The sequence below is a fragment of the Eublepharis macularius genome, chromosome 14, assembly GCF_028583425.1.
Source record: "Eublepharis macularius isolate TG4126 chromosome 14, MPM_Emac_v1.0, whole genome shotgun sequence".
Lineage (NCBI taxonomy): Eukaryota > Metazoa > Chordata > Lepidosauria > Squamata > Eublepharidae > Eublepharis > Eublepharis macularius.
In genome coordinates, this window is record NC_072803.1 from 60011293 (window position 1) to 60155471 (window position 144179).

At 46.7% G+C, this 144179-nt stretch overlaps 1 protein-coding gene across 1 annotated transcript; it reads right to left on the reverse strand.

Moving 5' to 3' along the window:
- Window positions 1-835: 835 nt before the first annotated feature.
- LAMC3 (laminin subunit gamma 3) lies at window positions 836-106314 on the reverse strand. Its single transcript, XM_054997272.1, has 28 exons — window positions 105942-106314; window positions 87145-87449; window positions 84941-85071; window positions 77931-78097; window positions 75917-76105; window positions 72490-72607; window positions 71401-71499; window positions 69411-69547; window positions 55110-55226; window positions 48616-48814; window positions 48073-48185; window positions 45393-45611; window positions 33753-33941; window positions 30294-30539; window positions 29310-29463; window positions 26688-26830; window positions 22009-22187; window positions 18091-18229; window positions 15588-15793; window positions 13829-13905; window positions 12474-12608; window positions 11250-11388; window positions 9520-9720; window positions 6865-6967; window positions 4808-4998; window positions 3920-4066; window positions 2298-2397; window positions 836-1086 (listed from the first exon to the last, which is right to left on the reverse strand). The coding sequence occupies exons 1-28, from the start codon at window positions 106312-106314 to the stop codon at window positions 836-838; spliced, it is 4767 nt and encodes a 1588-aa protein (XP_054853247.1).
- Between the last annotated feature and the right edge of the window lie 37865 nt (window positions 106315-144179).

Genomic DNA, 144179 nt, shown 5'->3' on the forward strand with positions numbered 1-144179 from the left:
ATCCCAAATTATTACCAGCCATTTTCAGATGTTCAGTTTTGGTGCTCCAACCAAGCATACTGCATGCCACCTTGTCAATATGCATAGTCACCATTTTGTGCAAAGGGGGCAAAAGAGCGTAATTTCCATGCGCATGCCACGTCAGGGTGCACAAATGTGTTCCCTCAAAAAAATGGGGTTCCCGCACGCATACCAAAGCTTGTATGTGCATGGAAAATAGGTGCATTTCCTGCGTTCACCCACTATGGTGACTGTTCATATCCCATTCCATACAGCGGAACTGCCAAAAATCAAACATCTGAAAAGGATAATCTTGACAACTGCATTGCGGTAATGGAAGGGAAGGGGGGAGCTTGCTACGGGGGGCAAATCCTATTCCCTAATTTTGGTGAGCTAGTTTTGGCTTTCCTGAAATGCTACAAATATGCATAAACCCAATTTGACTAGAAACCGTGGTGGAACACACACACACAAAACGAGGTGCAGAAAGGATGCAAAATTCAGCTTCCTGAGAATCTCACAGATTAAAGATTCTAATCTTTAAAGCTTCCAAAGTTATGCTTGCAGTTGTGTGGACCATGCCTGGTCCATTTGTGCTACCTCAGTGAAAAACTCCAGATTTTTTTCTGGAGCCCACAGAGGCTTAAAAAGTATTATGTATGCACAGCCCAAAGTGCATTTTATCTTGATATGTCACCTGAACTGTTTTGTTAACACCTTGCTTGCAGATATCCCCCTGTAGCCCGTGCTGATACTTCCTTGGTCCACATCTGCCTCTCACATTCCCAGTCTGCAGTACCTAACAGGGGGGCTGGGTACACTTAAGGAGATCCGCTCACTGCCAGCTCGAGCATTGCTCAGGCAAGCTGTGGAGGATGGTCTCTAGGTTCTCTTTGTCACTTCGGATCTCCTCCAGGTCCTTCTCAAAGGCCTCGATCCGCTGCTGCTGCTGCTCAGCCTCCTGCTGCAAGGCGCTCAGCTTCTGCCCCAGGGCTCTGGGCTCAGCCAGGTGCAGCTGCAAACGCTCTAGCTGGAACTGGCTGGCGTTCAGTGCTGCTTCGGTCTGGCTGGTGCGATCCAGGTTGCCTGCACAAGGCAGAATGATGGTGGTACAATTTATGCAGGGCTGCCTCTGAAAATGGCATCCCTGTGTCCAAGCCCACACACACTTCTCCCCCTGAAATGTAACCACATTTGAACCTTCCAGGGCATTCCGTTGCTGACCTAAAAGTAGCAGTTATCTTGCAGAGGAATTTCAAAGGGAGATTAGAGAGAGATGGCTGAATTGAAACTGATAACGAAGCTCAAGACAATGCATCCACCTGGACTGAATCAAGATATTGGCTTCCTGTCTCATTACCAATGCTGATTTCTCTACACCCACTGTCCCTCTGCATACCCCACCCTATCCAATCATGCCTGCCATTGTCATTCACTGGCTATTATCATTCGGCTTCTGCAATCGCTCCACTCTCCAAGATACAAGGACAGATGGACTCACCTTCTAGCTGTATCTAATGAAGTGAGCTGTGGCTCACGAAATCTCCTACCCTACCACAAATTGTGTGTGTCTTATAGGTGCTGCTGGACTCTTGCTCTTTCCTACGTCTCCTTTTGTTCCACTTTCATCCTGCCGTGCATTTTCCTGGCCCCACCGAACAGCCCTGAATGGGGTCGGTGTGGAAAAGAAATGATTCCTCCTGGGCGGCGGCGGCAGCAGCAGCATCCCGCATTCTCCTCCCTGGGAAGGCTGAAGGCAGCCCAAGGAAGTCTGGAAAGGGCTGCAGTTCTGGAGAAGGATCCAGCTGCCAGCCTCAGCCTGGGAACCCCCACTTTGGAAGAGCGGAGGCGTTTCAAACTTAGTCCATGCCAGGAAAAAACATCTCCCTCGCAATGTCCACAAAACAAGCAAAAGCAGAGGAACAGGGCCTGTGGGAAAGAGCGGGAGGGGGAAAGGGCTCTTGAGTAGCCCCGAAGGTTGCCGGCTTCACTGCAGACCTGAGTTGGGCAGGGGCCTCATTTGGGAGGACAGGCTCGCTCCGGGAAGAGGATGCTGCTCCCTAGTGGACACGACTGGACAGGCTCCGAGTGGTGCAGGGGGACAGGTGTCTGTGCTAGCTAGCCAGCGAATGGCGAAACTTCACGTTACATGCGGTGGGCCCAGCTTTGGGCAAGCCTTTTTTCTTTATTTTCCTGAGTATTCTGGCTTCATTTTATCCCCCTCTCTCGAATCGCTGGGGCCTTCCTGTGGGCTGACAGTCTACAGGAATGAAAATGGCAGGATATTAGCAACTCACCTAGACTGAGGAGCAGGTTGTTCAGGGCTTCGATGTCCCTCTCCAAGGAGCGCTGGGCGTCTCTGAGGCTCTTGTCAAGATCTTTCGTCTCCATTCCCACCTTGAAACAAGATGCATTTAGTCTGCGTGTTCATTGCACCGGTCATCTTCCCAGTCTCCGACCCACAGCAGAGTCTCTCTGCTCAGCATTTTTATAAATGACTAGCTTGACACCCATGCTTTGCTATGGTATTCAACGACTTAAATCCAGTTAATACTTATGGGTATGTAACACTTTTTTTTTGAGTCAGCAACCTTCGTGAACTTTTAGGGGAAGACTGGGAGGTGCATTTTACCTCAGGACACATTCAACGACTCCCAATAGCAACTGCATACTGTTTAGAATGTGGGGGGTGAGGAGAGGCCCAATCAGGCCCATATGCAAATGACTCTGGGTTCCAATTGTCTTGGGGGGGATGAGGTGTGGAATGTTGTGAGCCCCAATCAGCCCGCATATGCAAATGACCTTGAAATGCTGGTCCAATCAGGGAAAAGTGACTGAGCTGGCCGTGGGCGGTGGCGCAAGCAGGCAGCAACCTGCTAGCCACACAGGGAAGCTGTATTCCTTTGGGAAAACACGTTTTACCCCTTTTTACCCCCTTAGGGGGCAAATTTCATAAATCCCTTCTTAGTGAGCCTCTACATCACAAAAGAAACGTTCTCCCCAAATTTCACGTTTCTAGGTCCAGGGGTTTGGGCTGGGCGTTGATGAGTCAGTCAGGATACTTGTCTTTATATAGATAGATTTGGATGTAGGAATAGAGGGAATGCTTATTAAATTTGCAGGTGATACTAAATTATAGCGGGGATACTAGAGGGGTAGCAAACATGGTAGAAGACAGAGTTAGGATACAGGATGGTCTTCATAAGCTGGAAAACTGGGCTAAAACCAATGAAATGAATTCCAACAGAGACAAATGCAAAGTTCTGCATTTAGGTAGGAAAAATCAAAGGCATAATTATAGGATGGGGGAGACTTGCCTTGGCAGTAGTAGGCGTGAAAAGGATCTAGGGCGTCTTAGTAGACTATACACTGAACATGAGTTAGCAGTGTGAAGTGGTAGCTAAAAGGGCAAATGTGATTTTTTTTAAAGCAGAGGCTAGATGACCACCTGACAGCAATACTGGTTCTGTGAACCTGGGCAGATCATGAGAGGGAGGGCAGGAAGGGTTACATCAGTGCCCAGGGTAAGGTCGATCACCACTTTGGGGAAGCAAATTTCCCCAGGCCAGTTTGGCTAGGGATCCTGATGGTGTTTTGCCACCTTCTGGGTACGTGTGCGGGGGGAGGTAGTTGTGAATTTCCTGCATCGTGCAGGGGGTTGCAGGGGCAGCACCATGCAGTCCTGCGGCATCTTGGTCAGGCATGTGTTTGGGGGCAGCAGCGGCTCCAAGCCCAGGACAGGCTGTCATCCTGGACACTCCCCCTCAAGTCATTGATCCTTGTCCTAGAGCTGCCCTGGCATGAGGCACAGGCCCTCAAGGTGTGTGTGCAAACAGTGCCGGAAGCAAGCCAGGGATTTCCAAAGGGGGAATGAATTGCCACAAGGGACCCCTGCCCAAGTTTTACAAACAGAACCAACCTGGCCAGGCCCCTCTTGCTTTCTGCCAAGCGCTTCAGACACTTCCTCTTGTCTGACGATCTCCGCCATGGTCAGATCAACACGGGTCGTAAGTTGACTGGACCGCTTGTTCTCTGCCTTTGCGTCTCTGAACACGGCCTGGACTTTCTGCACAAAGGATCAGAACGATCAAATGAAGGAATTTATCTGCACCATACTGGGCCACACTGTGATTTGATTTGTGGGTCGTAAAAGAGTTTTTCAACTTCAGGGGAATAAAACCACCTTCTACGCAGGCCAAGTACCTCCAGCTCCTACGCCTGGATTCTGAGGTTCCCACTAAATACCTGGTTTTTAGTGACTTCAAGTCAGCCATGGATTATGTTAAACAAAAGCCATTTTGGCAACAGGGCCAACATGCAGCTGACGGATCAGTGACTAGCACTAAGCCTGTAACTGTGCTCTTTTGTATAAAGAAAAGCAATTAAACTGGTTTTGGACTGGTAGAAAAGGGCAAGAGTCCAGTAGCACCTATATAAGACTCACAAAACTTGGGGTAGGGTATGAGCTTTCGTGAGTCACAGCTCACAAAAGCTCATATCCTACCGCAAATTTTGTGAGTCTTCTAGGTGCTACTGGACTCTTGCTCTTTTCTACTGCTACAGACAGACCAACACGGCTACCCTTCTTGGTTTTGGACTGCTTTTCTATTACTACTGAAAATCCATCTTTTTAAATAGATAACGGGCTGTTAGCTATTTACCACTATTGTCAATTTCAAACGTGCAGGCATCCAGTGCCCATAAAGATTTCTGACCGTGTGACCCACTGTTGAAAAAACATGGAGATCCCTGCAGGGGTGGGACAGGCCTGCTCTACAAGACAGAGCTGCAGGTTGGCTCTGCGCACCTTCGCATCTTCCTCGGTGAGTGACTCCACTTCTTTGGCAGTTTTCTGGGCCTTAGCAGAGACAGAGGCAGAATCTCCCAGCACCCTCTTCGCTTGCCTGGCCTTCTTCTGGGCATCGGCTATCACTCTCTCCCGAACAACAGTCACTCTCCTCTTCATCAGGGACTGGCCGCCCTTGTGCCTCTTCATCCCTTATTTAAAAAAAAGAAAGAAAGAGAGGATGGCCACCCCTGTTTGGAACCATGGACAAGAATTCGAATTTGCACTGCAGGCCACCAGAACCTGAAGGAGAGGGGCAGTTTTAGAGCAGCCGTCTACGAGCAGGTGCCTTGGCTTTTGTTTAGCAGCAGTGGGTGATGGCTTTGAAAAGCAGAGGGATGGTGAACACATGGCACAGCCTTGGGCAGAGCCAGAACGCTGTTCCTTCCAGCTCAGTATTGTTTACTCTGCTTGGCAGCAGCTTACCAGGGTCCCAGGAGGAGGAAGGTCCTTCCTAGCACATGCTACCTGAGATCATTTAGGTGGAGATGCTGAAGACTGAGGGCCAAGGTACAAGTGACGAATGACACTTGCCTGGCAAGTGAACAGACCCATGTATATTCCTCCCTGTTCACTTGCCATTCACTTGCGCTCCACTTGATCAAGGGAGGAATACACGTGAGTCTGTTCACTTGCCAGGCAAGTGTCATTCGTCACTTGTACCTTGGCCAGAGACCTTCTGCATGCAAAGCGGGGCCTAATCCCATTGAGCCGCGGCCTCTTCCCATATTTTGCTTTTTCCTCCTTTCCCTGTTACCATTGATTAAATAATGCACTGTGGTTTATGGAGGATAGCAGGACAGGCTTCTGCTCCAAGGAGTCATGGAAGGGAGGGGGGGGGGAGATGGGCAGGGGAAGAAAGTTTTTGTTTCCATTGCCGTTTCTAAGACTCAGGCGAGATGTGATGACTATTAATCAGAGGGGTATGGAGAAAGTACCGCAGGGGTCAAATTCTGCTCAGGTCTATTGCGAGGGGAGGACAGGACCTGCCTTCTCTCTGTGCCTTTGTCCTGAGCTGAAACAACATGGGAGGGGCTTTATTTACCCAGTTCCAGAACCACATGGGCATGAGCAGTCCAGAATGGAGCAAGCAACGCCCCTCTGGGGGCAGCTCTGGCTGGGGAAAAGGTCTCCTTAAAAGACATTGCCCTGCAGCTCCTGTGTGACTGAGAGAGATGCGAGTTGGGTCCAGGTAACCCAACTTATTATAAGTCATAATATGAGCGGTTGTAAAGCTTAGATCTCTGCACAGGATGGAGCCAAGGAGTTGTGCCTGTGGCTCCAGGGTGAGTTTTGTGAAGGAACTTGAAAGCAGTGAGAGAAGGTGACACCATACAGGAGCTCCAAGAGGCTGAGAAGCAAAGGGCAGAGATGGCTGAGGGAGAAGCAGCAGGTTGGGTAGGGCGAGGAGGGTGACGCTGGAGGACAGGCCGTCATGAGCATGGATGCCTGGGCGGGTCAGAGGGGAAACTGCTCCAGTGACGCTTTGGGACTCTAACTTGCTTTCCGAAGCGACCATGACAGGGACAGCATCTTTGAGTGCATCCTCCCCCTCCCTCCCCCAGCTTCACAGCATCTCCTTGGAGACCCAGAAGGATCTGCAGAGAGTCTTCTGTGATCTGGAAGATGGGAGAACTTGGGCAGGTACCCGTTTTCCTACTTCAGGTAGCACCACCCTTTTCTCTTTCAGCCTTCATTTCTTTTTAAAAGTCCATCCGAATCAGGACAGTTTTTGACCCAGACTTTCCATTTTCTGAGAATGTCCCCTGGCCAAGATGAATCATGCACACTTACGCAGAGAATATCTGTGCTGAAAGTCATAACTGGGCAATATAGACACCAAACTGACATCCAAAAATAGAACGTTCTTACAGAATCTGGGAAATGCTTGAAGGATCCCATTCCATGCCTTGCCTGTAAATTCTTAGTGCTACATATGTGAGTTAAATACATCTTTAAAAAGCAAGCCCCGTGGTTGAGTTGAAGCGTTCTGCTCTGAGAGACTTATCTGCTTTTACCATCCAGGCTGGACAGCAAGTTCTTGGCTTCGGAGACCACGGCCTCTCCATTTGAGAGCGATGAGGCTGCCCACAGGTGCGCGGCGTTTGCTCTTTGCCATAGCTGCAAAGAGAAGCCAGCAGTGAGAATCTGCAGGTGGGTAGCCAGAAAGAGATCCTGTCCGTGACTGAGAGCCAAGCTACAAGAGACGAATGACACGAGGACGCTCATGTGAAGGGAGTCGCAGTGTTAGCCGGGAAGCCGAGTTTTAAAAGAGATGCAGCTAACATTGCAACTCCCTTCACGTGCATGTCCTCGTGTAATTCATCTCTTGTAGCTGAGCTCTTAGTAACATGTACACGTTTCTTAGGGTCAGTTCACATGTTGCCAGTCCTTGTGTCCGTCACCAGCCCTGGTGATCAAATATACATTAGAACTTCTGTGCTTGAACTTAATTCCCAGACATGCAGAAACACAATTTCAGTAAGGGCTGTAACAGACAGACAGAGGGGGCTCAAGATTCATCCCCCCCCCAGCCTGAGAGAGGGTCCCTCCACCATTTCACACTTTTAACTGGCTCAGGGGAGGTGGGTGTCTTTCTGCCCAACAGTGAAGTAGAATTAGTTTCTAATCCAAAATTCCCGCTAAGAGAAGTTTGGTCCACAAACTATTTTGCAAGATCATGTGTGGAAACCTGGGAGTTTTGGGGGCCAGGTGAAAAGCCTGCAGGCTGTGAGCAAGGGGAACAAGTGAGGGAGGCAAACGGGAGAAGACTGTCCTTTGATATCTAGGCTGATGCTTACGAGGCCCTGTGTTTAGATCTGTAAGGGAACCATCTTATCCTGCCTGCCTACGTGATTCATCCGTCTCAGGGGAATGGAGGTTTTTGGATCAACTAAGATCCATACTTTTTGCCTGCACTTAACTTTTTGTCCAGTGCTACATCTATCATGGGGAAACCCTCAAAGCCAGCAGCTCTGATAGTGTCAACAACAGATCATATGTGGGGAGTCAGAAATGGAGGTGAGAGTCCTAGCAGTGCCTGGAAGGAAAAGCTGTGGCAGTTCTGCCTTGGGAGGTTGAAGCGACACTGGGAAAGGAGGCAGAGAGAGAGAGGGGGGGGAGGGAGGGAGGCAGAAAGAGAATATGGGGAACAGGTAGGAATACCAGGGTGAGCAGGTACTTGGCATCTGCAGTGCCTTACTAATAAAAGCCCAGATCTGACCTAGATCTGACCCAGAAGCATTTACAGCATTTACCCAACGGGCTGCTACAGTGGGTGGAATTACGCTGGATCCCACTTCTCTGTGTACCTTTCCAAGGAGCAGAGGAAGGCAGATCGAGAGTGTCCCAGTCATTCCTGGAAGGAAAGGGGTAAAGGGGAACCAGGCAACTTGATCAGCAGTGAGGGAATCTGGTCCTAAAGAAAATGGCGTCATTTTTTAAACTTTGGGATATCTTGGGTTGGGATGCCACAGACCGGTTCTGCTAATGGTGCCGTGAAGCTAAAAGATGGCTGCTCCCGTAAGAAGCTGAAGCAAACAATGGGAAACTAATCCCCCGGGTAGCACAAAACAATCCTGGAAGCTTATAACTATTTATACATGAATTTTTTAATATATTTTTATATTTTTTAAAGTGCAAATGCTATAAATTAATTTAGTGCACATTCATACATCCAATAACTACAATTCATCAATTATAATAATAACAATTCATCACATATACAAGCAACTAAGAGAAATACTCTCCAGTGGAAGGACGGCAGTGACAGTCCCTGTGCAAATGTAATGTACTCCACCGGAACAACCGGGTACAAAAAAGTTCTTGTCCAAAATTCATCTCCGTTGTCCTTCTTTATAGCAATCATTTATTTACCGAGTCCTCCCAGTGAAAAATTAGCTGTGGGGTTCTGGCTGGTGGAAAAATCCTCCCCACGCCCAATCTGGGACCGGCTATACTCCACAGATTTCGTTATATCTTCATCAAGAGCAACCACTACGGCATATACATGGAGAATTCACTGGCTGGACATCCCGGTGCAGGCGGCAGAAAACACTTTGCCTTTTAGAAGGGGAGGTGAAACTGACAGAACTTTCAGGATTTCCCATTTAATACATTGATTGTTTCAGGATTTCTCAAAGCCATGAATTCCACGCCTTTTTAAAGTTCAGTTTAACTTGCCAAATATCTAAATTTAATTGCTGAATTGCTGCTTGCTTAGTTTGCCACAACACCCTCTTCTTCTCATTCACTTCAAATTGTCTCCCCTCCTGTATGTTACTGATGTGTAAGTATGCCTTGATAAAAAAACTGCAGAACAGGAGCTTGAGTAACTGTATGTGTAACTGCATCGAGCATCGTTCATTAGGCCTTCTTCCTATCGCATGGGTGTTTCTGCACGTTGGTAACACACGGCACAAAAAGAATCCTAACCTGCGGTTGTCTTTTTGTGGGGTTTAATGAAAACACACTGGGTAACATAAAGGAGGGGAAAGGGGCATATACATTGCAGGAACTGAAATCTGCACACATACGATGTGCACACATAAAATTAGGAAGCAAAATGCAGAATAATAGAGGATTCCGACTGCATTAGTTAAGAAACAGGTTGTTCAGAACTCCAAAAACCAGGCAGAAATTTGGAAGAGGAACATTTCAGAAGTGTTTCTTACCTGTTCCACCTGCTGCATCCTCTGTAGCTCCTTCTCCAGGCCAGCCTGTGCAGCAAGGGATCCGTTCACCACCAGCTGCGCCTTTGACTCTGCCAAGCGTTCCACTTCTTTTGCATCCTGAAGGAGATTTTCCGCTCGCTGCAGCAGGGGGCGCTGTAGGATCAAATGCCAGAGCGCTTCAGCCTCTTCAACCACCGGATCCTAAGCAAGGACTTTTAGAATTATGCGTGAGCCTGCCTCAAGAATTTGCCTGGGAAGCAGCATATAACTTTTAATAAGCAAGCAAAGATTTCCAACATCATGCAGCTTAGGAGGGTCTCCTGCCAGAGTTAAGCACATTGAAGCCCACTTGGTTTCCATGAGAGAGATTTCAGCATGTATTTGATGCTCTCATCCAAATCACAGGGGGGCGGGGGCTTCAGAGTGCTTATCTGCCAATGGATAATGCCTTTCAGTCCTTTTCTCTGGAAAAATCAAAGGCTGATTCTGAAAAAAAGCAACCCGATTCAGTGATCACATACATTTCTCTGCAGGAATGCGGCTTGTTCTGGCTTATTGGCTACCTAGCCCCTTCATCAACAGCCAAGCCTTTTGAGCTCCATCAACAGCTGAGCCATTCTGCAGAAGGCAAGGGAGAGAGAGCCAGACCCCTTCCACTGAGCAGCAGAAGAGTCAGGGCAACAGGCAAGGGGTGGATTGCAATGCTAAAACAAGTGGGCCCTCCAGGGCTGGCAATACTTCTAGGGTTGCCAACTGGTGGGAGACTCATCCAGGCAGCGGGGGCCCTCATCAGCAACATAATGATGTTAATGGCAAAGTGCTGATGTCACTTCCTGTGCAACTGGGGTGACATGTGCGTCACCGAGGAAGCTCTAGCACTCGGGCAAAACTCTAGGAGTTTTGCCTGAATGCTAGAGAGTCCCCAGTGACACACTGACAGCACTTCTGGCTTCAGAGGAAGTGATGTCAGTGCATCAGGATGCTGGTGTCACCCACTTATTTTCTCCTGTATTTTTCTCCCACTGCCCAGCTGAGCGGCAATGGGAAGGGCTCGCTGGTGGGGCTCGCTGGGCTCGCTGGTTCCCAGTGGGAACTTGGGAAGCCAAAGCACTGCAGGGAACCCTCAGCTCAGACCCAGGCTGGAACGACAACGGCATGTTTGGGGCAAGCCTAAATCCATTGTTGTTGAGGCCTCAGCTTGGCTCTGCTTGCTCCTGGCTGCCAGAGCCCCTCCAGGGCAGTGACCCACCAGAAAGTCTTCTGGTTAGTGAAAGGTGCAATCCAGCCCCGAGAAGAAAGAGGCACAGCGCTCCCTGCTCTCCAGATCTTCCCAAACGCTACTGCTGCCGCTGCCAGAGAAGAGCTGTCAACTCTCTTCTAGCCTTGGGCTAGGAGAGCTATTTCTTGAAACAATATCTGACTAGCAGGTACCCATCCAACAGCCCAGTTTTTTGGGAAGGGGGGGAATTTCCCCTGTGGCTGCTCCAGCCCCAGAAGAGCAGCCCTCAGCCTGTCTCCAACATCTGAATTTCACAGTGGAATCCATCCAGGAGTGTTTGCAGATCCCTAGTAAAATTCACCAGAGTTGGGGGAATAGATTCTGATTAACTTTTCTATGTGCCAAAATGTTGGTATGTATCAACCACTTAAAGTTTGCTCAAGATTGGCAACGGCCAATTTTCAGTTCCTTTGATAAGTGGGAAACTCTCGTGCGTGGTCTTTCTGCCTACCAGCTCTAAAGTGGTGATCCATGAGAGGTTCTTTGACATTTCCAAGTTGATTTGCTGGATTGAAGCAAAGGTCTTCTTGGCTGTAGCCTCTTCCATCTCAGAGCTAAGTTCTTGCTGTGCTTTTAGGATTCCCAGGTATCTATGGCGAGAAGCAGCTGTGTAGCAACCGTAGGAACAAGAGAAGAATATAACCACTGAAGCAGAAAGAGGAAAGTGGGATGCAGGTAGGACTTCTATAGCAAACCAATGGGCACCTCTGCTATTCAGCAGTTGTGATGGGGCACAATAACTCTTCAGGATTGGTGCCCAAGGAAGATGGTTCACCCATTCAAAACATGGCCCAGTTCGGAGAGTCTGCCAGTTGCTGTCCCTCCAGACATTTGCAAGGATCATAAACTTGTTGCTGAAATTTCACCTAATGTGAAATTCAAAGCAAAATTTGGAGTTTCTCCTCCAGGCTAAACATCAGAAGAATTTAATGAGACGCCAGAAAAAAAAATTAAAAATGATTAGCAATCTTTTTCAGGGGGATTTCATACGTCCTTTAATTTTGCCTAAAGCACAATGGCATGTAAATTTGGAGGTTCTTTCTTCGGCAAACATCTGAGATTAGGGGCAGATGTCCTAGCTGTAGAGCAGTAGCACCTAGCTTGGAAGTGCCCCTGCTGAGTCCAATCCATGCACAAGTTCCTCTTCAGAATCATGCTCTGCAGTTCTATGAGTTTTGCTGCAAAGGCTGGCTATAGACAGCATCGAGCGGTTAACATCTGTGACATCACTGAGACACCCTCCTATAAACAAATACATAATCATTTTGGTGTAGTGGTTAAGAACGGAAGGACTCTAATCTGGAAAACCAGGTTTGATTCCCCACTCTTCCACCTGAAGCCAGCTGGGTGACCTTAGATCAGTCACAGCTCTCTCAGAGCTCTCTCAGCCCCACCCACCTCACTGGGTGATTGTTGTGGGGATAATAATGACATACTTTGTAAACCGCTCTGAGTGGGTGTTAAGTTGTCCTGAAGGGTGGCGTATAAATTGAACGTTGTTGATGTTGTTGTCGTTATTTCTTAATTTTTTTATCCAGCAGAAGCAAGAGGGAGGAGGAAGAAAAGACAGCTAGCCCAGCACCCATCTTAATAACATGTACACCATGTTGAGTGTAGCAAACAAAGTTCCAAAAAGACATTTCTTCAAGGGGATTCACACCTCCCTCAAGCTCACCTTGCTTCCATCTGCCTCCTGAATTCTAGTGTTGCGTTGTCCATCAAGATGCTCTGCAGAAGAAGATAACTGGCATTGGTCGTCTCTAGAGCCTTCCTTGCAATACCCTCAACCAAAGCTGCTGCCTCCCCATGGCTGTGGAGAGAAGGCCCCAATGTTGTTACAACCCACACCGCCAGACCCAAATCCTGAAAACAAAACAAGAACCTGTAGAGCATGTTCTATGGAGTGATGCAGCCCCAAAGCCAAAACGAATTAGTGCCCCCAAAGTAAGTATCTGTGAATGTCGATGAGAAATATTCTTCAGACTAAAGATCATGAGTGATCCAATCTAAATAGCCCCACCCCTTCATTTGCATGGCCCTATCTTGGATTCTGCTTCTTGGTTTGGAACTGGCTAGAATGACAAACAGAGAGAGGGAGAGGAAAAGAAGAGCTGTCAACCAATTCAAGAACTTTCATTATCTCAGTTTTTCAAACGGATTAACTGAATACATTTATAAATGTATTTATATACAACTAAAAACCTCAGTTTAGATGCCAGTTTGAGTTATTATAGGGAGTGTGAGAGAACTTACAATTTAATTTTAAAAAGCTGTTTTTCATCGGTTGTGAAAAAATACCATAATTTGTACTGAGCTTTCTAACTCCCAGCCCCACCAATTAATCAACAAAGGCTTTAGTTGATTAATCTGCCATTTAAACAGATGCCATCAGGACAGAGAAGAGACTACAAACCAGGCACAATTCCACTGTGCTGAGATTCACTACAATTATATTTTAACTCATACTTACATTATAGCCAGCTTGGTGAAGTGGTTAAGAGCAGCGGGGCTCTAATCTGGAGAACTCAGTTTGATTCCCCACTCCTCCACTTGAAGCCAGCTGGGTGACCTTGGGTTAGTCACAGCTTCTCAGAGCCCTCTCAACCCCACCCATCTCACAGGATGATTGTTGTAGGGATAATAACATATTTTGTAAACCGCTCTGAGTGGGTGTTATTTTATTTATTTATTTTTTCAATTTATATACCACCCATCCCCAAGGGCTCTGGGCGGTAAACAGTTAAAATCGATAAAAACAAGAACTAAAATCAATATACAAATAATAAAACAAATTAACAAAGTGCAGTGGTGGGGAGAACCCTCCCCCACCCAAAGGTGGGAGGCCGACCTTTATCCTGAAAGGCGGTATATAAATCGAATGTTATTATTATTAGTGGTAGTATTAATAAACTGGATTAAGAGCCATACTTGGGGCAGAAAATTGGGGTAGAAATAAAGTAAACACATAAGAGGAAAGCATGCAGCTCTGATAGCTGCCGGTGAAGCCCAGGGTGGATGATCAGAACGCACCCTCTGGCCAACAGCTTAGATGTCAGGGCCTGGTGACTCCAGTTTGTGGGCTGATGAGAAATCTCAGAAGGAAACTCCTGGAACAGAGAGAGAAAAACCGAAACAGTAAAACATGTATCTTGGGTTCAGTCACAGATTCTCCTCTTTGGGAGCCAAGCGGGCTCCCAGGGTTGTGTGAAGAGGCCGAAGGCAGACATGAAGGTGAACGCATGGTGGCTGCTGCTAAAAACGGGAAATGACTTGGCTTCTTGAGCCTTCTTTGAGCTCAAAAATAAGAACATAAGCATAAGAACATAAGCAAAGCCATGTTGGATCAGGCCAGTGGCCCATCCAGTCCAACATTCTGTCACACACAGTGGCTAGAAATCCAGTGCCATCTAAAGGACTGTCAGTGAGGCCAGGACACCAGAAGCCCTCCCACTGCCTTCCTTCCAGCACCAAGACAACAGAGCACCACCTCCCCACAAAGAGAATACCATCTATCTCCTGTGGCTAATAGCCACTGATGGACCTCTGCTCCATATATTTGTCCAGTCCCCTCTTGAAGCTGGCAATGCTTGTAGCTGCCACCACCTCCTGTGGCAACGAATTCCATGTGTTTATCACCCTTTGTGTGGACATGGAAAAGCCCAAGGTAATTGCTAAAGTTTTTGGCAGGTAGCTCCAGGGCCGGATCTAGAGTTGCCGGCGCCCAGGGCAACCCAAGTACAGCCCCCCACGCACACGCGCAGCACGCTCCCGGCACTGCGTGATGACACCATTTCTGTGACGTCATCATGCAGGGGCAGAGGGTGCTGCCAGCGCAGCAAGCCGGCTGGTCCGGCACATGGTGTGCTGCGGAGTTGGTGGCAACAGTTTGGGCAGCCAGGAGGCTGTTCCATTTGCCTGCCCCGCTGAGGGGGTGGCCGGCTTGCTGCACGCTCCCTGTCCTGCGGGGCAGGCGAATGGCACGGGCAGCCTCCCCCGCCCCTCTCAGCTGCCCACGGTCCTGGCGGTGCATTCCTGGCGGCTGGCAGCTGTACCCAGCACCCCCTCTTTGGCAGCATAAGGGGCAGACTACCCCCCTGCCCCCCGCCCCGTTGATCTGTCCCAGGGTAGCTCAGTGTCCCTGAGCCGTTTTGAAGTGAGTTCAGGGGAGTTCATTCCTATCTTTCAAAGATGAGAGTTGCCCTCTTACTCAACTCTAGCACAGGAGCTTTGCCTGAACATGAGGAAAGGGCCACAGGATCATGTCTTTCAGATAGAAGGAAGGAAGCAAACTATGCTTTGCAAGGGGCTTGGTAGACCCCACCTCTGCCAATAAACTAAAGACAGAGACAGAAGAGAGACAGACATACAGACAGAGCCTACTGATCAGAGACAAAACACTGTCTGTCTTTATGGTTAATTGGAAACTCCTTTTTGGCTTTCTGTGTGAGACGAGAAAAAAATGAATTGGTGATTTGTGGATTTGATTTCTAAGAAGAAAAACTTGGGAAAAATAAACAGAAGGGGGGCAGTATTGAAAAGGTAATTTTAGTGGTATTAAAATTACAACTATAATGTGTGTAAAGATACGATGGGTGTTGCAGAGGAAAATGGATGTATTATTTTTCTTTGGTTTTTTATTTAATTTTTGTTCTTCTCTTTTTGTCTTTTTTCTCTCTCTATCCTTTTCCTATAATTTCTCTTTTCTCTGCTCTTTTTATTGGGCTTTTAATCTTATTAATAAAATAAAAAGTATTACAAAAAAAAAGACATACAGACAGAGCCTGGATACCTGTGCTGCCAGCATTTCAGTGGCCAGCTGGATTTCTTGCTGCGTGGACTGCAGGGCAGAAAGGATGTCGGAGAGGAGGATGCAGGACTTGGTGGCCACACTGCTGTTGCAGCCCATCACGCCCCTGATATTCTTCAGTCGGCTCCGTGCACGAGAGATGGAGCTTGCCAGCTCCTCGGCCTCTTCTAGGAACGTCGCCTTGGCACCTGCAAGCAAGATGCCGTTCTTGTGTTACTGACCTTTATGCTCATGTCACTGGAGCTGGGCCGAAGTCAAGTCAAGCATAAAACACGATTAATGCTGCGTGCCCTGGAGGGTTTGGTACGCTTCCTTTTGTAATGGAGAGGGACAAGGCAGAGGAAAAAGGCTACCTTCAGCCTCTGCTGTGTTGCTGGCATGAATTAAACCAGGGCTTTTTTTCTGGGAAAAGAGGTGGTGGAACTCAGTGGGTTGGCCTTGGAGAAAATGGTCACATGGCTGGTGGCCCCGCCCCCTGATCTCCAGACAGAGGGGAGTTGAGATTGCCCTTCGAGGGCAATCTAAATTCCCCTCTGTCTGGAGATCAGGGGGCGGGGCCACCAGCCATGTGACCATTTTCAAGAGGTGCTGGAACTCCATTCCATCACGTTCCTGCTGAAAAAAAGCCCTGAATTAAACCAATCCAAACAACAGAGGCTCCCCTGGAATCTAGACTGAAACTGAAGGTGGAAAACCAGTACCAAGGGGATAGAAGAGATGCTTGTATAAATATAAGTACTAAACCTAGATATAGATACAGCTAGCTAGCTAGCTAGAGACAGATAGTTCGATATAGATATAAAGTGCAAGGTGACTAAGTGCTAATATATATACAGAATATAAAAATATCTTTAAAAGTTCTTACAAAACATCTTACAATATATCCACACTCCACAATAAATAGCAATGACAAAATATGAAAAGTCGGCCAGAGTAGTACATTCAATTAAATACAACAAATATGTCCAAATACAAATACGGAGACGAGAGAAACACCAATGCTGTCTGGTAAGTATCCAAGAGCAAGGTCTAATCTCTGTCTTCTTTCTGTTGCAGGTGGAACCACAAACGGGAAGAGGGAAAATCCTCAGGGACTCAACAAGGGGCCATTCTCAAGGACCCAAAAAGGGGCCACACCCACTTCAACGGTGAGGAGCCTGGGTGTGGTCTTGGATGCCTCGTTGTCTACGGAGGCCCAAATCATGGCGGTTTGCAGATCGGAGTTTTACTATCTTCGCCAGATCAGGCAGCTTGGCCCCTACTTCTCACCCTGTGCCCTTGCGACGGCGATCCATGTAATGGTCACCTCCAGTCTGAACTACGATAACTTGCTCTATGCTGAGCTGCCCTTGGGCCTGCTCCGGAGATTACAGTTGGTCCAGAATGCAGTGGCACAGCTCTTGACCGGGACGCTGTTCCGGGCCCATATGACACCTATCTTGCACCTGCTGCACCGGCTCCAGTGAAGTTCCGGATCAGGTTCAAGGTGCTGGCCTTGACCTTTAAGGCTCTTTGTGGACTGGGACCAGCATACCTTTGGGACCGCCTCTCACCCTATGTACCAAGGAGGACACTTTGCTCAGAAGAGAAACATCTTCTGGAGATCCCCGGCCCCAAGGAGATCCAGCTTGCCTCAACCAGTGACCAGGGCCGATTCCAGACAACTAACCTGAAGGCGCTGCGATGTCGTGCCAAAGTCGCGCGAGAAAACACGATATTTCGCGTTTTCCCCGTCGCAATCCGGAACATGGCGGCATGCAGCGCCTTCAAGTTAGTCGTCTGGAATCGGCCCAGGCCTTCTTGGCCCAGGCCCCAACCTGGTGGAACTCTCTGTCTGAGACAACTTGGGCCCAGCGGAATCTTTTAGCATTCTGCCGGGCCTGTAAGACAGAGATGTTTTAGGGTTTCTTAGCCCTTGGGATAAATCTGTTTCCAGTCATGCAGGTTTTATGGTGTTTTGTGTTGTTTCAAACCCCTATGAAACCAGATCAGTCAGGGGGATGAAAGAAATATGTGCATGTCCCAAGGATCATGGTTGCTTTTCCCAAACCATATGCACCTGTCTTAAAATATTCATCATCATTTCATCATTTTGTAAATGCATTTTGCAAATCATCTTTTTCATCATTTTGTAAATGCAGCATGCTACAGTATGCAGAGGAAGGGAAGGTGGCATGGTATCGCCTGCTCTTGCCAGATCTTGGAAACTAAGTAGGGTCAGTACTTGGATGGGAGACCACCAAGGAAGACGCTTCAGGGGAAGGCAATAGCAAACCACCGCAGCTTCTCTCTTGCCTTCACAGCCCCCTTGGTGAGGCCACCATAAGTCAGGTGTGACTCGAAGGCACTTCAAGTCCAGTATGCAGAAGACCCCACTGAATAGACATTGGGAGACCCTGTTGTGCTATCCAAAGCCCCCCCATCCCGATCCCTCTCTGGTTCTGATTGGGAAAGAGGCCTCTCTTACTCCCATCACGCTCTATACCTTCCCTCAAGTAGCGGCTGTGGATGCTGTCTCCTCGTGGTGCCTCCCTCAGCATCCCGTAACGGGTCTTGTGCCTGCCACAATCCGGTTTCTGTAGCCATGACTCCATTGTAACCAGCTGATCCGTCAGCTTGTCTGCCTGTATGGGAAAGATGAGTCAGCTTTGGAGGAAGACGGAAGGGACAGAAAAGGACATTGTGCATCCTTGAGCCCAGCATTGCAATAGAAATATCTAACAGTGAATAAGATGCTGGTTCCACGGACAGTATTTCCCCCTTCCTCTATTGCTTCTGAACTTGTGCTCATTTTTGAAATTGCCGCATTAATGACCTTGTATTTCCCTAGCCAATCATCCTTTAATAATCAAAAAAAGCCAATTTAAGAAATGCTCTGGGAATGGGAGGAGAAGGTTCTTGGTGACATCACGAGGGGCCAGCCAATCAACACCATGCACAGCCAGGCTCTTCTTCTGTGATGTTACTGTTTTCGAGCTGCATCATTTTGATGATTTCATGTAATTGTATGCTCTGACCTGGACAGCCCAGGCAAGCCTGATCTCATCAGATCTCAGAAGCTAAGCAAGGTTAGTAAGTGGTTAGTCAGTGGATGGGAGACCTCCCACAAAGACCAGGGTCGCTATGCAGAGGCAGGCAATGGGAAACCACCTCTGAACATCTCTTGCCTTGAAAATCCCAGCAAGGGTTGCCCTGACTCAGATATGACTTGATGGCACTCTTTACCCACCACATGTGATTATATGCTTGTATATGAAATAGGGTTTTGATTTTGTAAATGTTAATACTAGTTTCAGTTTATTATTATTATTATCCAGGTTCAGAATCTAAGTCAATAGTATACAATAATATATGAAAGATACATTGATTATGCATCTAGCATATCTAGGGATTGAATACAACAATATACTTAAATAAATAAAATTGTTAAAATTTCATAAAAGAAGTTATAATATTCTATCTAATTACACTAGCCAGGGCGTAGACTCTTGCTACCTTGGCAGTAATTTCATTACAGCAATCAGCTAAAAGGAGAATGGAATAAGATTGATTAGATCTGCCTGGATAGACGGCAATAATTGGTGTGATGTATTTTATTTGGATCTCCTGATAATATTGGCACAATAAAAGAACATGCTCAATTGTCTCTACCAGTCCAGATTGACAGGAGCAGAGAAATGTTAACACTAGTAATTTTAATTGTAATATTAAGCTGGTAAGTGAAGAGTTTGCTGTATGTATACATTTATTAAACAGACAAACAGCTAACTGATTCTTCTCCTGAGGTTGACCTTGGCAAGAAGTAGGTTTATTTAAACATATCAGAAGAAGCCTTTGTAGAGCAGCCCCATTTCTCTAGACGTTATGTCTGTTTTTGCCTGGGGGGAGAAAGACTCTTAACATTGGGTAGGAAGTGCTGAGGCAGAGGATAGATTTTTGCATTGGATGGGAGGGAAGAGTGAAGGGAGAGAGGGAGATGAGAGGCACTTGTCCAAAAATTTGTTTTAAAAAATGATCAGAGCAGGGCTGCATGAACTTGACTCTTTAGACAAACATAACGTGCTAGATTATCTCAGGCAAGTTTCTCTTTCTCTCATAGCTTGGGCCGTTTTCACACTGCTTACCGACCACGGAACATCGCGCCAAGCTTGCGGAACAACAGCATCTTCCTGGTGTGACTTCACGCGAGAACTGCTGTTCTCGTGCAAAATCGCACTGGGAAGACGCTGTCATTCCACGAGCTTGGCGCCATGTTCCGTGGTCGGTAAGCAGTGTGAAAACGGCCCTGGGCCCATCTCTGCGATATGGAGATAATTGTACCTTAAAGGGTTGTTACCAAGTATTACTGCACTGGTATATGCTGAAGGGCTTGAACATTAGGAAGCACAACATAAATGTGGAGTGTTATAATCTGTCCAAATTCTGCGAGAAGCAGGATTCTGCAACCTCTGTAAGCACATCTGGATAGATTCACTCATTGTCCAGGATTCATTCTGCATTTGCCATTTATGAAGATGGGGAAGTTGCTCTGTGGGACGCCAAATTCATGCTTAATGGCCAATCTGAATTCATGCCCAACATCTAGGCCAGTCTAACCACTGAGATTTCACAGGTGTGTAGGGATTTGCAAGCTTTAAATGAAAGCTGGCTGCAGTCTTCTTAACTAGCTAGAAGAGTGAGCAAAGGGCAGGCAAAGCTGAACACAAAAATGGCCACAGGGAAACAGTTGAGAGCCTAATTTCTATACTCTTCCTTTACTCTTTATTGCAGTCACCCTCTAGTGCTTTTCACTTTTTTTCTAAGTTGAGAATATGCTATATGCAGCTGCTCTGCAACATTTTCTTTGGCACTCAGGATGCTGGAATGTGTAGTCAGTACTAAATGTCATGCTTCTTCTGTGCTTGTGTAATGATTCGTGAAACAAAACACATAGCCCTGGTTGGGACCAGGGATGCTTAAATATCTCTAGGTTCAGCTCATATTCGCCAGGAATGAACAGGGAGCTGATATTTGGTCAATCGGTTTGGCTGCTGGTGAGCGATCTGGGCCTCTTTGGCAGGTTACTTTTCCTGTATTCAAACAATGCAGCCAAACACCATGGCCGTTTTCATACTGCTTACCGGCCACGGAACATCATGCCAAGCTCCCGCAATGACAGCGTCTTCCTGGCGCGATTTCGCCGGGGAGTTCTCGTGCAAAATCGCACCAGGAAGACACTGTCGTTGTGGGAGCTTGGCACGATGTTCCGTGGCTGGTAAGCAGTGTGAAAACGGCCCATGCAATCTGTGACGAGCACTGTTTCATGTTGCATTGTTCTTGCACAGCCTGAAGGGATTCCCAGCTTCCCCCATTCCCCACATATCTGTCATTACTGCTTGCCATCTGGCAGCCAGTCATATAAATAAACAGTAAATTAATCAGCCACTGATATTAAATCAAAGCTGGACTTTAAAAAAAAGTATGTTTGGTGTTCCTTTAAGTCCATGTTATTGTCAATGTTACTTTGTGCACAAACATTTTCACACAACCATACTGTACAACCTGCCACCCCCACCTCATTTAATTACCAGAACTTGACCTTTCATGACCCTGGGCGAGAACAGATTTCACCTGCTCTACAGATGTAGAAACAGCTTGGCACAGTCGAAGGAAAAGAAACGGAAACACCAAAGCGACTGCACAGCCGGAGAGCTGTTTGGCTGCTATACGAGGCTGATAGCAGCGAACTGCAGATTGGAGAATTGCCTCACGAGTGATCATAGCCACTGAACTTGATACGTTCACTTGTCAAACAGTGTCCGCCATGAAGTTCACAGCATCATTAGGTGTGACTTTTTGTTACGTGCCTTGAAAGGACAGAAATATGTGAAACAGAAGCTCCCCTGAGCATGTGGGAGAGAATGAATTTAGCTTAGTTGACTAAAGGCCTGATTGACTGAGAGCTGAACCACACGAGACAAATTACATGATGACGCTCAAGTGAAGGGAGATGCAATGTTAGCTGGGAAGTGTAGTTTGAATTTCACCTCTCTCTACAGAGCCAGCAAAGATCACTCCTCAGAGGGTTTGTTAAGTTCACTTCTCTACTGAGCCTGCAAAGATGGCTCCTCAGAGAGTTAATAATTGACAAAGCCTTTCAGGAGGCAAAGAGGAAATTAACAAACTCTCTGAAGAGTGATCTTTGCTGGCTCTGTAGAGAGATGAAATTAACAAACCCTCTGAGGAGCGATCTTTGCCGGCTCTATAGAGAGAGGTGAAATTTAAACGAGGCTTCTCGGCTAACATTGCGTCTCCCTTCACTTCAGCGTCCTTGTGTAATTCGTCTTGTGTGGTTTAGCTCCAAGTGGCTGACTGATCGGTTGGCGGATTAAAACAAGCAATGTACGGCAGCATGGGATCCCACCTCCTCCTTCACAAGACCGTAGCAGATTGGGCACTCTTTGCACTGAGAGGTCTCAGGATCAAAGAAGTAGTTCTCTTCACACTGGTCACACTTGTAGCCCACAAAGCCCCTCTTGCACAGGCACGTGCTGTTCTCATGGCACTGGAGCGAGACAGAACCTAAACGGGAGCAGTTGCAGGCTGGAAGAATGGAAGAACGCATATGTCAAAAGGTGGCTTGCAATTTCTTGGTGACTTATCTTAGTAGAATGCTGCATGGTATCCTGTTCTAAGAGATGAGCATGTAAGCAGAGTCCTGCACAATTAGACCAAAGTCCCAGGGAGCAGAGCTTTCTGTTGCTAAAAGGCACCTGTTAGATGCTTCTGGGAAGTCAACAGCCCCTTCCTTCCTTGTCTGTCCTCAATACCTGGGCCATTTCTACACGGCTCACCTTGGCCGATTCCAGACGGGCACAAATAAAGCGAGTGCTTTCGCTTTTCCAGCGACCTCACTCGTAAAAACCCGTAATGTCCCGTCCCTGCTTACCTCTGGTTCATGGCGCTGTGTTGCGCTCCAGAAGCGGACGGTGTGAACGCCGTATTGCGGGTTTGCACACTTCTGGACGCTTCGTCGCCGTTGAGAGGCCCTCCCCTTTCCCTCCTTCCTTTGCCGGCTGGCCGGCAACAATATTCCCTTAGTTTTTTTTTTAAAACCGGGCACCATTTGCGCAGTTGCACATTTGCGCACATCGAACTGCGCAAATGTGCACAAATGCACAAATGCACAAAAGTTGACGCTGCATATTCGCATACCTGCACATTTGCGCATTTGTGCATTTGCGCAAAACACGTAAAAATTTTTTTTAAAAAAACTGAAATGCGAACCAATGAAGGCCGCCGACGTCAACTGTGACGGGGAGGAAACAACCAATCCCGGGTACCTCAGTTGGCTGTGCGAACATCCGGAAGCGGGATGGCACGGCACGCTGCGAGACAAAGCGGATGGAGACGAAACTGACCGTGTGGCTGGTAAGCGATTATTTCCACAGAAAAACCGCAATTTCTGGCCATCTGGAATCGGCCCTTGTTCCGGAAAACAGCGAAAGCCCGCACAAAATTACGCGAGAAGATGCTGTTATTGCGCGAAATCGCATGAAAAGATGCTGTTATCGCGTGAGAAGACGCGATAACAGCGTCTTCTCGCGAGATTTTGCAGAACAAGGTAAGCCATGTGGAAACAGCCCTGGTGTTCAAAGAAACACTGCGTCTGAACACGGAAGCTGCATTTAGGACTGATGGCTCATAACTACCGCTATCCTATCCTCTGTGAATTTAATTCCTTATTAAAGAAATCTAAACTGGTGGCTATCACTACATCTTGTAGAAAAGAGCAAGAATCCAGTAGCACCTATAAGACTAACAAAATCTGTGGTAGGGTATGAGCTTTTGTGAGGGTTTTTTTACTGCAAATTTTGTTAGTTTTATAGGTGCTACTGGACTCTTGCCCTTTTTTACTGCTACAGACAGACTAACACAGCTACTCATCTTGATCTAATTACAACTTGTGGAAGGGAATGCCACAACTAATTCTACACTATTTGAAGAATTAGCTCCTGTATCTGTTATTAACTTTTGGAATTTGTAAGAGCCAACCGCTAATCAACTTTACTTGACTTGACAAGTTAATGAACAAAGTTTTCTCTCTGTCCTGTTTCCACATCGTTTATAATTTTATAAGCATCGATCATATCCCCTCTTAAAGGTCACTTTGCCTGTTAAAAAGTCATTGTGTCCCCCACATGTCCTGGCAAAAGATGTGTTTTGGAGCTCCGTGGCTGGAACTTAATTATCAAACCTGATTTAGATGAAGACCACAATATGTGGGAAGAGGAGGCTTAAGCCTTCCTCATGTGGTTTTTCTGACCTGAAATGGACCCAGGGAACCACTGTTTGCTCCCTTGGGGAAACTTGCTTGTTGCCCATCAGGGCAAATATCAGCTCTCTCACGTTGGAAAATGGCCTGAGCAGAGCAGATCTTGCTCCATATGCCGCAGTTCTAGTCCAGACTGGGCCCCAACATGCCTGAAAATTAAGTTCTTCTGACCATGGATCTCCCAAAGGACATCTGTCTACAGGACCTGTGCAGACACAAGGGGGACATGAAGACTTTGTAAAGAGCAAATTCAGCCCTTAGTGGTCTTCTTTCAAAATTAAAAAGCCCCCAATACTTCAGCATTTCTATAGAGATCCTTGAGCACTATGGGCCAAGCTACAAGTGACGAATGACACTTGAACGGCAAGTGAACACATGTATTCCTCCCTGTTCACTTGCACTCCACTTGCACTCCACTTGATCACATAGTGCTTGTTGCCCATCAGGGCAAATATCAGCTCTCTCACTATGTGATTGAGTGAAGTGCAAGTGGAGTGCAAGTGAACAGGGAGGAATACATGTGTTCACTTGCCGTTCAAGTGTCATTCATCACTTGTAGCTTGGCCCTATGTCTGCCCTTTTCTAGTTCTACAATACTCTGTTTGAGACTGGATGATCTGGACTATATGTATCTTGCTAATTCAGCAGCATGCATTTATAAAAAGGCATTACAATACTGCCAATCTTACTTTCAGTCCTTTCCTTAAGAATCCCTAATGCAGAATTTGTTTTTTTTCTCACAAATGCTGAGTAATCATATTCTTTTCTATCTGCCATGACTCCCAAGATCTGTTCTCTAGTTAGTCAATGCTGCTTCAATCCCCAGCACCAAAATAACCCAACTTTTCCTTCCCTCCCTCCCTCCCTCCCGGAAACAGTCTTCTTTTTTCAGTCTTAAGTTTTTACCATTGCAGATAATTTATCTCCTGCGCTCTTAGCTTTTCTGGCTCCCCAGATCAATTTTGAAGGTGGAATAATGCATATCCCAGGGGAAAACCACTGCTTGCTTCTCGCTATGGTGAAAACGGACCATTGATTTCCATCCTCAGCTTTCTATTCTTCAACTACTCTGTTATCCATAAGAGGACCTGTCTTCGTAGCCCACGGCTGCTCAGTTTATTTCAGAGCCTTTTAGAGTGATTTTTTCGAACGCTTTCTGGAAATTCAAATATATAATGTCTCCCAGATCACTTCTATCCAAATGTTCACTGTTTCTTTCAAAGAATTTTAGTTAGAGAAACAGGACATCCCATTGCAGAAGTCATGCTGGTCCAATTTCTTCTAATTTTGATCTTTCTAGCCTAAATAATACATTCACCATATTATCAAGGGTAGGCTAGGTTAGGCCTGTATTTTCCTGCATTCCCCAGGCAATGCACACCAGGGCTAGCCCTGCAGAGTATGGCAGTCTGCCTTGAGTGGCAGGTTTTGGGTATTAAAAAAAGGCCGAAAATTGTTCATTATTTATATTTGCCTCCATGGAGTATATTGTTTGAATTTTCCTCCTCAGGCACTAAAATACCTTGGGCTGGGGGGATAAACATCTGTGGGTTATTGGGGTTCTTTGGGGTGCAATGCAACCTCTGGCTCCCTGCGCTACTGCATAGATGGAACATGACTCAAACTCTGACCAAGCCAGGATTAGTCATCTGAAGAATCAACCTGGGTGACTCTTTCCTAAACTTCCTCCCAGAATTCCCTGGCTGAAGTGGAGCCAGATCCTGACTCTTCTCATGACCTGTTGCAATAATATAGATTAAAGCACCTTACACTAACCAATACGAAGCTAATACATAGTAATGGCTTGTATTCTGGGTGAACTTCTAAACTTTTCATGAACTGTCTATGCATTTTTTTAGAGTGTTAGGTAACCAAAACAGGTGCACTTTAATCTTTTGGCAGCTAATTAAAAATTGTGGACTCCATCTAGATTAATGTTTCTTTATCAGAGACTGGACCGATAGTGATCTAGTATCTTAACTCTTCCTGTCATTTCTCACAGATTTATGGCTTTGTTTTGCAAGTTAGCTGTAACATTGTTTTTTGGCTAATTAGAAGGTCATACAATAGAAATTATGAATATTCAATGAAGCATTAAACCAATCCTAGTTTGCTTATGCTATTACGTGAAAAGAACTTAGATATTTGCAAATGATAACCTATAAAACATGCTAATCTAGATAACGAGTTAGAGTTCTGATTGGAAGAGATCTCATGAAGGTGAGATTCTTATCTTTGCAATGTAGGCTATGAAAATCTTAATGCATTTCCTAAGAACTTTGATTATTTTTAAACTTTAAGAGTTAGTTAGGAAATGTTAGCAAATTCAATTCTGATTGCCTTTCTGTGTTCTATTTTTGTAGGACCTACATTAATAATCATATATTTTTAACTACTTGCTTCATTAAAAAAATAGAGTATATTTTCAATAAAAGAAATAAACTCTAACAGGTGTCTGAGTACTTTGATTAGAAGCGGCAAAGCAATAAGGAACCTTTTTACAAATAAATGTACTGATAAGCAAACGGTTCAAAGAACAATTTTGCCTGACAGGTCTTGAACTAATTGCTGAATACTATCCAAGATAAAAGATAAATCTTTCCTTTGGAGTAGTGGAAGTTAAGACACAGGCAAGAGAGCCTATTACAGACGTACTGACAGATCCTCAGATTCAATGGCATTGCAGTAAAAACTGCCCAAAGGCAGTTATAGTGAAAACCCCCCAAACAAAGTCACTTTGAAGGCAATTGCACTGGCTCAGAGATTACCTCGGCATCCTTGGAAGGAGAAACCAAAGAATCCAGTCTGGCATCGATCACATGACAGCCCTTCCACACCTGATCGGCAGACACATTGCCCCGTAAGCGGGTGGCAGTGGCTGTGCTGGGACCCTGCTGGGTGGCAATTGCAACTAGAAGAGAGACGGAAAGGGAACACATGACTTGACATGATTAGATTATCTTTTGGTGGTGGTGGAGGGAAGGACAATCCAGTCGCTGGCCAGAGGACTGAGGGCTGCTGAGAGGTTGGCTTCCCCTTCTCTCCCCGCAAAGGGAAGATCAGCCTTGGTTCATAAGAGAGGAATATCCTTCCTGGATTAGAATGAGGGTTCCTCTAGTTCAGCATCTTCATTCTAACATTGGCTAGCCAGATGTTTTCAAGGAACCTCAGAAGCAGGACTTGATGGCAACGGTCCTCCAGGAATTGGTATTCCTGCCCCTAGACTTGTTTCATTTATATATCATGACAAATGCCCTCTCTGGACCTATCTTCTAGGAATGTATCCACCCATTCCTGACAAAGAAGGACTTTATCGCCGCTGGCTTTTTCCAACAGAAACCAAGAGTGTGAACTGAATATTCAGATACTGAAATTTCTCAAAGTATATTCATGGTGTGCATTGTTACATTTGTTGTGTAATAGAGTGGTGGCCTCAAGACTCTTGCATCAGTTGAAGTATCCTCACAAAATGTGTTGCCATTAGTGGAATGGATCTGTGTGATCCACACCAGGAAATTTGGTGTAGTGGTTAAGAGCGGCAGGACTCTAATCTGGAGAACCAGGTTTGATTCTCCACTCTTCCGCTTGAAGCCATCTGGGTAACCTTGGGTCAGTCACAGCTCTCTTAGAGCTCTCTCAGCCCCACCCACCTCACAGGGGGATTGCCATGAGGATAATAATAACACACTTTGTAAATCGCTCTGAGTGTGGCATTAAGTTGTCCTGATTTGGGCAGTATATAAATCGAACGTTATTATTATCATTACCATCTCCAGGATCAGTCATTCACAGTAAAACAGTAAATAAAATAGGCCATCTTGTTCTCCTCCCAAGACCAACTGGCAATATATTCAGATTCAAAGTTATGAAACATGATTTGCCTCCTTGATCTGTTAGAAACATTCCAGACAGGGATAGTAAAACATCACCTTTATTAGGATCAATCCAAAATCACAACATAGTAGGTAAGCTTTCAAGTCCACCAGAATTCTTTGTCGGGCAGATGACAAGCCAACCACGATGCACATAATGCGGGGTTGCGGGGAGGGGAAGCGATGGGAGGGAAGGAGGAAGAGATTAAAGCCGTTAGTGGCTAAGATGGAAGGCCGGTCTTGAATTCGTAAAGATACAAAAGAGGAGGCATTCCATAGACATAATTAGGTTAGGCTGTGTTTGGCCAGCAGAACTTATTAAGTCTACAAAAAACGCCTCCTGCATTCTTTCAAGGACAGACTGTGGCTTCCGTCAGAAACTTGTCCTCCCACCAGTTTTTTTGCTTCATGTTTAACAACTAGTCTGGGAAAGAGTTTTTAGTGAACCATCTATGCCATGTTGTGATGTTTTATTGGTCCAGAGACTTTATTTTGCCTTCCTTGCATGGAACAGTTTTTCTGATGTTTATTTTTGTTGAAAAACAGTTGCTGGCTGCTTTCAAGTTGGACACTGATCCACTCGTCGGCAGGAGATCTGACTGTACTGGCCAATCGGAACATGGCTCCAAAGAATTAGAAGCTGGGCACAGAGATGAAACTCTCTTCTGTGTCTTAGGGGCTACCCCACAAAAGAGGTTTGTCTCTTCTAAAGAAGAGACAGTATGGTGCCACAAGGCCAGTTCAAAAGAATATAACTGATTATGAAGTTTTGCATGTGTGATAAGAAGGTGGGAGGTGAAAAGATTAATTCCCCATTATCAATCAGCTTGACTTTAAAACCCACAGAGATGTAAAGATTAAGCAGATAGTGGGTGATGAAGTGGTTATAGGGTCAGACTAGGACAGGGAAGATTCAATTGCAAATGGAAGTACAGGATCTGTGTAATTTTTGGCCTTGGAACATATGAAGCAATAACTAAGAAAAAATGGTCCCCCTCAACACATCCAAAATGCTTTCCTTCACTATTATTTCACTTATTTAGAAAAATTGTATGCTGCCTTTCCAGGGAATCTGCCCAAGGTGATTTACAAAATAAAATATAACAACGTAAAACATTAAGCGTCTTTAATTAAAATCCTAGCAAGAGCATGAAGTACTGAGCAGCTTAAAATGAATTTAATTGTGTCTAGACGAATAGTACTAGTCAATGGTGATTTAAAAAATCAGCCCGTAACAGAAATATTTCGGCCTGGTGCCTAAAAGAGAGCAATGTAGGCACAATGCGAGCCCCAAGGGGAAGGGCATTCCACAAGCAAGGGGCCGCTACCGAAAAAGCCGTCTCTAGTTACCACCTGGCTCACCTCTGAAGGTGTGGGGCACAGAGAGCAGGGCTTGAGAAGCAGATATTAAATAGCAGGCTGGACAATGTGGGCAGAGGTGGTTGTTCACCATGAAGACCCACACCCTAAGCTGTGCATTTTCCAGGTGCCTTGGTACAGAGATCCCTCTGCCATTACCTCTTGCAGCCAATTCCCGCCTGCAGGGCATAATAACCCTCTTGACACTGGCTGCAGTCCTTCCCAGTCACATGTGGGAGGCAGGGGCACTGGCCAGTGACATTGTGGCAAGCCTCTGGACTATGGATGGAGCCTTCATGGTTACAGCTGCAGGCTAGGAAGTAAAACAAAAACAGCAGAGTATGAATATGCTGGCCAACTGGCTTGAGAATCTCCAGCAAAAAAAAAAAAGTCTCCAGCCCCTTTTGCAGAGGAGATATGCCTTTCCTCTTATATCTCTGCAATGAAAGGGGCTGTATTTTCCTGCATTCCCCAGAAAATGAACACCAGGGCTAGCCCTGCAGAGTATGGCAGTCTGCCTTGAGTGGCACATTTTGGGGTATCATAGAAAGGCAGAAAATTGTTCATTATTTATATTTGCCTCCATGGAGTATATTGTTTGAATTTTCCTCCTCAGGCACTAAAATACCTTGGGCTGGGGGGATAAACATCTGTGGGTTATTGGGGTTCTTTGGGGTGCAATGCAACCTCTGGCTCCCTGCGCTACTGCATAGATGGAACATGGCTCAAACTCTGACCAAGCCTGGATTAGTCATCTGAGAATTCAGAGAACCTGTTACATATATTGTTATAATGATATATCAATTGAATGATATTCAGGTGTCAATTAAGGTAAAAACGCTGATAAATACCCTGGAGGTGGGGGAATAATGGCTGCCGTGGGCACAGTGACAGGGAAAATGGCTGCCATGCGAGCAGAAAACCGAAACCTCAGAAAGAAGTGTCTTCAAGCATGTGCAGAGCACCTTTTCTTTCCCACTGCCAATTCATTCCCATCTGGCCTTAAGAGGCAGGCTTCTAGATCCGGAGGGACTTCCAAATCCTATTTTGGAACTATACAAAGCAGAAACTGAAACTCTGGCCAAGCCACTAGTCAAATGTTACCAGGGTGGCTCTCAGGCAAAAGTGAAGGCCGCTACTCACCAGCACACTTCCTGGCGGGGCTGTTGGCTAGCGGATCCCCATAGAAGCCCTCTTGGCACCTCTCACACTGCTCCCCTGCTGTGTTGTACAGGCAGCGTAGACACTGGCCTGAGACAGGGTCACAGTTGCCGACAGCATTGGGGTCCACGTTGTCATTGCAAGTGCAGGGAACGCAGGGGCGGATTGGGCCATTCCTTCCCAGGGGGTCTCCAAAAAAGCCATCATCACACAGCTCACAAAGTCTCCCTGGAACAAACCAGAAGAGGTTGGAGGAGGAATGGATTTTGACCAAAGCAGGGCTAGACTATATGTGGCTCTGGAGTTTTGTGACTGAAACTACAGATGTGTTATTTGGGTCTAAAACACAACTGTAGGGGGACAGACTTGATATGGATTGGAGCAAGGGAAGGAGAGGAGAGCTCTTACCACACATGCCTTTCCCCCAATCAAAAACTTCTCCATTCCTGTTACTTTAAGCTTGGGCAGGGGAAAAGGCAGTCACAATTGAGGTATCTTTTTTCCCTCCCCAAGTTTAAAATATCGTGGAGTGGGATGGGGTATTTTCTATCAAGAAAACTGTCTGAGCAAAAGAGTTAACCACCCTTCCTTAGGAGCCAGAGCCTTGATACATATTGCTCCCCCCACCATGGCAGTTTTTAAGTCTAAATAACACACCTATAATAATAACATTCAATTTATATACCGCCCTTCGGGACAACTTAATGCCCACTCAGAGCAGTTTACAAAGTATGTCATTATTATCCCCACAACAAAGCATTCTGTGAGTTGCATGGGGCTGAGAGAGCTCTGAGAGAGCTGTGACTGACCCAAGGTCACCCAGCTGGCTTCAAGTGGAGGAGTGGGGAATCAAACCCAGCTCTCCAGATTAGGGTCCTGCGCTCTTAACCACTACACCAAACTGGCTACAGAATTTCAGCATCACATACATTTGGCCCATTTATGGCAAACAACAAATTTTAAGGAGTGAGTGAGCCCTCGTGGTGTAGCTATTTGAATGTTGGACAAGCATCTGGGACACCCAGGCCTGAGTCCCAGTTCTGCCATGGAGGACCACTGAGTGACATTGAGCTAATCACCCTCTCAGCGTAACTACCTGTCATGATCTGTCTGTGCCAAGAAGGTCTAGCAAGGCCTCAGACGCCTGTTAGCAGTGGGAGTAGGCCTACCCACAATTCCCAGGAGCCCCTGGGCCATTTTGGCGCCTTTTTTGGCCAATCAGAACACAGGGGGCTGGTGCTATATAAGTCTGGGAGGGAAAAAGCCTGTGTTCTTTTCTCCCAGGGAACAGGCCGGAGGAGGTCTCTGCTAGGGGGAGAGGCCCTCGTCCAGGTAGGGTGAGAAGACAGGCCTGGCAGACAGCGGGAGAGGGAGTTCCGTCGCACTAGGGCCTTTGGTTTATTTGGCTTTCACCCATCTATTGTTGCTAAGGCACCTTGCTTCTTGCTTGCTTGATATTAACTGACCTCCTTGTAAATAAACCCTTTGGTTTGTTGTTACTCTGCCGGGTCCTCACGCCTGTTTATTGGCCAAACTAAGGCGGTCAGAAGGGTCGGGAGGGGACTCTGGGCCTTCCCAAGGGACCCCAAATCCCAGAGTGGTGGCAGCGTAAGGTGGCTCACCTAGGGTTGCCAGGCCCCCTCAATTTCCCAGTGGGAGATTAGGGCCTGGCTCTTACCTGAGGGGGGGGGGGTGCGTGTGCGCAGAGCGTGCGCACTCCTACAAGCGCGATGACGTCACTTAGTGACGTCACCACGCAGCCCGTTTGGGCGCAGATCGGGCCCGTTGTGGGCCCCTGCGGAGCGCAGGAGCATTCCTGCACTCTGCGGGGGCCCACAACGGGCCCAATCTACGCCAAAACGGGCCCAATCCACGCCCATTTTGGCCTGGATTGGGCCCGTTTTGGCGTGGATTGGGTCCGTTGTGGGCCCTTGCGGAGCGCAGGAATGCTCCCGCGCTCCACAGGGGCCCTGATCCAGGCCAAAACAGGCCTGATCCTGGCTGCTGCTGTGCGTGGGGGTGCGCAGCACTGCAGGGGGGCGCGCATTGAAGGTGCGTGCCCCCCCTCGCAGGCCAGGTAGGTGGGGGCGGGGTGGGAGGTCTGGCAGCCTTAGGCTCACCCCACCTGAGGCATGACACTACCTCACAGGGTTGTTGCTGTGAGGATAAAATGGAGGAGGTAAGAAGGATGTAAGCCATTTTGGGTTCCTATTGAGGAGAAAAATGGAGTATACATATCTAAAGAAAAATAAATAAAAGATGGATTGTAAAGTTGTATACAGGCCCACTACTAACATTCCCCAGTGAAATTTGCCTGACAAGCAGAATCCCTGTAATGTGGTGCGCTTAGTCCAACCTCCTCCCCTCTTCAGCAGCCCTGAGGAGCTGGCAGCGGAACTGCCGGTGGCTAGAGCATATACCAAAATGCAGCTCATCTGCCACAGTCACATGTACTCCTAACGGATGTCTGTGGAGAACTGAAGATGGTGTGAAAAAGGCCTCCCACGCTGTATATCGTACTTTGGTCACATCACGAGAAGACAAGATTCTCTGGAAAAGTCAATAATGCTAGGAAAAGTGGAAGGCAGTAGGAGAAGAGGAAGACCCAAAATGAGATGGCTGGACTCAATAAAAGAAGCCACATCGTCCAGTCTGCAGGATCTGAGCAAGTCTGTTAATGATGGGACGTTTTGGAGGTCTTTCATTCATAGGGTCACCAATGATGGCTCATAACACACACTGTATATTGCTTTTCTGCCGCCATCACTGCTAGTCCAACAGGCATTGCATGAAAAACCATCCCAAAGCTTGACAAATCTGTTTACTAAAAGGGCAAGGAAGATGAGTGAACGCACCTCACACTGCAATCCCTTTTTAAAAGTTCCTTTGGTCCACTGAAAAATACTGGCCCTGCCTTCTGCCATATACACCAGCATGCCCTGTGGCCAAGAGGAATTAAGAAAAGAGAACCACCTTCCTGTCTTTTTTACGTTTAGAATTTTTAGTTTAAAACTTCCATTCCACCCCCAAACGGAGCATGGTGCATTTTTCTTCCTACTCCTCAAAAAATTCTCATTCCACAATGCCCTCTATATCTTGCAATTAGAAAACATTTTGAAAATTAGACACAGTTGTCTATTTCCCCCCTTCTTGTCCCTGGAACGTCAGTTTGCCACAAGAAAAAGACAGAGAGGAAAACGGTGGTAGACATGGATATGTTCCCAAGCTTTGCTCCCCAACTAGAAATTTAGAGAACTCATTTGATTCTCGGATTCTGGATACTGTACAGCACAACGGATTCCCTATCTGTGCCTTAACATCACACGAATAAGCAATACATATAGAGTGCATTAAAAAACGAGATGAGTGGAAGATATACCAGTTCAGTCCTTTTTCTGGGAGCATAATGTACTTTTCCCACTTCCAGGCAGTTAGACCCACCTCTTTGTCCTGGCGGGCATTGCGTACAGACCACCTCTCCGCTCTCTGGGAGGGCCGTGCAAGGCGTTTGACCGGGACAAGGGCAAGGCTTGCAGTCATCAGAGCGGCCTAAGAAGGGATCGCCATGGAAACCAGGGGCGCAACGCTCACAGGAAGGCCCCTCCGTGTTGTGTAGGCATTGGCACAATCCTGTGGGAGGGAGGAACAAGAATGAGACGCAGTTCAAGGTTCCCCTGGCCCCAACTGAACGTTTCCAGAGAGGAGGTAACAAACAACTGCCATTTTAGGGGAGACCCATGGTCCATCCTAAGCCAGTCACTGGCCAATTAGTGGTCCACAGTGGTCTTCACAGGCGGCAGAATGAAGTGGTAACAATCCAAGGTGTAAGCACATGACCTTAGGCCCAGGATCTCCGTGCAAGCCTTTCACCTCTAAACTGCTTTACCTCAGGTTGCCAACCCCCAGGTGGGGCCTGGAGATCTCTTGAAATTATAATTGATGTCCAGATAATAGTTCCCCTGGAGAAAATGACTGCCTTGGAGGTTCGTCTCCATGTCATTACATCCTGCTGAGATCCTCCCTCCCCCAGGCTCCACCACCAAATCTCCAGATTTTTTCCAACCTGGAACCAAAAAACCTTAGGCCTACATGTGGTATTAATTTCCTGTCAGAGCCTGCCTCACACTCATTTAAAACCAAAGGAATTGTTGGTTGTCTTACTTTTTCTAGAAAGACAAAGCTGTCTTGCAATGGGTGGCCCACCCACAACTTAAAATAGATCACCAGTGTGTGCGCATGCTCACATGTACAACAGTCAGTAGTGCGGCACAGTGTCTAAAGTCAATCAATCTGTATTAAAATGGTCCTAGACCAGCATAAAACATAACAGCAGTCGTAAAATTCAGGAGCTCAAAAGTGAAATTATAATCCACGAGACTAAAAAAATACCATGTTGGCATTTCCTCGGTTATTTTTATATTTTCCTTCAGTTGCGAATCAGCACTCTACTGGTTCGACTCCCACCACAGCCATGAGCTCAGTAGGTGGCCTTGGGTAAGTCACTCCTCTCAGCCCAGCTCCCCAGCTGTATTGTGGGGATAATAACAACACTGACTTTGTTCACAGCTCTGGGTGAGGCATTAAACTGTCTAGAAGAGCTGTATATAAGCGCAGTTATTATTATTTATTTATGATTAACTGGCAAATTTTATAGGCTGCCATGAAAAACGTCACACTGCATGCTGTAACCATTTTCCCTACCTGAAATGGTGCTGGGAGGCAGGGCTTTTTTTCAGGGAGAACGCGGGGGAACGGAGTTCCAGCATTTGGAGGAGGGCAAGGAGCTGTTCCAGTTGGCAGCAGAGGGTAGGACCTGAAGCAATGGGCTTAAATTACATGCACAAAGGTACCGGCTTGACATTAGGAAGAACTTTTTCACAGTCAGAGTAGTTCAAAGGTGGAATCAGCTGCCAAGGGAGGCGGTGAGCTCCCCTTCACTGGCAGTTTTCAAGAAGAGGCTGGATGAATCTTTGTCAGGGATGCTTTAGGCTGATCCTGCACTGGGCAGGGGGTTGGACTAGATGGTCTGTATGGCCCCTTCCAACTCTGTGATTCATTCATTCATTTGCAACCTCTTGAAAATGGTCACATGGCTGGTGGCCCCGCCCCCTGATCTCCAGACAGAGGGGAGTTTAGATTGCCCTCCGCGCCGCTTGACGGCGTGGAGGGCAATCTAAGCTCCCCTCTGTCTGGAGATCAGGGGGCGGGGCCACCAGCCATGTGACCCTTTCCTCCGAGGGCAACCCACTGAGTTCCACCACCTCTTTCCCCAGAAAAAAAGCCCTGCTGGGAGGTATCATGCAGGCAAATAATGCCCCCGGCACTGTTTGGGGTTGGAAAAATGGCACGGAGTATGAGGCAGGAGCCCCTCCTCTCCCCACACCACAGTCCTGACTAGAATTGGGGGCCCAGGGCTCTTTGAGATGGAGATCTCCACGGGCACCAGTAGCTGGCATATGGCTGCCAGTCCCTGTGGATAACATATGACAAACATCACATCTAATTCATCCCTTAGTGTTGATGTATCCTCTGCCTATTCAGAAATGTAATTTCTAGAGACTTTGGAAAGAGGACTATACCTTGAAAAAAGGTGTGCAGCATTTTAATATGTTACCCACAGAAGGGAAAAATAGAGACACTGACATATCCGGAGCAGATTCCAGAAAAATCGAGCAATTTCTTGGAAAACAGAGTCAGTAGTATCGGATCTACAATGATAAAGTTCACTGTCGTATATGACAGTGGACTTTATCACTGTAGATTGGATATTTATTTATTTATTTATTGTATCATATTTATATGCCGCCCTCCCCGCACATACCCTATCTTTTGAAAAAAACTTCCCGCACATTGAAAAGTGCCAGAACAGTGAGAAAGAAAGGATGTTGGACAAAATCGTTCCCTCCCAAAGGGCTAGTTTTCTACTTCCAGGGAGAGGTTTTTGATAGCAGACAGGTCTAACTTGTGAAGGCAGAAGACAAGTGGGAAATTCTCTTGCACGGAAATTAAATCAGCAATGTCTGCTGAAAAACAAGCAAACTTGTTTAATGATTTCAAACAAACTGAACCACCGATAAACTCTACTGATGAAATGTTTCTGTGCTGTTTGGGTTCCCTGCTAACCATCAGTCGTTTCACACTGTAAAACAAAGAAAAAGAGCAAAAAAGAAATGATGCCCTTTTCAAAAAGGATGCAGCTTATGAATGTCTCAGATTTCGAGTTCCACGAAGCCATTAACAGGACGCCTGCTGTAGCTTCACAACTCAGGACTGGCTCCAGACATAAGAAAGCTGTTTTCAATATGAAATCAGAACTAAATAGGAAAACAAAAGTAGCAACACATGTCTGCAGGCAGATGGAAGCTGTGTGTCACCCAGACACAGATTTAGAAAAGAGTTCAAGGGATAGTTATTTATTTTTAAAATGTAAGAAAACACAATAAAAGTGCTTTCCATGGTCATAGATTCAGGAGTTAGCCATGCTAGTCTGCAGTAGCAAAATAGAAGAGTCCAGTAGCACCTTTAAGACTAACCAACTTTACTGTAGCAATAAGCTTTCGAGAACCACAACTGTCATCGTCAGATGCATCTGACAGAGCTGTGGTTCTCGAAAGCTGACGATGCATCTGACGAAGAGAGCGGTGGTTCTCGAAAGCTTATGCTACAGTAAAGTTGGTTAGTCTTAAAGGTGCTACTGGACTCTTTTCTATTTTACCACAATAAAAGCCCCAAAGCATTATATTAAAAAAAATCCAGTGTCATTTAATTGTACACCGTTTCTGAGAGTTCAAAGTCTGTGTTATGACAGACTTGTGAGGTAGAGTGGTATTATTGTACCCAAATTGCCACGAGGGACAGGGTTGAGCTTGGGACAGGACCTGTTCTCCAGCCTAACTCCATCCGGACAACTCTCACTGGAGGGGAGGGAAATCCTCTCTTGAGGCCACACCACCATTGGCTGGGTAAAAGCTACAATTGCTTGCTAACCTCCAAATCTCCAGGAAATTCCTAGCCTGGAGTTGGCAAACCTGGTGCACACTGAACCGCTGACGCAATGCTCGCAGGAGCTTGGCTTGCAACCCAGCTGATGGTGACGTGGCCCCAGGAGGGGATGAACAGACCTTGTTGCAGATGACAAATTACTTTGAACAGGGACAGACTTTGGGAAATGGTATAGTGCTTAAATGGTATAGTCATCAGAATTTGAAGCTGGCATGGTGAAGTGATTAGTGTTGGACTATCATCTGGGAGGCCCTAGTTCAACACACACACACACTTTGCATGGAAGTTTTCTGGCGGATCTTGGGCCAGTCATGCACTCTCAGCTTGACCTACCATGCAGGGTTATTGTGAGGATAAATGGAGGAAGAAAGAACGATGTACGGTGCACTGAGCGGAGAAATTCAGGGTATAAATAAAGGAAACCTTCCTTGGAATTTTTAAAATAATAATAATAATAATAATGATCACATTCGATTTATTTGCCACCCTTCAGGACAACTTAATGCCCACTCAGAGCGGTTTACGAAGTATGCCATTATTATCCCCACAATAATCCCCCTGTGAGGTGGGTGGAGCTGAGAGAGCTCTGGGAGAGCTGTGACTGACCCAAGGTCACTCAGCTGGCTTCAAGCAGAGGAGTGGGGAATCAAACCCGGCTCTCCAGATTAGAATCCTGCCGCTCTTAACCACTACACCAAACGGCCACCTGGTCACCTGACAGCAATGCTGATTCCATGACTTGGCATTAATGTAGCCAGATTGCGAGAGGGAGGGCAGGAAGAGAGGAGCTGCCGCAAGGCTCTCCTGGCATTTTTTTGTGTGCTGATAGATTGCCACTTTGGGGTTGGGAAGGAATTTTCCTTCAGGCCAGACTGGCTGAGTATCGTGGAGGTTTTTTGCCTTCCTCTGAGCATAGAGGAAGGATTACTGGGAGGGTGAAGCGGGGACAGGGCCGATGTGCCCATTGAGGCAGGTCTGGCCCCCGCCTCAAGTGCTGAGGTGCCGAAGGGGGCGCCAGGGGTGCCAGCGTGTGCCGCGGAGCTGAAAGCGGCAGCGCTGGTGGCTGAGCGGGAGGGATGGGAAGCCGCTTGCGTGCCGCCCCGGTCACCTGCTGTGCCTGGCCCGCAGCTGCTGCAGCCTGCCAGCCCCCCCGCCCTGCACCGCCACTGCCAACACATGCCCCCAGCTGGGCACAGCAGCCGCGGGCTAGACATCCGAGGCGGTGTGTGGAACAACGGAGCAGGAGGGCTGGGGGGACGCACATGCACCTCCCCAGCCACCCGCCGCACCCAACTGTGAGCACGGGCAGCCTCCGTGTGCCGTCCCAGCCACCCGCTGCACCAATGGGGCCGGCTTGCTGCATGATGTCACATGCAGTGACATCATCATGCAGTCCAGGGCACGCGCGCACACACTATGCACACGCATAGGGGCAGCAACAGACCTGGCAATGCCCCCAGCCTCGGGCACCAGAAAACCTGGCGCTGCCCCTGTGTGGGGAGGTAACTGAGAATTTCCTGCATTGTGCAGGGGGTTGTAGCCCTTGGGGTTGCCTTCCAGCTCTATGTTTCTATGAAATTAATAAAGAAGCAGAGCTGACGGCAGAACCAGGGAGACTTCCCCCGCTCCTGCTGCTGCTTCAGCGCTCACAATGAAGAGCACAACAAACTAGCCCTTCCCTCTTGGCACAGCAGGTTTGATTTTCATTGACTGAGAGAAGCCATGAGGGTATATCCTTTGGCTGCCCCCTCCTCCCGTGTCCTGCTCTTAAGATGAAGTTTATCGGGTAGGGCAAGGCCTGCTTAGTTGGATCGGTTGGTGGCAAGTGGACTTGGGATGGACAAAGGTAAACAGAGAGCTAAGGAAGTTTTTCCCACCAAGGGGGCATGTGTAGTCAAACCTCACCTCTCTAGAAGAAACTGCGAGGAATTAAAGGTGTGCTCAGTTATGGAGATGGGGCATGAATGGGATGCTTCTGGGCTTCTTGGGTCTCTGGGCAGTGGGTTTTGAGTCCAAAGAGGAGGGCAGAGGTAGATCAGATGTTCTGGTTTCTTGGGACTCTTCCTGGCCATTGAAGGGGCCTTCTGGAAGTCACTGGATGTTGCCTTCTGGGCTGGTTTCAGGAGAAGCCGGCATCCCAATGCACGACACTCTGCCTGCTACTATAGACCCCACAAGCCAGAAGATTAGCCCTGATGGCCCAGGGGAGAAGGGTGACCACATCTGGGAGGTTGTGGCAGGGAAACTGTGAGGAAACCTGCCATGTGGAGGCCTTGTTGCTGTTGGGCACAAGAGAGACAGCATTGTTTAGTGGTTAGAGTGTCAGACTAAGATCTGGGAGAACCCGGTTTGAATCCCTGCTCTGCCAAAGAAGCTTTCTGGTTGACCTTGGGCCAGTCACATACTCTCAGCCCAACCTACCTCACAGGACTGTTATGAAGATAAATGGGGGAGAGGAAAATTATGTAAGCCACCTGGGGAACCAACCAGAGAGAAAAGTGGGGCATAATACAGTAAATAAATAAAATGTAATCTCCTTGTGGAAGCCACTGGGCAGAAGAGGAATGAGAGAAAAGGGAGGGTGACGTTTTCCCAAAGACTCAGACCCATTTTATAGCACTTTTTTATCTGGAAGGGGCTGAATTCTCTCTGTTTCCTGGAGAACTGGTCACCAAACGAGTGGGACAAGAAAACTGAGCTAAGACAGGAAAAGAGTGGATGGCGGGGAAGCAATGAAGACGGAAAAAACTAAACATCTGATGAATACACAGTTTGATTGGAAACCCTAGAACTGAAAGATCAAAGCCCCGGAACTGTATCCAGCGCTTATGTGAAACTAGAAAAGGAAACCAGGCGTGGTGGATTTCCATAATAATAAAGCACATTGCAATGGGGGGGGGGGGTGAGGAGAGGCTGTGCAGAACATTGTGCTGTTCCTGTTTGGCAAAGCTCAGGAACTTGTTAAAAACTTTCCTTTGAACGAGCTTTTGCCATCTGAGCTGCGCCCCAGCAAGCAATCCAGATGTTACAGCTGTGGAGCTGAAGAATAAGCAGGATGCTGGCAGCTTCTGGGTATGCTGTTTGCCCTGCATCTGGAGGGGCCGAAGCAGGCACTGTACCCACCCAAACCATCCCTGCTTGGCCCCTTAGAACTGCGATTCCTTCGAGGACTCATAGCTGGGCTTCTATACAGGCCTCTCTTTTTAGGAATTCAACACTGTCCCACCACTCCTGAGCGTATTGTGAGAAGAACACAGTCCAGTTTTGACACATATCAGGGCTCCTCCAGAGGAATAGCTGTATTGATTTGTTCCAGCAAAAACAAACAAGAGTCTTGAGGTACCTGGAAGACTCGCACACTTTTAATCTAGCAGAAGCTTTACGGACTACAGTGTGCTTCATCAGACGTATGAAGCAGAGGGGTGTGTGTTATGGAGAGAAAGGAAGCAAACAGGCAAAATGCTATGAAATCCATAAAGGAGGGTGTAATGCTAGTATGAAAAATACAAATGTAATCAAGAAAAGTAAAAGAACTGTTCACAATATTAATAGGCGATAACCTAATTTCCCTTGTTGAACTAAACTGATCCACACCAGTAATGGCTGAGGACTGCCTGCTCTTTTTCCAAACTTCAGGATTTGGAATAAAATTTCCTGATGAACTCTCATTCCCCAGCTTCATTTAGGTAAAGGTAAAGGCAGTCCCCTGTGCAAGCACCGAGGCATTACTGACCCATGGGAGGGGGGGACGTTGCATCACGATGTTTTCTGCTAGAATAAAAATGTGTCACCTTTTAAGGTGTTCCTAGTGTTTCTTTTTGCTGGTATTCATGTGCTAAACTTTATGCAGTTATTCTGTTCTCAAACAGATCCGCTCGCATTACTGGACAGCCAGTATGGTATAGTGGCTAAAGTGCTGGACTAGGACTGTTTCCACACTACTCACCTTCATCGGGAACGCTGCGGAACGTTATGAAAAAAACCTGGAAGATAGCGTCTTCTCATGCGAGTTTTGCGCGACATTGCGCAAAACTCACGCAAGAAGACGCTATCTTCCACGTTTTTTTCATAACGTTCCGCAGCATTCCGGATGAAGGTGAGTAGTGTGGAAACGGCCCAGGATCTGGGAGACACCAAAACCAAACCAAACAAATACCGGTGTAAAGGAACTACAAGGTTCCACACTTCACTTATAGAAAATACCTATTTTTTCTTTTTCTTTTAAAGTGCAAAAGTGCTCTAAATGGACATACAATAATGACCAATAAATAACAATGAATAACAGACAATACATTTCATAGGTAAAGTGCACAAACGTATGACTGAGTCCAACTTGTAGAATTTAGTAGTCCTTGGTCCTATAAGGAATAGATATATATTGCACAACCATCAAAGTTGTCAAACGTTGTCTTCCACCTCCACAATGTAGCACAATGGCTGCAATTTGCGACGTCGCGCAAAACTCGCGCGAGAAGACGCTATCTTCCGCGTTTTTTTCGTAACGTTCCGCAGCGTTCCAGATGAAGGTGAGTAGTGTGGAAACGGCCCAGGATCTGGGAGACGCAGGTTCAAACTCCTACTCTGCCACGGAAGCTTGCTGGGTGACTTTGGGCCACTTGCGCACTTTCAGCTTAACTTCATCCACCAATTCCATGTAGTCACTTGCCCTCCTGTAAGGAACTAAATTCCTAAGTCATGAAATTTGAGATGAGAACTCACATGCCTTACTTCCTGTGTCATGGAGGAGGCATATCGTAGGCGGGAAGAGTGGGCCTGAGCTCTGACAGGGTCTGTTGCTGGTCAGAGTCCCGAGTGATAACGGGATGAGAGCCCCAAGGCCAGTAGAGAACTCCTGCGATAGGCTGCATGGAGGCCAGAGATATGTGCTCGAGTCGAAGGCAGGCGAAGGTTCATCTTATTTATTATTTTATTTTACTTAATTTACACTCCGCCTTTTCTCCCCAATGGGGACTCAAAAGCAGCTGACATCCTTCTCATCTTTTCTATTGTCACAACAGCCCTGTGAGGTAGGTTAGGCTGAAAGTATGTGACTGTCCCAAGGTCACCCAGCAAGCTTCCATGGTAGAGCAGAGATAATAACAACAACATCATTCGATTTATATACCGCCCTTCAGGACAACTTAATGCCCACTCAGAGCGGTTTACAAAGTATGTTGTTATTATCCTCACGACAAAGCACCCTATGAGGTGGGTGGAGCTGAGAGAGCTCCAAGAAGCTGTGACTCACCCAAGGTCACCCAGCTGGCTTCAAGTGGAGGACTGGGGAATCAAACCTGGTTCTCCAGATTAGAGTCCTGTACTCTTAACCACTACATCAAACTGGCTCTCACACCAAAGTGGCTAGAGAAGTTGTTCCTTGAACAAAACAGGCTACAGATGGTCCCTCAATATTTTCAGCAATAGTAGTAAAAAAAGTCTGTGGTCCCTCCTTATTACATGTACATGTAATAACAATAACATTCGATTTATGTACCGCCCTTCAGGACAATTTAAAGCACAGAGCAGTTTACAAAGTGTGTTATTATTATCCCCACAATAACAATCACCCTGTGAGGAGGGTGGAGCTGAGAGAGCTCCGAGAAGCTGTGACTGACCCAAGGTCACCCAGCTGGCTTCAATCAGAGGAGCGGGAAATCAAACCTGGCTCTCCAGATTAGAGTCCTGCCACTCTCAACCACTACACCAAACTGACTAGTATCTGGGAGACCTTTGAACCAAGGTCTCCCAGATTCTAGTCTGACACTAAACCACACCAGCTCTCATAAGGTTCCAGAAGTGGCTGCCAGAGCAAACAACGGCTGCTTGGTCCATCGGAGTGATGGGAAGCATGGCTGCCTGGGTCTCCCTGCCAGGTGCCAAATCTGTTAGCGGACCTTACAGTACTGTTGAGAGGGCCTCTCTAGAGTACATAGGTTAACCCACAATTCTGTCAACAGATTTAGTAAGGTGTGGGAGCCTGGATATTAGGAATACTGGGTTGAGGGCCCTAGAGCTTTGAAATCCCTCTGCTATGCTTCAGGACTACCAACATGAATGGCCAGAGGGTAGCATCGCAGCTACCAGCTCAGTACAGGTCAGGCATCAATCATATTGGGCTTATAGGGTTCCAGCTGGTCGTGTGCGGCTGTCGATCCTGACTCTTCAGCCTGAACAGCTTGTAACAGAGTCTGGCACAAGCTGAACTACTCTTCTTGAGCCACCTGACTGCTTGCTGGCTTGCCTCCCAAGCACCGACCCCGCGGCAGCCTCCTCCTGCTGCAGGTTTCTAAAACACACTTTTGCTGCTAAGTTTGTGAATTATTCTCAGCTATTGTTACCATGATTATAGCTGTGAGAGATCATTCCTGTGAAAAGAGTGCAATCTCTCCCTCTCTCACACACCCCACTGCAATTTCGAAGGCGATTAACCTTTCGCACACCGAGTACTGTAGCTTCGAGTGCTATTCCCAGCGTCCTCCAAGAAGATAAAATTATGCAGATATATTATGCGCAATTTACAACATAATTGCATGGTGATTAGATAGCTCATCGGGCTTCCAGAGATGAATCGACTGCCTTACGCTTGTTTCAGGAAGGAAGGGCTATGCAGGAATCAGCCTGCACGGGGATAATACTGTTGGATGCAGACCAAAGGAGAAATGGATTCAAATCCTTGCTTGGTTAGCAGACGGATAGGGTGGTCCTGAAGCAAGCCACTTTCTTTCTCAGTCTAAACTCTTGGCTTTAAGATCCTCAGAGAACGGGGCTTTTTGCAGAACGAATGATTGCTGCATACAATACACATGGCAGAGCCTTCAATAATTTTATTTATTTATTTATTTTATTCGTCTTACACCCCGCCCTTCCCACAAGCGGGCTTAGGGCAGCTTCCAACAAAATATTCTGTTAAAATACAACAAAACATTATTGCAATTAGCATAAAATCCATTATTAACCCACACTGATCCAAATAGCATAAAAATCCAGGTGCCACCAAACAAATCAGAACCGCCATAAACCACGGGCACCGCCATGATGTAACTCCAGGGCGGCTGCAAAAGGAGGGCATGGTGGTCAGAAGGGGGGACAAAGTGCTGGCCCCTAGCCAAAAGCCCGGTGGAACTTCTCCATCTTGCAGCCCCTGTGAAACTGTAAAAGATCCCGCAAGGCCTGGATATCTATTGGGAGAGCATTCCACCAGGCTGGGGCCAGGGCAGAAAAGGCCTTGGCCCTAGTTGAAGCCAGCCAAATGTCCCTCGGGCTGGGGACCACCAAAAGCTGCTTATCCGTGGAGCACAAAGCCCTGCGGGGGGCAGAATGAGAGAGGCGGTCTCATAGGTATGCAGGGCTTAAATACCTTGAACTGGCTCCAGAACTCAACTGGGAGCCAGTGCAGCTGGCATAACACAGAGTGGATGTGTGCCCTAAATGGTGTCCCTGTGTGGACATGTGCTGCTGCATTCTGGACCAGTTGTAACTTCCGGGCCAAGCCCACAGGCAGCGCAGCATACAGCAAGTTGCAGCAATCTAAAGGTGACTATTGCATGGATTACCGAAGCTAGGTCCTGGGACGAGAGATAGGGCATCAATTGCCTGACCTGCTGAAGATGAAAAAATGCAGATCTGGCAATAGCTGCAACCTGGACCTCCATAGAAAGTGTGGCATCCAGGAGCACACCAAGGCTCCGCACCATCGATGAAGGCTGTAACGGCACTCCGTCGAGGGCTGGGAGCTGGATTCCTAATTCCACCACCCCACAACTCAGATACAGAACCTCTGTCTTCTGGGGTTCAACTTCAAGTGACTCTGACACAATCATTCTGCCACGGCATCCAGACACAGGGCCAAAGAGTCCGGGGCAGCGTCTAACAGGCCATCCATCAACAGACAGAGCAGGGTGTCATCAGCATACTGGTGACAGCCCAGCCCAAAACTACGAACCACCTGGGCAAGGGGGCGCAGGCAGATGGGAGGGAAAACAGCTTGCAAGGAGGATAAAATAAGACCACTTCAGTTCCTGAAAAAGCAGTGTACAGACACGAAAGGCTGAGAGGAGAGAGAGCTCTAGGAATTCTGACCTGTGTTAGGATCGCAACTGCCATGCTCGTTACAGGAACAGGGGATGCAGCTGGTAAATGGACCGGCAAAGGGTATTTCCCGCTTGAAGTTTGGAGCGCAAGACTCACAGAACTGACCCATATACCCATGTGGGCAGATACATTCTTCCACCCACAGTGCAGGCTGGGAGAGACCTGGGCGAGCAGATGTGAGTCGAACTTCCTTCAAGGAAAGCCTGCCTGTGGAAATTCCAAGGGATCATCAGAGAGAAAACAGCCTTTAAAGTCTGTATTTTTCTAAGGGAGTGAAGATGTTTATTCATTAAAAAAATAATATCACACATTCCACAGCCAGTGTAAGCTACTGAGACGGCTTGCAGAAGATAACTGTACATCATTAAAATATAAATGAGCATTAAAAACCAACCAATAATTTTAAAAGGCAAATGCAAGCTCTGGATGTTTGGTAAAATTAATAAGTCTTCAGCTTGTGCCGAAAGCTTAGCATCAGGCAGGTAGATAGCATTTCATAATTGGCAGGAGCGAGAAGGGGGACCACAACTGAAAAGCCCCCGTTTCTTGCTAAGGCTTGTCTTCGTCTCCAATAAGAGAGGGAGATGGAATGGGGCTTAGATGAAGATCTCAGTTCACAAACCGGCACACGCAGGAGCCAGCAAGCCTTCTGGTCCCCTGGTCCTAAGCTGTTTAGGGCTGTAAAGGATGCATGTGTCTATGAAATATGCAAGGAACAGAACAAACCTCTATCCAAAATGTGGGATTTACATCCAAATTTCTTAGAAGTACAGTCAAGACTCTCAGTAAGAGAGTCTTCAGTTGGGGATTGGTTGACGGCTTAAATATACCTTAGATTAATTATCTTTTCATCGTCCCCAGGTGTGCCAGGACTTTTAATCAGATGTGTGCTGCAAGGTCCATGCACAGAACTTAATTCCCAGGGGACCCAACGCAGTCTGGGACCACGGTAAACAGGAAGAAGGGGTTTAGGACTCCTCTACACATATCATTTTCCTGACTTGAAACTGCCCCAGGGAGCTGCTCTTAATCCTACTGTGGATATTATATGCAGCAAGCAGTACCTGTAAGTTTCCCCCAAAGAACAAATATTTGATCCCTGGGAGCTGTTTCAGACCAGAAAAATAGCACAGTGGGAAGTCGTAAGCCCCTTCTGTCTGTGCATCCTGGTCCTAATTCAGATCGGGCCCCTTCACACCTGAGAACTGAGTCCTGAACATGGAATCTGCAGTGCATATCCGATCATAGCTCCTTGTGATGGACCCACGGAGGCTGTGCAGATAATGTCATGTACATTTTGGCCCTTGGGCTCTGTGCCTGGATTCCATGCAGCATGCAGAAGGACAGAGAGAGAGTGGGGGGGGGGGGAGAGAGAGACACTAAGAACCAAGCTACAAGTGACAAATGACACTTGAAGGGCAAGTGAACAGACTCACATGATCACTACTTGATCACATAAGGGAATAGGATCCTACATGATCAAGTGGAGCACAAGTGGAGCACAAGTGAACAGGGAGGAATACACGTGAGTCTGTTCACTTGCCCTTCAAGAGTGATTCGTCACTTGTAGCTTGGCCCAGAGAGAGACAGAGACTGGCTACTGATTTCAGCAGTTAACTTTTGCCAGTATATCTTCTATAAGAGATGACCTGCCTGTCTGTTGTCTTTGCTAGAACAAGTTCCGCCCTTTTGTCAGAGGACTTTTCCTGGGGGTTCACTGTACCCTAAAAGATCTTTGTCTTCCAGAGATTATCAGCATTTATCATTCTCCTTTCCTTGCAATTATACTTTCTAAAAACTGTTCTTCGTTTTTTAAAATTTGAAAATAGGTTTGCTGCAAGCTACACAAAACAAAAAGGCCCACTATGTTACAAGAAAAAGGGGCCACTCAGCTTTATAGAAAAGTGACATAAAATCCGGAAAGAAGACAACAGCCTTGATAACTGTTTTCAATAAAACTGTCTTTGTTATGTTAGTTTCAAATAACAGGAGAAAGTATAAATGTTGCCTCTGTCAAAAAGCAAAAATGATCTGGATTTAGCATTCTGCTGTTACACAAGTGCTTGTTCTACCATATAGATGTGATATAGTCCTTCCTATGACTTCAGACTGCAGGAAAAGTGTCATTAAGGCATAGCTGACTTATGGCAACCCCTGCTGGGGTTTTCAAGGCAAGAGACTAACAGAGGTGGTTTGCCATTGCCTGCCTCTGCAACCCTGGTCTTCTTTGGAGGACTCCCATCCAATTATTAACCAAGGTTGGCCCTGCTCAACTTCTGAGATCTGACAACATCGAGTTTGCCTGATCAAGGTGGAGGACTGCATGTTTAAATGTTTCACAAGAACAAAAACCTTCCTGCACAAATAAATCTAGCACGTAAGGGAATAGGATTCTAGAGTAGCCTTCTCCTATGCTTGCTTCCCATGTACCGAGACTTTCTAAAAGATGGAGTTATATGGAGTCTGAAATGGTAAAACTCAGGGATGGCTGCCCCTAATACTGTTTGCATACACCTGAAGGTTTGCTACTCCAGCTCAAAGCCAAGGTATTCCAGGACAACCAAAATCAATCTCACTGTGCTTAGAAGAGCTGCCTTCTTTCCTTAGCTCCAGCACTGCCACCATGCCAAGAGCCCGCTTGCCTCCCCCAGCTCCTGTGACCACATACCCTGTCTGCCGCTGCTTTCAGTTCGGATGCGAAGCGCCGTCAGGTTGGAGAGCAAGCGCTGGAACTGGAAAGCCGACAGCGTAGGTTGCATCTCTTTCTCAGTCTCATGAAGTCTGTGAAAGACCAATCCGGAAATGGAAATGGAAAGCTCTTCATGCACAGCCTAAAAGACTGCTGCTGCTCACTTCAACTAAGGAGTACTTTTCAGGTCTCTGCTGGCTTCTGTTCCGAGCCCCTTCAATGGCCATTTGCACCCCCCTGATAACTATTAAAGCATTGCCAGTCCAATCTCCCTGCGATCTCCCTGTTATTACTTCATTAGAGTTACTTGAACTGCACTGAACTCCACTGAATAGCTTTGTGGGGCAATTGCTTTAACGGTCTACAAAAGAACAGTCAATATGTCAGGTATATCTAGTTCTATCTAATCACACACACACTTTTAAAAAGCCCTCCTCTTTATTTTGGTGTTTGGTGATCTAAGCTGATTACTTTATCCTGTTTTACAGGAGAGGCAAAGGACAGAGGTGAAAAGATAGATACCTGAACGTCACTGTCTGTTCTTCATGGTGCGTGTTGTTCACCTGCCCATCCATGTTGGAGTACCTTGCTGACACCATAATGCCCTCCCCCTCTAAAACCAGCCAGATGGGCTGCTGGGTTGCAGGGGTGCTGTCATGTGTGCGAAATAGCACCGAGAGGAGTTGCCCGTAGCTGAGGCGCTGGTCATGCAGGAATTTCTCTAGGAGATGGGAGGAGGATAAGATTGATTGGCAAAGCGGGTTTACAGGGAAGGCCTGTTGTTGACGAGGGCCCTTTGTGTCACTGCATACATTAGACTGGGAAACACACATTTTTCTTTCCTGTGCATACACATCTCAGAGATCTTTGGTGAGTCCGCATCTTTTTATGGTATGAACTTATATCATCTTTAAAGCACATGTTCCAGAACTCCAAATGCTAGTTTCCTCATTGGGCTGCAATGTTTCATTAATTAATTGGTTAATCAATTTTAAACTTTTTGGTTGACTAAAAAAGCACTCCTGATTAATTTGGCAACACTTTAAAGAAAATGTTCATTATTTTAAATATGCCCTTATAAAACTGTAGCAGGCAGGCTACAGTTTAGAAGTGGCATCTCCCTCACACAGGAGAGAATCTTCAAAGAGGCATCCTCCACTCCTCTAAATACAGGAGGGAATGCCTCTTCTACGATGGGGCTTGCTTCATGTAAAACCAAAAGAAACATCTTTTTTTCAACTTGAAAACTTTTATTTATTATTTCATATTTATATCCCGCCCTCCCCGCAAGCGGGCTCAGGGCGGCTTTTGTTTGAGACATATGCCAATCTAAGCACATGTAATTGATTAATTCATGTGATTCACCAATCATTTATGTGATTCAGCAAGAAAGATTTCTTTAATGGGGTGAGAGGCACATGAAAGACAGAAGCCCACAATAACAGGAAACTCAACTAGCTCTCCCAGGGCTTTCTCTCTGGCTCTTCCCAATCCCAGGACCTCATTCTGTTATTATGCACCTCAGCCATTTTCTTTCACGCAAGCTTAGGTAAAAGGCTGTTTATCCCCTTCCTCCCCAGTGTGAAAGAGCAACAGAGGGCTTTGGCAGAAGCTTTCCCTTACGATGAACATAAGCTGCTCACTTCCTTCTTGCCTCTGCCTTGGCTCACACCAGGTCCAAGCACTTAAGATGCATCGTAAGGGAAGGCTAAAGCCCAGCCCCATGATGTCGAAAAAGGACTGGCAGGCGGTGCTGGAAAATTTGGACAAAAAAGTTACAGATGGAAATAAAGAGATGGAGAAAAAGGTTATGGAAGGAAATAAAGAGCTTAAAGATATGATGCAGGAGATGGAGAAAAATTTGAAGGACTTTAAAGAGGCATTTAAAGTGGAGACGGCGGAAATATCCAAGAATATTAATCAAGTCAAAAATGATCTACAAGTCACACAGCAGAGAGTTAACGTAGTAGAAAATGTAACTGATACTTTGGCGGATGTACACAGAACGGAGATGAGAGGAGCGAAGGGAAGAGTGGCCACAGTTGAATGTAAACAAATGGGGAAAAAACTCAGATTTCGTGGGATCCCGGAAGTTTTGGAAAAATCAACCCAAGAGCATATCACAGAAATGTTGGCAGGTTATCTGGATAAAAAAGAAGTGGAAACGGCAGCTCTTCTAGACGTGGCATACAGGATAAATTCAAAATATGCGGCTCAAAAGAACTTACCAAGAGATGTGATTGTGCAATTTACAGCTAGAAGTACCAGAGAGTCAATTGTGAGTAAACAATTTCAGGACCCATTAGAAGTCGATGGAAAAACGGTGAGAATTATGAAAGAACTGCCTAGATCGGTGTTGTTGGAGAGGAAAAAATACAGAGAGCTGGTCCAGATGTTAAAAGATTTGAAAATTAGATACAGATGGGAAATACCAGAAGGGCTGGCTTTCGAATTTGGTGGAGTCAGGGGAAACATCAGATCCGGTCAGGAGATGGAAACGTTTATTAAGGATAATGAAAAAGACTTACCTAAAAGAGCTAAAATTTGAACATGGAGTGCAAAATTATATCTTGGAATGTAAATGGACTAAATTCACCTTCTAAACGCAAGACTGTATTCCACTGGCTTTTAAAACAAAAATGTAATATAGTGTGTTTGCAAGAAACATATTAAAAGGCAGGATGTAAAATATTTAAAACTTGCAAAACTTGGAACTGAATTTGCAGCGGCTTCCAAAAAGAAGAGAGGAGTTGTATTGTATATAAAAGAAGAGCTGCAGCCTAAGTTAGTTTTATGTGATGAAGAAACCAGATATATAGCAGTGGAAATAATTTGGAATTCAAAAAAGTCATTGGTGATTGGGATTTACACACCTAATGGTGCAAAAGAAATTTTTTTCAAGGATTTACAGAAACAGCTAGATGAACTGACTTATGCTCAAATAATCTTGGCAGGCGACTTCAATGGAGTTACAAACCTGGAAGAAGATAAGAAATCTAAAAGTGCACATAAAAAAGAGGACTTTTGCCAAAATCATTTTTTGAGATTAAAGAACAAGAAAGTCTGGAAGATGTGTGGAGGAGACAAAATCCTAAAAATAGACAATATACATTCTATTCAGCAAGACATTGGGCATTATCAAGAATTGACATGATCTGGGCCTCCAAAGAACTGGCGATATGGACTAAAGATGTGGAGATAATGCTCAAGGTAGGCTCAGACCACAACCCAGTTATGTGGAGATTTGGGAAAAACACTAAAAGAAGAGGATGGAGGATAAATGAGGATTTGCTACAGAAAGAAGATAACATTGCATTGCTACGGAGGGAGACCAAGTTCTTTGTACAATATAATATGAATAAGGATGTACCAACCTATAAGGTATGGGGCACATACAAAGCAGTGACAAGAGGAATACTAATGGACTTGAATGCAAGAGACAGAAGGCGAAAAGAAGAAAAGAGACATGAAATTATGGAAAAAATTAAAGCCAAAGAGATACAACTTAAGAAAAGACCAGGGAAAAAGAAAATATATCAGGATATAAAAATCCTGCAGGAACAATTGACGGCAATGAACAATAAAGAATTGGAGTGGAATTTGAAAAAAATGAACCAGAAGTCGTTTGAGGGTGCAAATAAACCTGGGAAATATCTAGCGTGGCAATTAAAAAAGAAAAAGGAGAAGAAAATTATAACTAAGATTCGAGAAGATAAAATATTGATGGATCAAGCAGCTATTAGTAAAGCCTTTTTTAAATTTTATGCAAAACTGTATCAGAAAAAGTAGGTGAATAGAGATTCAATAGCGGAATACTTGGGAGAAAGTGAAGCTTCCTATAATTTCAGAGGAATGGAAAGAAAAGTTAAACAGAGAAGTGACAGAGGAGGAAATAAAAGAAGCCATCCAATCAACTAAATTAGGGAAAGCACCAGGTCCGGATGGAATAACGGCTAAGTTCTATAAAATGATGGCTAATGAATTGGCACCTTTTTTAAAAGTGGTAATGAATGAAATTTTGCAAGGCCAAAAGATTCCTGACTCATGGAACGAAGCCAATATATCGTTGATTCCGAAGGATGGGCAAGACCTGTCCAATGTCAAAAATTATCGCCCAATTTCATTGTTGAATAATGACTATAAGATATTTGCGAAAATTTTGGCGGAAAGGTTAAAGGGATGGCTGTTGGAATTTATTGCAGAAGAACAGGCTGGATTCCTACCTAATAGACAAATCAAGGACAATTTAAGGATAGTAACAAACGCTTTTGAATATTATGATAAGCACTGTGATAAGGAAGTTGGTTTCTTTTTCGTGGACGCTGAAAAAGCATTTGACAATTTGAACTGGGACTTTATGTTTGCCACTATGGAAAAGCTGCAAATGGGAGAAGAGGTCATACAAGCAGTTAAAGGAATTTATAAAGACCAGTGTGCAGCGATTGTAGTTAATGATGATTTGACTAAAAAATTGAAAATAAGTAAAGGTACGAGACAGGGCTGCCCACTGTCTCCATTGTTGTTTGTTTTGATCTTGGAAATATTGTTGATCCAAATACGAGAGGACGACACAATTCGAGGCATAAAAATAAAGGAATTCTCCTACAAAGTCAGAGCATTTGCGGATGATGTAATGTTAATAGTTGAATATCCAATACATAATATGCCAAAAATATTAGACAAAATAAAGGAATTTGGAGATTTGGCTGGGTTTTATGTGAACAAAAAGAAGTCGAAGATATTGTGTAAGAATATGACAAAGCAAAAACAGCAAGAACTAATGGAGATAACAGACTGCGAGGTAACCAATAAAGTGAAATATTTAGGGATTGAGCTGACTGCAAAAAATATAGACTTATTTAAAAACAACTATGAGAAATTATGGGTACAAATAGTAAGACATTTGATAAAATGGAATAAATTAAATTTGTCATGGTTGGGAAGAATAGCAGCAATCAAGATGAATGTGTTACCACGTGTGATGTTTTTGTTGCAAACAATCCCAATTATCTGAGACTTCAAACAATTGGATAAACAGCAAAGGAAAATCTCAGACTTTGTGTGGGCAGGCAAGAAACCCGGTGTGATAATGAAAGTATTACAAGATTCAAAAGAAAGAGGTGGACTGCAACTGCCAAATATAAGATTATATTATGAAGCAATTTGTTTGGTTTGGTTAAAAGATTGGATAACGTTAAAAGACCGTAAACTGCTGGCTTTGGAGGGATATAAGAAACTGTTTGGATGGCATGCCTATTTGTGGTACGACAAAGTTAAAGCGGACTCTATGTTTTTGCATCACTATATTAGAAGAAGCCTTTTCACAATCTGGAAGAAATATAAGGACTATTTGGAAGATGGTATCCCCTCATGGGTGGTACCATATGAAGTAATAAATCCGAGAGCTGCCTATAATGAACAACAGTGTTTAACTTACAAAGAGATAATGTTGACGGAACATAAAATGTTAAAAATAAAGACGGAAGAAGAGTTATCTTCTCATTATGGATGGTTCCAATATAGGCAAATCAGAGATCTTTATAATTCGGACTGTTTAAGGGAGGAATAAGACTGAAAAACTCGGAACTAGAAGAAGTGATTTTACAAGAAGGTAAAAAAGAAATTTCGAAAATTTATAAAATACTTCTAAAATGGCATACGGAAGAAGAGACAGTCAAAGTCCAGATGGTGAAATGGGCAATAAACTTTCACAAGGAAATAACAATGGAATCATGGGAGCATTTGTAGAAAAATACATTGAAGATTTCAACTTGTACCAATATCAAAGAGAATGTGTATAAAATGATGTATAGGTGGTATTTAACACCAAAGAAAATTGCGCTAGGAAATTCTAACATGTCAGATAAATGCTGGAAATGTAAAAAGCATGAAGGATCATTATATCATATGTGGTGGACTTGTGAGGTAGCTAAGCAATACTGGGGAGATATAATTGAAGTAATTAATGAGGTTTTACAAGCCCAAATAAATAAGAACCCAGAATTGTTGCTACTGAACTTGGGAATGGAAGATGTTCCAATGCAGTACAGAACATTGTTATTTTATATGATTACAGCAGCAAGACTTTTATATGTGCAGAAATGGAAAGTGCAAGACATACCAACTATAGAAGATTGGCTTTACAAATTGCTGTACATGGCAGAAATGGACAAAATGACAAGAAAGTTGAGAGATCTTGATCCAGGAAAATACATTGCAGATTGGAGGAAACTGAAACAATACTTGGAAAAAAAATGGGATGTGAAAGGAGGATTGTGGCAGTTTGAGAACTATTAATTTGTGATTTTATAAACAGAACAGAGAAGTAACTTTACCAGTAATGGGGAAATTTAGCTATTAAATAATCTAAGCCAGTATCAGTATTAAGGAGACTTTATTAAGAAATATACAGTTTAAATAGTGATGTAGAGAATGGATATAGTAGTAGATTTGATATAGTATGTATAAAAGAATTCAAAAATGCTTAGAATAAGAGATATAATATATATATGATTTAGAAGAATTTAGTTGAAAATAAGTTAAGTAATAAGATAAGTTTAGGGTTGGAAAGCTGTTGGAAGTCTGTAAGGAGGGGGGAGGGAAAGGGTGGGGGTTGATATATTATTGGTAAGATGGGGAATGTATGTATTAATTTTGTACTCACCAATAAAAATTTTCTTAAAAAAAAAAGTAAGGGAAGGCTAAAGCCTCTAATACTGCTCACCTAGAGGCTTAGAACCCTCTTCTTATGTGTAGGTCAATGCCAGTGAGCAGGCCATTCTTGCTGGCCTGTTAACCCTTAAAAATTGTTACCTATGCAAAGGTAGGTTCAGGTAACCGTGCTGGTCTGCAGTAGAAGAGCAAGATTCAAGTTCAGTAGCACCTTAAGAGACCAACTAGATTTCCAGGGTATGAGCTTTTGAGAGTCAACCTTCTTTTGTCAGAAATGCAAAGGTAATGTATGAAGTTGCCTGAAGGAGAGCACACAAATCGCTTCCTCTTTGCAGACGCCGTACCTGGTGCCAAGAAATCAGCCGCTGCCCACTGGCCTTGCTCCAGGAAGGTCTCTCCTTCTGTCCAGCTCAGTGGAACCCGTAGACCCTCAGGAGTTTCCATTCTCCAGCCCTCCAGTCCTGGTTGCACAAGGAAAAAAGAAGTCTGGTTCCATGCAGATCTTTTGAGGTTCTACTGAATGAGGCCAAGCCCTCCTTTTTTTCTGTTTGCAAGTCAGCACTATGGAGGTCCCCGCTTCAACTGGAGCCTCTGTTCTATTGTCAGTCAACAGGTAAACAATATCTCTAACAGGAGACAAAAGGGAGGTAAAAAATGTGCCGTTTGCTCTCTCTTTCTGCTGTCGCACATTGCTGCTGTCAGCCTTTTAATTTTGCCTGTTTTCTTTGCTGGTGTTCTCAGTTCATTGGTGACTTTAATGCCATTCATATTAGTCGATACAAAATTAATGTTAACAATTGCGTACATTTAGCAAGACCAGGGTAAATGTTTAGGGACTATGAGCAACAGGTTCATGCTGCCTGTTGCTGTGCTACTATGTGCTGTAAGTATGACTATGTAATATCTGCATCTTTTAACATCTCATGTTAATACTTAGCCTTTGCTTTAGTTCTCTTTTCAGATTTCTGGTTAGTTCCAGATTTCTACAATATAAACCCTATTGTATTGCTTATTGGATGCCCCATCCTGTTGATTGTATTGACTTTGTGTATCCATCTTGAGTCCTAGTGAGAAAGACCATAAATAATGTAAATAAATAAGTAAGGACTCCAAATGCCAAGATATGCTCAAGAATGTTTGTATGCAATCATGAGCTTATGCGCAGACAGCATACATACCCACAGGTGCTGTGTCTCTGTGCAGTGAATACATGTAGGTGATGGCAGGTCAGCATACTCATTCCCACCTCCTCACTTCTATGCTTGTTGGCCCTGTACATCTGCCATGCCTCAGGTGGGGTGAGCCACCTTACGCTGCCACCACTCTGGGATTTGGGGTCCCTTGGGAAGGCCCAGAGTCCCCTCCCAACCCTTCTGACCGCCGTAGCTTGGCCAATAAGCAGGCATGAGGACCCGGCAGAGTAACAACAAACAAAAGGGTTTATTTACAAGGAGGTCAGTTAATATCAAACAAACAAGCAAACAAGAAGCAAGGTGCCTTAGCAACAATAGATGGGTGACAGCCAAATAAACCGAAGGCCCTAGCGCAACTGAACTCCCTGTCCCTCTGTCTGCCAGACCTGCCTTCTCACCCTCCCTGGACAAGGGCCTCTCCCCCTAGCAAAAACTTTCTCTGACCTCCTTTCTGGGAGAAAGAAGACAGGCCTTTTCCTTCCCAGGCTTATATAGCACCAGCCTGCTGTGTTCTGATTGGCCAAAAAGGGTGCCAAAACTGCCCTGGGGCTCCTGGGAATTGTAGGCAGGCCTACTCCCACTGCTAACAGGCTTCTGAGGCCTTGCTAGGCCTTCCTGGCACAGCCAGATCATGACAGCATCTATAGAGATGTCCCGTCTGTAAATGTAGCATCCTTTCTCTCATGTTGGCAATGCTAGCTGTTACAGAAGACTTCTTTCTGATAAAGAAAGGACAAGCAAACTATATCTAGGTTGAATATTTCAAAGCTGATGGGGGAAAGGGGTATCAGCATCATAAACCAGAGCGGAATGATGAAAGCTCAAGGTCCTTTAAATAAGTCAGCCACAGGGAAGAGAAAGAATGATAAATGGACAAGAGAATCTCTGGGCAGTTTGATCAAGGAGTCTGTCTGTGCCACCAGTTGAGGTGGACTCTATGGTCTTAATGAAAACTTCTTCTTGAGAGTCAAAATTTATTAAATGAAGTAACTCTTATAGAAACCACCAGACATTTCCTTCATTCCTCTGTAACTAGAGGAAATGAGGCCTCATAAGTGTATGTTTTCGTTTACAATTTCTATATAATCAAAGATTGGGGATTATTTCATGACAGCTAATGCCTGGTCTCCTCAAACTTCTCACATTCCACTTGCCAACCATTTCTCAGTATTGGCAAAATAGTAAAGAGTCCAGTAGCACCTTTAAGACTAAGCAACTTATTTGTAGCATAAGCTTTCAAGAACCACAACTTTCTTCTGACGATGCATCTGATGAAGAGAGCTTCCAGTTCTGAAATACGATGACTGTTGTTCTAGACTTGCCCACTGTTGTATTCTCTGATTAGCTATGATACTCCAGCGTCTCTGCTCTGCTAGCCTTGAATGGGAGCTGCTTGGGATTGAACCTGGGACCGTGAGTATGCATAGGGCTGCCAGACCCCCAGTGGGGGCGGGGGATCCCCTGCCCCCTCCCTCCCACCCCGCCCCCACTTACCTGGCCGGGGGGGGCGCGTGCACCTTCCATGCGTGCCCCCCTGCGGAGCTGCGCGCCCCCGCGCACAGCAGCCCCAGGATCAGGCCTGTTTTGGCCTGGATCAGGGCCCCTGTGGAGCGCAGGAGTGTTCCTGTGCTCTGCAGGGGCCCACAACGGGCCCAATCCATGCCCGTTTTGGCACAGATTGGGTCCGTTTTGGCGCAGATTGAGCCCGTTGTGGGCCCCTGTGGAGCGCAGGAATGCTCCTGCGCTCCACAGAGGTCCAAAATGGGCCCAATCCACGTCAAAACGGACCCGATCCGTGCCAAAATGGGCGCGGATTGGGCCCGTTGTGGGCCCCTGTGGGGCGTGGGAGCGTTCCTGCGCTCCGCAGGGGCCCACAACGGGCCCGATCAGCGCCCAAACGGGGGCTGCATGATGACGTCACTCCCAGAAGTGACGTCATCACGCTTGCAGGAGCGCGCGGGCACACATGAGCTCCTCCAAGGTAAGAGCCAGGCCCCAGTCTCCCGCTGGGAGATCGAGGAGGCCTGGCAACCCTAAGTATGCACCATGTGTGCTCTACCACTGAACTACTATATACACGGTTTCGCTGCTAAAAATACTAAATCTACTAAGTCCGTTGGAACTTCACTTGCATCACATACAACTGTGGCATTTTTTTCATGAGTCGAAGAAGCTGAATCTCCCGCCTCATTAATTACCGTCTTAGGGGGAGCATTCAGACAAAAAGCTTCTAATATGCTGTCAGAAGCATCTGCCAATACTGATCCAGAGGAGTTAGCCGTGTTAGTCTGTAGTTGCAAAACAGTAAAGAGTCCAGTAGCACCTTTAAGACTAACCAACTTTATTGTAGCATAAGCTTTTGAGAACCTGCCCCATTACCCACTTTTAATTTTTTAACATATTTGTCTGTCTTTCTGCTGCTCTATGCACATCTCATTTTTGTTTCTTCTCTTTAAAAGACTCTTAAAATATAAAGGGAGATGGCAGTGATAGTGGTGCTGGTGGTGTGACCTGCCCTTGCTAAGGACTCAACCCAGTTTTGAGTCACAACAACCTTCCAATCTGGTAAGGAGGGTCCGGTCCCCTACTTTTAAAAAGGTTGGTTACCATACATAAACCCAAAGCTCCTTTACTGGAAGAAATACTGGGCTTAGGTGGAATAACAGTCTGAGTCCGAATCAGCACAATGCAGCTCCCAGCATCATTATACGTGCTCTGGACGGATGAAATTGCGCCTTTACCTATGCTGTGATAAACACAGCTTTGTTCAAAAATATGATTTCCCCAAAGCTCTAAAACCTTGTCTTTAAGTGGCTGGCCAGAAACAATCTGTCGTTAACATCATAGGCAATTACACAGTATAAAGGCCAGATCCAATATAAACTCTGGGAGCACATTAACGTTAATGTGGCAATTCAAATTCTGTTTTAAATATAATCAGGGTATATTTTAATAGGATGGTGTTTCAATGGATGGTGCCAACTGTAATATATGTAAGGTGGAAGAAATACTTAATAAACCGTCTGGTTCACTTATGGACAATTTTAACCCAATTACAGTGATGGATATTGACAGGATCCTGGCATCTGTGAAGGCACTACTTCTGAACTGGATCCTTGACCGTTTTGGCTGTTGAAATCATGTATGGTCCACATAAATGAGCCCTTGAGGTCTATCATAAATCAGTCACTTACTTATGGCACGATCCCAAGGCCACTCAACAGGTGCTTATTCACCCGTTAATTAAAAAAAAATCCCTAAACAATAATGATCATCCAGGAGATGTCAGAGATCAAAGCGGGTGAGTGGCGCAGGTTGAGCAGGCCAGCGAGTGGATTGAGAGGGAGCCTGGGTGAGGGATACCGCCCCTCCTTCCACAGAGCAGGGTCCTGCAGCATCCCTGGCACCCCTTTGACGTCAGGAGCAGATCGCCTGGCGCCCCGCCCAGTGGCGGCCACTGCAAGCCCTGACACCGCTCATTCTCTTCCCTTGTCTTTCTGGGGTTTCATTCTGTGCTGCATTCTGTTCTACTTTCTTTGTTTCTAATTTAACAAGGAGAATTTTATAAAATTAATTCTGGCACTGGATCATGTATAGTTTGATGCAACTGTAAGTTCTTTCAGTTCATTTATACCTCCCCTCTATTACTAATGTGCATGTGCACACTGGTAAAACATTACAAAAAAGCAATTTTTCTGTCATTGTACATACGATTGCAACTCCTTTTCTGTGGTCTTTGACTGATGTGCACATGCATGCCTGTGCATTGTTAAAACATCATACAAAACAAATCTTGACACATCTGTACATGTATTCATATCCTGATTGCTTTTTTTGCAATGTTTGATCCATGTGCGTGTGCGTGATAGCCTAGGTGAGCCTGATCTCGTCAGATCTCAGAAGCTAAGCAAGGTCAGCCTTGGTTAGTAATTGGATGGGAGACCTCCAGTGAAGACCAGGGTGGCAGAGGCAGGCAATGGCAAACCACTGTCAGGATGTTGGCATCTGCCATTAGTCCCAAGGGTGGAGGATGATGCAGCCAAGCTGCTCTTCCAAGGTTGTGCAGCTGGGTTGTTTCTTCAAGGTTGTGCAGCTGGCCGGGGGGCCTTGAGCTCTCAGGCGTTGAGCGTTCAGGCATTCAAGCCCAACCCCCCAAAAGGGGGGCGGGGACTGATTACCCGCAGTGTGTCAGGTCCAGTGTATACCTAAACTGTACTGACTCCATTTTCTAATGCTTCTAGTGTCTAAGTGCTTTCTCCCCAGGTGCACCAGTTCCCAGGCAGCATTCCCACTGGAGGAGACTGTTTTGTCTAACACCGTTCCACCAAGCATTGGCCTTGACGGAGAGCAGCTTCCCAGGACTGAGAGATGTTGTTTTGAGAACTGTGGGGGGGAGGCTAATCCAGATGGGTATTGTTACTCTGTACCTTATGCTTGCTCTTCATTGGTAACAATGATCATGTACCATCCTGAGTCTCCTATTCAGGACAGTGGACTATAATGGACCTTTTCTGCAGTAAAGTTTCCTTTTTCAAACAATGGACTTGTGTTTGCTTCTAAAGGGAACCCTGTAGTGAGAGCCTTATTTAGCCACAGTCTGACATTTTGTTACCAATCATGTCTGAGTCGGGCCCAGCGGAATCCAAGGTTGTCCCGGACAGGGATCCTTTGTTTGATCCGTATGCGTCTCCCGACAATCAACCTGTGCAAGCCCAAGACTCCCAGGAGCTGGGAGCAGCCGGGAACGGGACCGGAGCCTCCACTTCTACCCCGCCTCTCATCGACCTCAGTGCTCGGGGCGAGACCGAAGGCGACCTCGGGGCAAGGCCGAAAGCGACCGCTCTCCCCTTGATCTCGGTACCCACCCCGTCGGAGTGGGGAGCCAGACCCCGAGAAATGAGAGAGCGCCGGGCAGGTGGACTACATCCGCGAGCTTCGATGGACGGACGCCGAAGCCTGGAAACCGTCCCTGAGCTAGATAGCAGCCAACCATGGCGATATTGGAACAGGACGTTCGAGCAGACGGAGGGGGACACGTCCCGCCGCGGCGTCCTGAGCTGGGATTATTCCGAACTTGCTCCGTGGAAAGAGCCAACGGAAGTTCCTGAACAAAGTTGGGAGCAGATACAAGGTCGCACCTATGCGGTAGATACCAGCATCTCGGCAGTGACGGGTATGGCCAAGGGAATCCTAGCTGCGAGATCGCGAGTCGTTCAAGGGGACCCTCCTCCTTGGGGCCCCTTTTCCCCGGTGAGTGCAACGAATGGAGGTTCCATGAGCGAGCAACCGGGGCCAAGTCGGATGCAACAGTTAGAAGCTAAACTGATGGATATGGAAGAAAGTTTGGCTCATGCCATTCATTTAATTTCTGCAATGGGAGCAGGAGAGAGACTGTCTCCTGAAGAGATGGCGATACAGATAGCTACCCTCCAAAGTGTCATCTCCTATCCGGTGGAGGAAGTCCAGCAACGGTCGTCACCTACCGGCGAGGGGGGTACCGACTCTGGCGCATTGGAAGAACAACCCAAGGAATTTCCCAAACAGCAGGAAATTCCACCGAGAGGCGATAACCCGGTTGAGCCACCCGGAGGGACTCCCACCGAACCTCCTAACTCGGGAGGGGATGTACCGCCAGACGGGACTCCCGTGGAGAAGCTTACGGAAGGGGAAGAAAAGCCAAGTGATACACCGGTGATACCCCCCCGTACTTCTTCTATAACGGTCCGGCCGGACCAATCGGGAGCACTCGCGGCTCCATCCGAGGAGGAAGCCCCCCGTCAACCGCAAGAAACTGTTCCCGTCGGGCAACCTTCGGGAGACGGTCTACCAGCGCTACGAAGCCAGTCCTTACTTCCCAGAATAACGACGCCCGCAGGGGCAAGCCCGCGCGGCCTTCCACCCGTCCGACCCTCACCGCTGCGGCCCCTCTCACCTCGACCGCAGCTCATACCGTTGCAGCAGCCACAGGACCAGCCCGCCTTACCACCCCCGAATCAACCGGGAAGGCCTGCACCACTACGACACCTCCAACCCCCTCCTCAGCGGCCGATCTCCACTCAACCACCCCAGCCTCCTCCACCTCGACAGCTACCGCCAACGCCTCCCGTGTTACCAGCCTGACCAAGGCTGCCGCCACCTGCTCGCCCGCCACTACAGCCTCCGGCCCAACCGAGACCACCCCCGGCAGCTCAACCACGGCAACCTCCGCCAGCACCGCCGGCCCAACCTCCGCCGGTTCAACCGCCGCCAGTACAGCCGCCACCGTTGCCCCAACCGAGACTCCAGTTACCTCCTCCCGCGCCCCAGGCGCAATTAAGACTGCCGATGGACTTCTACCCAGCACCTGCTCCGAGACAAGAACTCCCGATGGGCTGGGTGAAACTGGAAGCTACCTTCGATGGGGATCCCTCCAAACTGGGATTTTTCTTGGTGCAAGTGGTACAGTTTTTCAACCGGTGGGGACACCTTTTCGGCAGTGAGGCCAGTCAAATTGAACATCTTGGATCTCGCTTACAGGGCAAGGCAGCAGATTGGTATGTAGGACTATATAACGTTGGGGCCCCAGAACTTGATACTCTCCAGGGGTTAGTGGATGCTATCCGAGCGCAATATGAAGACCCCTTAGAAGAAACCCGGGCCCGAACAGAATTACAAGCCATCAAACAAGGCAGCATGTCAGCAAGAGACTATGTCACAAAATTCCGGCAGTTAGCAGCCAAGTGCCCTAGGTGTGAGGAGTCCACCAAGATTATTCTGTTCAAACAAGGACTTAACCCGAGACTTTTGGACAGAGCCCTCATGCAAGACAATCCCCCCACGCTGTTGGGTTGGATCCAACTTGTGTGCGAAGTGGAGAATCGCATTTTAGAAGTCCGTTTGGTTGAACAACAACAACAAACGGGACAAAGAAAACCTTTGACTTTACAGAAGGGAGGACGGGGAGCTGGCTACGCCACCCGTGGAGCGAGAGATGCTAGATGGCAACAAGGGCTGTGTTTGCAATGCGGACAAGCTGGTCACTTTGCAGCACAATGCCCCTACCGGCCTGTGCAAAGACCTCCGCTTCAACTACGGCGTCCAACCCTTGCTCCGTTTCCTAATCTCCAACGTCCGATTCCCGCACCACGAGCGAATAGAGGCCGCGGCGCTTCCCAAAGACCAGCCTCAGAGAGAGGGCTAGAAGCGGAAGAAGTTATGGAATACGACCCCGCTTCCCCAACCGCAGAAGTCAATCCAGAAAGTCCCCAGTCGGGAAACGAGATGGATCTGTCGTAAAAGGGCCCAAGCGACAGATCCGCCCCAAGCCAATTCCTGCACGGAACCGGCCGCCTGGGTCCATCTTATTTATGCCAGTGACTCTAATCAACCCAGAGAGGAAGATGCACATACGGGTGCAAGCCCTTATTGACTCAGGCTGTTCGAGAGACATCATCGCCCCAGCTCTAGTCAATGGACTAGTTTTACCAACTCGGGATTTACAAAATCCAGTAATCTTTGAGCAAATGGATGGTACCAGCATGAACCCTGTCACAACTGAAACCATCCCAGTGATTACAGGCATGGGACCACATTGGGAGAAGAGGTCCTTCGTCATCAGCTCTACTGCCAAGTACCCGTTAATTCTAGGCAGCAAATGGCTATGTGATCACAATCCCTACATAGACTGGGCACAAGGATGTATTACCTTCAGTCATGCCAACTGTACAAATCACCGTTGGAATCAAAACTGGGGCGAAGATCCAACTCATAATGAAAAGGCCCTTCTCACCCAAGAAGAAGTCAACCAAATACCCGAACCGTACTGGCCTTTTCTAAATGCTTTCTCTGAGGAGGAAGCTGATACTCTACCCCCGCACCGACGAACGGACTGTGCGGTGGAAATTTTGCCCGGAGCCTCACTGCCCAAAGGACGACTCTACCCCATGAGTCTCCATGAACGCGAAGAGCTCCGGAAATTCATCGACACCAACCTCCAACGAGGATTCATCCGTCCAGCCACTAGTCCCCACGCCGCTCCAGTTCTCTTCGTAAAAAAGAAGGATGGGGGACTCCGACTGTGCACGGATTTCCGAGGACTGAATGCAGTGTCCACCAACAACGCCTATCCTATACCGCTCATCCGAGACCTTCTCAACGTCGTGGCCCAAGGTAAGATCTTTACGAAATTAGATCTAAAAGATGCTTACTTCCACGTTCGTATCAAGGCAGGGGATGAGTGGAAAACCGCGTTTAATACGCCCCTCGGACAATATGAATACTTAGTTATGCCTTTTGGATTGACGGGAGCCCCGTCTGTATTCATGTCCATGATAAACGAAGTTCTACACGAATTTCTGTACAAAGGGGTCGTGGTATACCTTGATGATGTTTTAATTTATTCGGATACTGAGGAAGAACATATTCAAATGGTACAAAAGGTCCTGGCCACCTTGATGAAGAATAAACTGCCCATCAAGTTGTCCAAATGTGAATTCCATAAAACCGAACTCACTTACCTCGGGTATTGTATCTCCCAAGAGGGTCTAAAAATGGATCCAGCCAAAATACAAGCGATCCAAGACTGGCAAACACCCACCACCCGTAAAGAACTGCAATCCTTCTTGGGTTTTGCCAACTTCTATAGAGACTTCATAGCAAACTTCGCCCAAATCACACTCCCCTTAACAGAATTGCTGAAAACAAAAGATAAAGGGGACCAAGCTAAAAAACCCTCCTCCAAACTGCAATGGACCCCCGATTGCCAGACTGCCTTCGAATGCCTAAAAAAGCAATTTGTAACGGAACCCGTCCTCTCCCACCCCAACGAACAATCCCCTTTCGTAGTACAAGTCGACGCCAGCGATACGGCGATAGGGGGGGTTTTGCTACAGAAGGGGGAGGATGGAAGATTGCGGCCTTGTGCATTCTTGTCTAGAAAATTTTCGGAGGCGGAAAGGAATTGGAATGTGTGGGAGAAGGAGGCTTTTGCAGTAAAAGCAGCCCTTAGTAACTGGAGACATTGGCTGGAGGGGGCGCGATACCCTTTCGAGGTTTGGACAGATCATAAAAATCTAGAGGCCCTCCGAAGCCCACGCAGACTGAATGCCAAGCAATTGCGATGGGCGGAATTCTTTTCCAAATTCAACTTCACTCTAAATTATCTCCCGGGCAAAACTAACTTTTTGGCGGACGCCCTATCGCGCATGCCCCAACATAAGAGCAAACGGGAGGAGACTGTCGACACGGTCTTCTCGCCTACGCAACTTGGGGGCGTGGTGACTACTCGCAGTCGTGCCAAGCCGTCCCTCCCGGCCAACCAGGAGTGGAAATCGAAACTTAAAACTGAAGTGGAGAAGGAGGGGGATAAAGCTCCGCGAAACAAACTGACCCAATCCCCACACGGGGATTGGCTAGCTGGGAGCAAATTTTATGTCCCAGACAGCCTCAGGCTGGAGGTCTTGCAGCGCTGTCATGATGCTCCCACTGCCGGTCATTATGGGTATCTGAAAACTTTGCATCTAATCCAAAGGCAATTCTGGTGGCCGGGCATGCGCAAAGACATTTCCCAATATGTTAGTTCCTGCCCCGTTTGCCTCAGCGCCAAAACCAGGAAAGGAAAACCTCCGGGTCTCCTGCAACCATTGGAAACGCCAAACAGACCCTGGGAAGTAATATCTATGGACTTTATCACTGATCTACCCATTTCCAAAGGACATAATTGTATTTTAGTTGTGGTAGATCTGTTCTCCAAACAAGCTCATTTTATCCCCTGTACTGCTATACCCTCCGCTCGGAAACTAGCGGATCTGTTTTTAAAACACATCGTAAAATTACATTCTTTTCCGTCCAAGGTGATTTCGGATCGCGGCAGACAGTTCGTTGCCAACTTCTGGCGGGAGCTTTTGAAAATGTTGAATATTGAGCAAGGTATCAGCTCAAGCCACCACCCACAAACCGACGGACAATCCGAAAAAACAAACCAGATACTAGAACAGTTCCTTCGTTGCTACATTAATTTTCAACAAGATAATTGGGTGGACCTTCTCCCTCTAGCCGAATTCTCATATAACAACAGTGTACACGCATCAACGGGAGAGGCCCCTTTCAAAATTGTCTATGGAACCCACTTCAATCCCTTCCCGTTGGACGCTCCCCCTCTCCACTCCTCCAAATTACCAGATGTGTCTTCATGGTGGGGGGAGGCAGCGCATCAATGGACTCTTATTAAGAAACACCTTGAAAAAGCCAAACTGGATTACAAAAAATACGCTGATCGCCATCGTGTGGCCGAATGGGAATTACAACCTGGAGATCATGTGTATATTTCCACAAAGAACCTGAAACTAGCTCAGACAAGCCGCAAACTCGCTCTGAAGTTCCTGGGACCTTTTCCTGTGCGCAAGATAATAAATAAAGTGACTGTTGCTGTAACTTTACCCAAGAACCTGCGCCATGTGCATGATACGTTCCATGTCAGTCTTTTAAAGAGGGCTCCCACCGACAACAAATGGCACCTCAAAGCTCCACCCATTCCAACTTTAATTGACGACCAAATACACTATGAGGTACAACAAATTTTGGACTCTAAACTCAAGCGAAATCAGCTTTTTTACCTCATTAGATGGAAGGACTTTGATTCAGGTTACGATGAATGGGTGAACTCTGCACATGTTCATGCTCCTAGATTAACCAAAGCTTTTCATACTCGCTACCCATATAAACCAGGGGGGGATCTGTTTTAAGGGGGGCAGAATGTCAGGTCCAGTGTATACCTAAACTGTACTGACTCCATTTTCTAATGCTTCTAGTGTCTAAGTGCTTTCTCCCCAGGTGCACCAGTTCCCAGGCAGCATTCCCACTGGAGGAGACTGTTTTGTCTAACACCGTTCCACCAAGCATTGGCCTTGACGGAGAGCAGCTTCCCAGGACTGAGAGATGTTGTTTTGAGAACTGTGGGGGGGAGGCTAATCCAGATGGGTATTGTTACTCTGTACCTTATGCTTGCTCTTCATTGGTAACAATGATCATGTACCATCCTGAGTCTCCTATTCAGGACAGTGGACTATAATGGACCTTTTCTGCAGTAAAGTTTCCTTTTTCAAACAATGGACTTGTGTTTGCTTCTAAAGGGAACCCTGTAGTGAGAGCCTTATTTAGCCACAGTCTGACACAGTGTATGTGTTACTGGATTTTGCATGTGCCTTATTCCTGACAATGCCTTCGTAATATCTTGTCACTGGATCTTACAATAAAGCTTCAAAAAACCAACCAGGGGAGTCTTTTGTAATTCCTTGGTAGGATCCTTACAACCACCTCTTAGTCTCTTGCCGTGAAACCCCCACCAGGGGTCACCATGAGTCATCTATGACTTGAGGGCACTCTCCACCACCATCACACGTTGTTAACACCGAGAAGGGAGCAATGCCTATGAACTGAAGGAACCAAAAGCGGTGACCAACAACGCGTGCACACTGCTCTACAACATTTTGGGAATAATTGAGAACTCCCAGCGCTTTGGTTCCGTTTTGAAAAGAAGACCCGGACATTTGGAACTTCAAAATCTGGAGGAACATTTGAAGTACAAGAATTTTGGGAGCATTCTGGCATTATGAGTTTAGATCAGGGATTATACCGTCTTCTGTAATCTTAAGAGTGCCATTCCATTCTCCAAAACACGAACTAGGAGTGGCCATAACAAGGTTGGTGCTTTATAGTGGTAAAAGCTTCCTACTTAAATTGCTTTGTATATATTTACATTTTTGCTGCTTAATATTGCTATGAGAATGATGTCCATCACTACCATATGGCTATGTGGTAGTGAGGACCTATGCGGACTGGGACCAGCATATCTGTGGGACCGCTTCTCCCCATACGAACCCCAGAGGACTTTCCATTCTAGTGAGAAACATCAGGTAAAGGTCCCTGGCCCCAGGGAGGCCTGCCTGGCATCAACCAGGGCCAGGGCCTTTTCGGTCCTGGCCCCAGCCTGGTGGAACGCTCTGTCTGAAGAGACTAAGGCCCGGCAAGATTTGTTATCCTTTCGCCGGGCCTGCAAGACGGAGCTCCAGGCATATGGGCAGTGCTAGGCGGAGCCCCCCTGGCCGGTTGATGAGGGATTGGGCCCTCCCCACCATCAATAACCCCATTTTTTAAAAAACTCTTGAATGCAGAGATGCTCTGAAGTTGTTTTAAATTTGATCAGTGGAATTTTGTGCCGCTATGTTGATATATATATAATTGTATTTTAACTGTGTACATTGGATGTTTTTAGAATTGTTAATTATAACAACTGTTTTATATATTTTAACCTTTATGTATTTTGTAATCCGCCCTGAACCTGCTGGAAATGTGGGGAGGGCGGAATAAAAATAAAAAATAAAAAAATAAAAAATATATGCATGTACAGATTTAACAAAACTTGTTTTTTTCTTTTTTTCTGGAGTCTTCTACTGTAGTTTTATGAGTAGGAACTCATGTGCCTTCAAGTTGCAACCAACTTACGGTGAGACCAGCAAGTGGCTTTCAAGGCAAGTGAAAAGCAGAGGTTGTTTGCCACTCCCTTCCTCTGCAGACAGTAATCCCAGTCTTCCCTGGCTATTTCCATCTAATTTCTGATGGGGGCTGATCCTGCTTAACTTCAGAGATCTGACAAGATCAGGCTATACCATGCTGTCTTCCCTACCGAGTCGAGTCTAGGGAGCTCTAAGAAAGAATTCTCAGCATCTCCTCCCCAAAACAATTCTCAGGATTCCTAATTGGAAGCCATGAATGTGACACTAGGTAACAACAAATAGGGCTTCCCCCGGGTGGACCACAGTCAAGAATAGCAAAAAAAAACCGGAGGAGAAAAAATATTTTTAACTCACTATTTGAAACAGAATATATATTAGTCATGCAAGGTAAAAACCTACTAATGGTATATTCAGTACGTATATCATCTACATTTCACAATTACACATATACATCATGAATTCATAACACAAATTCATAACACAGAGTCCCCAAGCTGGGGATTCAAGAGTGTACAGGCAGATGGAAACAAAACAGGTAAGTCTTAAAGATGTTATACAAGGACTTCTGATATAATTTTCTTCTCTTATATCTTTTCTTTTTGTAGATGACAGAAGAGTCTGAGGTGCAGATGGAGAACACAATCTCGGAGTATAACATCTTTAAGACTTACCTGTTTTGTTTCCATCTGCCTGTACACCCTTGAATCCCCAGCTTGGGGACTCTGTGTTATGAATTTGTGTTATGAATTCATGATGTATATGTGTAATTGTGAAATGCAGGTGATATATGTACTGAATATACCATTAGTAGGTTTTTACCTTGCATGACTAATATATATTCTGTTTCAAATAGTGAGTTAAAAATATTTTTTCTCCTCCGGTTTTTTTGCTATTCATGAATGTGACGCTGGCATACATCAAATACAAGTTTGTCATGTGTATAGCACCCAGAGAGAATTACCTTGGCTGAAGTCAGAGATGATGTTGTACATTTCGTACCCAGAAGCTACTGTGCATGCCACAGAGTGTCCAAAACAGAAGCAGCCAGTGCACCCAGCAGGGTCGTGGGGCTGCAGGTTGAAGGTCCCAGGCTGGCATCTGGACAAAGAGAAAGCATGTACCAGAGGGTCAGAGAACCATTCTTCGTTTCAGATTTATAGTCCATCCAGAGCTACCCAGAGCTGGGAGCATCAGTGCTGGACAGCCATAAGGACTAGAAGCGTGTTTGACATGAAAGCTGATGTTCTCAGCAGGGTTTTTTTTCTGGGAAAAGAGGTGGCGGAACTCAGTGGGTTGCCAGCACAGGAGGCAACTCTTGGCGGGAGGTGGTGCCCCTGGTACCACATGCACGTGTGTAAAGTGTGTGCATGCCCTCACGACCGCACAATGATGTCACTTTGGGTCAGCTGGAACAAGGGGGGAGTTTTTTAAAGTTTAAATCGCCCTCAACGAAAATGGTCACATGGCCAGTGGCCCCGCCTCCTGATCTCCAGACAGAGGGGAGTTTAGATTGCCCTCCGCGCTGCTCAAAAGGTGCCGGAACACCGTTCCACCGCGTCCCAGCTGAAAAACAGCCCTGGTTCTCAGCATCTGTTGTCTGCATCCATCACCACATACTTCACTTAATAAGCATGTAAGAAAATGATACTAAAGGAATCATTGCTCTCCCCCACCCAATTTTGCTGTCAAAGGCCAAACTAGATGGGTGGATGGTCAGATCACCTGCTCTCCCCCCCCCCGCCCCCCGCCGCCCGCTTTAATGATTCTGCTCATACAGCCAATTTGGCTCTGAACATTGTCACACTAGAATTAAAATAAGAGCAAACTTATTGATCCATAGATCTATATACTATAGACATTTAATAGGTATTAATCTTAATTGGCTGAGCGAGGAACTTGGCAACTGCCAATGTGACATTAAAATCCACCCAGGCTAAAAGAAGCCTCAAATTATCCACTACGCAGCTCGAGTCCTGCATATAAGCTTTTATCCAACTACCTCTTGCCACATTGAGCATGTCACAGTCAAATAGACAGTGTTGAAGAGTGCCTATTTGGCCAGAACTGCATTGGCACAGTCGCTCAGAGTAAGGCCCTTTATTTAGACGTCCCAGCGGCTCTCCGGACGGGATGGCGTTCAGTCTAGCCCTACTCATCTATAGCGTGGAACTCTCGGGAAATCAAAATAAGTTGGGAGAGACTATGGTGATATTAAACCTAAATAAAAAGGTGAGCATACTCTACGTGGTCTTATCATAGTACTTCTGTTATCCAATACTTCTATTCAGGGCTTTTTTTCTGGGAAAAGAGGTGGTGGAACTCAGTGGGTTGCCCTAGGAGAAAATGGTCACATAGCTGGTGGCCCCGCCCCCTGATCTCCAGACAGAGGGGAGTTTAGATTGCCAGAGCGGCGCAGAGGGCAATCTCAACTCCCCTCTGTCTGGAGATCAGGGGGCGGGGCCACCGGCCATGTGACCATTTTCAAGAGGTTCCGGAACTCCGTTCCCCCTGAAAAAGCCCTGCTTCCATTATTATACAGACGGTTCTTTCAAGTCATAAAGGGGAATTCCTAGGGTCTGTCCGGATACAGCCTTAACCAGTTTACTTTCTCTCCACCCCACCCCACAGAGTGGTCCAAATGCTTTTAGGGAAGGTTCTTGAATGGGTGGTAGCAGAGCAGCTCCCAAGCTATCTGGAAGGCACATTTGCCAGTGACCCTTTTCAATCTAGCTTCAGGCTTGACTTTGAAACAGCGACAGCTTGGGTAGATGGCTTCCGTTGACAGCCATTGCCATTAGATGTATCCGCTGTTATCCGCTCTCTCAGCAGATGGGAATTAGGGAGGGTACAAGGGAAGCGCTCCTGCTCCCCCCGCCAAATTCTGAAGATTCTGTTTTCAGCGTTAGAGAACGTGAAGCATTTCACAAGCATTTGCCATCAGGCTCACCCACCTGTTGCACAGGTATCCTTCTACTTTCTCCTTGCAGGTGCAATGCCCCGTGTTAGGGTCACACACCCCCACACTTCCAGCTGTATCACAGGCACAAGGTCTGTGAAAGAGGAACCAAAACAAATCCAATTGGTTAGCTGTGGTTATCTTGGCATACTTTGTGCCCCAGAAAGCTGGTCCCAGATGCTGGTGAGGTTGAGCATTTGGGGGGCCCCAGGACCGACAAAAAGCATACTATACCCATTTTCACTTTAATATGGCACCTGAGGATGTTGGTAGTTTTATGAGAAGCTTCGAGTTGTCTGCAGGTTACCGGGGGGAGGGGGGGCATCTGAGACTGCTTTGATTTGATTTATTAATCTTATATTCCACTCTCCCGGCTTACGCAGGCTCAGAGCATAACAACCATGGATCAAATCACACTTAAAACCATAAATAAGAGAATACAGATTAATGGACCTCTCTTGATGGCAGACACACATTATCCAGCCCCAAACCAAACATCTGATGGGGATGGGGGATGGAGCGGCAAGGATAAACAACTGGTGGCACAAACTGGGGCAGGAGGCCACAGTACCCTTTCCCCCCATACAGGAGACCGGCAGGAGGAACTCATCCAAGCCCCAACCTCAACCATAATGCCTGGCAGAACATCTCCATCTTACAGGCTTGGCAAAAAGATGACAAGTCTGTCCGGGCCTGAAAGCCAAGCTACAAGTGACGAATGACACTTGCCTGGCAAGTGAACAGACTCACGTGTATTCCTCCCTGGTTCACTTGCCCTCCACTTGCGCTCCACTTGATCACTCGTGGAGCGCAAGTGAACAGGGAGGAATACACGTGAGTCTGTTCACTTGCCAGGCAAGTGTCATTCGTCACTTGTAGCTTGGCTCTGAGTCTCAACAGAGAGTTCCACTGGGCTGGGACCAGGACCAAAAAGGCCCTGTCTTTGGTTAAGACTAGGTGAGCCTCCCTGGGGCCAGAAGATGCCCTCAACTTAGCATGGTCTTAACATCATGTCTCTTATCCCTCCTCCCTGCAGAATCCCTCCCCACAAATGTCCAAGGGGATGCATTTTCACCCTTCTCACCTGCATCCGCCTTCGCTGAGGGAGTGAAATCCCTCTTGGCAACGTTCACATTTCCAGCCAGTCACTGTGGCTTTGCACTCGCATGCCCCTGAGCTGTCACACTGAGGACTTAAGGAGCCTGGGAAGAAGAAAAGCAACAGGCAGATGGAGAAAGAGAGAGGGCCCAGACCACCCAGTTTGGGGAACCTACTCGTAGGTTTAGAGAATGGGAGGAATGGAGTGCTGACAGGGCTCCAACGAAGGTGTCGGGATTTTAGCAAGTGTCCTAAGTTCAGTCATGAAGGAGTTAAATTGTTGTTCTGTTTAGTTAGTTAGTCAGCTAGTGTGCATAGGACCACTTAGCTGTCCAGTTAAGCTACTCACCATAGAAAGTGGAGTTTTTATGCTTAATGAAGGAGATCTGGGATTCACTATTGGGCAACCAGTTCATTGGGAGGGGGCAATTAACTAGCTACTTATACGGAAGAGTCTGTTGTTCTTTGTTCAGTCTTAGGGCCAAACTACACATGACGAATGACACTTGAACGGCAAGTGGATTGAGTGGAGGGCAAGTGAACAGGGAGAAATACACTTGCCGTTCAAGCGTCATTCGTCATGTGTAGCTTGGCCCTTAGTCTCTCTCAGTTCTAGTCTGACCATCAAGATGTAGCAGGCAGTTAGTTAGCAATTCTTTATTTTCTCACCAATGTACTCTTTATCCTAATACGTAGTATTTTTCTAGAGCTAAACACTGGAGTCTATTCTTCTTATATTCTACTGCGCAATAATTTACTCTGCAAATTAAAACCCTACAGAAGAGTACCAGGGGATGTAGTGATGGTCACAAGCACGGATAGCTTTAAAAGGCAGTTAGACTGATTTATGGAGGAGAGGACCATCAATGGCTACCCCTGGAGATGAAAGAGAGCCTCCATATTCAGAAGCAGCAAAGTTTTGGACACCAGAGATAGGAGGCAGTATTAGCAGAAGGCCTTGGGTTCTATGCCCTGTTGGCTGGCCCTCTGGTTTGGCCACTGTGTAGAACAGGATGCCGGGCTGGATGACCCACTGGTCTGTTCCAGTGGGGCTCTTCTTATGTTCTTATGAACATGTCACTGCTCACAGCAGTGACCTGTGAAAGGTTTTATCCATGCTTCTTTAGACATTGCACACTTGTGCCACTTTAGTAATCATTCACAACCAGATTCTCCTGTGTGGACAAGAAAAATCCAGGAAGCCAAGGATTATTACAGAGCAGCAACCAGCAACATCCAGAAAGGTGTGGGTCACAGACCTTGCAGAGGTTCATTTGGCTTGGCCTGAATTCAGGTGCCATGGGGGCTCAGAACCTGGGTCCAGCAGCGCCAGAACCTTGCTCTGTGTGCCAGCTGAGCTGCTTGCCTTCAGGCAGAGCTCCTGGCCTAGTCTGCCCTGTCACCCTCAAGAGGGGGCCAATGAGAGGGGGCCGATGAGAGCAGCTGCGATTATATTAAGTACTGGGGTGGCTCTTAAGTGATTTCAGCCAGGCAGTGAGTTCAGCTCATAGTATATGTTTATTGGTACAAGAAGAAGAACAACAACCTGGCTCCCGAGGGAGCCACATTTTATATATACTCCCAACTCCACCCCATTTCCGTAACTGCCCAATAAGAGCACAGGCACTAGGATCCTTCATTTGCATGCACTAAACAAAAGGCAACATGTTTACTTGATTGCAATTGGCCCACATCCAGGGGAAACGATTGGTTGCTGATATCCCCATTTCTAATAGGATTGGCTACCTGAGGAGCCCTGTTTCCCTCGAAGCTAGCCCAATACATAACAGATTAACTGACTGAAGGTCAACCCAGACTCAGGCTGGAGGTATAAAGCTGCCAAGTCCAAGCTGGGCCCTTCAGTTGGAGCCTCATAGATCCGGAGGAGTTAGCCGTGTTAGTCTGTAGCTGCAAAATAGTAAAGAGTCCAGTAGTACCTTTAAGACTAACCAACTTTACTGTTATCGAAGGCTTGTGCTGCAGTGGAATTGTATGGTCTTGGAGGTGCTGCTGGACTCTTTTTGATTTTGCTACTACAGACTAACACAGCAAACTCCTTTGAACCTTTACACAAGCAAACTGATCCCCACATCAAAAGAAGCTGTTTGCATCTCCATATCAAAGGAGTTGTTTGCATCTCCCCTCTCCTCCCCCCCTCCCCTCTCCTCCTCTATATTTGACCAGTTTCTTTCTGCCCTCCATGCATCTGACGAAGAGAACTGTGGTTCTCGAAAGCTTATGCTACAATAAAATTGGTTAGTCTTAAAGGTGCTACTGGACTCTTTTTGATTTTGCTACTACAGACTAACACGGCTAACTCCTCTGGATCTACAACTTTACTGTAGCATAAGCTTTCGAGAACTGCAGCTCTCTTCGTCAGATGCATCGTCAGCTGTGGTTCTCGAAAGCTTATGCTACAATAACGTTGGTTAGTCTTAAAGTGTTGGAATATATGTGTGTTGCAAGGTCTGAGATTCAGTCATTATGGGGTTAATGTGTTTACCTACCATGCTATTGTTTAGATTGACCTGGAAAGGGAACCTGGCTCAAAGCCAATAATCTGCAAGCCCAGGAAACTTGAGAGCGTTTGTAAACTGTTATTGGTCAACAGGTCAGGTGACTTTCTTTCCGGGTCAAGAAGAAGGAGGAAGAAGATTCTCCATTCTGTTATCCCAGCTCTTTGTTGTAAACAGCAGGGGAAAATGTAGCTCCAGGCATTTTGTTATTTTGTAGCAATCCTGTGACCCTTTTCTTTTAGAAGTAAATGTTTTTTAAAAGCTAAACTCGTGTGCTGACTCTCTATTGATTCAAGATCCATTGCACCTCTGAAGAAAAGCTATTTTTAACCTTTTTTCCCCCAACAGAAGGTGCTACTGAACTCTTCACTATCCATGGTGTATGACTGTGTTATCCATACATCTATTGAAGAGAACTCTGACTCCATTTGGTTCCCCTACTTTTGGAACCTGTCTATAGACCAGTACAAATGTGGAACTTGTTTTCCAGTTTTCCTGACATTTAGTGCTGCTTAGGCTTGGGATGTCACTGGACACAAAAACTCAGTGATACAAAGAGCCAGTTTGGTATAGTGGTTAAAAGCGGCAGGACTCTAATCTGGAGAGCCGGGTTTGATTCCCCACTCCTCCACTTGTAGCCAGCTGGGTGACCTTGGGTCAGTCACAGCTCTCTGGAGCTCTCTCAGCCCCACCCACCGCACAGGGTGTTTTGTTGTGGGGATAATAATGACATACTTTGTAAACTGCTCTGAGTGGGTGTTAAGTCATCCTGAAGGGCGGTATATAAATTGAATGTTTTTATTATTATTACAATTCTAGACTTTTAAAAAAAAAAATCCCCTTGCAGTATCATTGGCAGAATCAAGTCTGGTGTGTCCCTCTCCAACCTCGGTATACCTGTTGGGTTACAGTTGCAGGGCTGACATGCCATCCGGGCATCCCAGCGGTAGAAGTTCTGGCGGCAGCGTTCACAGTGCGGCCCATCGGTGTTATCCTGGCAATTCTGGCAATGGCCACCATGTCCAGTGCGCCGGTACAACTCCCAGTCGTAGAAGCACTCACTCGACCTGCCACTACAGTTGCAGGCTGGGTAGAAAATGTTTGAGGGAAGATCAGAGAAGGCAAGAGCCAGCCATACAGGGTTTCTTTTCATGCAGGCCTCAGCACCTTTAAAAAACAACAACCTAATCTCTAACTCTTATGAAATTTCACTTCCAAACTGGGACTCAGCAGATATAAATGGCTTTCAGGTTTGGTGCAATTTGTTTGAGGTACTCCGAAGGAGCTGGGACACAAATCGGGACACAGAGAAGTGCTTGTTTTCTGTACACGTTCTGTATCTGCCCAGATCTTGTAAATCAGTAATCACATAAACAACTCTCATGCACAGAGTTCACAGGTGCCTACAAGAGGCAGGCAAACTCCTGGGGGTTTGCCTCCTTGCTCGCTGACCCGTCAGTGGTCGGCAGGAAGTGGCAAGCTCCTGCAGGTTACCTGCCACCAGCAGGCACCCCAGGAACGGGCACGAAGGCATCACCCCCGAAAGTGATATTGTCATACTGGCCACAAGGGTGTTCCTGTGCTTCATTTGGGCCCCAAATGGGCAGAATTGGCCCCACATGGACCGTGGGAGTCCTTCCGTGACCAGTGTGATGACCAGACTTGGTGCCAGGTTTTCTGGCACCTGAGGCCAGGGCAGCTTCAGCGCTGTTGCTGCTCCTGCGTGCACAAACATGCATGCGCATTCATCTGGACTGCGTGATGACGTCATGCAGCAGGTGGCTGGGACAGCGCGCATGCGTCCTCCCAGCTGTCCCGCTCAGTTGCTCCGTGCGCCGCCCTGGCCGCCTTCTGTGCCTGGCTTGCAGCTGCTGCGCCAGGCTGGGAGCACGTCCTGGCGGCGGCGGCAGCACGGGGCAGCTGACTAGGAGGGCTGGGAGGCTGCAGCCTCTGTGGGCCAGGCATGGCAGGTGGCTGGGGCAGTGTGCAGGTGGATTCCCAGCCCTCCAGCGCTGCTGATGTCAGCTCCGTGGTGTGCGCCCCCACCCCCGCCCCCGGTGCCCCCTCCGGCGCCTCAGCGCTCAAGGCAGCTGCCGGACTTGCCTCTATGGATGCGCCGGCCCTGGTGATGACATCACTTCCAGGGATTACTTCATTGTGCAGATGCCGGAGCACACGTTCAAAGAAGACCTCACTGCTGGCATGAGGTAAATGCCAGGTGCCCCCCTCCTGGCAGGAGGGTATAGGGACCTGGCAACCCTACTCATCCAGCGCTTCTTCTAACACACACACACATACACCAAGAAGCTTTTGAGATTAGGGGTCAAAACAGTTTTGTAAACTTTTGTTTACCGCCCTTCAGGATGACTTAAAACCCCATCCTTTCTCAGCCTGCGGGCATATCTTGATTCTGTCACAGATTGGTGGGTACAATCACAAAATGGCTGCTGCAAGAGGTGGAGCCAATTACAAAATGTCAAGGAGTGAGGCCATGCATAACTTTAATATGAACTCTTCAATACTTCAGGCAAAAGCTCTGTTTAAAATGAACATATTTTAAAACATTTTCTTGCATACACACAGCTTACCTTCAATAATGTAGTGAAGATCCTTGTAGTGCTGTGGCAGCTGCTACCAAAGCCATATTTTTAAAAACCTGCACAGCCAACCTGATCTTTGATGGCCAATCAGAAGTCTTGCTGGGCAAACCCCCCACTTGACCCTGCCTTCTTTCTACAAACACTTGGTGGGCACAAGGGAAGGTGCTGGTGGATGCTGTGGGTCCCATGGGCGCCATGTTGGAGGTCCCTGTTTTAGAACTTTCTATAATACTTCTGCACCACTGCTGGCTTCTCTGCTGATACTACATTCATTCCGTTTCCCCCGTGACAAAAGCCGACACGCTACTCACGGAGACACTCATTGGCAGATTCGGCTGTGCCCCGTGCCCATGGGCGGTCCTGGTAGAAGGGCTGGCATGAGTCACAGTCCACCCCAGTGGTGTTGTGCTGGCAGAGACAAATGAGCTCATCTTCTTCATTTGGGATACATGTGTTAGCATGGCCATTACACTTGCACCTAGCAGATACAAGCAGGAGGGAGAGAGAGAGAGAGAGAGAGAGAGAGAGAGAGAGAGACTCCTTTAGCATTTGAAGCAAAAAAAAAGCTGAGAGAGAAGATCCACGATGACGCGGTTCCCCGCTGACAGAAGATCAATGGGAGGGACTGGGCTTCTCTCTCGTGTGCAACACCCCCTGGCTTTTTCCCTGCCTCCTATTATGTTGCCCCCCCCCAAGCTTCCGGAGGTTTTTTGAGAGAGGGAGAGAATCCCTCCAGTTGCAGATTCTCCCTGGTGGAGAATCGCATCGAGCACCTGTTTTTGGGTTTTTTTTAGAATACATTTCCCAGGGAACCTTGCAGGACCAGACACACGCCTGCACTTCTCATGTAGTTCCACTCTTGGAGTGTAAGACGCTGGCCGTTTTCACACTGCTTACCAGCCACGGAACATCACGCCAAGCTCCTGGAATGACAGCGTCTTCCTGGCATGATTTCACGCACGCGCAAAATCGCGCCAGAAAGACACTGTCGTTCCAAGAGCTTGGCACAATGTTCTGTGGCTGGTAAGCAGTGTGAAAACGGCCAATATAGTTCTATGGAAGAGTTTGTGCTTTGCCATAAAAAAAGCCCCAGGCATCTCCAAGTCAAAGGGCCTCAGAGAAGAGGGCTGGAAGCCAAACTGGACATTCAATGTGACATGAGTCGGGCCCCACGACCCAACCAGACTCACTGTCACATGGGAGAAGTGGGGAACTTAAAGTGCTCTGTTGCTCCATTTGGCTTCAGAGGGCTGTGAGGGGGGAGAGCAGCTTCTGGCTTCCTACCGTGCTGTTTTGGCCACCTGTTTGCCCCATTCTCTGGTTCTCCATGTCCCTCCCAGAGAAAGGGGAAAACCAGGTCCCCTGCAGCCATTTCCACTGGCAAAAACAGAGCAGGAGGGAAGCCTGAAGCCTGACCCCTGCTCTACAGCACTCTAGAGCCGAATGGAGCAACCAAGTTATTTCAAAGTAAGTTTTCCAGTCCTTCCATGTGACAGCAAACCAATTCAGGCATCTGTGACCTGACTCACGTCTCATTAACATCTAGGGGCCAAGCTACAAGTGATGAATTACACTTGACCGGCAAGTGGATCGAGTGGAGCACAAGTGCAGGGCAAGTGAACAGGGAGGAATACACTTGCCGTTCAAGTGTCATTCATCACTTGTAGCTTGGCCCTAGTTTGGCTGTGAAAGTACTTTGGAGAACAGCTGCCAGTTAAATACTGGGCTAGCTGGAACAGTGGTTTGACTCAGTAGAAGCCTGAGCCGGATCTTGGGGAGAGGCAGGGTGGTCACTTGACCCAGGCGGCACCAAAGAGAGGGCGGAAGCATGGAGGCTTCTACACGCGTGCACGCATGCAGAGCAAGCCTGGCCATCAGCCGCCACTCTTTCCCTCTTCCTCGACGGAGTGCCCGACTGCGCGCTGAGAGCAAGCGGCAGCGAGGTGGCTGCTGCTGCGTGTGTGCGCATGCACGTGGAGTGCTTGCTGTGGGAGCAGGGTGGGCAGTGTAAATACTGGGCCAGGCCTCTCTCGCGGCCCAGTTGCCTTGGCAGAAATTCTCAGCGTCTCAGGGAGGGAGGGAAAAAGGCCAGCAGCGGCACTCGCCCCTTGGTCTCTGGAGGACAGCAGCTCTGCCTTTGGGAGGCTCTGTTCGCTAGCCGGGTTTGGTGGAGAGGCTGTCTGGAGTGGAGGATTGGCAGGCAAGGAAAAAGTTAAGCTTTTCCACAGGTTCTCCCCCCTCTGCTTCTTCTTTGCTTCCTCTCCCGAAGTAATTTCCCTTCAAAACAACAAACACCCACCTTAGTTTGCCCTTAAAGTGCATTCAGTCCTACAGTAATCACAACCAGCCTGGTAATATCTGGAATTGGGAAATTCAAGGATGGGGCTTGGCACACATTTCCTGGCACCTCTCTTTTAAGTACTGGAGACAAATAGGAGCCCACTGCCTAGGTTGGGAGCAGCTCCATTTTCTGCTATGGGGCACTTTAACTGGCTGTGCACTTTTTTAACCTCCAGGGCTGTTTTTCAGAACCTTTATTCAATACTGGCTTTGGAACATCCTAACACATGAATGCCTCTGTGCATGTGCAGAGTGCTTTCTTTGTCGTACTGTTAAGCTTCTTGTAGACTCCAGTTTAGCTGCATCTTCAAAGTCCTCATCTGGGAAAGGGGCTCCTGATTGGCAATCTTAAAAGATAGGATTTGCAAGCCTCTCTTTAAAGAGTCTCTTTTTTGGACTTTTGTGTAAATCTCCATCTTTTGCTGTCCCAAAGGTTCAGAGGAGGCAATACGTGTTCAGTGGGTCAAAGGTGGGGTGGGGGAAATCAGAATAATGGTACTCGCTTAGTTGCCACATTGCCAGCCTGAAAAAATGGTTTGGAAACAGCCTTGAAAGAAAGTCTATGAACGTTTCTAGACCTCAAGCCCCCCCCCCCCCCGTCTGAATTGTGATTAAAAAGTTTCCCGGTCTGGTTGCTATTCTGCCTCCTCATTGGCAATCAGCCCAGCTAGAAGACTCTTGAGTTTTGGCAGACTTCCAGTGGAAAGGAATACCAGGGTTGTAGGGCAGCCATCTTACATACATCCTATCACGAAGCAGCTTTTTGGAGGAGGAATAATGCCAGGTATAGAGAGACCAGCTGGAGCATTCTGGCTGATGGATTTTTGAAATAGTTCTTATTTGCACAATAACCCTGCAGGGTAGGTCTCTACTTCCTCTCAGCATATTGAGATAGGTTGATATGCCCAAGGGCATACTGTGAGTCCACAGCTGAGCAAACTTCCAGAAGCTGCTTTGCATAAGCCTGTTCCTCTCTTGGAGGGACAACAAGGATCTGCACATGTGAATGAGCAAAGTAAAGGGTGGGCTCTCCTAACACTAAGGGTAAACCGCCAAAACTGTCTCCTGTTGCAGAAACACATTGGGACAAGGTTGACATAGCCAGGGGAAATTCCCAAATGCAAGCTGAGCTCATATCAGAGAAAGCCCAGCAGAACCTAACTGAAGCACAGGAATGGAATCTGCCCCCCAACCAAAGTGAAGGAAGGAGACCAACACCACATCAAAGAATCACATCCTTTCCTCCCAAACCAAACTGAAGCAAGGCAGGCAGCTGCAACGTAACCCAACAGTGTTGGAAATTGCAATGTCTGGTGTACTGCAGCAGCCAGAAGGGAAGAAGAGCCTTCTATGCAGGGGGCAGCAAGGATCACTTAGGACAGTGAGAGCAGCATTTCTCTTGATTCCTGGAGGGTCATTTCCTTGTCTTGTCTCCTATTGGGCTAAACAGGGCAATATCCTGCTGCTCCTCTCTCCTGCCTTATTCATTCTCTCTCCAAGATGTAGTCAGATAGCAAGGACCCTACCTCTATCTCTCTTCTTCACTCTCAAGTATGTATTTCTTAAATAAACTTTTCCGCCTCTTTATTCAGCACAGCGTAACTTCTCTGCTCTGTTTGCACTCTGCCAACAACAGAAGCAGACTGAAGCAAGGGAATGCCGTGTGCTTCCGGTTGGATTCTGCTTGGTTCTGTTCTGTGGCGTTTCCCCACTGGCTGAACCCAGTGCCTGGCTGCCGTGAATGACACCGGTTCTGTCGGCCTAAGTTCCAGCCGTGTCTCTTCCCTCCGTTTGGTTTGGTAGGAATAGATGTGATTCTCGGATTCAATGTTTGATCCCTTCCTTCACTTTGGGTGTGGGGGGATTGTATTCCTGTCCTTCAGTTCTGTCAGGGTGGGCTTTCTCTGGGATGAGTTCAGCTTGCATTCGGGAGTGTGCCTACCCGTGGCAGCCTTGCCCCAGTGACTTTCTGCAAAGGGAGTCAACCCCATTTATTCTGTTGTTTAAAAGTGTTGTTTATTATATATCTATATTAAAAACATTGATCATATACGTATATATAAAGAAAAATATCAGGGGGCCCCATTTTTTACTTTTGCCCCCACTCAAAAAATACGTAGATCCGGCCCTGGTAGAAGCATCGTAGCTTAAGCCATAATATCACATCTATTTGATGCTGTAATGTTCTGTCCCTTTAAAGTCCCCACATCCTGCCCCTCCTGAGCCTTTGTGGAAAGGACAGGTTATAAATCAATAAAACATACTGTTGTTCTAGCGAGGAACAAACACTAAGCCAAGTTGGAGTGTCTCAGCGCACAAACCACATTGGAGAGCATCTCTTTCCCCTTCCTCACCAAGGTCTAACCTTGACCGCTAATCCCAGGACACCCTATAGATGTTAGCGAGAGCTGGATCACTGCCTCTGTGGGTGGCCTACTCTCAAGATAACACATCCCAGCTGTGTGGGGCAGATAAAACCAGTGTGGTCCCGGCTGTGTGCTTGTATAAAGTCGCCCTCACTTTCCCTCCTGCTGGGCTGGTGTTGTCTTTCAATTCTGTTGCTTAAATTAGGAGAACGAAAACTAGCAAATGGGGAGAGCAGAGCAGAGGAAGCAAGGGTCCGGGCAAATGGGAAACACCTGCCCCTTCATCCACCTCCGCAGAGAAAGCTTGTTCGCTTGCTTATTTAGCAAATATGATCCCACCTTGTTTGAGAAGTTCCAGGGGGCAACAATAAAAGTAACTGAAAACTCTAAAAGAAATGTTAGACAGTGAGTCATAGCCCAAATTTACAGGCCTGGAAGCCCAAAATATCAGCCCCCGCAGCATCATGTCCACATGGCTTGCTGCAGCGCATGGGAGGGGTCTTTAGTGAAACAGGTCATGTGGTCTCTGACTTCGGATTCCTGGTATTACTGCAGTTGGCAGAGTTACTAATATCACAAATGTTGGGAGCCTCTAACAGCCCTATAGCATTGGTTGTAAGACGGGTTGAAGTACCATGTTTACTTGAAAGAAAGAGGGCCTTCTTTGAAAAAAGATTACACAATTTCTTTTAACTCTAATTTGTATGTGAATTTAAGATGGTCTCCTTTATTACTTGAGGCATATGTGAGGGAGGGCTAGTTTTCCTTTCAGGCAATTGTATTTATTTTGTCCCTCATCTTGCAATGAACCATGAACATGTGTTTCTTCACTGTGTTCAGACATCATGGGCCGTTTCCACACGGCTTATCTTTGTTCATAACGACCCGGAACATCACGCAAAAAATGCGGAAGATCGTGTTTTCTCGCGCAAGATTTGCACGACGTCGCGTGACTGTCACGTGAGAAAATGCGATCATCCGCATTTTTTGTGGGATGTTCCAGGTCGTTACGAGCAAAGGTAAGCCGTGTGGAAACGGCCAAGGTGAAAATAAGTCTGGTTTATTCTTTGAATGGCACACTTCACTCTCCCCCTGGAGCCAAGATGGATGTCTTCTGGATTTAGGAATCTTCAATCTAACCATAATTTCCTGTCATCCAAATGTGCACGCTTCAACAAAACAGAGTTTGTTTCGAGCCCTCAAAACTGGGTTCTGAACGGTGGTTTAATCCTGGTTTAGAATCCCAGTTTGTGGGTAAAAAAACAAACCCAATTTATTTAGGGGCCGGATTTTGGACACAAGAAATTGTGACTAGATTGAAGTTTTCTTAAACCTTGAAGTCTTTGACTTTGATTCCACATGTGAGGGGAGGAGTGAGAAAGAAAGCCTGAGAATAAACCAGGCTCTTCTTCACAGTGAACAAACCAGAGATTGTTTGTGATGTCTGAATACAGCCACTTCTTCTTTATTATATACTCCCCTCATAGTCATTTATTTAATGATTTTAGACTTTTCTACACTAATGCTACAATGTTCAATAAATTAGATGTTTGAAAACCTTCTGACTCACTAAAATGGTGCTCCTGACTAACTGGGGTGAGAGGTGCTTTAAAATAGTTTTCCCACAAAAGTATTTACCAGGCTGTGATCTTGGAAAAAGGCATCTTTTCTCTCACACACAGGAAAGCTACTCTCTTGCACAACAAGCTGTTGGATTCATCAATGTATGTGAAGAGGACTCTAAGGTTCTAGAGCCAGTGTGGTGTAGTGGTTAAGAGCGCGGGACTCTAATCTGGAGAGCCGGGTTTGATTCCCCACTCCTCCGCTTGAAGCCAGCTGGGTAACCTTGGGCTAGTCACAGTTCTCTGGAGCTCTCAGCCCCACCCACCTCACAGGGTGTTTGTTGTGGGGATAATAATAACGTACTTTGTAAACCACTCTGAGTGGACATTAAGTTGTCCTGAAGGATGGTATATAAATCGAATGTTGTTGTTGTTGTTGTTGTTGTTGTTATATATAAGTGCTAACTAGAGGTGGGCACGAACCAAAATACGAACCAAAGTTCGTCATGAGCTGGGCCGGTTTGTGGAAGCTCATTTCTCACGAACCATGATGAATTTTAGCCTGGTTCATTTGGTTCATATTTCGGTTCATCACCGCCAACAGCCTGGCGCTGATCAATCAGTTTCCTAGGCAACCGGGGGGGGGGGGCGAGGATGGGCTCTCTGCAAACCTTCTGCTGACCTGGAAGTGACATTTTCATGAACGGAACGAACCAGTTCATGAAAGTTCATGGTTTGTGAAACGCGACAAACCACGAACCGCACAGTTCGGAATTTTCCTGGTTTGTGCCTTTCTCTACTGCTAACTATTTTATCATCACCGCCACCTAGTTAGAGGCAAACTATAGCAGGAGCCATATGTCCCTAGATTTTCCACTGCTGTAATCATTCACTTTCTGAATTCTCCTGTCCACCCAGGAAAATACAGGGGCTGAACAACTGCAATAGCGAAGTATCCACTGCTGTGTGTATCAAGCCCATATAAACGTGTGGCTGCTGCTGAAAATGGCTGATACATGTTCCCTTCCCAAAGCCTTTGTTCCACCATCTTACCTGCCCCCTACTGAAAAATCTGAGATGGCATAATAGTAGGACTGTAGCACTTTGGGGTCCTTGAAGATGTCGTCTCCAAAGGTATTGAGCCGATTCAGAGAGATTAGCAGGTCTGTGCCCGTCACCCATTCCTGTGGAATAGAAGCTCAGCGTTGTCAAGAGGTTAGGGTAGAAATGAACTTTCACAAAGAGGGCCTGCAATTCTTCTGCAGCTCAAGGAGGATCCACATATTATGAAATCTTTGAGGCGGCCAGACGTGTTTCCAGAAGACGTGTGCTGGGGGTTCTCCACTGCAAATGCAGTTCCCAGGCATGCGTTTGCCCAATTCAGTTCAAGACTATGGCAGGGGGAGAACAGGCTTCAGCCCCTTCCCCTCACCGATTTCCCCAAAACTATTTGGCTCCAAGGAACTGCTACTTACCCTGTTGGGGAAATTTAACATGTTCTGATGGCTATACGTACGTTTCCCCAACAGAACATACACGAGCTTCCCAAGGCCATTTCTGGTTGGGAAAACAAAGCAGGGGGAAAGGCGTTAGTCCCCCCCTTGCCTTTGTGCCGCTGTCCATATCTGAATCAGGCCTGATCACAAATGCCTAGGAAATGAGTGCCTGGTAAAAAAAAAAACTCTGGGAGTACAACTGACACAGAGGAAGTCCTCAGATACCACCAGGTTTTCATAATAAGTAAGTCAGTCTTCATATCCAAAGAACCCAGGGGGATGGGGGCTGACTGCCAAGAGATGGTGCCTTATAGGCCAGAGGACAGAGGCAGGAAGGCAGAGGAGCTGGGGGTATAAGTTCTGGAAGACCTTGACAGCAACCCAGGAGAAGATACTAGGTAGTTATAGCAGCGGGACTTACCAGTGTCAGGAAGGAATGCATGCAAAACTTAAAGCAGCGGTAGTAGAGGTGGAAAACACTTGGAATTCCTTTAGTGTTGCCAATCTCCAGGTGGGGTCTGGAGATCTCCTGGAATTACAACTGATTTCCATATGACCAAGATCAGTTTCCCTGGAGAAAACAGCTGCTTTGGAGGATGCCTTTGGAGCATTATACCCTGATGTTCCTTGCCAGCTTTTGCCCCTAAATCTCCAGGAATTTCCCAACCCAAAGTTGGCAACTCTAGGGTGGCTGTTGCCAGAACGAAGACTCAAACCTGACCTAGAAGCACATGCAGCCATGCCAGGGGCAGCCAGTAGGCTCCCTGGGTAGGTGGAGCTGTTAGAACTAGGGCTGCTCTCGAATTTTGCAGCCCTGCCATTTTGATTTAAAAATTCTCAACTTCATTTAACTTCTTCTTTCTGTGTCTCAGACCTGTGCCTTTATATTTCCTCATGCTTAATGCTTTCCCCATTAAATATATCCAACTTTTACCCTTATTTTTTGCATATAAAAATGTATAAATTGCACAAAATGACATAATTGCAAATGAATGAATCACAGAGTTGGAAGGGGTCATACAGACCATCTAGTCCAACCCCCTGACCAGTGCAGGATCAGCCTAAAGCATCCCTGACAAAGATTCATCCAGCCTCTTCTTGAAAACTGCCAGTGAAGGGGAGCTCACCACCTCCCTAGGCAGCTGATTCCACTTTTGAACTACTTTGTGAAAAAGTTCTTCCTAATATCCAGCCGGTACCTTTGTGCATGTAATTTAAGCCCATTGTTTCGGGTTCTACCCTCTGCTGCCAACTGGAACAGCTCCCTGCCCTCCTCCAAATGACAGCCTTTCAAATATTTAAAGAGAGCAATCATGTCTCCCCTCAACCTCCTCTTCTCCAAACTAAACATTCCCAAGGCCCTCAGCCTTTCCTCGTAGGGCTCAGTCTCCAGACCCCTGATCACCCTCATCGCTCTCCTCTGCACCCTCTCGATTTTGTCCACATCCTTTTTGAAGTGAGGCCTCCAGAACTGCACACAATACTCCAGGTGCAGCCTGACCAAGGCAGTATAGAGAGGAACTATGACCTCCTGTGATTTCGACGCTATGGCCCCTTTGAACTGGGAAGGAACATCAGGAATGAAACCAGGCAAATCAAACAGGCCTACAATCATAATAAAATAACATATATAGCTTTCAGTCATCCCTCTGCAGCCTTGAACCGAGTAGCTCTTTCCAAAAGGTAGTGGAGCATAGATCAGGAGCTCCCTGGTTCTTGCCCATCCTTCCACAAAGAATCAAGCCATCCCAAAACTTGTACCTGAAGAACAGGGCTCTTGTCAAAACTGTAAGCACTTGGCCGTCCTTCCAAGGTGGAGAAGGCCACATTGCCCCCATTCAGTGGGGAGATGTCACTAAATTCCGCAGTGCAGAAGGCCACTTGCTCATCTTCTCCTGGCCGCAAGAAGTGGCGTTCTGGTTTCCCATAGGTCTTATTGCAAGAGGCACTATAATACTGGTATGGAATCCAGGGTCCCTCGGAATGACTCCTCTTGTATATGGCAAAGCTTTCTGGGCGACTGGTGTGGAACTTTAGCCTTACGTAGGTGATTTCATAGGACTTTCCTAAAGGAGATGAAGGTGAAGGATCAGAGCAATTTCCCAACATGAAGAACATGAAAGAAGAATTAGCATTTGTCTGATCAAGGAAGCTAGTCAAGAGTCAAGTATTCAATGCATTTATTAGAGAAGTTTCATCTCACTCCCAAATCTTACAAATTACAAAACATTTTTCATGAGACAGTACAGTGCAACCAAACAAATTCCCCCAAAGATACTAGCCTGTAAAAAATTACTTCCCTGCTTCTCTGCACATACTTTTATGAGCCGTTTGTGGCACACTGATGCTTTTGGGGATGGTGGGGAGAGGTTCAGCTCTGTAGCGGGGCACCAGATGCTGCAGCCATGTCCAACAGCTGCCCTGAAAAAGCAGTTCCAGACCCCTTCCTAACAGCTGGGACACAACTTTCCCTGAGGCACAAGGGGACAGAGAGATTGACAGAGCCTTTGGGGAAGCAAAGAGAAAATTAACAAATCCTCTGAGAAGTGATCTTTGCCAGCTCTGTAGAGAGAGGTGAAATTCAAACTATGCTTCCCGGCTAACGTTGCGTCTCCCTTCATTTGAGCATCCTCGTGTAATTCATCTTGTGTAGTTTAGCTCTGAGATGTGGCCAGCTCAAGTGGCTAGAGTAGTGCTGGAAGTTGAGGCAGTGGGAGGTGAAGTGCCTCACCTTCCGGTACCACAAGTAACTGGGAGGAGGCTCAGAGATATCAACTGCTGTCTCTCCGAACTGTGCCTGGAATTGGAGCCAACCATACTGAAGGAAGCAGGCGGCAACTGAGGCACAGTCAGCTGGAGAAGGCATATTGGTCTAAAGACCTCCCCAGCCACAGAAGCTGCTGAAATAGCTGGTGTTGTGTCAGATTTTGTGTCAAAATATTACTAGCAGAAAACATTTCCATGATATAAAATCTGACAGGCAGTATTTTCTGACACCACACTGGAGGCAGCCGTGTCAAGCTGGAGTGACATGAAGTTCAGCCACTGACACACACATCCCCCCCCCTCTTCCAGGGAGTGGGGCCCCAGTGCTCCTTCTTGTCCTTTGAAAGAACTTCAGAGGGAAAATCCCACACAAAATTCCTGAATTAGAACTCATTAAGCAGTATATTACTCAGCTCTACTGGTTTGCATGATTTCCTCACTCACAAATGGTGCTAATTTCTTAGTAATGCTGATAATTAATCAACATTACAGATGTTGATTCATCCAGCTGTATCTTTAAGGGCTCTCTGTACAACCCTATTGAATTTGCTTCGCAAGTCTCACACTTTATTGTTCGTAATTAGGTTTTATGTTAATTCTACCCTAATTAACAGTTGGGTGTATCTCTCACCCATTCTCCATAGACATTACTGTATTGTTTATTTATTTTAAAATGTTTATGCCACCTTTCCACACACAGAGTCCTAAAGGTGGCAAATATAACAACAAGAAAACATTTGAACATTAAAACAGCATTTAAAATAATATAAATATAATATATACAATTATAATATATAAAATAAAAACACATAAGCGTGGAACACTGAATCCAGAGAAGAGGGCCAATAATAGTAATTGCTTCCAATCAGAAATTCTGTCTGGAGATCAGGGGGCGGGGCCACCAGCCATGTGACCATTTTCAAGAGGTTCCGGAACTCCGTTCCATCGCGTTCCAGCTGAAAAAAAGCCCTGGCCTGTTCTCAGATACTTGCCTGATAAAAATATTTATCCACAGCATCTCCATGACATTTGTTAGGAGTGTTATAAGATGAAGTTTGGAGAATAAGTGATAATTTTGTGTGTGTAATAATTTTGTGTGTGTATATTGGGGGCGGGAGTTATCTTTCATTTAGGGTTATCTTCTTTTCATATTACCTTTCAGGTAACCATGGTATAAAACTATTTTAAAAGATCATCTCAGAGCCTCGTACTTGGTAGCGATAACAGCATATAACCTCAGGACAGCGTTTACATCTCCGCGCTTCCAAACTATGCCAGCGGAGCTACTCACTGGACGATACTTAAAAACACCCCAGGAACAACGTATTTGTATATGCGGAATGTTTTGGTTTGCCCTTTATACTTGGAGCCCAGAAATAAATTTCTGGCAAAGACATTAGAGCGCTTACATTCCCTTTCTGATTCTGACAAACTAAAATTTATGCGGTCAGGTGGGGATTCCGTTGTTTCCAACAGGACGGCACTTTTTGCTCTAGCTGTGAGAAAAATTAGAGCAAATGTGGTTCTTAAGAAAGCAGTCTGTTGAACTGAAATGTAATTTTTGTGTCCGGATATGAATTTTTAGAGAAAGATGTAATTTTAGAAATTTTAAAATTTTAGAACTGTAAATATATTTTTAACTTGTAAAAGGCCTATGGCCACATACAATAAATTTGTCTGTCTGTCTTTAAATATAGGGCCCTTTGACTAATTCCATTGGCCTCTCCTTGTATCTTATCCTTATCTCCCCACCCCCACCTCCCGCCTGTTGCTTGAACTCTTAAGTAAAACCGTAACTGCTTTGGATGGACACCCCAACATGGCCGATTCCGCACAGCTTACCTGAAGCCGGGACGTTGCAGAACATGCCGGAAAAAAACGCAGAAGATCGCGTTTTCTCGTGTGAGTTTTGTGCGATATCGCATGTTCCGCAACATCTTGGCTTCAGGTAAACCATGCGGAATCGGCCCAGATCTGGAGAAGTGAGCTCTATAACTCATGAAAGTTTATGCTGGAATAAATATTGTTTATTCCAACTTTCTTTGTGCCACTGGGCTCCTGTTTCGTTTTGCCCTGCAGAGGCTTCTCCTCTTGGTCTTAGGTCCAGAAGAGCTAGCTGTGTTAGTCTGTAGCAGCAAAACAGAAAAGAGTCCAGTAGCACCTTAAAGACTAACCAACTTTATTTTAGCATAAGCTTTCGAGAATCACAGTTCTCTTAGTCAGATGTATCTTTACCATTTTCCTCTTGGACTGTTTCCCTAATTTGGATTTTTACATAAATGAGGAGGGCTGCACCTGTACTTTTGGAGCAGCAAAGTCTGCAGTGACCTTGGCTGCAAGACAAGAGGGGCCCCAGCACAGCTTCTTCTAGGGTTGCCAGCTCCAAGTTGGGAAATTCCTGGAGATCTGGGGCATGAAACCTGGAGAAAGTGGGGTTTGGGGAGGGAAAAAACCTTGGCATGGCATAATTTCAAAGAGTCCACCCCCCAAAGTAGCCATTTTCTCCAGGTGAACTAATCTCTGTGGCTTGGAGACCAGTTGTAATTTCGGGAGATCCCCAGCCACTACCTGGAAGCTGGCAACCCTAGCTTCTTCCCCCACCAGTGATGCTTGCACCTGAGGGCGAGTTCTGCCCTATGCCTGCAGACTATGCATCCAGTCCTGAGTTTACAAGATCCAGAGGAGTTGGCCGTGTTAGCAAAATAGTAAAGAGTCCAGTAGCACCTTTAAGACTAACCAACTTTATTTTAGCATAAGCTTTCGAGAGCCACAGCTCTCTTCATCAGATGCATCGTTAAAGTTGGTTAGTCTTAAAGGTGCTTCTGGACTCTACTATTTTGAGTTTACAAGGGGTTACTTCTGGTCACCCAAAGGTGATTCTTTTTTTTTGCTACAGGCGAAGCTATTTACAAGATTAGTGAAATCTTCTACTACCCTCATCTATGTGAGTGCACCTATTATAGTCATTTGTGACCTAAATGGAGACGGAAGTCAGCATTTTAAACTGTCTGTGCTTGGTCTCCTAGACACGATCCTTGTTCATCATGGGTGACCAGTTTTTTGTTGTTGTTTTTTACAAGCGTGGGGCGGCAGGAGGAGGTTCCGTCTCAAAGTGTTCCTTGTCTGCAGACATCCCCACTCATTCCATTCCCAGAAAATGTCAGTTTGCCCATCAATATTCTTGAAATCAGAGCACGTCCTCCCTTGCTATCTTCTAGATCTAACATTTAAATGTTTATTTCCTCTGTTCTGTCTTTTTCCTTAGACAAACATACAAATGTGTTTCATCCAAAGAAAGGACCACTGTGGCTGCTCTGTGACAGTGGAACATTAAGAAGCAAGCCAAAATATTAAAACAGAAAATTCCCTAAATAAAACACCTGGTAGCCTGCTAAGGAACCGCAGCCTGTTCCAGCTGGTTCTGAGATTCTACAGTGCAAGCAATTTATTTCAGGCACCAGTGGGACTTTTTTAATCTCACGACTACTTAGCCCGAACAGGGAAAGGGCTCCAGAATACACTCAATATATGCCCCCTTGCCATGGATGCAAATTGCTGGGGAAGATCAGGCTCAGCTTCCGACCATCCAGGGCATCTTGTATGCCATTACAACTTTGAGCATAGTTGCAGCATATCAGTTTCCCAAACCTGGGCAGCCTACTTTGTAGAGCGTGCAAATTGTTTGCTGATTTCGTAAACTCTGCAGTTCCTGGCTGCATCCCAATCACAATGGTTGCCTTTTATGATTGTTTGCTGTGTCTGCTCCTGACAGAAAACTATCCCCTCCCACTAGATTACCCAATTCCCAGACTAAGCATGTGTTCAGGGAACCAGCAAGGCAGGGCACAAAGAGAGAGAGCAAGAGAGATCCCCCCCCCCAGTAATTAGATATTTAAAAAAAACACTTAAGGAGTCATCGGGCAGAAAATCAAACCTTAAGCTGGTTATGGATTCAAGCTGTGATTTAAGTTCCTTTTAATGCTTGCAGTTACAAACAGGCTTTCACTGCCTAGCCACCAGGTTGTATCCTCTCACATGCAGGATCCCAGCTTGCCTTTCCCGCAAGAATCAGACTAAAGGGTACAAGGTCTGCTTGTCACCAGAGACAGGCCTCATGACTGGCCGCTCTGTCCTGTCCCAGAAGTAAACTCCTCTGCCACACTACCAGGCAGAGCTACCCTTAATCCTGCCAACTCTTCTGCTGAGGCAGACAGCAACTGAACTGCTGCTGTATCTCCCCGCTCTGAAAAGGACTGCATGCTGAGGCAGCACGCCCGGAGGTTTAGGGATGAAACAGCTGAATGGCTGTTCTACCTTTCCAGGCAGGACGAACCTCAGACAAGCTGGATGACAATGCATCTTGCCTAGAAACCGTCTTCATTAGGGGTGTACACCCGGAAAAAAATTGGGTTTTCCGCTTCGAGTTTACCTGAAGCGGTAAAATAATCTGGTATTTAAATCACTTTGGTGGGCTCCGTAAAGATTCGGAGCACACTGAAGCTCAAAGCAGCACTTTTCTTGCCGTTTGCAAACGGCAAGGAAAGTGCTTCTTTGAGCTTTCCCTGCAGACTTCTTTCACCCGATAGGAGGGGTAAAGAGAGGGTTCTTCCCCCCTCCCATCAGGTAAAAAAGGCAACGGAAAGCTTGAAAACAGCACTGTCCTTGCTGTTTGCAAACCGCAAGAAACGTGCTGCTTTTTTGAGCTTCCCGCCTGTTTTTACCCGATAGGAGGGGGGAGGGAATGCCGTGGGCTTGGTTAGCCCAAGCAGAGTAGACCACATCCAGTCCACAGTAAATGCACTAGGTCAAAGCCAGGGGAGCGTTCAGAATCCAAAAGCCCAGTCCAGTCCGAAATCAGAACACGAATGCAACACCAGGTGTTTCTCCAGAATCCAAAGAGCCAAGTCCAGTCTGAGATCAGTTTCCAATGGCGTCAAGTCTAGGGTAGGGTAGGGTAGGGTAGGGTAGGGTAGGGTAGGGTAGGGTAGGGTAGGGTAGGGTAGGGTAGGGTAGGGCACAAGGTTCATGGCTGTGATTGCAGGCATTCAACGCTTCCACACCTGGCAGTTCCTCCAGACTGGCTTTTATAGCCAGGCGTGGTTTGCAGCCAGCTGCTGGGGCTCACTCCTGATGCTACTCATCCTTGCTCTCCAGCAGCTGGTGTTGGCTCAGAAGGTGAGCACTGCGCCACTTCTCCTGCAGCTCTAGCCTCTGCTTATGTCTGTGGCGCTCTTTAGGTGCAGGTGAACCGGGGGGGGGGGGGTCGGGTGGAAGCCCCTGGCTGGGCTTCCCCGGTAGGGTTGGAAGGCTGAGCTTCCCCAGTGGTATTGGGGCTGGAGAGTGCTGGTGGCCCTGTCTCAGCTGCTGGCTGTGAACTCTGATGAGCCAACAGCTGTGGTTCCTGATCCCTGGCTTCTGCTGAGTCAGGGCTAGGGCTGGCTACATGAGGATCCTGAGGAGTCAAGGCTGTCTACACGAGGATCCTCTCCTCCCCAGGAGTCCCCACTCTCACTGAGCCCAGACTGGGCCATGAAACTGAAGCTCTTGCGAAAGCTTTGCTTTGGTATTTCTGGATTGGCTCAGAGATGCTGGAGCCAATTCAGGAATACTTAATCTAGCCAAATTGGGCCCTATTTGAGTTTAAAACCTGAATGGGAAACCTGAAACGCACACCCCTAGTCCGTGTATCTAGGCCACAAATTCCCTGAAGGTTATGAGCAGCTGTAAGCAAGCTTCTATCATGCCTGCCTTGCCCATGAGAGGAGAACCGCTCCTGTCTCAGGGTCCGGACTCAAAGTATGTCTTAAAAGAAGTAAGCATGAGAATGCACCACTGCCAGAGAGGCTTGGATGAGTGGCAAATTCCTCTGTGGCAAAATGAACAATGACGACAATACAATTAGCTAACGTAACTGGAGATAGTTGTTTGGAACTATAATGAATTCAAGATGATGGAAAGAAGAATTATTCTGGTACTGCGGGGGTGGGGGAACACAACAATAATTATGGCCACATGACTAATGACTGCGAAGGAACTATGAGCCCAAGAGCACCCGGGCCGGGGGTGGGGGGAGCGCTGCATGTGTATGCATGTTTTGAGTTATTCAAAGCTACTGAAGCACCAGTATTAACATCTGTCTTGGATCAGTGTAAAAGAAATCCACTCCATCATCAAGGTGCCTGAAGGACATTTTCCTTCTCATGCTAGAAGGGAGACTGGAGGAAAGATTGAAGAGGACAAGGAAGGAGAGAGTCTTGCAACTGCTTGGCAGGGCTTCCAACCTGGGAATGGACCTGAAGGCAGGGTTGTTGCCTATCAATTTCACCTTCAGGGAGTTGAAGATGAAATTAACAAACCCTCTGACAAGCGACCTCCGCTGGCTCTGTCTTTTTAAACTACCCTTGTGTAGAGAGGCGATATTGACAGAGCCTTTGGCTCTGTCTTTTTAAACTACGCTTCCCGGCTAACATTGTGTCTCCCTACACTTGAGCGTCCTCATGTAAGATATCTTGTGTAGAGAGACTCTTAGCTATTGTGCATGACAGTTGCTAATGGACCTGTCCTCTGTGGCATTATTAATCTCTTACAAGAATATCAGAACAACCTTGTCGGAACCCACCAACAGTCCATCTAGCCCACGATCCTATTTCCAACATAGCAGCCAAACGGAGGGCTCTTGTGGGTTCAGCCAGCAAGACTCGAAGGCAGGAGATGGTATCAGCAGTCAGTGGTCAGGAAGTGGCTTAAACCCGTGTGCCAGCAGGGGACTGCAGATGCTGCCCTTCCTTTCTCACTCCCAGTGTGGCAGAGTGGATGGAGATCTGGACTTAGGATCTGGAAAATCCAGGTTACCACGTCCATTCTGCTACCTTGGGCTGGTCTCTCATAGACCAACTTATCTCATATGTGAGTTGTGGCAAAAATGGAGAAGAACATGGTATGACACTTGGAGCTCCTTGGAGGAAGAATGGAATTGGCTGCCTAGGATTGTGGTGGGTTCCCTCTCATTGGCAGTCTTCAAGGAACAGCTGGATGAATACTTGCCAGGGATGCTTTAGGCTGTTCCTGCATTGGGCAGGAGGTTGGACTAGATCAGGGGTGGCCAAACTTGCTTAATATAAGAGCCACATAGAATAAATATCAGATGTTTGAGAGCCGCAAGACATGATGCACTGAAAAGACTTCAGACGAAGAGGGGTGTGTGGGGGGGAGTGTCCTAAAAGTGACATCACAGGAAGGGGTGGGCTTTTGGTGCCTTATGCTGGAAGTGACATCAACAGAAGTGGGTGGAGCTTGGGAAGATCCATCACCTGACCTTTAATCTGGAAGTGACATCACAGTAGGCACCACCCCCAAAGTCTCCTGGCTCCACCCCCAAAGTCCCCAGGTATTTTCCAAGTTGGACCTGGCAACCCAAACATTTTTATTGAAAAGACATGGAAAGAAAGAAGGGAGGAAGGAAAGGGAAAGAAAGAAAGAAAGAAAGAAAGAAAGAAAGAAAGAAAGAAAGAAAGAAAGAAAGAAAGAAAGAAAGAAAGAAAAAGAAAGAGGGAGGGAGGAAACTAAACTAAACTAAACTAAACTAAACTAAACTAAACTAAACTAAACTAAACTGTACGGCCATGGCGATGCTGAGAGACCTCTGGGAGCTGTACAATATGTCTAGAATATGTCTGTGCATGTGGCTCCCAAGCCACAGTTTGGCCACCCCTGGACTAGATGGTCTGAAAGGGCCCTTCCAAGTTTGGATTCTATTATTTTATTCTATGATTAAATGTATTTATTTATTTTATTTATTTGAGAAGACAAGAATCTCTGCAAAAGTCAATAATGCTAGGGAAAGGGGAAAAGAGGAAGACTTAAAAAGAGATGGCTTGGCTCTCGTTGACTGCAGTTTGCAGGATCTGAGCAATTCTGTTAATCTTAGGACCTCTTGGAGGTCTTTCATTCATAGGGTTGCATTGGTTGGATGCGACTTGACGGCACATAACACACACACACACATTTATTTGCAAGATATTTTTCCTTCCTCTCTGCCCTCACAGAGCCACATGAAAATGAAACAAATTAATGAAAACAAATTTAAATCTCATCTTAAGAAGCCATTAACGTCAGCGCACAAATACATCATTAAAACAATTTTAAACCAGAACTTAAAATGAATACAAAAGACAAAAACAAGCGTTAAAACATTGGGGGAGGGAGGAGGGATTATCAAGGGAATGCCAAGCAAAACGAAAAAGGTCTTCATCTGCAGGCAGAAAATGGCAACAGAAAAGGACAAGCAAATCTCCCTGGGGAGAGAGGGAATTCCAGAGTCTTGGTGCGACTACAGAGGGCCAAGCTACAAGTGATGAATTACACTTGAATGGCAAATGAACAGACTCACATGTATTCCTCCCTGTTCACTTGCACTCTACTTGCGGAGTACAAGTGAATGGCAAGTGAACAGGGAGGAATATACATGAGTCTGTTCACTTGCCATTCAAGTGTAATTCATCACTTGTAGCTTGGCCCTAAGAAGGCTCTCTGTTGGGTTGCCACCCACCTACTCTAAGAAGGTGGGGGCACCCAAAGCAGGTCCTCCAAAGATTGTAGCCCCTGGGATCTTTGCCTCTTATTTTGAGATCCCATTTTGGTTCTAACATAGGCTTAGGGCTAGAAATGGCATCTACATCCTGCTAAAGTTAAGCTGACAGGAATGGCTTGTTAAGCAGCAGAGAGCCATGCCAAGGACAAAGTGGTGAGTCGTTAAGCAACAATGAAATGCAGACCTGTTCCTCCTGGAGCCCACCTCAGGCTGATTAAACCAGAGGGCTGTTCTCCCCAAGGACTTTGGAGCCCCCTCTCTGAATAATTTGGCCCTAATGAATAACCAAAGACTCCAAGACAATGGCCATTTCCACACTACTCACCTTCATCCGGAACACTGCGGAACGTCACAAAAAAAACGCGGAAGATAGCGTCTTCTTGCGTGAGTTTTGCGCGATGTCGCGCAAAACTCACGCGAGAAGACGCTCTCTTCCACTTTTTTCACGATGTTCCGCAGCATTCCGGATGAAAGTGACCAGTGTGGAAACGGCCAATGAGCAATGGATTGACCCCAGCTAGTTCCTCCTCTTATTTTAGTGACTGTACAGGAAAATTTTTCCCTCTTCTTAATTTTGTTATTCACCCAGCCATAAGTATGAGTTTCTCCAAACCTCCTCCAGGAAGCATTTTTCATGTTTGTGCAAACTGGGAACCTCCCGTTTTCAATATCAGCACCCTCCCTAAACAATTAGGCCCTCGTGAATTACCCAAGATTTTCCAACACAGTAGGCCAAAGTCCTACCTTTTCCTAATCTCATCAACCCCCCAGTCACAATTCTCTCTCTTCCCCAGCCTCCAGAGGGAACACACTTCCATTTTTGTTCATTCTTGCCCTTTTTCCATACTGTGCTCTATGCATACCAGGAAAACTCCTCTCTACTATTTTATCATTATCTCATCACCTCAGCCCCCCTCATTTCTGGAAGCTACATTAGTTATCCCTCCAACTGCCCATATCCTGGAAATTAAATCTTTCCCATTCAGATGTCAATTATTCTTCCCCTCTTAATTTGTGGCCAAAATGGGCCCCTTTTGGGCCGCTGCAGAGCACTGGCCAGATAAATGGGGGCGGGGTGTGTGGGGGATCCCCCACCCCACCAGGGGTCTGGCATACCTACTTGACCCTCTTGGCTTAGTTAGGACGGGGTCACCCACCTTCTTGAGCCAGTGAGCAGCACCATTGAAATGCTGAGAACAGGAAGTGACCAGCACCGCCACAAAATGGCTGGCATGGGGAATGGAGCTGACCCAAAATTGTTAGAAGTTTCCACAAAATTCTGGGATGTTTTCAGCCATGCTGCCTCCTACTATGAAGGCATCGGTTTCTGAATGACACCAAAGCAATACCTCCTGGGCCCTTCTTCAGACTTCCTGTTCCATCGAGAGTCAGGTAAGCCAAGACAGACTCTTCGTTTTGGGGAAGATATTTTAGGGAAGAAGCACGCAGGTGCTCAAAAACTCAACAGCGGGCACCACAATCCCTTGGACTGTTGTAGCGTAGTAGTTAAGTGGTTGGGATGCAAATCGGCACTCTGCTGGTTGGAATCCTACAACTGCCCTGAGCTCAGCAGGTGGCCTTGGGGAAGCCACTCCTCCCAGCCCAGCTCCCCAGCTGTATTGTGGGGATTATAATGGCACTGACTTTATTCACCACTCTGAATGTGGCACTAATCTATTTATAAGAGCAGTACATAAGTGCACGGTTGTTATATTGGGGATCACTGTCTAAAGGCATACCTACACAAAGACTTGAATTAATTTAGTAGAAAAAAGCAAGAGTCCAGTAGCACCTATAAGACTAACAAAATTGGTGGTAGGGGATGAGCTTTCGTGAGCCACAGCTCTCTTCTTCGGATACAGCTAGAATGTGAGTTCATCTGTCCTTATGTCTTGGGGAATGGAGTGATTGCAGAAGCCGAATGACAATAGCAGGCATGATTGGATAGGGTGGGATATGCAGAGGGGTGGTGGGTGTGGAGAAATCAGCATTGGTAATGAGACAGGAAACCAAGGTCTTGATTCAGTCCAGGTGGATGCATTGTCTTGAGCTTTGTTACTAGTTGCAATTCAACAGTCTCTCTTTCTAATCTCCGTTCGAGATTCCTCTGCAGGATAATGAACGAATGAACTAATTTATCATTGATTCCCTCTCCCCAGGGAATTCTGGGAACTGTTTTTTGTTGAGGGTATTCTGAGTCCTTGCCAAACTTCAACTCCCAGGATCCTTCTGGTGGGAGAAAGAAAAGCCATAGGCTTCTTTGTTGCCTATGACCGATAAACATTCCCTCCAAGGGACTGGGAAATTTGACAAAAATTGATTCCTTTCTTGGCCATGGATGTCTATCGTAATTAGAGATTGATGAGTAAATATTCTTACAGGCTAGCACCCGGTGGTCATTGTGAGACTGGCCAAAGAACATAAAAATCTGTAGTGCAGATATAGACTCATAGAATCATAGGGTTGGAAGGGATCTCCAGGGTCATCTAGTCCAACCCCCTGCACAGTGCAGGAAATTCACAACTAACTCCCTCCCGCACACAGACACAGTGACCCTTACTCCATGCCCAGAAGATGGCAAAACACCATCAGGATCCCTAGCCGAACTGGCCTAGGGAAAAATGCTACCTGACCCCAAGGTGGTGATTGGCATTACCCTGGGCATGTAAGAAGGGACCGCAAGAACTAAGCAATTGCCTTAACAATAAGTTTTACTAGAGCAAAAATGACAACCATTTTTGCTTCATTACATTGCGTAGCTTGCTAACATCCAGAGGGACACTTGAGTTTTCCCAAAATTATAACTGCACAGATCTAGACAACATTGATCAATTCCTAGGCTTGCCAGTCCCCCGTGGGGGCAGGGGATCACCCTCCCCCAGCCTCCCCGCCCCCCCACCCCCGGCTGGCAAGGAGGAAGGAATGGGAACATAGCAGTGGGGCTGAAGTGCGCTCAAGAGTGCCCCAACATTGCTCCAGGAAGGACAGCATTCCCCGTGCGATGTGAAAGTAACGGGTCATGCCGGGAGCCATCTGAGAAAAAACCGGCTCCCAATTTAGCTTGACTGCCCCCCATGAACCCTGCCCCCCAGTCCCTGCTTTCAACCCAAGGGGATCTGGCAACCCTATCAATTCCCCTAGATCAAGTGGCAGATTAAGAGGGCAGACTCTATGTTATACCATAGAGTCTAAGAGAAATGGAAGTCCCTCCTCCCCAAGTACGATCCCCAAATCTCCAGGTATTTCCCAAGCCAGAGTTGGCAACCCTAGTATTGCACCTCGATCCCCGAAATACCAGAGAAGCATTGCTGTCCTTGGGTGTCTCAGCTAAGCGCTTCCGCAGAGGATGAGTGAAGACACATTGGCACGCTGTCATTATCTCAAGACGCAGGACAATGCCAGTGAATGAAGTCTGGTTTAACAGGAGGTGTCAGTATTTGGAACAAGGCAGGCTCCACTCTCTCCATGCCGCCTTTCATCCTAGGCAGGAAGCCCAGTCCAAACTTCCTGTCAATTGGGAACAGATGTCTGTGTATTAACAGGGGGCTGGGAAAGGAGTGACCTCTCTCCGAGACGCGACATTCCAACTTTTCTCGGCCTGAAGACCCCTTGTCCCATTTGGGACTTGATGGCCATCACATGAACCTTCTACTCTTCACCCAGACGTCTTGGCCAGCTGGATCTACTTGGTGGGGGGGGGGCAACAACACAGGCTCCAGAAGCACAGCCCACGCTAGAGAGAGCATTCCAACTTTAGAGGGGCTGGGGAGGCTACCACGATTGCTAGTTATTTGTTTAGCGCCCACCTTGTAATCTCACAGAGGCAATGCTTTGGAGGGCAGTGGGATATTAAAATAATGAAATTGCTCAGGACTGGCCCGGTGCCAAGATCTTTTAGAAAGCAGGGGAAACAAACTCCACTCTGAAGATGCTGCAAACACAGAATACAGCAAAAAGAAAGGAATCTGTCCATATGAGGAAAGAGGAAAGGTTTTGCTTAGCAAAAAAAAGATCTTAGCAAAAAGGATTTTTGCCAGCAGAAGACATCAGGATGTTGGACTCAATTAGATTTGCTCTCGTGTACTTTTAACATCAGATTCTTACAATGAAACTTAACTGCTTTACAGTGAAAGTTACTCTAGTCTAAGTCCATTGAAATCAAAGGGCTTAAACTGGAGTGACTCTAGTCTAAGTCCATTGAAATCAATGGGCTTAGACTAGAGTGACTCTACTCAGCATTTCACTGTTAGGCTTGCTGGCATCTCCCGATTGATCTAATTTTTGACAGTGTTGTGTAGTGGTTAGAATGCTGGACTAGGATCTGGGAGAACCAGGTTCAAATCTCTGGTCCGCCATGGGAGCTGGCTGGGCGATCTTGGGCGAGTCACACACTTTCAAGCTAACCTACCGCACAGGGTTGTTGTGAGGACCAAAATGGAGGAGAGGAGAATGATGCAGGCTGTTTTGGGTCCCCATTGGAGGAAAAGGTGGGGTATGAATGAAATAAGAAAGTAAGTAAGTAAATATGAAATGTTCTCAACTGTGAGTTGTCGAGTATGAGGGATGATTTTGAATTTCTCATCCCTGATATTTTGACCTGAAAATTTCCATTCTGATTTTGCTTCTCCCTTCTGTGAATAGCACTTCTGATAATTTAATTCTTTGCATCAATCTTGTTCTGTATAATGGACACATATTTCAATATTATTTGTGTCAATAAAGCAGCACCATACATTGCACATGTATGGCAAGCATAAAGGACAAAGGGTTGGATCCAGCAGTAGATTTTCAGGAACAGAAGTGGGGGTGATTTTTTGCAAAATTTCCCCTCTCACTGCAGACCTCCAACTTGCCCCTGATGTTGTTCCTGGAAGTTCCCTGTGATAAATAAATCGTATGCAGGCTCCAGAAACCTAATTAAAGGATTCCATGTTTGGGCCATTAGCAGAGTCTATCATTTGGCATAGGAAGCGTGATTATAGGTGGTTGTGAGCTGGTTCTGCTGGCTGGTATGTGTGCAGGAGAGAAAATATTAAAAGCATTCACTTGGTTTATATTTAGAAAAGAATTAAGAGTTCTTTATTGTAGGAACTCCATACTCTGATAGGAAAGGAGGAGAGACAGATCCTAACTACCTATCTAGTCTAAGGCTGGGCATGGATGGCAGGCCAAGGCCTGCATCCATGCTGCCAAGAAGGAGGGAGGAGAAGGAGAGAGGTGTTGCCTGGAACAAAGCCAGGAAGAGAAGAAGTTTGAGGGAGGAGGAGGAAATCCTGAGAATAGCAAACTACATATCAAAGGACAGAGCAGTAAACAGTACAGAGTGCCCCCTGACCTCTCTATCTTTCTAACTCTTTGGTTTATCCCCCTCTGAAACCTGATGAAAAGGACAGCGCTGAATTCTCCTCTTCCAACACCCTGTCCCCAGAAGCAGTCTTTTAGGGGGCATTTGAGGCTACAGGAGGAAGTGAGGGAGGAGCATAAGGAAAGTGGAGTGATGCCACAGAGTCTGTCCACTAAGGTAAGCTACCATTTCTTCCAGGGGAACTAATGTAGTAATCAGGAGATCAGTTTTAATTCTGGGACATTTCCAGGCTCCATCTGGAGTTTGGCAATCCTAAGCAGGAAGGTGTCGGGATTCCATTCCCCCGGTGGGGTCAGGGGATCCCCTGCTCCCACCTTTCTTCCTCCACCACTGTTTATCTGGCCGGTGGGGGGAAAGGTGGGGAATGCACCACCCCGAGAGCGCTCCCGCGCTTTACATTCGGCCAATTTGGGCCCCAAACGGGGCCCCAAACAGGGGCTGCAAAGTGTGCACGTGCTACCTAGCCTTGCATGGTGATGTCACTTCCCAGAAGTGATGCCATTTGCACCAATGCGGGACCATGCACATGCAAATGTCCCAGGAGCACCAGGAAGGTAAGCGCGGGGTCCCCCCTCCCACTGGGAGGATAAGGGGACCTGGCAACCCTAAGGAAGTGGGAGGTGAGAAAGCCCCAATCCACTGCTGGAAATCCCTTCTGTTAAGCAGAAATTACTGTCAGATTCAACCTGTACATTGGGTTGGATCCAGACAACATTTTCATTAACCCATGCCTACCTCCCTTCGTTATTGCATCTTCCATCACACGTGGCTTTTGCCCATGCAGGTCCCACGATCCCATGATGCCAAAATGGGCCCACTCCTCTCTTTCCATCAATGGAAAATCTAGTTGAATCCAACCCATTATAGCTTTAAATACCAAATAAACTGCGTAGAACACTGTACAAATGTACACAGTTCAGACAAACTTACACAAATCTACAGTGCCAAGAAATGGGGAACTCAATCTACTGATAAAATATAAAAAGGAATGAAAAAAAGAACATTTGCTCATCCCTCTAAAATATTTTCAAGCTCTAAAGATCCCAGCATGTTTTCTTCAAATGCTGGCGGATGATAAATACCAATACTAAAGACCATTATATGCCAACCCGCACACAAATATTTAAATCAAATATCCTGCGACATCAAATATAAATATTGCATATTTGGCAAATATTCAGTCATTCAGATATATATATTCAGAAAACAAATATCCCACATCAACATTTATAAAGAAGAATTTCTGACAGTAAACACACTTCAGTTCTTTGTATTTTTTAAAAAACAGCAGGCACCTGGGTTGATCATTTTTCTTCAGTTATGAGCTATAAAAAAAAAACAGACACACAACAAACCAATGTGTTATACTGCTTCTTTGAACTTCATGATGGATCTATCAAAGAGTGAGCTTTGGGATCTTACTATCAATCACTCTCCCCTACCCAAGACCCCTGATCCTGCCTATCTAATGAACTCTAAAATGGTGCTCCTTCCAAAGGTCTTTTGAATCCACCCCCTCTCCTTTTGCCCAGGGATTGGCAAAGAAGATAATTGAGGAGGGGCTGTGGCTCAGCGGAAGAACCTCTGCTTTGCATGTGGAAGTTCCCAGGTTCAGCCCCTGGCATCTCCAGTTCAAAAGGACTAGGGCCGTTTTCCCACTGCTTACCAGCCACAGAACATCGCACCAAGCTCCTGGAACGACAGTGTCTCCCTGGTGCAATTTTGCGCAAGAATGGCAGTTCTCACGTGAAATTGCACCAGGAAGACGCTGTCGTTCCAGGAGCTTGGCGCGATGTTCCGTGGCCGGTAAGCAGTGGGGAAACGGCCTAGGTAGCGTATGATGATCCAGCAGATACCGTTCTTCATTTCAGCCTGATGCCCAGGAAAGCTGCTGCCGATCCGAGTGGATGAAGCTAACCTTGATAGACAGTCTGACTCAAAGTCTCTCTACACAAGATGAATTACACGAGGTCACTCAAGTGAAGGGAGAGGCAATGTTGGCCAGGAAACCGAGTTTTAAAAGACAGACCCGAAAGCTCTGTCAGTTTCATCTCTCTAGAGCAGCAAAGATCACTCCTAAGAGGGTTTATTTCCTCTTTGCCCTGGAAGGGGAGGTGAAATTGACAGAGCCTTCAGGGAGGCAAAGATGAAACGAGCCCTCTGAGGAGGGATCTCTGCTGGCTCTAGAGAGGTGAAACTGACAGAGCTTTCTGGTCTGTCTTTTAAAACTTGGCTTCCCAGCTAACATTACATCTCCCTTCACTTGAGTGACCTCGTGTAATTCGTCTCATGTAGAGGGACTCTCAGAAGAAAGCAGTCAGCTTTATTTAGGGCTCAGTGGCAGATCATCTCCTTTGTGAGTGGAATATCTCAGGTTCAATCCCTGGCATTTCAGTGAAAAATGACAAGGCAATGGGAAAGACCTCAGAAGTCTCCCAGTAGCCCCCAGCTGCCTCCTAATACCAGTGAATGCCGCAGCTACTTTCTCTCAAGCGAAGATGGGGTGCCAGCAAAGGGCTCTTTTACTTCTCCACAGTCTCAGCAGCAGTGGGACTCTGGCTAACTTCTTCCCCTGTGCTCCTCAGCTGCTCACTCCTATTTGCAAGACCAAGGCAGAGGGAAATGGCAGTGAAATGACCAATGGGAGGCCAAAGCTGGTCACACTGGGAGAGGCTCCGAGGGAGGCTTCTAGAGCCCCCAGCTTGCATTTGGATGAATTGGTAGATAAGAATAATGTTGCCAGTCCCAGCTCAACTCAAAACAGGGTCCCTGTTAAAGATGAGTTGCTAACCAGGTCCCAAACCAATAATGCAAGCGACATTAATTGGAGAAATACGGATTACTATGAGTTTCTTGCCCTGGAGTTCTAGATCATCCTACTGTGGAAAAAGGGTCTATCAAAGACTATCTTCTTCAAAATGAGAATATACCTGTACTTACACTTTGGGAAGGGTAAACTGTGCCCTGCATTCCCTCAGTGGCAGGAGCAATGTGAAATACGTCCTTCTTGTCGGTGGTACCAAGATTAAGGAATTTTCTCTCCTGTGAGGCACATTTGCCTGAATATCTTTTGTTTTTCAAAAGACCGGTTAAAATGATTTTGTTCTGGTGGGCCTTTGATTTAAATTAATGAATGGTTTGTACTGAATTTGGTACCTACATATTGTATTACATGATTGAATTCCTATCAGCTGGTTAGAAGAGCAAGATCTGGATCCCATAGCACCTTAAAAGACCAACTAGATTTCCAAGGTATGTGCTTTCGAGAGTCACAGCTCCCTTGCAGACCCACCTAAAACTATTGGCTGGTTGTTCTCTCTCTCTCTCTCTCTCTCTCTCTCTCTCTCTCCCCCTCCCCCTCCCTCTCTCTGAGTTGACTTTCTTCTGATACTCACTTCGAATGCACATCAATGTCCTCCAATGGTTACTCTGATCTGCTAGAGGGTGTACCACAACCCACCTGCATGGATGATATGGTAAACTCAACCATCTGGTCATTGAGCAGCATACTGACTAACCAGGAAGTGAGCTGAAGCAAAGGGTGCTGATTGATTTCCAACTGGCAGAAGTCAGTTCTAAGATACGGGGAAGCTGTGCTGCTCTTAACTGCGGAACTAGCACTGCCTGCTTGTTTCCCCACCAGCTCAACCTGTACAATGGTAAATAAACAGTATCTTAGAAAAGACATTGGAACCTCCAATACTTTTTCCCTTGAAAGGAAACCAGTTTCGTAAATCTGCCCTTAGGACTTCCTTCCCACCATCCAAACAGTACGAGATGACTCCAAGTATTTCCCATCACCATCCTAGAGACTGGACAGCTCTAAGTAAGACTTACCCAGATGGAGAGTGATGTTGACCGAGTTGGGGTGCTGGATCCCAAAGGCCATGGACTGGCTCTGCCACCAGGTGGATTCCTCCTGGCTGTGGAAGTCCGTCAGATGGGTGGCGTTGTGGTGCAGCAAAGCCTCACCGGCATCACAGCGATGGCATGGCGTGCTGGAGTCCCTGGTGCCCATCTGGAGACAGTAATCCTCTGGTGGGGTGCCGCACGTATTTGACACCTGTACTTGCTTCCCAAATGCTGCATTCTCAAAGATGGGCATGCAACGCTGAGCAAGCCCCTGAGCATTGTAGCAGGAATCCATGCCCGCTATGGCCAGCTGCAACTCTAAGAAGACTATGGTCAAGAAACAGAGGACCTCAGCCATTATCGGTCTCAAAGGATCCTTTGAAATGTTTCTGCAAAGTCCCGGCATCTGGAGACACTCACAGGTCCATCCTCCTCCTCCTCCTCCTCCTTCCTCCTCCTCCTCCTCCAGTGGAGTGTAGAAGCCCAGGCTGATCTTTTCTTTCCAGTTCCATCTTGTGGACAGTAATGGAAATGCCTGCCTTATTATTTCGCAAAGTTCAAACGGAGCTTTCAGCACTGGACTCTTGAAATGCGCTTTAGATGCAAGACTTGGCTTTTGTTCTTGGGAGAAAGGTGGAAAGAAAGACGTTGCCACCTTCCACACCAAGGAGCAGTGATCTCATAAGGCCAAGCACCTTGCTAAAGTGGGCAGGCCAACTTCTTCGATGTAGTAAAACTTAGGGCTGACCAAGAACTGGTGTAGGGGGGAGGGTGATTTCCACAAAAAACTCAGCAGCCTGTGAATTGCAGCTCTGTCACGGGTGATCATTCATAAGTGTGCTCAAGAGGGATCAGAACTGTTTGTGGCCAGCCTCTAGGGCTGTGGGCTGTGGGTGGTGACAGCTCTCCAAAAGCACACCCCTTCGCGCCCTTGATTGGCTGCTTTATTGGTCCCATGGAGGGGCTGGTATATTGGCCACCAGTTGTCTTCCAGCAAGCAGAGTGAGGCTGTCTGTAGCCAATAAGATTTAGCTACATGCTGCTGTCAGTGAGGGCAAATCCTTTGCACCAGTCTGATGTGTGCAGGAAGAGAAGAAGCTGATTTGTCCAGCAAATAAAAGTGCGTGTGCAGCAGCGGTCTGGAGCTGCAAGCAGCAGGACTCGAGGATGTTCAGGGGTGTGCCAGCGCCCCACCCCCCACCCCCTTTCATGCTGGAAACATTTACAACTGAACATTTGACTCAACCCAAATGGAGAATGGATGATTGTTTTATGTAGTCCTGTATGACAAGAGTCAGACTGGGAGGGGGGAAAGACTCTATGGAAGACCACAGTGTTTCTGGGCATGTGCAGTGTGCACACTGTATAATTTAAAAAATATATATCTACCCTTAGATATGTGCAAAGCAGGATTACAGCTGAATATCAAGAAGACAAAAGTAACGACTACTGAGGAATTATACAATTTTAAAGTTGACAATGAGGAAATTGAAACGGTTCAAGATTTCCTATTCCTTGGCTCAATCATGAACCAAAAGAGAGACTGCAATGAAGAAATCAGAAGAAGACTAAGACTTGGAAGAGCAGCCGTGGGGGAAGTAGAAAAGATCCTTAAAGATAAAGATGTCTCTCTGGGGACCAAGATCAAGATAATCCAAACTATGGTATTCCCCATTACTATGTATGGATGTGAAAGTTGGACAGTGAAGAAAGTTGACAGGAAGAACATGGATTCATTTGAAATGTGGTCCTGGAGGAGAGTTTTGTGGATACTATGGATGGCCAAAAAGACAAATAAGTGGGTACTAGATCAAATCGAATCTGAATTCTCCCTAGAAGCTAAAATGACAAAACTGAGGCTATCGTACTTTGGCCACATCGTGAGAAGACGAGATTCTCTGGAAAAGTCAACAATGCTAGGAAAAGTGGAAAGCACCAGGAAAAGAAGACCTAAAACGAGATGGCTTGATTTAGTCAAAGAAGCCACACCCTCCAGTTTGCAGGATCTGAGCAAGTCTGTTAATGATAGCACATTTTGGAGGTCTTTCATTCATAGAGTCGCCATAGATCAGAGGTGACTTGACAGCACATAACAATAAGAAAGATCTGTACCAATCAATTTCATAGATCATATCATACATCTGATGAAGCACTGGCCCGTGAAAATTCATGCCATAGTCACTTTCTGAGGGCGACAGGAGTCTCTGGTCCTTTGGTGGTAACCTGGATACTAGCCCTCTGGAACCAAACTCACCTCTTCTCCTCTAGCTTTGCATCTGTTGATGCTGAGAACAGGCCAGGAGGATGAAATTCTATAACCCTAGGAAAGCAGCACATCTCCTTCGATGGGCCTCTGAAAAACCGAGGCACACGAGACTCCAGCTTTAGGGCTTGCACAGGCATTTCAAATGTCCTGGTGCCATTCTGGCAATGGTTTTTGTTGAAAAGAAGAGAGAATTTTCCAACTAGGTCACATAATTCTTACAGAGAACCTAGAACTTGTGTCACCACTGGGCTTGCTGGTACGTTCTTTGTCTTCCACTCTAGTACCCATCACCGAGACCAAAAGCCTACACGTCAGGTGACTCATTGACTGTCACCTATTAGAAACTTTTCCTCTCATTCTTTCTCCACTCGGCAGCCTCTGATATACGGGTCAGGATATGCCTGGGCGGAGTCCCAGCACATTCTTCCTAGATAAGACTGAAGTTAGAAACAGCACACAGTGCCCCGGAGCAAAGCCACCCCTCAAAAGAGAAGCATCTGAAAAGGTCCCAGATCTTTCTTGGCAAGATAGAATGGTGGGCCATGATGGATTCCTCCAGTAGATGGCAGAAGTGGATCACTGCTGAGTACAAGCGACCTGCTAGCCGCAGAAAAGGGGATCTTGAGTAAATTAGGAATATGTTTCCTCACAGAAAAAGCCAGGTCATCAAAGAGCTGGAGCAGAACTCTCAAGGGCTGGGATGAAGCAGAAAGCATCCACTGGGGAATACGCTTCATTTAACTGCTTTGGGTACTACACCGGGGTAGCCCGAGCAACTTCAACATCCTGTCACTTCAAGAGGCGTCTGTCGATAAACCTGGACAATGGAACTCTTATTTACTTCCTTCCTTACTTCACTTACCTCCTGCCTTTCTCCCCAATGGGGACTCCGAGTGGCTGACATCATCCTTCGCTCCTCTATTTTATCCTCATAACTATCTGGTGAGGTGGGTTAGGTTGAATGTATACGGCAGGTCCAAGGTCACCCAAGGAGCTTCCATGGCAAAGTGGAGATTCAAACCAGAGTCTTCCGGATCCTAGGGCCAAGCTACAAGTGACGAATGACACTTGAACGGCAAGTGAACAGACTCACGTGTATTCCTCCCTGTTCACTTGCACTTCACTTGCACTCCACTCGATCACAAATGACACTTGAACGGCAAGTGAACAGACTCACGTGTATTCCTCCCTGTTCACTTGCGCTCCCCTTGCACTCCACTCGATCACGAATGACACTTGAACGGCAAGTGAACAGACTCACGTGTATTCCTCCCTGTTCACTTGCGCTCCCCTTGCACTCCACTCGATCACGAATGACACTTGAACGGCAAGTGAACAGACTCACGTGTATTCCTCCCTGTTCACTTGCACTTCACTTGCACTCCACTTGATCACAAATGACACTTGAATGGCAAGTGAACAGACTCACGTGTATTCCTCCCTGTTCACTTGCACTTCACTTGCACTCCACTCGATCACAAATGACACTTGAATGGCAAGTGAACAGACTCACGTGTATTCCTCCCTGTTCACTTGCGCTCCCCTTGCACTTCACTCGATCACGAATGACACTTGAACGGCAAGTGAACAGACTCATGTGTATTCCTCCCTGTTCACTTGCCCTCCACTTTGCCCTCCACTCGATCAGTGGAGTGCAAGTGGAGCGCAAGTGAACAGGGAGGAATACACGTGAGTCTGTTCACTTGCTGTTCAAGTGTCATTCGTCACTTGTAGCTTGGCCCCTAGTCTGAAACTCTGACCTCTGCACCACACAGGCTCTTGTGTCACAAATTGGGGGCAGGGGGGCACGGCTGTACATGACAGCAGCAAATCCATGCTTTGGAATATGGGTCATCCACCCAATTTGAATATAACATTAAACGGGGGGAGGGGGAGAGCATTCATATTGACTGAGGGCAAGGAATGCTTGGAAGCAGCCGATGGGAGGGGGGGGGGGTCAAATCCTTTCCTTGCCTGCCATTTTTGCCTGGGCAATCTCTGGTTGCTTTGCTTCTAATAGGCTCCAAAAGTGAAAGTGACCCACACTATTTGAAAAATGGTCGGGGCAGATGGTGCGGGGAGGGTAGCAGTAGGGTTGATTCAAGGCTTATACAAAAGAGCCTACGGCTCAATGCTTCGCACGCAGAAGGTCCCAGGTGCAATCTCTGACATCTCCACTTAAAGCATCAGGTAGCAGGTGAAGTGAAAGACCTTCCCCTGAAATCCTGGAGAGCCACAGCCAATCACAGCAGACCAGATTGACCTTGACAGACCAGTGACCCGAGAAGGCAGGAGACAGGGCTGACATTAAAAGGCCAAAAGTGTGACTTGGTACATGTGCGCTCCTGGGTGGTGCGCCGCAGTCCTGTGCACTGCAGTAGGCTAATTTGGGCCCCGAATTGGCCCACTGTAAAGTGCAGGAGCTACTCAGGGCCCTCCCTGTTCACTTGCGTGAACCTAACCCTCCCGGCAGTGCTCCTGAGCTCTGCAGAAGGCTGAATCAGGCCTGTTTGGGGCTGAAATCAGCCCACCATGAAATGCAAGAGCACTCCAGGGTCCATTGTGCCACCCCAGCAGCGCTCCTGCACTCTGCAGTGGGCTGGTTTTGGACCCAAATGGGCTGAAATCAGTTCACTGTTGAGTGTGGGAGCACATGGCCTATGTGATGACATCACTTCCTAGATACTTCCTGAATACTTCGAAAAAGGTGAGTGCCAGGTTTCCTGCCTCCCACCTGGAGGGTAAGAGGACCTGCAAGCCTACCCTAACAGGATATAGGCAATAATCAGTACAGGGCTAAGCATTCTTTGAAAGGAACGGGCTTGAGAAGCAACTGTAAGTTGGTCTACTAAGATGTTCCCATTTTATTCAGCAGGCCTTACTCCCAGGAAAGCACTCTTAAGATTAGAGATGGGCACAAACAGCAAAATGAACAAAAAAAGGCCACGAACAGCCCAATCTGCTGTTCGCAAACAAGCGAGGCCTCGTTTGTTGCTGTTCGTCAAGCCAGACAGTCTGGCACCTGCAATCAATTCCCTTGGCAACTTAGGCAGGGATTGTCTGAACTCCTGCTGTTGCCCTGGAAACCCCAATCTAAGCCCAATTTAGCTTGATAGGCAGGTCTTCCTTCCAAGTGTGGAGCTCCAAATTTGTAACAAGGGAGCAAAGAGCAGGGAGGAGGGGGCTCCCAGCTCTGGCTTAGTTTGCAGACAGTGGAGAGGGAGAGAGAGTTGCTGTTGGCATTTTGATAGAGAGAGTGCATTGGAGCTTGGATTTTCTTGGTGTGTGGTGGGATAGGGATCTACCTCTTCAAGTTCCAGGGCTGCTGCCAGGCTCTGGGGCCAAGCTATAATTTATTGTATTGTTGAAGGCTTTCTGAGATCTCTGAGAGATCTCTGTCTTTTGGTGCTACACCTCTGAAGATGCCAGCCACAGCTGCTGGCGAAACGTCAGGAACTACAATGCCAAGACCACGGCAATACAGCCCGGAAAACCCACAACAACCATCTATAATTTATTATTGGTACCTTTCCTGGTGCCTGTTCAGGTCAGGTTTCTGGGAGTGGTGCAGTAGGGATCTTGACTTGGATGATGGCAAGAGGAGAGCCTGCTGGCTCCCACGAACAGCCAACCATGAACATGTTCGTGAACAGGGCCATGTTCGTGGTTGTTCATGAGTCCCTGTTCGTGGATGGCAACGAACAACGAACATCATGTTCAGGTTTTTTTCTGTTCATGCCCATCTCTACTTAAGATTGCACTTTAAGATAGGTTTAATTTTGCAGAACTGAACCATTTGGGTTTTGTGAATTTTTATCCTTCCTAAGCTGCATACAGAAGTTCACTTTTCAAGAATCACAGGAGTATTTCCCGCAAGCTGACATTCAGAACCCTTGTTCATAACCGTGTACCATCACGATATGGGAGAAACTGTAACAGAAAAATTACAGAACACAAAATATACACAGATTAAAAGACAGCATCATTTTTTCTAACTCCAAATTAGAGGAGAGCAAGCAAGGTCTCTATAGTAGTCAAATTGGATGATCATCCATACAAGACACAGCAATTGACTGGGCGGTTTTGTGTCAAATTTTATAAGCTGCAACTGCCAACACAGATGTTTTACAGACAACGTGTTTCTCTTGGGCAGACAGCAGGAAGCAAACCTAAGCAACGTTTGAGTTTCTCCATTCTTTCCACACTGGTGGCAAAGCTCCAAATGGTCTCGGGAAGCCAGCGAGTTGTTCTGATTAAATTAATGAGGATCGGAGCCACAGTCTACAGAGAACTGTTTTGCAGCCATAACAGAGAACTGCACCAAAATGCAAATCCATCCTACAGAAGATGAACAGTGGCTCTGACATGGCCTCCCGAAGGACACCAAGACCCTTCCACCAAGTCTCCACCTTTTGGCCCCATTTCAAGGCTCACCTGTTCACCTAAAGCACCGGCCTGGAAAGCAGTTCAATTTGTGCAGGTGGCAGAAAACAGAAACCGACAGCAAAGCCAGGGAGGTGTATGGAGGAAGAGTTCTTGCTTAGCTCGACTTTCCTGGGACTTTCTGTTCTTTCTTAAAATTTTGGTATCCTATGCTTCCTGAAGGGTCAGGGCAGCTTAACGGCAAGGGATTCAAGCAATAAGAAAGCAATGCTAAGCAGGCCTACTCACAATCTTACTCAAGTCTATTCAGTGGGGCTTATTTCCCAGAAAGTGTTCTTAGGATCACACTGTAAGATCCATTAAAATACAGCCCATTATGAACAGTCCAAGATATTTGTCCCGCAGCAGAATGATCCTAATTGGTCATCAACATAGTTTAAAAACCTCACATTTTAAAGTACTCCAAAGCAGGCAGGTGCCACTTGCAATTCCAAAGGCGCTGCAGAGAATGCCCGACTTCCCATTGGAACCAGCTGCACTGCCTGTGATGAAGGCTGTTGTGAGCTTGTGCATCCACTGCTTTTCATAAAGATCATGGTTGGGATCCAGATTAAATTTTGCAGTGGCAGAACTTTCCTGCTTCCCCCACCCATTCATCTCCACGAAATGCTGCTCCTGCGGGAAGGGGCACTTTGATGAATGACATGAGGGGCAGTCTACAGCAGGAAGGGGAAATAAGCAGAAATGGCCAATGTAGGCCGTTTTCACACTGCTTACCGGCCATGGAACATCGCGCCAAGCTCCTGGAACGACAGCATCTTCCTGGTGCAGGAAGAAGCTGTCATTCCAGGAGCTTGGCGCAATGTTTCATGGTTGGCAAGCAGTGTGAAAACGGCCTTAGTCGACATCAAACCCTAATGCTAAAACCAGTAACTTCTGTGCTCATCCCAGTTTTGCACATATACCTCACTCTGGAAACTGGAACCACCAGTTTGCAATGGTGCAGCACTGTCGAGGGTACCACCACCAAATAGCCACGTTCTCACTGCCTGGATAGATGGCTCCTGCGCAGAAGCCATTGTGCAAAAACAATATCCAGTTTTCACAGTTCACCGCCCTGTTACTGCGTTTCTTCTTCAAGCAATATGCAGTGGCGGGATGTCCTTTATTGTCTGCCAGAGAAGCCACAACTGCATTGCTTTGCCTGCCCTGCTGCTAAGCCTATAAAGCAAGCTGGGAGCTGGGGGGTTTTATGCATTGCCTTTGAAAATATGCCGAAGTATTTTATACTGAAATGAAAGGGATCAGAGTCAGAACACCTGCTTTGCATAAAGGAAGTCACAAAGTCCCTCATTTAAGGATTATTAAGCTTATTCTTTAACATTTGAAATATTTAACTAGCTTCCTTGCAGACACTGGTGGTACAATCAGGGGCAAAAGTTATTTTTTGGAATCTGACTTCTGACGCATACTTAAAGATTGACTTCATTTCTTAGATGGAGCTCTGTGGATAGCGCAGGTGGAAAATGAGTATGTATTGTGTATTAGGTAATATGTTAACCCATTCAATAAAATTTTTATTAATAAAAAAGGAAAACGTTGTGCAGATATCATAGGCTGAGAGGCCAGGCACTGTAAAATACAGATTGCTGTAGCACAGCGGTTAAGTGGTTCGGCTGCGAATCAGCACTCTGCTGGTTCGAATCCCACTCCTGCCATGAGCTCAGTAGGTGGCCTTGGGGAAGCCCCTCCTCTCAGCCCCAGCTCCCCAGCTGCATTGTGGGGATAATAATAACACTAACTTGTCCACCGCTCTGGGTGAGGCACTAATGTATCTAGAAGAGCGGTATATAAGCAAAGTTGTTGTTATTGTTATTGTTGCTGTTATTATTATTATTAATTCTGATTGTGCATTTAAAAAAAATCTGTAAATTAATATAAGTACAATTTTACTGATGGCTCCAAAGCACCACAAAGCAGTGAAAAAGTAATCTTGTTGTACCACTTGAATGTATGCCGATAGATTTGGTTGGTCTTTTAGTTGGCTGCTGTGGCAATTTAAAAATAAACCTGTCTTTTCATAGAAACAGATGTGTATTGCATTGGCCCCTGGTTGATTTCTGGACGTAGTTCAAAATCTTGGGTTTTATACTGTTGTGAGAATCTACATGACATTTCTGTGCATAGTTGGACATATTTATAAAACTATCGGGAAGATCCAGTGAAAAATGTGTATGGTGCAAATCAGTTACAAAATACTGACTTGTCCTTTTCTAGCCAAGATCTTCCTATGCCATTTAAAATGGAACAGAGACTAGTTGCTGTTTGAAAAGCAATGTATCTCCCGCCGAAGTGCTGTGCCACAAACCTGTCAGGCAGCATACAGCTGGAAAATGCAATAAGACACAACAGTTTTAAACTTTAAAGTCCTAAGAGAGCCAGTTTGGTGTAATGGTTAAAGAGCAGCAGGGCTCTAATCTGGAGAGCCGGGTTTGATTCCCCACTCCTCCACTTGAAGCCAGCAGGGTGGCCTTGGGTCAGTCACAGCTCTCTCAGAGCTCTCTCAGCCCCACCCTCTCACAGGGTGATTGTCATGAGGATAATAATAACACTTTGTAAACTGCTCTGAGTGGGCATTAAGTTGTCCTGAAGGGTGATATATAAATCAAATGTTATTGATATTACTAGCAACAAAGCCCACTGTGGGAAAAAATACAACAGGCTCTAGAAAGCAGAAGGTGGGCAGGTGGGCATTGCCACTTTCTCCACTCCTGATCCCAGCCGGGTGAAAGGGGGAGGGTTTTGGTGCCTGCTCTGCTCCTGATCCCTGCTGGATGAACGGGGGCGGGCATTGCCATCTGCTCCTCACCTGATTCCTGCCAGGTGAAGGGGGTGGGCATTGCCACTTGCTTCATGCCTGATCCTGGCCAGGTGAAGGGGACGACATTGCTACCTGCTCCACGCATGATCCCAGCCGGGTGAAGGGGGGACGGGCATTGCCATCTGCCATCTGCTCCACTCCTGATCCTGGCTGGGTGAAAGGGGCAGGCATTGCTACCTGCTCCGCACCTGCTCCGCGGTGTGATCTCTTGAGGCACGGGCTTCCTCTCCTGGTCTTTCTGCTGCAGCGGCACCTTCTGGAGTTGCACCAGGATAAAAAAAATGAGTTGTCTGGAATACGGCTGGCTTTTTATATAATTGGACTAATATTATTAAGAGATGCAGCAGGCCCTTTTCAGGGGCACCACTTTCAGGGGCACTATGCCTGCTACATCACATGAACACCCACAAAGCTGCCTTATGCTCTCAGACCACTGATCCATCAAAGTCAGTCTTGTCTACTCAGACAGGCATTGGCCATCCAGGGTCTCAGATGGAGGACTTCCACATCACCTGCAATCCGATCCTTTTAACTGGAGATGTCAGGGATTGAACTTGGGACCTTCTGCATGCCAAGCAGGTGCTCTCCCACTGAGCCACAGCCCTTCCCCATTCCTGCTAGCATGCAGGCAGCTGGCAACAGCACAGCTTCAGAAGTGTTTCACTTTTCTACCTGCAATCTGCCACTGCTGCTTTCCTCTGTTGGTGCCAGTTGGACTCCGCAACTGTCCCTTCAGCTATCAGCTCTTGCTTTTCATCATGCACTGCAGTTTTTAAACAGTAAAGAGTCCAGTAGCTCCTTTAAGAACCAACTTTATAGTAGCATAAGCTTGCGAGAACCACAGCTCTCTTCATCAGATGCATCTGACAAAGAGAGCTGTGGTTCTCGAAAGCTTATGCTACAATAAAGTTGGTTAGTCATAAAGGTGCTACTGGACTCTTTACTATTTTGCAAATACAGACTAACGCGGCTAACTCCTCTGGATCTATGCAGTTTTTAAAACCCCTTTAGTTAATTAAAAAGCAGAATACAAATATTTTAATAAACACACTTTTTAAAATCAGTAACATATTGCATGATCCTGGAAAGACACAAATGCACCAACATTTGTCAGCAGCATTTGAAAAATCTAAGGGTTTAATTCTTGTGGGCAGTATTGTAAAACTTCTTTAAGCGAGAGAAGGAAAATATCAGATTGAAATGTTAAACATTGGTGGGTGGCCCTTTAGTTGTGCTTAATAACATGGCAATACTTACAGCCACGGTGCATTTTGTAGAAAAAGAGCTGGAGGAACTCGTTAGCATAACTCATTAGCATATGCCATACCCCTTGACATCACCGGAAGTGTGTCATTATAGTATAACTGATTTGCATATGCCACACCCCCTGACATCACCTATTCTGGCTGTTTTGGACCCAATCCTGGCCATTCAGGGCCGAAATTGGGCCCAAAATGGCAAAAAGGGGCTGAAAATGGCTGAAAAGGGGCCCAAAATGGTCAGGATCAGGTCGCTGATGAGTAGGAGAGTGATCCACCACCCGTCAGAGGCCCGATCCGGGCCATTTCAGCCCCAATCCTGGCCAAAACAGACTCAAAATGGTGGAGGGTCAGGTGGGCGGGGCCACCTGACATGTGACCTCTTTGGGGACCTGCCGGAACTGCGTTCCTGTGCGTTCCCCCTTGAAATGAGCCCTGCTTACAGCATTACCGATTTCCGAACCGATATGGATGATTTATAAGTCACTCAGCGGTGGAACCTGTCTTTGATGATCTTCAACTCCTTGTACATCCCCCCATCTCGTCTGTCTGCCGGCTGATATTGACAGCACAACTTTCTACCAGTTGAAAATGTTTGAGCAGAGCCTGTTCCAATTGGACAGGCCAAGAAGTTGTGTTTTCAAGTAACTGAATGCATTAAGAACTAGTTTGAAAGAGCGTGAAGAGAAACTTCGTAAGGGTAAGAGCGATGGAATCATTTACTGGGGCGTGGGGGGGGGGGGGGCTTCCCTTACTGGAGGTCTTCAAGCAGAACCTTTCCGGAATGCTCTTGTTTCCACTTTCCTGCACTTTATGAGACACCGCTTCCAATTCTAAGGCGCTACCTTGCTTTTTGTTGTTTTCTCAATGCACACATGAGGACTGATAAAGGAGAAAAAGGCATGAAGGAAAAGGAAGGAATCCGAAAGTTCAGCAAACAACCTAGGCAAGCACTCTAGAAAACTCAGAAAGTCGAGAAGAATTCTGAATGCTCCATTGAATGAAATTGTACCCTCAAGACTCATGGTGACCCCTGGTGGGGTTTTCATGGCAAGAAAATAACAAAGGTGGCTTGCCCTTGCCTGCCTCTGCAACCCTGGTCTTTGTTGGAGGTCTCCCATCCAATTACTAACCAAGGTGGAGCCTGCTTAGCTTCTGAGATCTGACAAGATTAGGCTCATTAGCATTTTAGAAATACAGCTGAGTAAACAGGAACTTCGCTAGGAGAATCATGGAAGCAGCCCTTGCGTCACGCTCAGCCCTGGTACTTCCAGTTACAGGATCTCAGGTTCAGGCCCAGTAGCACCTTAATGATCAACTAGATGTCCAGGGCCGTTTCCAGACGGCTTACCGGCCCCCGGAACGTCGCGCCACGTTGCGGAGAAAACGCAAAATGTCGCGTTTTCTCACACGAGTTTTGCGCGACGTCATGTGACGTCGCACAAAACTCGCGCGAGAAAACGCGATATTTCGCGTTTTCCCCACAACGTGGCACGACGTTCTGGGGACCGGTAAGCCGTCTGGAAACGGCCCAGGAGAGAAATCAAAATGGGTAGCTGTGTTAGTCTGTCTGTAGCAGTAGAAAAGAGCAAGCGTCCAGTAATACTTCTAAGACTATTTGGGGTAGGGTAGGAGCTTTCATGAGCCACAGCTCGCTTCTTCAGATACAGCTAGAATGTGAGTCCATCTGCCCTTTCTAGCTGTATCTGAAGAAGTAAGCTGTGGCTCACAAAAGCTCCTACCCTGCCCCAAAATTTGTTAGTCTTGTAGGTGCTACTGGACTCTTGCTCTTTTCTAGATTTCCAGAGTATGAGCTTTTGAGAGCCATCGCTCCCTTTGTCAGACATGAGGAGTGGGAAAAGGTCCTTATAATCCGGGCAGAGGGTAGGAGGGGCATTGTAAATTGGAGTGGCAGGAAGCTGGCTACAATATATGTTGTAGAGGTTGTAGGTGATGATGAGAAAGGCCTTTCTCTGCCCAAGACCCCAGAGAGCTGCCGCCAGTTGGAGGAAACAACACTATATTAGATGGATTGATGGTCTGATTGGGTAGAAGGCATGTTTCTACATTTCCCTAGACAATGGCTCCCGATGTCCTTTTAATTCATTCTTCCAACTCTGTAGCTCAAATTATGTTGAAAACAATGAGCCCACAGCGGCGGGCGCACGCCTGCCTTCTCTTCAGCAATGCTCATTCTCCTACTAATTTGCCTGTACAAACACTCCACAAAAGGTTCTTGAAACTTAGCCCTCATTCATAATTTACGCCTCTTTCTCTCCTTCCCTTGTTTTATACATACATTCCTCTCTCTCTTCTCTTAAAGCACTGGAGAATAACCGTGAATTATGAAGGTCTTAGGAAGCCTAAAAAGTGACTCCCACAGCTCGGCAATTTCAAAGGCTCATTAACATATATTGACCTGAGTTTTGACAGCCGGAACTGAATTCCTGAGCCGGGGTGGAATCCCAGGAACGGGGAAACTTTGCCTCTGCCGCTCATGACTAAATGGACGGTGGCCAAACTGCCTGCTTCCCCCCCACTCGCCTTCTCTCTCCCTCTTGTTTCACCAGAAAACCGTCTGCATGTTCTGGGCTTGACCAAACAGAAGCAGCCATCCTGGCTTTTGCCCAACCTGAATTTTTCACATAAAAGAAATAGGAAAGTCTGGATTATGGATATTACCAATTTTAAAGTCTCATTATATCAACTTGGAATTCATAATTTCATGGTTACTTCCCCCTTGTATGAAATAAACCAATTAGTCTTTTTTTGGCATGATATTTGGTTTCTTTGTGCCAAATTTTCCTCATTAAATGCAGTCCCATGAATATCAGGGGTTGGCTCTACGTCCCTCTTGCCCTGCCCAAATATAAACATGGCTGAGCGGGAAGTGATGCAATGATGATGCCGCCAGAGCAGGAACCACCCCTGTGGCTTGGAGAAGATGAAAAGGGAGACAGAGGCAGAAAACAAGGGAAATGGCTGAGAGAAGCTAGGGTTGCCTGCCTGGCCTCAGCAAATGCCAGTAGATTTTGACAGCAGTGCCTAGGGAGGGTGGAGTTTGGAGAGAATATGATGTCACTTCCGGGTGACACTCTAGGAATTTCTCCGAATCTCTCTGGTAAAGACACAAAGACATGGGGAAATTCCTAGGGTGTTACTATGAATGCCACATTCTGGCCAATTTCTTGAGGAAAGAGGGTGGGAGTTTACCCGCCATAGCGGGTAAAGCCTAGTGAAGACCTACTTACCTAGTTGAAGCCTGCTCCCTGGTAAGGGGTGAAAAGGTGGCTCTGGAGCTGGCTGAGATATATCCAGTTGGCATTGCTCTCTGAAAATCCTGTAAGGAAAAAAGACATTTTACATTAAAGGAGAGTTGGTGAGGAAGTGATCAGCTAATATGGGCACCCAAAGAGGAAAGTGCAGGCCTCTGATCTGAGGTTTCTCTCCCCTTATCAGGAAGTAACAGTGTTCAATTTTTAATCTTATTTTTGATCTAATGGCATAAAATGGAAATAAGCGCCCCCCGCCCCCAATGAGTAACAACAGCAAAGAAGATGAGTGAAATGAAAAGGTTCACAAACGGCAGCATAAGAAAGCAAAAAGAAAGTAAGGGGGCATATTCATACAGTCTATTGTGGATCCTAGCTCCATTCTTTCATTACTTGACAAAGAGCCAAGCTACAAGTGACGCCTGACACAGGTTGGACACTTGTCAGCTTCCCTCAAGTTTTGATGGGAAATGTAGGCGTCCTGGTCTTGCAGATGTAATGGAGAGCCAAGCTGTAAAAGCAGGACACCTACATTTCCCATCAAAACTTGAGGGAAGCTGACAAGTGTCCAACCTGTGTCAGGCATCACTTGTAGCTTGGCTCAAAGACAGTGTGTTGGATCCCACAAATCTAACAACAACAACAGCATTCAATTTATATACCACCCTTCAGGATGACTTAACACCCACTCAGAAAGGTTTACAAAGTATGTTATTATTATCCCCAGAACAAAACACCCTGTGAGGTGGGTGGGGTTGAGAGAGCTCCAGAGAACTGTGACTGACCCAAGGTCACCCAGCTGGCTTCAAGTGGAGGAGTGGGGAATCAAACCTGGTTCTCCAGATTAGAGTCCTGCGCTCTTAACCACTACACCAAACTGGCTCTCACTAGCACCAGGCACCTTTCCTGATGCTAGCAGAAGAGCCTTATGTGTCAGAGGAAGGTGCCTTACATCTGAGGGAGGCCTTGCCATTTGCAGAAGAGAGCCACAGGATCCAACCCCATATTATACAAAACTTATTCCACAGTCAGCCAAACTCCCAGCCTGATTGGCTTTCTATTTCATTTTGACAGTTTCAACAGTGACTTCAAAAGAAGCTCTTTCGATGCAGCTGAATAAGCTCCCGAAAACCTGCTTCTTTCACGGAACGTTCACATTATGCCCGAATTGCCCCTTTTGCTCCCTTGGCTACGGCTTCATCCTCTTCCTTCCTTTTTGCCCCAAGGGCCCTTGGCCTCATTTGACGTTTATGAGCATCAGATGTGGCATCATGACATCAGTGACAAAAATCATGTGGCTAGCAACAGCCAATCATATTAAACGGCTGGGTGGGCACACGAGAGCATTGTGAGAGCACAGACGGAGGAGGGAAATGGTGCAGAAAAGAACAGCATTGCAGCAACGTGAATGTGTTTTCGATGAGTGCTGAAAACAGGAGCTGCTTTCTGAAGTCCACAAAACATAGTGGGTGATTTCAGTTCAGCCCCATGGCTGGCTACAGCACCAAGTCCCAGTTGCTGAATTTACTTCTGATTAGTCTTTCTGCGGAAAAGTGCATGTACACAAAAGTGTTTGTGTCAGCTGTTTGCACTGAGATTCAAAGCAGATTACATAGAGTAAATTGATGCAATCACTGTGATGAGACACTGAGCAAGCAATGTGCTAGGACTAGGATTACAAAAATCTGAACAAGCAAAGAATTCTGCCTCAACTATGATCAATCCATTGGCAAATCACACCTGAGAGCGGATATCAAGCACTAACATGATATTGTGTCCCATCTTCATTCCTGCACTGATTTAGCCCCTCATGCAATGCCTCTACAAACAAGGCATGCAAACATGGGAGCAGCAATAAACATTCAAACTCCATGTAGTGTGACTGCAAGCAAGACATGTAATGCATGGAAACTACAAAAGAGCAATTTTATGTGATTGTACATATTGTGTAGGGTTGTATTTGAATAATTTGCTAGCGCATGCATGCATCAGTAAAACATTGCACCCAAAGAATCTTGATGCAGTCTTCCATATAGTCACACAACAATTGCTTTTTTGCAGTGATGGATGCACATGGGTGCATCAGTAACACAGATGAAGAAGAAGAGAGCCTCAGAGATTATGAAATGAAAGGTGCAAAGTAATTTCTGAAATTCTCCTAGTTGAACCAGAAACAGGGAGGAGGGGAAGCTGGCAGAGACTGAAATCTCAGAACAATGAAGGGATAGAACTGGAGAACTCTACCCATCCCTAAGGCAAAGGAACTGTGTGGATATGTGTGTGTGTGGGGGGGGGGGATCCAGAGGATTGCCATGACTTTGTTTTGAGAGTTGCAGCATAGAAAAGGCAGGACGGAAGGGTTATTCGGTCACCGTGGAAGTTAATCTCTGGGCTAGGAAGAATATACAACATTGTAAAATAAGCATATTTTATGGAGTGTGTTTTTCCTGTTGCTCCCATCTCACTCTCTCGAGTTCTGTAGGTAAGACTCCATCCTGCTTCCACAGGGGGTTAGAGCTGTGGATCTACAGTCCAATGACCTTCATAAAGAGATCGGTCAACCTGCAACTCTTTGTAGCTTTAGATCTTATTTTTATACCACCAACAGCCATCATCGTGTGTCACTGGGTTTGATAAGGCAGTAATGGGCCCTGCCCCTGAAGAGTAGGCAATCTAAATGTATGCATTTATTTAAAAGATTCTGCTTTTCTTTATGAAATAGATTAAAATGCAAAAGTGACCACAACAACACTAATCATGTAACTGAAAAACAGCAGAAGTTAAAAACAGAAATACAGAACTATGACTTGGTTGCAACGTGGAGAATATTACTACCGATGGGAAAAGAGGTGGTGGAACTCAGTGGGTTGCCCTTGGAGGAAATGGTCACATGGCTGGTGGCCCCGCCCCCTGATCTCCAGACAGAGGGGAGTTGAGATTGCCCTCCGTGTTGCTGAGCAGCGCGTAGGGCAATCTAAACTCCCCTCTGTCTGGAGATCAGGGGGTGGGGCCACCAGCCATGTGACCATTTTCAAGAGGTTCCAGAACTCTCTTCCACCACGTCCCAGCTGAAAAAAAGCCCTGCTTACAGGGCAGTTGTAAAGGCCACAAGACTGGGCACGTGAATCACTCAAAAAGTACTCAAAATGTGGAATATATGTTTACTAAGACCCTAGTCAATAAATTAATACCAATAAGAATTTAATAATAAAGTTAGAGTACATTTAATACTAATGTTGTAATGCAGCCTGGGTAAATGGCCAGGTTGTGTATAGAAAAACAGAGCTCTTCTGCAGTGAAATCAGACTTCCCGCAAGCTTGGGGTGTGGGATGAGCTGCTTATTCAGCCATGCTAAGGAACGAGGCATGACTGGGAAGCCAAAGAAGGAAAAAAAGTGTTTTGAAGCAAATTCATCTTATGCTTTCACCCACCCAGCTAGCTCCTATCAGCCCCATGCCAGAGAGGGGCGAAATTGGCATTCGATATAGACATTGGGAAGGAGGAGGGCGCTGAGAAGCCACGCCAGGATGCTGCGGAAGCCATGGAGCTGCAGAGAGATTGCTTTTGGGTTGTCTCCCGGGAGGAAAACAACTTGAAGACAGGCACGGAAAGCGCTGGCCTCCTATCTCCACTGTTCTGTCCTGGTTTCCATTTTGGCGATTTGAGCTTTGGTCCTTCCTGATTTATATATATTAAAAAACCAAGTTCTGTTTTCAGTGTTACACTTTTACTGGCCATGATCCATAAGCACATAAAAGGCCTTGCAAAACAGAGTCCATTCAGCCCAGCATACAGTTTCTAAGACTGGTCAGACGACTTCAGGTTAGCCTGCCTAGCAGGACATGCCCCAGCATCGAGATATGGGAATATGGAACACCGTCAAAGGCCAGCACCAGAGAGAGGGACAAAATCCTGCCTTGCATTTTCCATCACTGTTGCTTTGAGCTGACAGCCAACTCAGTCCAGCTCACCTGTGTTCCCAGCCTCCATACTTAGTTTGCTACGATTTTGCAGGAATGGCACGCAACGGCCATTTTCTTAGCTATCTTAAGCATACCAGTGGGAAGGCAGGACGGGAATCTCAGAAATAAACACAGAAATAGAATGCTGCCCTTAAATTGGGAGGTTCCATTTATCATGACTATCAGCATGATAAGAGACCTATAAATTGGTGTAATCCACTTAAAAAGCAGTCTAATCTTGAAGTCATCGTGTAGCAGTGACTCCTGTAAATTAATTCTGTGTTGTGTGTGGCTCTCCCGTTTGTATGACCTGAGTTTACTGCCCATCTATTACACTGTGGTATAATGCCTCACACACAGAAGTTCCTTTCAGCTATATAAAGATTTCTAGCACTATGACAGAGGGAAGAGAAGTTCTATCTCATTCCTCTGTTTTGTAAACCTCTTCCCTTAGTTGACCTTGGGAATGTGCAAAAAAAAAAAAGGAGGTAAATCCAGTTTGGGTATATTGAACCAGAGAAAAAATTCAGTAATCCCTGATTACTAAATTGATTCTCTAGTTTGGTTTGGTAATATAGAGCAAATTCAATTAAGTTCAGCCATTGATTTCTATGGGAAACATTGTTTCCTATGAAAGCCAGTTTGGTGCAGTGGTTAAGAGTGCAGGACTCTAATCTGGAGAGCCGGGTTGGATTCCCCACTCCTCCACTTGAAGCCAGCTGGGTGACCTTGGGTCAGTTGCAGCTCTCTCAGAGTTCTCTCAGCCCCACCCACCTCACAGGGTGTTTGTTGTGGGGATAATAATGGCATACTTTGTAAACAGCTCTGAGTGGGCTTTAAGTTGTCCTGAAGGGCGGTCTATAAATTGAATGTTATTATATTATTATTATTTTGTTATTATATTATTATCATCTGGGGGCTATCTGGTAACCTGGGGGGGGTCATTTTTCAACCAAATTGCACCAAATTTGCAGGAGACCTACTATTGACTGTCCTCTAAAGACCTTCCAAGTTTCAGGAAGATTGGGCCCAGGAGTACAATTCTATGGGCACCTGGACAAGGGGCCTCCAGCCATTCCATTTGTCCTGTTGTGGGGGGAAGTCCAAGCTGATTCCCACGGCAGAAATACATGGAGCAAGGCTGAGCATGGCCAAAGGCGCACTCCCAAATGCAAGCTCCACACACAGAAAGTCCAATAGAACCAAACCAAAGCCCTCCCACCACCCAAGTGGTCCTGAACAAGTGGCCCACAGACACTCTCCATTCTTTCCAAAGATGGGAAGTTTGCCAAGCTGGTTCTCAGGGCACAGGGCACGTCCACACAGGGCAAGCATGCCAGCGGCACACTCCCAAATGCAATCTCAGCCCTGGGAAAGCCCAACAGAACCAAACTGAAATGCCCCCCATCCAAATTACCTGAACAAACGCCCATAGGCACTCTCTATTGTTTCCTATGATAAGAAAGCTTTCCAAGCTGGTTCTCAAGGCGCATACACACAGAGCAAGGTTGCCACAGCCGAGACACACTCCCAAATGCAAGCTCATCCCTGGGAAAGCCCAACAGAACCAAACTGATGCACCCTCAAACCCCAGCACCCCATAAGCAGGCTGCCCAGCCACTCTCCGTTGTTCCCTATGAGGACCAACATCACACCAGAGAATCACATATATATTACCTAAACCAAAGTGAAACACGGGACACTGTTGCAACATAGCCCAAGAGAGCCAGTGTCATTCACAGCAGCCAGCCACTGGGTTCAGCCATTGGGGAACCCCCCAGAACAGAACCAAGCAGAACTCAGCCACAATCACAAGGCAACAGCAAGCAAGCACAGTTGTGTAAGATGGATCCCACTTGACCTCAGGCTGAAAGTGGGAGTGAGGGATACTTTTGGGAAACTCAAGTTATCCTCTTTCTCTGCAGCTACCATCACTGGCTCAAGGCCTCAAGGTGCAGGCTGTGACAGCCTTTCACCCCTCCCACCCCAGCAATGAGCAAAGTTAATGTTAGAACAACAACAGATTACATATTTTATATTACAAAAGAGCATTATATTACACTAGAAACAAAGCCTGTTGTGGGAAAAAATACAATGGGCTCTAGGAAGGGGAGAGTGGGTAGGCAAGCATTCCTTACTTCTCCGTCACTGATCCCGGATGGCGAAGGAGTGGGGTGGGCATTGCCACTTGCTCCACACCTGATCTCAGCAACATGAAGGGGTGGTAGGCTTTGCTACCTGCTGCATGACTGATACAGGCCAGGTAAAGGAGGCAGGCGCTGCCATCTGCTCCACTCCTGATCCCAGCCGGGTGAAGGGAAAATGGGCATTGTCTTCTGCTCTGCGCCTGATTACAGCTAGGTGAAGGGGAGCAGGCACTGCTGCCTGCTTCACTCCCGATCCCAGCTGGGTGAAGGGGGGTGGACATTGCCACCCGTTCCTTGCTGGGTGAAGGGAGGAGTGAGCAGTACCTTCTGCTCCTCACCTGAACCCAACAGGTGAAGGCAGGCAATGGGCTTTGCTACGTGCTACGCTCCTGATCCCAACTGGGTGAAGGGGGTGCGGGCATTACTGCTTTCTCTGCTCCCGATTGAAAGGGGGAAGAGATTGCTGTCTGCTTTGCTCCTGATTCCGACAGGGTGAAGTTTGGGTGGGCATTGCCGCCTGCTCACTGCCTTATTCCAATAGGTTGAAGGAGGCAGGCATTTCTACCTGCTCCACTTCTTGTCGCGGCTGGGTGAATGGAAGAAGGGAATTGCCTTCTGCTCTGTGCCTGATCCCACCCAGGTGAAGACACTGGGCGGGCATTGGCACCTGCTCCACTCCTGATCCCAGTTGGGTGAAGGGGGCATGCATTGCCACCTTCTCTGCTCCTAATACCAGTTGGTTGGGGGAGGTAGTCTTGGGAAGAGCATTTCCCCCCACCTCCCCCACCACAGACTCGCAAAAGATGCAGGTGGGCTCATGTCATTCACCCTGGAAGTTCAGAGTCGGGCAATTGAAGAGCAGCAAGTTGGCCTTCAGGAAGACTGACTACTCAACTCTCCAGGGGAGCAGGCAAGTGCAATGTGAGCTGATAATGTTGCCTACATGGGAAAAGACGTGCTTGCTCTGCACTCTCATTGGAGGGAATGAGAGGAGCCGCTGACCCTCGACAGAGAGATCCAGCCACGCTGCCACTTCCGTGGCCCAATAGCTCAGAGGATTGGTGGAAAGCAACTTGCAGAGCTCTAGAAGAGAGTCCCCAACTATTGCCTCTGCCGAATCCTGGCTCATGTGCCTCACATTCCCAGAGGGGCTGAGGTATCTCCATCTCCATGGACATCCCAGCGCTGGCTATGGGAGGAGCCTGCTGAGAAGAGGCAGTGGGGAGTGGGGGGCAGCCAGCTCTGTGCCTTTGGCTCTGCAGTTTTGAACCATGCTTCCTGGCTAACATTGCATCTCTCTACTCTTGAGTAGGGGTGTGCAAGCCAAAAATTTTCGGCTATAGCCGAAAGTAGAAAGCCGAAAGAAGATTCTCTATCGTTAAAGCCGAAAGCCGAAACAAGAATCTCTTTCGGCTTTCGGCTTTCGGGATTCTTTCGGCATTATTTCGGCATTCTTTCGGCTTTTTTCTATGGGAAAATGCCTCCGTCTTCCAGGACGCCTGGAGGAGGCATTTTCCCACCGAATAAGCCCAAAATTGGTGGGGACCTTCCTCTAACCCTTCTCTAACAACCACCCAAGTTTCAGACAGATTGAACTTTGGGGGGCCATGTTATGGCCCCCCAAAGCAGGTCCCCCCATCCTCCCATAAGAAAGCGAAGGAGCAGCATATTGTTAGCATGCTGCTGCTCATCTTTCTTCATTATTTCCTATGGGGAAAAAATGAAGAGGCAGGCTTCCTTTGCCAGGGGTGGCATTTTGCATGCAAAATGCCCCCTTACCCTCAGGGGCCCTTCTCCCACCCCTCCTCCCACCCCCCACCAAGGCTCAGCCTGCTCCCACTTGGGGGGCCATTTCATGGCCTCCCCAAGTAGGTGCTCTAATCTCTACCACTGACAGCTGGGGGAGGCTTGTGTTGCCAGGGGTGGCATTTTGCATGCAAAATGCCCCCCAACCCTCTGGGGCCCTTCTCCCACCCCTCCTCCCACCCCCCACCAAGGCTCAGACTGCTCCCACTTGGGGGGGGGCATTTCATGGCCTCCCCAAGTAGGTGCTCTGCTCTCATCTCTACCACTGACAGCTGGGGGAGGCTTGTGTTGCCAGGGGTGGCATTTTGCATGCAAAATGCCCCCCAGCCCTCTGGGGCCCTTCTCCCACCCTTCCTCCCACCCCCCACCAAGGCTCAGACTGCTCCCACTTGGGGGGGGCATTTCATGGCCTCCCCAAGTAGGTCCTCTCAGCCCCTAAAGTCCACCCCTTACAGCCCCACACAAACCCAATTCCCCCCCAGCTGCCACACACAGACCCAAATCCCCACATTAGCCCCTCACAGACCCAAATCCACCCCCACCTGCCCCACACCCATAACCCCAGGAACAGGCTGGCAAAGGCCAGCCCTCTCCCTTTGTTCCCTATGCTGGGAACTTCTAAACTCTCTTTCCCTGGGCAATTCTGCACAGCCCAGGGGTGCCACAATGGTGGGCACACTTCTGAGTGCCAGCTGGTCCCTGTGAAAGAGCACCAGAACCACAGACACCCTCCCTCAAATTCCCCCACCACCTACAGAGATGGCTGGCCAGCCAGCCCCATTGTTCCCTATGATGGGGACCAACTGCACAACAAAGAATAAAACAAGAACAACACAAAATAAAGTTTTAAAAAAATTATTTTCTCCCTTCCAAAGTACAAGTAGGCAAAGCATTATGACACATTACACCAGCAGTCCCCCACACAGAAAAATTAAAACAAAACTCACTTAACATCAGAGAATCACAAAACACGATTCCTGTCAAAAACACTTTATTTCTTGAACAGCTTTAGGTTACACAGCAGGGGGGAACACCAAAGGGCATGGCAGCACTATCTTACACAAAAATAACACAACTCACTTAACATCAGAGAATCACAAAACACGATTCCTGTCAAAAACACTTTATTTCTTGAACAGCTTTAGGTTACACAGCAGGGGGGAACACCAAAGGGCATGGCAGCACTATCTTACACAAAAATAACACAACTCACTTAACATCAGAGAATCACAAAAACACAATTCCTGGCAAAAACACTTTATTTCTTGAACAGCTTTAGGCTACACAGCAGGGGGGGAACACCAAAGGGCATGGAAGCAGTATCTTACACAAAAATAACACAACTCACTTCACATTAAAGAATCACCCCAAAAAATTGCTGTCAAAAGCACTTTATTTCTGTAACTGCTTTAGGTTACACAGTAGGAAGGCACCACAGAGCAGGAAAGCAGTGTACTACACAAAAATAACACAACTCACTTAACATCAGAGAATCACACAAACACAATTGCTGTCAAAAACGGTGAAGTGGGTTGTATTATTTTTTGTAGTACATTGCTATCATGCCCTGTTGTGCCCTCCTACTGTGTAACCTAAACCTAAAGCTAGCAAAATTTCTTGCACATAGAAAACTAGCCGATCAGGGATCAGGCTAGGAACACATCTCCTTGATCTGTTACCTTTCTCTGTGAAGGAATGTTGCAGATATGAAAGAAAAGCAAGCAATCATGTGAGGTGTTACAGCCAAGACACAAGTTGGCTGCCTGAATGAGAACTGTCTAAATGAATAGGAAGGATATTCTTTCTTTGGGATATTCTACAGCCTGAATTCTTTTCTTGTGTGTTTTTTTTAAATGAGGTTTTTTAAACAATTAAATCCACTTTGCTTTCTATTCAACAGCATAAGAATACGCCAGCCCCACCTTGCTGGTCTGTAGAGTTGATTTCATATTTCTCACTCTGGCTGTTTCGATCTGAAAATGCCCATTGCAATTTTGTTGCTTCTTTGCACAAATTGAGCCTCTATTGTTGTGTCATTTGTAGTTTCCTTGACCCAATTTCTTCTCTTGAAAATGTATGCATTTTCTCATTATGTTCAATGTCATTTGGGCATCAATCAAACAGTATTATATCCTATATTATACATTATACCTATATAAGCTACAACAGTTGTGTGTAAGTGCATACAACAGTACAAATGAATTGACAAAAGCCAACAGCAGAAAGCAGAGAATGAAAACACTGGCAAAAAAATTAATCCATATAAAAATAAATGAAAGGGGGATATTTGCCCATCTCTACAGTATCAGACTATTGACTAGCTGTGTTCGGTCAGATGCCTCTAAGAAGCAGGATATGAGGGTGATCTCCCTATCCTGTTCCTCTCTTTACTAACTCAGATACACTGCTTCTATATCTGGAGTCTCAATTTAGCTATATAGAGATGGGCACAATGCTTTAAAATGTACAACGCATGTCATCTATTTTATCTTAGGTATTTCCTACAAGATTCTTGTAGGGTAGTTCTGTGTTATTGTCCTTAAATTACCCGGGGGGGGGGGACAGAGGATGAAGGCTGGTGGATTGCCTAAGGGTCAAAAGAGACAAGACAGAGATCCCAGGGCTCCTCCAGTCTATGAAAGGCAAATTGCGCACAGAGTTGATTAGACAGGGAAGAGAGGATTTAAACCCTTCATCTCCCACTTAGCCTGGCTAATTAGAACCAAGCTCCACACATTATTATTGGCAGAAGAGGGGTGATCAGTGCTCTTTAAGAACCTGCCTTTCTCCCCTTTAAAACTGCTAATAACAGCACAAAGAACCTGGTGTGAATTACAAAAAATGAGCAGGGATTGAAGAGTATCTTGACCTGCTCTGAGATGAAGTCTGTGGGGCAAGGTAAGGCCTCTGCCAACTGGATGTTGGTGGCAAGAGGGCTAGGGTTGCTAGCCTCCAGGTGGTGGCTGGAGATCTCCTGGAATTACAGTTGACCTCCAGGCCGTAGAGATCAGTTTCCCTAGAGAAGATGACTGCTTTGGAGGGTGGTCTCTATGGGATTATACCCTGCTGAGGTCACTCCCCTCCCCAAATCCTGCCTTCTCCAGGTGTACCTCCCATGTCATGTCTGACTGTACCCATTCATTCATGCCAATGATTTTGCTGTCAAGTGTATACTTCATTCTGTCAGGGGTACCTCCATTTTGTATGCCTGGAAGTATTCTTGTTGCTAACATTCCAACAAGTTCTCACCAGTTCCCAGACGGCCGGGTGTTTACCAGTTTGAAGTCTTTTCCTGCTTGTGATATGTCTGTTCTCCATGTAGCCTGATAACCCAGATATGCAGACTGTTCCCACACGGATCAAACAACCCTAAGTTGTTTGGGAATTGGGAGGCGGGATGGAAAGGAGGGTAGAAGAGGGATGTAATTTTTCTGTGTAGCCAGTCTAGTCAACTTTCTACTAGAACTGCTTAGGTGCTTACCTGGCTCTTAAATAGACCTTTGGGTCTGATTATGGAAAGAACTGATTTCTGAATAAAAGTCATTTAATCAAGAACCCGTGTCTTGTTACAATGAACCAGGGATCTGTCTGCTGTAATCTATCACCCAGAGTCTGACGATCTCCAGGAATTTCACCCACTCTGGAGCTGGAAACCCTAAAGAGGGTATGGCCAGAGAGGCTACCTGAGAGACTTAAGCAGACATGTAGGGAGGTGAGCATGTGTTCATCTCTGGAAAAGGTCGCTAAGAATTAAAATTACTGTGCCCAAGTTCAGAGGCAGGTGCTCTGAAGGGTCTTCCAGGGCTCTTGGGTCATGATGCAGTCCTTGAGGGGAGGCCTCTGGTGGTTCAACTGGTTCTCAGTCAGTGGTCACTGCGGACGAAGAAGGTAAGAGATGAGAAAGGTATTCTAGTTTTTCAGGGCATTGGAGGCTTCTGAGGTGCTGTTATGAAACTGGGCCTACATAACAATAATAATAACATTCAATTTATATACCGCCCTTCAGGATGACTTAACACCCACTCAGAGCAGTTTACAAAGTATGTTATCATTATCCCCACCACAAAACACCCTGTGAGGTGGGTGGGACTGAGAGAGCTCTGAGAGAGCTGTGACTGACCCAAGGTCACCCAGCTAGCTTCAAGAGGAGGAATGAGGAATCAAACCCAGTTCTCCAGATTAGAGTCCCGCACTCTTAACCACTATACCAAACTGGCTCTCATAGTGATGCCTAGTGGCTCTGGGGAAGCCTGTACTAAAGTGGCTACAGGGGCTACATTTTCCAGGTCCCCTTTGGACCCTATGATTCGTTAAGAGGAGATTTGGAGGGAAAAATTGCACCAATAGAGAAGTTTCCCCCTGTACACTCAGCAGGATGTGGGGGCCCAGCACCTACCTTTTGAGTGTCTCCTTCACGCACATGTGTACACTTTGCATGTGTGCGTGCCTGGGCTGGTACAATGATGTCACTTCTGTAACATCATCACGCATTTCCCCCGCCCGGCAGCAGCCCGATCCAGGCCGTTTTGGGCCCGAAGTGGGCTGAATAGGGCCCTAAAAGGCCTGGATCAGGCCCGAATCAGCCTGGAATGAGCCGCTGCCACATGGGAGAGCACTCCCCCACTCAGCAGCAGCCCAATCTGGGCTGTTTCAGGCCCAAAATGGGTCAAATCGGGCCTACAGGAGCATGCTGCGCCACTGGGGGGCGCGCCTGGGAGGCCCGTGCCTCCCTTGCTGGCCAGGTAAGCAGGGGTGGGGGTGGAGGGTGGGAGTGGGGGATCCCCTGCCCCCAACGGGGGAAATGGCAATCCTATAGGGGGCAGTGCTTGAGAGAATGGATAAAAGACCTCACCACAGTGTGGGGGGGTTCACTCCTAGGGAGCAGAGCCAAGGAGAGGCTGCTGCATATGGAGGGTCCCTCCTCCAGAAGGGGGGAGACAGTTTAAAGCCAGTCACCAGGAGACAGCTAGGAACTGTCTAGTTAGGCGTGTTAGAGTGTTTTGTTTGTTCACTTACCTTTACTGTTCTCCTTATTCTACAAAGTTTTGAACACCAGTTATTATTACACCCTTTAAATAAAGTTGTTTATTATTCTGCCTGGGTCCACTGCCTCATTCAGTCATACATAACATAAAACCTGCTGGGAAAGAGTGGACAAAAGGGGTCGGTTGGGCGCTCTGGGCCCTTCTGAGGAAACCTGCACCAGAGTGGTGGCAGCCTGCAGAGGGCTTCACCGCCCCCCTGCCTGCTGTGGCAGGTGCTTTGGGTTCTGCCTCCCGGGTTGGTTTCAGGAGCCCGTCCACCTCCTCCTCAGGATCACTGGATTTCCCTCCAGGTGAGGGGGAGCCAGCATCTCAATCCACAGCAAAGGTTAAATCTCCTTTCTGCTTCCTATGCATCTTCAGTCTGAATCACAGCTGCATGCGCACACACAAAATGTATCTTTCACAGGTTCATCATCTTCACTCATAATCTGCTTGGTTCACATAGAAAGTTCATGGCAGAGGGAAGTCTGGTCAGCACTTTCACCATTGTGCTGCACTACCAGAAGTCGACATCGCTCCGAACGGGAGATGCTGAAAGGAGGGGCAAACCGGAGGAGATGTTTGTGTCTTACTTTTGGGCTTCCCAGAGGCATCTGTCTGTCTGCTGATGGAGATGGAATGCAGGGCTGCACGGGCATTGTTGCCAGAAAGCGTTTTCCAATACAAAACACTTTCAGAAACCTCCAAGGATTGAACCCTTTTCTCTCCAGAGTTTATGTACTGAGTTTATTTAAGCACCGCAACAGTGTTCCAAAGTCTAATACTGGGAATTTAGTTCAATTTTCAGGTTTGATTGCCCACCACTTTTTTATGCTGTAAATAAAAATTTTTGCTTGCTTTTAAATCAGGGGAGATTTGTACAGCAGCATTGCAGAGCGGTGGGGGTGCCTAGCCTTCAAAGAACAGGAGGGGTGTGTGTGTTTTAAAAAAAAAATACACCAGAAAAGTTTCACAAGCCTGCAGGGTGTTATTATTGGAAGAGAAAGTCTTATTGGTGTTTGTCCCTTTTATCCTGTCCCAACAGCCCTGGAGAGACCCAACCATGGGTTGGAGGTAGTTTGAAAACAAGGAGCTGATCTGGGCCGATTCCAGATGGCCCTCCCCATCCCAAAACGTTGCGCGTCGTCACACGGAAAACGCGAAATACCGCGTTTTCTCACGCGAGTTTTGCGCAACATCGCGCAAAACTCGCACGAGAAAACGCAATATTTCGCGTTTTCCGCGTGACAACGCACAATGTTTCGGGATGGGGAGGGCCGTCTGGAATTGGCCCTGGTCCTTTGTGGCAGATTTTGGGATTCTTAGCAGGAAGCTCTCCAGGACCTTAGACAGTTCCCAGGGAATCATAAAATCATAGAGTTGAAAGAGGGCCTTGTAGACCATCTATGCCAACTCCCTGCCCAATGCAGGAAAAGCCTAAAGAATCCCCAACAAGTATTCGTCCAGCCACTCCTTGAAGACTGTCATTTAAGGGGAACCCACTGCATCCCTAGGCAGCCAATTCCACTGCTGGATCGCGTTTTCTAAACTTCACATGAAGTTTTTCTTAATGTCCAGCCAGTACCTTCCCTCCTGTAGTTTAAACTCATTGTTTTGAGTCCTGTCTCCTGATGCCAACAGGAGGAACAGCTCGCCTTTTAAATACTTAAAGACAGGGCTTTTTTTCTGGGAAAAGAGGTGGTGGAGTTCAAGACTGCACAATTATGTCACTTTGGGTCAGCTGGAACAAGGGGGGAGTTTTTAAAAGTTTAAATTGCCCTTGGTGAAAATGGTCACATGGCCGGTGGCCCCGCCCCCTGATCTCCAGACAGAGGGGAGTTTAGATTGCCCTCCACACCAGTGGCGCAGAGGGCAATCTAAACTCTGTCTGGAGATCAGGGGGCGGGGCCACTGGCCATGTGACCATTTTCAAGAGGTGCCAGAACTCCGTTCCACCTCGTTCCAGCTGGAAAAAAGCCCTGCTTAAAGAGAGCAATCATGTCTCCCCTCAGCTCCTCTTCTCCAAACTGAACCTTCCCAGATCCCTCAGTCTTTCCTTGTAGGGCTTGGTTTCCAGGCCTCTGATCATCCTGGTTGCTCTCCTCTGCTCCCATTCCAATTTGTCCACCTCCTTTTTGAAGTGAGGCACGGAATACTCCCGGTGGGGCCTGACAAACACAATATATAGTGGGACAATGACATCCTGTGATTTGAATGTTATGCCTTTGTTGATACGTCCCAAGATCGCGTTTTCTGGAAGACAGAGGGTGTTCCACCAAATAACGGGCTTATAACCTCAAGCAATGCCTGATGGCTGCCACAGCCCCATGCTTCAAGTAAAGTTTGAGGGAATTTTAAGGAGAAGTACTCTAGGACTACTGAATGCCCCCTTCTCCATAGGCTTTGAGTGGACTGGTTCAGACAGCTCACTCGAGAGTTCTGAGATGTAACTCCCAAGTTCTGGTAACTCCTCTTTCCTCCCCTCTCTTCTTCCTCCCACTTGCAATTTACAACCCCATTTACAGTCCCATTCTAGTCCCTCTACATGGGACCTCTTACATGCGGACGCTCAAGTGAAGGGAGACGCAATGTTAGTCAAGAAGTGTAGTTTTACCTCTCTAGAGCCGGCAGAGATGGTTCCTCAGAGGGTTTGTTTATTTCATATTAGCCTCCCCGAAGGCTCTGTCAATTTCACCTCCTAGGCAGACAATCCTGGTTCAATGACAATTTCCAAAAGGTCATCAGTAAACCGGTCTGGGGATGGAGTTACAGGAGCTACAAAACATTTTAAAGGGTTAAGTGAGCAACTTCTCAGTTGTGTGGAAGCCGGATGTATGTTGGATAGCCTTTCAAAACTGCCAGGCAAATATGCCCTTAGTGTCTCTTGCCCTTTGTTGGTCCTACTGAGAATGATTATCACCTTTTGTTTCTTCCCCCGTTCTGCCTGTTTGGGCTGCAAAGTCCGCTGAAAATGCCGAATTCTTCTTGTTGACAGGTCATTCCGTCGCTGAACTCAACAAGACCCCAGGCCAACAGAGCCCTCATTTTAAGCTCTAAATAAGGAGGCATCCAATCAATATGCAAGATGACGGTTCTTCCTTGAGAAAAGTGCATATTCACAGTTTCTGATCAGTATCCTGAATAAAGCGATAGGTTTCTGAACAGTCATCCCAAACTGAGGAATAGATGGTAACTCATGGCATGAGGTATTCCGTTCCATAGAATGGAGAGGGAAGAGCCATGGTCCAAACTCCCAAGAGGGAAGCGCAACAGTCCAGAAAGACAACAGAGCATCCTAGAGAATGGCAAACCAGCCTGTTCTTTGATTGAGAATGATGGCGAAGGATAGCCTAGCATGATGCGCAATAGCAACTCGGTCTTCCAAGACTGCAGCAATGGCAGTGACACTTCAGCTAACCCTGGTTAGTGCTGTGCAGGTGAAGGCAATGGTAAACCACTTCTGATCCTCTCATATCTAGAACAACCTATGACAGGACAAACTGAAACAAAAATGATGTAGTGCTGGAAGACAGGACCCCCCCCCCCCAGGTCAGAAGGCACTCATTTAGCTACTGGGAAAGAGCAGAGGACAAGTACAAACAGCACTGTTCCTAATGATGGGACTGGATTAAATCCGAAACAACACCCAGTTGCTGATGTGAATCAACGCAAAAGGAAAGTCCAAAACTGTGTGACACACATTATAGGAACGTGGAATGTGAGTATGAAAGTAAACTCAAACCCATAAAACAAGAGAGTTTAAACATAGCAATCCTAGGTGCGAATGAACTAAAGCTGACTGGATTCGGACATTTTCAATCAGAAAATTACAAAGTGTTTTATTCTGGAAATGACACGCTCAAAAGAAATGGTGTTGCTCTTATAATGCAAAGACTGCCCAAATAATATCAATCAGACTTCATGGAAAGCAGAAAACAAAGCTGAATCAAATACTGTTGGAAAATTTGGACTAGGATCATGAAATGAAGCAGGAGAGCAACTCATAGAATTTTGTGAAGCCCACAATTTGTTCATTGCAAACACATGCTTCAAGGCAACTGAATAAACTACTGTATGCACAGAAATCACAAGATGGTCAATACAGAAATCAAACAGATTACATAACTGGAAGCAGAAGATGGAGAAGTTCTATTCTGTCTGCTAAAACTAGACCAGAAGCTGTCTGTACTACAAACCATGAATTGTTAATTCCAAAAATCAGAAATAACCTGAAGAGAAATACTAAAGCAATATTAGCACCAAAATATAACCTAAATAACATTCCAGAAAAATTTAAAGCCATGTAAAAAAACCAATATGCGCTACTAAGTTCAAATCATCATGAACTGGAAAAACTGTGGGCTGAAATCAAAGGAGGAATCAAGGAGGAATGTGCAAAGACTATTACTGTAGTAGAAAGAAAGAAAGAAAAGAAAGAAAGAAAAGAAAGAAAGAAAGAAAGAAAGAGAGAAAGAAAGAGAGAAAGAAAGAAAGACTTGATAAATGACTGACTGATGAAGAAAGGGTTTAGATAAATGAAAGCTAAAGATTTGCAGCTGATACCAGTCTGCACTTTTCCTTCACACTTGTGGAATTTGTCACATACTCATTGCCTTGGTAAGAAAAAAGGATCAATAGAACAACTACCCGTGTGACAAAAATGTCTCCCTCTTTGTTTTGTTTTATTCTACACAATTATACAATTTAATAAAGAACTACACCCATTGTGACAGTCATGGAAAAAATATTATTACAGGCGTCATATATGTTCAGAATCAATATAAAGTGTCCAGTGCTTTAAGTGCTTTGTTGATATTGCAGTAGATATTAAAGTGCAAATGCTTCCTAGCACCATACAAACACTAGTCTTTTTGTCCAGGAACAAGCTCGCCGAATATTCCAACTGTAATCAGGTGTAGTCTTAAAGTTGTTCCAACAAACTGTGTGAATCACAGATTACAAGTAAACCCTGGTAAGAAAAAAGTCAAAAGAAAAATAGGTAGACTTTCTTGAGTCCAACACCCATTTGATAAACTGCAGCCTGCTTGACTTTAATGAAAGGTGATTTGTGTTCTACCACTGGAGGAGGGGTGTTTTTTTTTACCAAGCCTGTTGGGGAAGATTTGCATACTTTATCCATCCCATGTACGTGCCTCCTGCTTTATCGTGCCATCCGTGACTGGCACATTGGCAAAGCACCAGGCCACTGTCCCGGTTGAGGCATTGTGGTTTTGTCAGGCTGGTTGCAGTTGGCACCTTGGCAGAAAACTGTGAGTGTGTTTCCCAAATGAGCTTTGTCAGGCCTTTGTTGATTGATTGGCAGCCTGGCTGAGCTGCAGAATCTCCTCTACGTCCCTGCGGTTTGTCACATCTCCGACAGGCACCTGGAAAACGGAAAAAGCCCAGAGATGCTGCTAACCAGAAGCCAGCTACAGTTATGGGTCATGGGAAGAGCAACGAGTGAGGAATGTTGCTTGGAAACCAGCATCGCAATTTCATTTGCAGAGAAAGTAGGTGAATCCACGCCTCGTCACCAAAATGGGAAGCCTCCGCCGGCTGTCTGGAAACACACAGATTTGCTTGGATCATGACCAATACAAGGCCTGTCTGTCTTGTTCTTCTCACCATGCATGTACAAGATCTGCTGCACGTTGTTTGCTAACAACCTGCTTTCTGGACGTCAATCACAACAGCGTCAGGGATTAAGTGGTAGACACATCGAAGGCCTCTTGCTTGAATAACTTGATCCCAACAGATTTGCAGTTGTGGTTCTGCTTCTTATAAGTGCACAGTTTGGCGGCCCTATGAATGAAGACCTCTAAAACATCTTATCGTTAGCATCCAATTAGGCACAACAGAACCCTTCTCACAATTCTTTTGACTATGAGCTAAGCTACAAGAGACAAGGAGGAGCACGTGAAAGGGAGTCGCAATGTTAGCCGGGAAGCTGAGTTTTAAAAGAAATAGGAAGGCTCTGTCAATTTCCCCTCTCTACAGAGCAAGGGAGATGGCTGCTCAAAGGATTTGTTTATTCCCTCTTCCCCTCTTAGAAGGGGAGGTGAAACTGACAGAGCCTTAGGGAGGCAAAGAGGAAATTAACAATCCCTCTGAGGGGAAATTAACAAAGCCTTCCAATCTTTTTAAAAACTCAGCTTCCCAGCTAACATTGCGACTACCTTCACGTGCTCCTCCTCGTGTAATTTGTCTCTTGTAGCTTGGCTCTAAGGCAAGGATCACAGATTTCCAGCAACTTGGGTTAGTATGTTCCCAAAATTTCCAACTGGTAAGCTGCACCTTCCCGTGAAATTATAACTGGTGGGACGCTTCGTTCTTACCCCCCAACTATTTATCTTTGACTCAGAGTATGAATTAGCCATCCTTGGAGAAGCCTAACCCACAAATCACTGGAGGAGCTAGGATAAAAGCTGCAACTCCAGCAACTCCTGCAGAAATGCAAGGCCGGATCTAGGGTTGCCGGCGCTGGTGCAACCCATGTCTGTCTCTCCACGTGAGTGCACAGCGCCTGCGCTCCCAGTGGTGCATGATGGCATCACTTCTGTGACATCATCACGCAGGGGCTGGAGGCATGCCACCTGCACGGCAAGCCGCCCGCCCAAGTGCCCGGTGCGCCACGGAGCTTGCGGCAGTGGTGCGGGTGTGCACTGGGGCAGCCAGCTTGCCACGTGAGCGGCTGGGTGCAGGGCTAGGAGGCCCTCCACGTGGTATGCCTGCTCTGCTGCCCCGTGCCGCCCACACAGCAAGCCAGCCGCCCCAGCGGCCAGTGCGCTGCAGAGCTGGCAGTGGCAGCGTGGGTGTGCACTGGGGCGGCTGGCTGAGCGCAGGGCTGGGAGGTCCTGCATGTGCGGCAAGCCAGCCGCCCCATTGGTGGAGCAGGCGAGGGCCTCCCAACCCTGCGCTCAGCCACCCTTGCGGCAAGCCATGGCGCGCTCCCAGCGGCTGGCAGCCACGCCCGGCACCCCCTCTTTGGTAGCGCCGGGGGCAGGCTACCCCCCTGCTCCCCCTCAATCCAGCCCTGCTGAAATGCAACAGGCTGCTGTCCTGATGTATGCTCTTCTGAGGCCACAAAATCTGCTGTCTTTGCATTGGGAGTGGCTGAATGATCCAGGCCCAACGGTTGTCAGAATTACCAGTTCCGAATGAATACAACGCCAAGGTAACAAATCATACAGAGATGTAGCAGGCAGCATCCTTTGTTTTCAAAGCTTGTTTAATTATTTAATTAACTCGCAATGAAGACCGTTGTGTGAAAAAATGCAACAGGCTCTAGGAAACTGTTGTAGGTCATTTTTAAAAATTGTTCATGAAACGTAACAATCAGTAGAGCTCACTCCGAGAAGACTGCCATCAAGATTGCAGCCGGGCTTCTTTAGGGAGGGGGGAATAAGCTCCGGACAATGGATCGGGGACTCCTCCCAGGCAAGCACGGACAGGCATCCAGTGCCGCTGGGGCTTCCGCCTTCTCAGCAATCCTCAGGTGAGGCTTGGGGAAGAGTGCTTAGTCCGTTGATTTGGTGGGCCCTCTCTTGGCAATGCGCCTGGGCTTGCTGAATCAACGGCCTAAGCACCCTCCCCATGCCTCCCCTCAGCGCCCTCCCACTCTGGCCTCCAGGCTTCTGCAAAGCACCCACTTGCCACTGGGAGGAATGGCCAGAGTGGGAGGGTGCTGAGGGAAGGCACTAGGAGAAGCGCTTAGGCAGTTGATTCGGCACGCCCCTCCTGGCGGCAAGCCTCAAGGTCAGAGTGCACCTGTGCAAGGATAAAAAGCGAGTTGTTGCCAATACAGCTTGCCGTTTATATAGCCGGATTTGTTTCCTGTGGACCCCAAAGAGAACTTGCTGGAAAACAGTGAGAGGGAACAGGTTCCACAGCAGTTCTCGGCCTGCGGCTGCAGTGGAAGAAAATTCAAGGTGGAATATGGATATGGAAACTCAAAGAAAATCTGCACATTGCTACAGAGCAGAGAAGAACCACGGAAGAGAAGTTGGAAGGCATTATGCTCTTTTGGGACTGGACCACTTCAGCTTGCAGGTAGATGTCTGAATAATCTCTCTCATTTTTTAAATAAAAAAATCACACATGTAGATAAGTTAGCACATCTGGAGAAGGTTAGAGTAGTTCTCCCCCTCTCTCAATATGCTAGCTTTCTAAAAGTGCAGTACTATTTTAACATAAGACAGCATTTATAGACATAAGTGTTGAGCCCTATCAGGACCGCACCACACGAGTCTTCTGAATTCATGGATTAACTCTTAGCCAAAGAGATAAGGAACAACCACGAGGAGGAAATTCAGCAAAGCTGGAGAATTTCCCTCTCTTCTCGGTCTAGGTGCATAAACGTTACTTATTTTGTAAGTGGGTTATCCACACGAGAAGGCAATATGATTTAGAACCTTCACTTCTGATTGTGGAGGGATGCATTATGAAATACCTCAGCATTACCTCACAGCAATGAAAACAGCAACCCTGTACTGAGTCCTCCTCTCTACTCCCATGTTCTGACATCTTTACCATGTACCTAGCTCTGCGCTGTTCCATAATCATTGGCAGCAGCTGCTGCTGTGAGTAGGACATATTGCATGTAAGAGTGTCAAGATGTGATGTTAGTTATAGTAGACTAGCAACCAAGCCTGTTGTGTAAAAACATACAACAGGCTCTAGAAAACTAATTTGGCGGCCCCCCTCCCAGCCACAAGTGGGCACTTCGCAGCGACCTGGAAGCCAGAGTCCTCAGCAATGCTCCTGCACAAGGATAAAAAGTGAGTCGTCGCCAATACGGCTTGTCTTTTATATAGTAGGATGTTTCAGATGACTCAGAGATGTAATTTTGAGCAGTAGCCCTCTCCTTGGATTCCTTGGATTCACCCTCACCTCCACCTCTGAAGGATAATGGGAAGGGAACAAGGACAGAGCAATGAATCATGACCATTTTGCCCATTCCCTTGCTTTCCAGCTGCTAGAGCCTTTTAAATAGTTAAAGAAATTCTTCTGATATGTATTCTCAAATACATTTTACAACTCTTCACCAAGTGGATAACTTATTCTCCAGCTTTCAAACTAGCATTTCCCATGTGTCTTTGGTTGTTTGATGTTGGTGCTAAAAATTTTATTCACTTCCTGCTGTCATATCGCACCCTTCCTTAAGGAGCTCCGAGCAAGATTTTAAACTTCGTGCAAGCTTGTGTGATAAGTTGGCTGAACACGAGAGCCAGAAAATACCTGAAAGAGAGGCGCAACTGTTTACCGTACAACACACATACTCTGTCTTCCATTGTTAGTTGTACGTTACACTAGTTTCTTGTAACCCACAGACTTTTTGGCTAAACAGATTATTGCTGTTCCAGAAACCTGCAAATCCTGTTTTACTAGATATGATAAATGCTCCATTTTCATTACATTTATCTCTCTATATAAAGACAAGTGTCCTGACTGACGCATCAACGCCTAGCCCAAACCCCTGGGCCTAGAAACGTGAAATTCCTCAACACGCTCAACCCTCCTGGCTTCCTAGCCCACAAGCTTCTCCTCAAAGTGGGGCTCCAGTGATGCTGCTCCAGAACCTCAACTTGCCCAAACTCTGCAATGGCACCAGACTGCAAGTGAAAGCCCTCCATAGGAATGTTGAGGCCACGTTGGTCACTGGCAGTGCTCGGGGCGGGGGGAGTCAGTATTCATACCATGCATACCACTCATACTATCATAGAACCCCTTCGAATTCAAGAGACTGCAGTTCCCCCTCAAGGCCTGCTTTGCTATGACAATCAACAAGTCCCAGGGCCAGACACTGAAGGTGGCAGGAATTGACTTGAGGGAGAACATGGGCAGTTCTATATGGCCTGCTCCAGATTGAGCTCACCCAGCAACCTGGTGATCCTAGCACCTGAGGGGAAATCCACCAATGAGGTCTACAAAGAGGGCCTTCAGTAGAAAAAAAACAGTTGTGGGCTGATTGGGGCTCACAACATTCCACACTTCACCCCCACCCCAGACAGTAAGAACACAGAGGTCATTTGCATATGAGGCCTGATTGGTTCTCACTCTCCACATTCTAAACAGTACGCAGTTGCTATTGGGAGTCATTGAATGTGTCCTGAGATCAAATGCACCTCCCAGTCTTCCCCTAAAAGTTCGCTAGGGTTGCCAACTCAAAAAAAACCCCACACAAACCAATTTTTTTTTACATACCCTTAAGTATTATAACTGGATTTAAAGTAGCTAAAGTGAAGCACGGGTATCAAGCTATTTATCAATAAAGAGTCACAACCTTGGTACTTTTAGATGACCACTTAACAGCTATGTCCTAAATCCTGTCTCGAAATGGTTTTATGGTGTCAACTAAACCCCATGTGGCTATGGTAGTGTAATCCTGGCACTAGTGTAGAAATAGGTGACATCAGGGGCAAATGGGGGAAGAAGTGGGGCTTAGTTGGTAGCCAAAGGCTCCCCAGACCTGGTCATATCCTCAGTGCTGCACTAACATCATGCCCACAACAAACCTGGCAAAACTTCCAAAATCTCCATGCAATACATCCAGGAGAGTCAAAATAGAAGTCTTATCCCTCAGCACATGGCACAGCTCGGTGTCCTCTATGTTGCCGTCAACTGCAGTTTTCACAAGCACCATTTAAACCCCAGATAAGACAAACTGCAGTTCTGATGACATAGTGTGCAACAGGTGGTTCTGTCTCTTTGGCCTCATGTCATATGTGCTTAGAACACACATGGTGTGTTTGATGGTGGGAACTCCAGAGAAGGGGCATTTCACAATTACGGCCAAGGGAGGGAAGAAACATCACTGGAGCATGCGTCTAACACTGCTCTGCTCAAAGCCTTTACAGGCATTCCACCTCAAGACATAACCCCAAATCCTTAGAAGAAAGTGAAAGTTTACGTTTGATAGATAGAATAAATTTAAAATGAGTAAGGGAAAAGGGACAAGGGGTTGGAAAACTGTTGGAAGTCAACAAAAGGGGGGAAAGGGAGGGGGTTAGAATTGGAAAAATTAAAGGAAACTGATTGTAATGTACAATTTAATGACATAATCCAATAAAAAAAATTTTTTTTAAAAAAAAAGACATAACCCCAAATCCTCCACTCCTCTAACTGGGGGTGCCACACAGGTAAGCAAGGGAGTGGGCCCCCAAGCGGCGGTTGCTGCTACGTCTGTCCACACTCCCTCATGCATGCTCTGTGTATTGCTCCAG

What these genes read in the sequence shown, in the direction of transcription:
- LAMC3 (XM_054997272.1), bottom strand. Translation starts at nt 106,314, where the DNA reads ATGGCTGAGGTCCTCTGTTTCTTGACCATAGTCTTCTTAGAGTTGCAG. An exon ending in CAGTTGCGATCCTAACACAG is followed by an intron (nt 33,942 to 45,392) that starts GTCAGAATTCCT and finishes TCCCTCCCACAG; the next exon opens with GATTGTGCCAATGCCTACAC. An exon ending in CTGAAATGCTGGCAGCACAG is followed by an intron (nt 13,906 to 15,587) that starts GTATCCAGGCTC and finishes TCTCTGTTCCAG; the next exon opens with GAGTTTCCTTCTGAGATTTC.